The sequence below is a fragment of the Lepidochelys kempii genome, chromosome 23, assembly GCF_965140285.1.
Source record: "Lepidochelys kempii isolate rLepKem1 chromosome 23, rLepKem1.hap1, whole genome shotgun sequence".
In the NCBI taxonomy this organism is placed as follows: Eukaryota; Metazoa; Chordata; order Testudines; family Cheloniidae; genus Lepidochelys; species Lepidochelys kempii.
Genome location: NC_136402.1, coordinates 15,779,916 through 15,914,301, shown reverse-complemented (window position 1 = coordinate 15,914,301; position 134,386 = coordinate 15,779,916). Strand labels below are relative to the sequence as shown.

Sequence of the window (134,386 nt, the reverse complement as noted above, 5' to 3'; positions counted from 1 at the left end):
CGCTCCAACTAGGGAAGCTCTCGGGGGGGCGGAAGCTGGCGACCTGCAGCCCACTCCAAAGCCAGGGGCTCAGTGCCGGGTCCACCTGCAGCCTTGTTACCGCAAAGGGGTCGGGTCAGGGGAGGGGTGGGGCTGCCCCGTGGCCCTAGGGGGCTCCACCGGTCCGATGCTCTCGCCTGTCCCCAGGTACCTGCTGGCCCACGGCGCTCAGGTGGCGGCGGTGAACAGCGACGGGGAGATTCCCCTGGATATCGCTGAGGACGACGGCATGGAGGCCCTGCTGCGGGAGGAGATCGCCAAGCGAGGTGTGGGGAGGGGCGGGGCCGCGGGAGGGGGCGGGGCCCCGGGGCGCCAGGCCCCGCCCTCACGCCCGGCCTGTCCCCGCAGGGGTGGACGTGGCGGCCGCCAAGCGGGAGGAGGAGGAGCTGATGCTGCAGGACACGCGTCAGTGGCTGAACGCCGGCCGCATCGACGACACGCGGCACCCCAAGACCGGAGCCAGCGCCCTGCACGTGGCTGCCGCCAAGGGCTACATCGAGGTCATGAGGTGAGAGGGGCCGGATGGGAGCTGGCGCCCCCTAGAGGGGAAAGGCCCCAGGCCCCCTTCGCTGCCCCCTCAGCAAGTCCCTGCCCTGGGGCCGGATGGGAGCCAGCGCCCCCTAGTGGGGCCAGGTCCCGTGCCCCATTCCCCACCCCCCTGAGCCAGCCTGTCTCCACCCTGGGGCCGGGTGGGAGCCGGTGCCCCCTAGAGGGGAAAGGCCCCAGGCCCCATTCCCTGCCCCCCGAGTCAGCAAATGCCTGTCCTGGGGCTGGATGGGAGCCAACGCCCCCGAGAAGGGAAAGGTCCCCTGCCCCATTCCCCGCCCCCCTGAGCCAGCCAGTCCCCGCCTTGGGGCCAGGTGGGAGCCGGCGCCCACTAGAGGAGAAAGACCCCAGGCCCCATTCCCTGCCCCCCGAGTCAGCAAATGTCTGTCCTGGGGCTGGATGGGAGCCAACGCCCCTGAGAAGGGAAAGGTCCCCTGCCCCATTCCCCGCCCCCCTGAGCCAGCCAGTCCCCGCCTTGGGGCCAGGTGGGAGCCGGCGCCCCCTAGAGGGGAAAGGCCCCTTGTCCCAGCCATTCCCCTCTGGTTCGTTTCAGGCAGTGCTGTGGGTGCATGCTGCAAGTTTCCTTCTCGCCCTTGGGCGTCACTGATGAACGGGCTGGTGGAGTTCGTTGGGCTCCCTGCTCTCCTTGCAGCTCCCGCCCCCACTGGGCTGGACTGGGGGAGCTGCCCCCCCCCCCCCCCGAAGCTCATGGGAGCTGCGTTGGCTGCTGAGTCCCTCCCGCCCAGCCCCCGAGGGTGTGTGCTGCCCCTCCCAGTCCGACCAGCTTGGCAGGTCAGAGGGGCTCCCAGTCCCTCTGGGGGAGCGGAGTCAGCATGTTTGGATCCGCCCCCAACTTGACTCCCAGGGCCAGTTAATAGCCACCCAGCCCCCCTCCCCCAAGCAGTGTGTGAGGCATCCTGGGGACGCAGCTGTGGGTTGGGAGCAGCCATTCATATCCCAGCCCCCTTACCCCATGCTCTGGTCCTTCGTGACAGGTGTGGGCCATGTTTACAGCTGGGGAAACCGAGGCACGGAGGGGAAGTGGCTTGCCCAAGATTGGTGGGGTTAGAAAGGAGGAGTCCTGGCTCCCAGCCCCCCTGCTGTAACCACCAGATCCCACTCCCCTCCCCGAGCCAGAGAGAGAACCCAGGAGTCCTGGCTCCCAGTCCCCCTGCTCTAACCACTTGACCCTGCTCCCCTCCCCATGCCAGGGAGAGAACCCAGGCGTCCTGACTTCTCTCTCCCCCACTGCGTAGGCTGCTCCTGCAGGCTGGCTATGACCCCAACGTGCGGGACAAGGACGGCTGGACCCCCCTGCACGCGGCGGCCCACTGGGGGGTGGAAGAAGCCTGTCGCCTGCTGGTGGAGCATCTGTGCGACATGGACACCCTCAATAATGTGGTGAGGGGGTGGGGCAGAAGGGAAGGGACAGGATCTACTGGATCACAGCAGCCCTGGCGCCTTAGGGGTGATGGGAAGGGAAGTGGGGGGGTGGGGAAGGCCTGGAAGTGAGCAGCTGCTGCTGGGGTGGAGGCCAGGAGGGTAAGCAAAGTTTGGGGGCGGGGGGACGACAGATGGAGGCCTGGGGCCCCTCTCAACCACTGCCCCCTTGCTCCCCGCCAGGGCCAGCGCCCATGTGACCTGGCCGACGAGGACACACTCGGCCTGCTGGAGGAGCTGCAGAAGAAGCAGGAGGATGTGAGTTAGGGGTTTCCCCCACCCCTAGCCCTGTTCTCCCCCCCCCCACTACTCCTGCGCCCCTCCCCCCTCAGATCGGGGCAGCACTGGTTGGCCCTGCCTGTCCACTCGGCAGCAAGGCAAGAAAGGGTTAACCCCGGGCAGGGATACTGCTCCAGGGGCCTGAGAGGGGGTCAAGACCCCCACTCAGCCAGGTAAAGGGGCAGCCATAATGAGGGGCTGTCGCCGCCCCACTGCTGCTCTCCCCCAGCTGTCCAGTGACACCTGGCCCTAACCCCACTGGATCTCCCAGCATCCTCCCCGCCTGGTGGGGATTTCGGGGGGGGTCCCCAGGAATACAGCGACCCTCCCTCCCTTCCCTCCCCAGCTGCGCAGCAAGAAGGAAGCTCACCTGAAGCAGGCGGTGATCGATACCAGTGCTGAGCAGCAGCCAGTGTACAGCGCCAAGCACAGGCGGTGAGTGCGGGAGGCTGCGGGTCGGGAGTGAGGGGCACCGGCAGGGCTGAGGGGGGCAGGGCTGGGCTGGCAGGGGGCTGCGGGTCGGGAGTGAGGGGCACCGGCAGGGCTGAGGGGGGCAGGGCTGGGCTGGCAGGGGGCTGCGGGTCGGGAGTGAGGGGCACCGGCGGGGCTGAGGGGGGCTGGGCTGGCAGGGGGCTGCGGGTCGGGAATGAGGGGCACCGGCGGGGCTGAGGGGGGCAGGGCTGGGCTGGCAGGGGGCTGCGGGTTGGGAGTGAGGGGCACCGGCAGGGCTGAGGGGGGCAGGGCTCGGCTAGCAGGGGGCTGCGGGTCGGGAGTGAGGGGCACCGGCGGGGCTGAGGGGGGCAGGGCTGGGCTGGCAGGGGGCTGCGGGTCGGGAGTGAGGGGCACCGGCGGGGCTGGGCTGGCAGGGGGCTGCGGGTCGGGAGTGAGGGGCACCGGCGGGGCTGAGGGGGGCTGGGCTGGCAGGGGGCTGCGGGTCGGGAGTGGGGTCACCGGCACCACAGGAGTCTGGGGGCTCACTTTGAGCTCCCTGCTGCCGCCCAGTCAGGTGGGTGGGGTACGGCCCCTTGCTCAGTTGGTGGCAGGGTGCCTAACGGGCCCCGCCCCTGCTGACCCCCCTCCCGCCCCCGTTCCCCCCCCAGGAGCTCCGTGTGCCGCATGAGCAGCCGGGAGAAGATCTCGGTGCAGGACCAGTCCAAGGAGCGCAAGACTCTGGGCCCCATCGTCCCGGACGAGGAGAATAGCTCCGCCTCCGAGGGGGAGGAGCCGGAGAAACCCACCGGTAGGCGGGGCTAGTGAGCTGGGGCGGGGCCTGGGGCTGAGCCGGGAGGGGGATGCTGGGCCCATGGGGTACATTGTGGGGAGAGGTGCCGGGCTGCATGGGGCTGAATGTGGGGGAGGGGCGATGCCAGGTCCCTGTGTCACCCCAGCTCCTCCGTTCTCCCCACAGAGACCACGAAGCCCCTCCCACAGGAGAGCAGCGGCTTGAACGGGGTCACCCTGCCCCCCGTTTTGGCCGTGCCTGCAGGGCCTAAGGTGAGTCGCCTCCATCACACCCCCCCTCACCCACTCCCCGGGGCTGGATTGCGAGGGGCCTGAGGGGTGCTGACTCCTTCTGGTGGCTGAGTTCCCTTGTGGGGGTGTGGCTAGAGGGCCCTTGCGGGGGGGGGGGGGGGCAGCTTCACGGACGGACTCCTCCCCCTCCATGGAAAGGTCCCTCTCCCCGCCCAGTACAGCCAAGTTCTCAGCTTAGTCATAATACTCTGGTCTAGTGGGTTTTGAATGGGGGGCGGGGGCTGGGAGCCAGGACTCCTGGGTTCTATCCCCCTGCTCTGTATGGGGAGTGGGGTCTAGTAGTTAGAGCAGGGAGGGCTGGGAGCCAGGATGCCTGGGTTCTCTCCCCAGTCTAATGCCCCCCCATGTGGATAGACCCTGCCCCATGTGAACTGGATCTTGGTCCCAGCATGCCCCCTTGACACTGACGTTCCCCTGCCCTTGTATGCTGATTCTCTACTCCTGTCCTGCTCGTTCTGTGATTCGCTAATTACACCCAAAGGGGTGGGGTCCAAACCCTACAATCCACCCTCCTTCCTCACCTCTTACCATTGAGGGGGGCACTGAAACTGACCAGCCGGCAATGGGGCAGGATCTTTCCCTCCAGCCCCTTGTCACCACGATCTAGGGGCCCCAGCCCCACCCCCTCACTGTTCTGGTCCTGCCCCTCCAATCTGGCCACATCTAGACTCTCTCCTATCTCTGCCCTGTATTTCTCCCCTGCCCGCACCCCATATTTGTCTTTCTACTGCTTGGATCCTGCCCACCCCATGGCCCCCTCGCCTTCTCCTTTATACGCCATCAGTCCCCGTTGGCCTGCCCCCCTCCCACCCTGCCCGCCCTGGACACCCTGGGGCCAGCACTTTGGCGCCAAAGCCTACGCAAAACGGGCATCGTCCTGGTCCCGCAGGGGGGCGAAAAAGCCACAGTGAGTGACCCGACACTCCCCCCTGCCCTCCCCCCAGCAGGAGAGCCTCTTCTCCCTTTCCCGAGGCCTGCAGCGCGGAGGGGGCCGGGGGGGCTCTGGCCCTCCAGCGGTGTCACGAGTTGGCCAGGCTCAGCTGGCTGACTCTACTTGATGTTCATAGGATCACAGGGCCCCAGGCTGGGGGACACAGAGGGTGGGGGATCAAGGGGCCTTGGCAGAGGTGGGGGGGGGGCGGGGGGTGTCTCTGGTTCTAGGCATCTCCCAGCAGCCTCCTCCATTCTGGTGTCTTCTAGAGAAGCAGGGATTGACTGGTTGGACTGGGCACCAGTTCTCCTGGCTTCTCTCCCTAGCTCTAGGGGGAGTGGGGGCTAGTGGTTAGACCGGGGAGGGCTGGGAGCCAGGACTCCTGGATTCTCTCCCCCGCTGAGGGAGGAGCGCGGAGTCTATTGGTTAGAGTGGAGGGGGATGGGGGAGTCAGGACTACTGGGTTCCATTCCCAGCTCTGGGGGAGGAGAGAAGATGAGTCACTGGAGCTGCGTGGAGGCCAGACCTGCCTCTCGGATCCTTTTCTCCCTCTCCGTCTCCACGCCCCGCTCCAGCGCACCATACCCTCCACTGTGTTGTTTTTAACTCTGACCTGCTCCCGTTTGATCTCAGCGACGCTCCAGAACTTTGATGGCCTGGGAAAGCCCCCCCTGCCCCGCAGTACCTTTGGTTTGCCTGGTTGCTAGGTGCCATGGGGCAGAGAGGCTCCCTGGCTCGGGGCCCATGTACCCTGGCTTCTAATGACGTGTCTGACATCAAAATCCCGTCATTCCGATTACTGCTGGCTCTGCCCGGCCAGTTGCCGCTTGGTTTTCAGCCAGTATCTTGGTATCTGTTTGAGCCAGGGGGGCCCGCAGTGCACTGTCTAAAAGCCAGAAGTCCTAGTTCTGCAGGGATACCTGGCTTGGCGTTCTGCTGTCCTTGCTTTGTGAGAGACCGGGGTTCAAATACCCCTTCCTCCCCCAACCCCGCATCTAGCCTGGTCTCTCGTCCCCGACGGCGTGCGATCGCGTCACCCCTTCTGTGGGAGCCTCCCTCTGGGTTTAACGCTTGTTTGAGACCCTTGATCGGACCCAGACGGTTCCCACCGCGCGGCGGGATATTGAGTTTGCTTTTCTGATTCGGGCTCCGATCCTGTTCCCATGGCCCTGCGTACGGGGAGGGTTTGCGGGTGTCATAGCAGGGGTCCCGCCAGCCATTCGAAACCACCTTACACAGGCAGCGGTTCTGAGATACACTAGGTGGGCAGGGCCCCTTCCGGGGGGACACTTGCTGAGAGGACGGACGTCCCCTTGGCTGGAAAAGGAATAGCTCTGGAGACGTGATAACGGATCACTTTTTCCCCACTAGGGGGCGCCGGCTTCAATCTGTCCCCAGGGCCTGGTTGGCTTGGGGATGGGGAATGGGGCACGCAGCAAGGGGAAACCCATGAGGCAGGTGGGCATCTTCCCCCCACGCCCGGGTGTGCATGGCGGGCAGGTGCCCCCCTTCTGGGGGGATGCTACCCCCCTTTCCCACTCCGGTTAATTTCTATCCCAATCCCCTTGCGTTCTGAAATTGACTAGAGATCCCTCTTTTAAGTTCTGTCCCCATATAATGGTGGGGGCGGGAGGCAGATTGGGGAGGGATACCTGCCTTCCTCCCCCTATGTGATGAGGGGACAGGGGGGGGGAAGGTATCTCCACCTGCCCCTGAGCGCCCCCACCCTGCTTCTTACCTGTAGCCTTGCACGCAAGGCGATCGAAGGCCAGTGCGTTGTGGGGGGAAATTGAGAGTCGGGGGGGAGGGTTAATTAATGACACCCCCCACCCCACCTCAGCTTCGTGGGATGGAGGTGGCGAATGTGAGGGGGAGTGTGGGGTGGTGCATGTCGGTTTCAATGGGGATTTGGGGGGGAGTGGGGTGAGGAGGGGTCAAGTGGGGGGATCAGTGGGTGGGGGGAGAATGGGGTGTCTGTCGGTGGGGGGTAGAGAGGATAGGGGGTGCATGGGGGTCGTGTGGGATTGGGGGGGTGTCATGAAGCAGACCGCGCCCACCGGCGTAGCATGTCCGCTGCCTTTCGATCCCCTTCCGCGACCCCCTGACCCCAGGTTCAGCTCCCTCCACCCATCCTGACTCCACCCCCTTCTCCCCCCCCCAATTCCCCTCCCCATTTTTCTCGTCCCCCATTCCCACCCATCCCCAGTTCTCTGGAGGCCGCCCCACCACAACAGAGGATTCGTCGGCGCCCGCCTGGAGGGCGGGGGCTGCGGAAGACGGGCAGCTTCGGGGTGCTGCAGGATGCCCGGCTGGACGAAGGGCCCCCCAAGGAGGGCAGGATCAAGCGCTCGGCGTCCAGCCCCAGGCTGGACACAGAGGAGAAGGTGAGGGGGTAGGGGGGAACCCTGTAGCCATGCGGGGCACCCGACCCCGACACTCTAGCCAAGGGGGCACTGAAACACAGATCCCTCCCTTTCTCGCTGCGGTAAATGCCACAGCAGAGAGGATTCTGGGAGGGCAGGTGTTTTCCCACAATGCAAAGTGGGCCTTTGAGACTTCTCGCGCCTGTCTGTCTGTCTGTCTATCTCTCCCACTAACTGTCTCCTGCTTTCCCTCCTGCCTCAGCCACAGGACATCTGGGAAATCCTACAGAAGTGGAACAGGACTTTGATTGGCCCGGGGTTAGCCAATAAGAGCGTAGCCTCAGAGCTAGCCAGTCGGGAGGAAGGGAGTTCATCAGGTGACCTGGTAGGAGGCTCCGCCCATAGGGGGAGTGGTCTTATTCCTCTCCCGCCCACCTGCTTATTTGCCCATGCCAGCGGTGTCCTGGTGCATTCTGCGACGCCTTCCGCTGATAGGTGCTTAGTTGGAGCTGCCCTTCTCCCCTGGGGACGGTGGGGGGCACCATAGGGTGTCTTGGGGGCTGGGATCCCCATCCTGGAGCATCAGGCAGGGATCCCTCAATCCCGAAGTCTGTTCTCCAGGCCTGCATTTTCCCCTTAACTCTGCCCCCCGCCCTGGTCTGTTTCTTGCTCCTTAATTTTCCTGATTCATGACTCTCTGTGCTTTAACTGCTAGACCCCCACAGCTGGGATGGAACCCAGGAGTCCTGGTTCCCAGCCTGCCCCCCCTCCCACCACCACTAGACCCCATTCTTTTCCCTTCCCCCTCCACTCCATTTGCTGCAGCAGGGACTGACACCCTGCCTCCCAGAGGGTATCGAGCTGTTCTCTGGGCAGCGCCCCCTCCTGGCTGAAGGCCGGGGTGCCCTGAGTGCCCTGCTTTAGGCGAGACATTCACGGGCCCTTTTTCTGCTTCCCTGCCAGAGCAAGGAGCCGCCGCGCCTGGCCCGGGTCCCGCCGACGCCCACCCGGCGCATCTTCACCCTGCCTGACGCAGAGCCAAGCAGAGCGTGAGTCACCTGGGTGGTGTCCCGGCTCGGAGAGGGGAGTGGGGTCCAGTGGTTAGAGCAGGGGGCCCTGGAAAGCAGGACTCCTGGGTTCTCAGCCCCGGCTTTGGGAGGGGAGTGGGGTCTACTGGTTAGAGCAGGGGGCCCTGGAAAGCAGGACTCCTGGGTTCGCAGCCCCGGCTCTGGGAGGGGAGGGGGGTCTAGTGGTTGGGGGCGGGGAGCCAGGACTCCTGGGTTCTCTCCCCATCTCTGGGAGGGGAGTGGGGTCTAGTGTTTAGTGCAGGGGGGCTGGGAGCCAGGACTCCTGGTTTCTCGCCCTGGCTCCGGGAGGGGAGTGGGGTTTACCAAAGTTGCGGTGTGTCTGGTAGCTCGGCACACTCTGTCCGACACTCCCTCTTCTTGTGACCTCACTGTAGGAGCTTGGAAGATGGCCTGCAGATGAAAATCGATGTGGGTCCTGCCCCCAACCAGCTCCCCGCTTCCAGCACAGACCCCCGCGACCGTCGAAGGTAGGGGGCAGCCAGAGGGGCGTGGGGGTGATGGAGCTCTACCTTCAGGGGGTACTAGCATGGTGTCTGCAGGGGTAAACCTCTCCTGTAACACCCCACTGAGCCAGGACTCCTGGGTCCTACCTTGGCTGTGAGCGCGACTAGTGCGGGGGGGCCACGAGGGTGGTTGGGAGAGACCAGGCTCGACAACTGCTGTTGCTGTGAAATTGCTGCCCCGGCCCAGAGGGGCCGCATCTGGGCTCTGGGTCCCTGTATACCCAGCTCCCACGCCCAACCCCAAAGGGGGGCTGTGTCCCAACGTTGGGCGAGGGGACCCTGGTCCTGCCGGTCTCACTATCTGCCCCCTTCCCCCCCCCCCAACCAGATCATATCAGACCCCCGTGAGGGATGAGGAGTCAGAGTCACAGCGCAAAGCCCGGTCACGTCTCATGAGGCAGTCCCGGCGATCCACCCAGGTACTTCCACCAAGTAGTTAGAGCAGGGGGGCTGGGAGCCAGGACTCCTGGGTTCTCTCCCCGGCTCTGGGAGAGGAGGGGGGATCAAGTGGGTTGGAGCCGCACGGGGGCTGGGAGCCTGGACTCCTGGGTTCTCTCCCCGGCTCTGTGGCTGACTTTGGGCCGGTCCCTTCCCCCGTGTGTTGTGGGTGCAGTGACTGTACTCCACCTCCTGGGGGTGCTGTAGCTCATTTCCCTTCCTGCGGGGGTTACTGCCGCCCTGGCCAGCGATGCTGCTCCCCCCAGGGGTGCCAGGCCTGGTCACGCCCCTCCTTGACCCACCTGCTCCCCTCCCAGGGTGTCACCCTCACAGACTTGAAGGAGGCCGAGAAGACCATTGGCCGATCCGGGGACGCCAGGGCCACCGAGCAGCGAATCGGGGAGGACGAGAAGCAGGGCCGAGAAGGGGAGCAGCCGCTGGATACCACGGTGAGGGCAGGGGCCAAGCAGCAGCTGGGTTGTTAACCTGCGGGACTCCCTGCCTCCAGGCGCTGCAGTCGGGTAGTGGAGCTGGGTTTGTGTGAAGGGCTTCAGTGAGTTCATGGGCCCGGGGGTCTCATTGACAGGGGAGCAGGGGGCAGGGAGAGGGTGGGGTAGTAGGGCCCGGGGGTCTCGTCCCGGGGAGGTGGGATACCGGGGTAGATGGGTCTGGTCTGGGGGAGGCGGGATACCGGGGTAGATGGGCCTGTGGGTCTGGTCCAGAGGAGGCGAGATACTGGGGTATACGGGCCTGTGGGTCTGATCTGGGGGGATCCCAGCTTTCTGAGGCTGAGTCTGTTACCCAGGAGGGGGGTTGTCAGTCTGTCTTCCCCACCCCCACCGAACTCGCGCCCCCTCCCCTCCCCTGGGCCTTGTCCAGCAGACACCCCACGTCCATGGGTCATTATCCCCCCTCCGTAGGACTCGGCCAGACAATGCCGCGCAGCCAACCCCGAGGGCTCCTCGGTGTACCCTGTCAGTCCCATCATGGTGAACTCTCAGGCACGGAGAGGTGAGGCTGACCCCCTGCTGGGCCCCCCAGCCTCTGGTGCTGACACCCCCACACCCCGTCTCGTCCCCTTGGGATCCTGCCTCAGTAGCCAGGCAGCCTGCTCTGTGGGTGGGGCCGGGGGGAGGGGAGGGTTCTGCCCTCTGGGGTCCAGCCCAGCCTCGGGGAAATGTGGGGGCAGATTCATGCTACTGCCCCTCATAGATCCTCCAGCCAGCACCTGCCTGCAGTCCCAGGAGGTGGCCAGCAGAGGGCAGCGCAGCAACATGTTCTACCCCTTGTGTGCTCTGGTGTGCAGGGGAGGGGGGGGGGCTCGGAGCCAGGACTCCTGGGTTCTCTCCCCGGCTTTGGGAGGGGAGTGGGGTCTAGCGGGTTAGAGCAGGGTGGGGGCTGGGAGCCAGGACTCCTGGGTTCCCTCCCTGGCTTTGGGAGGGGAGTGGGGTCTAGTGGTTAGAGCGGGGGGGTGCTGGGAGCCAGGACTCCTGGGTTCCATCCCGGCTCTGGCTAGACATCCCATGCAGCAGCTGAATTAACCCCTTGTGGCTTGTTCCGCTCCCGGGTCGCCTGTTGCCGGGTGAAATTAACAAACCGGCAAAGAGGCTGAGGCGGGTGCCGCGGGGGTCTGGGGGGGGCGCCGGTCCCTGCCCCTCACCCGCCCCATCTTTGCCGCAGCGCCGGAGCCAGAGGAGCCGGGGCTGAGCTCCGAGGCGGAGGCCGAGCTGCGGAACCGGCTGGCCGTGCGGGACCGCCGGAAAGGCCGGCGGGAACGACGCTCCACGGGCATGCTGCAGAACGCAGAGGTGAGCGGAGGGGGCCAGGCTCCGGGCGGGCAGGGCAGCTGGGCCACTTTACTGGTGGGGGTGGGGAGATCTGGGTATGGCCCCACTAGGGGGTAATAACAGAGCGAGGAGGGGGGCTGGAATTCCACGGGGGGGGGCAGTGGAGTGAAGGGAAGGATGTTGGGGCTGGGACTCTGGGGGGGGGAATTGTGGGGGGAAGAGGGGGGCTGGGATTACACGTAGGTGGTTATGGGGGGCTCATAGCTGGTCCAGCAGGATCCGGAGGGGCGGGGGCGTGCTTCCTGGGGTGCGTCTGTTAAACCCTCCTCCCCCCCCCTCCCCGGTCTCTCTCTAGGGCGACGAGACGGAGGAGTCGGAGCAGCTGAACGACAGCACCCCGGGATCCAGATACCTTCAGGCCAGGGGCTCCGGGGGATCCAGGTACCAGCCGGCCCCAGCATTGCCACGGGGTCCTGAGAGACACTAAGTGGGGGTGAGGGGGTTCAGCCCTGGAAGGGAGACCTCTACGGCGCGGGGGAGGGGGGGCACACTCTCCCCTGGCAGGCAGGGCTGGCCCCAATGCCCCAGGGTGGCACGAGGGGCTGCTGAGCGGCAGGGGCTCAGCAGGGGGCGCTCTCTCCTGGCAAGCTGGGGCCCCCCCCCCATGTCCTAGGGGGCACTGGGCTGCAGGGAGCAGGGCAGAGAGCTCAGCAGGGGGCGTTATAGCACGGGTGTGTTTCAAACATCCCACCCCATGGCTGCATCGCGGTGCCCGACGAGGGCCTGGGAGGGCGCAGAGGTGGGGATTCCCGCAATAACAGGGTGGTGTCTGTCTGTCTGTCTCACCAGCACGTCCGACCACTTGAACAGCCTCCTGCCCCACCGGACGGATGCGTACGGCTGCGCCAGGCTCAGCAGCATGGGCAGCGCCGGGGACGAGCGTGAATACAAAAAGGTGGGGCAGGGGCCGAACCTCCCAGCACCCTGAACCCCACCCCCTCGTGCTGGGGCTTCTGCCCCTCCAAACCACGCCTTCACCCAAGCGCTGGGATGGCTAGTGGTTAGAGTGGGATGGGGCCGGGGGGCAGGACTCCTGGGTTCTCTCCCCTGCTCTGGGAGGGGTGTGGGCTCTAGTGGTTAAGGCAGGGGCAGAGAGCCAGGACTCCTGGGTTCTGTCCCTGGCTCTGAGAGGGGAGTGGGGTCTGGTGGTTAGAGCGGGGCCGGGGAGAGAGCCAGGACTCCTGGGTTCTCTCTTTATCTGGGGGGGGGAGTAGAGGGGGGGGTCTAGTGGTTCGAGCAGGGGGGAGGGCTGGGAGCCAGGACTCCTGGGTTCTGTGCTCAGCTCTGTGCTCTTCCCCCCCACCCCTCCCAGCTCTATGAAGATCTCCAGGTGGAGAACGAGAAGCTGCAGGAGCAACTGCAGGAGTCGCAGCTGAAGTTGACGCAGATCAAGCTGGAGCTGGAGCGGGCGACCCAGGTGAGAGGGGCGGGGCGCCAGGGCTGGGGTAACACTGTGGGCACCGGGGGGGAGCTCCCAGCCCCTCTGCCCCACCGCCTGCTGGGGAGGGAAGGGCCCACTGCAAGGGGTGACCACGCAGCCTGGCACTGCAAAGGATTCTGGGATAGCTAGCGACAGGAGGGCGGCAGCCTTGTGTCCCAGGGCATTGTGGGGGACGAGGAAGTTCCAGGCAACGTGGGGGCGTCTCTTTCTGACTGCCCCCGGTCGGGGGGGGGGAGGGGGCAAAATCAGGCTGGGAGGAGAGACCTGGATGGAAAACCCTGGTGAGCTCAGCAGGGGGCGCTCTCCCCCCTCCCCCGGCCCTGGCAGGCAGGGCTAGCCCCGGGGCAGCACTAGGGGGCGCTCCCTCCCCCCCCCCCCCCCGGCAGGCAGGGCTGGCCCCGGGGCGGCGCTAGGGGGCGCTGGGTTGCCATGGAGAGATGGGGTGGGGAGCTGGGCATCAGTGTCCAATGTCTCATGGCCCCCACACAGCTCCCCCTGCTGGCAGCCCCCTGCAGTTACACCCGCTGCCCAGAGAAGCTGAGCAAATATTGACCCAGGGCGCTGGGCTGGGCTGGTCCGGTCCCTCTCCAGCCAGCTGCTTTTGCTCTGAGTCACCAGCCGTTTGGCCACTTATTGCGGGAGGGGGGAATTTAAGGTGGATCCTCCGTATAGCAGGCCCCTGGATCTGGCCCCGGGACAGGGGACTGGCTGGGGCTGGGGCGGGGCAATTGGGCATGCGGCGTTTCCCTCCAGAGGGCGCCGTCTCACACCCTGTGCTTGGTCTCGTTGGCAGAGACAGGAGCGCTTTGCCGAGCGGCCAGCACGGCTGGAGCTGGAGAGATTTGTAAGTACCTGCCCTGCTGTGGGAGGCACCGTGCCCCCAGGATGCTGCCCCCCATCCCCACCCCCACCCCAGCTCAGGTCTTCACTCTGCTCCCGGTGAGGAGTCCACCCTCCGAGCCTCGGGGGGTGAGGTGCCCTGCCTCAGCCCCAGCTGAGGCTGTTACCTCCATGCACTCACCCCCTCTCTCCGGCCCCCCAGGAGCGCCGGGCCTTGGAGCGGAAGGCAGCGGAGCTGGAGGAGGAGCTGAAGGTAATCGGCTCAGCACCTGACTGGATGGGCCCCGGTGTGCAGCGAGGGGGGGGAGGCAGGACACCGGGGCAGATGAGCCCGTGGGGTTGATCTGGGGGAAGGGAAAGGAGCAGACGGGATACCGGGGCAGATGGGCCTGGGGGGCTTATCCAGGGGAAGGGAAAGGAGAAGACGGGATACCGGGGCTGATCTGGGGGAAGGGAAAGGAGCAGATGGGCCCAGGGGGCTGATCAGATGCTAACCCCCGTCCTCTCCCCCAGGCTCTCTCGGACCTGAAGGCCGATAACCAGCGCCTGAAAGACGAGAACGCGGCTTTGATCCGGGTCATCAGCAAACTCTCCAAGTGATGCCCCCAGGGCAGGGAGTCGCCCTGCTTTCCGGGCCAGCCCCTTCCAACCGTCAGGGAGCCCCCCCACACTCCAGACCAGCTCCCCCGCCAAGGTGCCATGCGAGGGGAGAGTCTATGGACCAGAATAAGCCCCTTCCCCCCCACAGCAGGACCACACCCCTTAGGCCTCCCCCTCAAAACAGGGGCCTCGCTGATCTCCCCCAAAAATCTTTCCACTGGTGGAGGGGTGTCTGAGCCCCTGATAATCAGACCAACACACACACCCCCACCCCCAAAAAACCCAACAACAAAATCCAGCCTCCAGCCCTGGGACAAATATTTATTATTTGTGGCTCTTTACAATTCCTGCTACTCGTTAAGTGATGCTCGTTGTCAGTAGCTGGGGGCGGGAGGGGGGGGCAGATTCCTGCCTGCCCCCCTCCCCTAGTCCTAACCCTAACCTTAACCCCAGTAATCTCCAGTTAGAAGCCAAAATGATGGCCCGCCCCCCCCATTTGATCGTGGGGATCTTAGCGGAGATGGGGGTACTGTAAGACCCCCACCCCCACTTTTTAAGGTCCCTTCAATTCCCCCCCACCCCAGCTAAACAAATCCCAGAACATTAACTCCCTTGCCAACCGGCAGCTTTGATTCTGCCCCACGGTGCCCCCCCCATGGATGCCAAGGAGCTGCCAAGGATCTCTCACCTGCCTGCCCCATGGGCGCACTGTGCCATGCCCCCCAGGTGCCAGTAAGTGGGGGGGCTGGCACACGGGAGGGTGGGGGGCAGCGGGAAGGGGGGCTATGCCAGTATTGGGGTGCCCTTGGGGACAAATGGGGGGTTCCGGGGAGGGCTACTATAGGGTCAGCCCCCAGAGGAACCCAGCAGGGGGATTCAGGGTGACCCCCGAATAAACAGCCCCATTGGGGCATCTCCAGTGTGCGCTACTTGGGTCCAAAGGAGGGGGGGCCCATCTACTGTACTGACCTGCATTCCTGCCTTGGCTCCACCCCCTCGGAATCTTGGTGTTAAAAGGGGGCGGGACTTTGGAGTCCCTGCCCCCCTTCCCCCCTTGCAGTATCTGGGCCAAAACATGTGGATGGCGGGGAATGGGGGTGCCTCCCAATTCTTCCTCCTAAGGGCTTCTTCCACTGGAGATTTGGGGGAGCAGGCACCCAATAACTACATGACCAAAGTCGGGGGGTGCTCCCCAATGTCCCCCCTGGACACATAGGGAATGAATGGGGGTTCCTGGCTTTGCCAAACTCCTGTCTATCGCAAACCCAGCTGGGGGTGCCCCCAGGATTATGGGTTCAGGTAAGACAAAGGGCATTGCAGATCTGCTGCCCCCCCAAGTGTGTGTGTGGGGGGGGGCCTGGATCTCAGAACCAAGGCGCTGCCGTGTGTATGTGGGGGGGGTCAGATCCCAGTTTTCTGCTCCCTTCTTTAATGGGCCCCAAACGCTGCTTGTCCACCCCTTGAAAAGGGGGTGGGGGTGGTTTGGACAGATGCAAGTGCAAAAAAAGCAGGGTTCAGACTCCCTTTAAAACCTGCCATGCAAAATGGCTTTGTCCCCGTTTGGCCCCAGAGCATGGTCTCCTGGAAAATGTCCCCCCACACACACAGTTTTCTGTGCCATACTACGCCTCCTGCTGAAATGTCCCCCTGAAATTTGTAGGGGAACCTCAAATTTCCATGCCATTACCCTCTCCCTCAGTTCAAAATCCCCCCCCCAATACCGGGGGGACCCCTAAATTCTGTGCCATGCAACTGATTTCCCCCCTCAGCAAAAAACACGCCCCCAGATTCAGCTGGCATCCACAAATTTTCCAGGCTGTGCAACCATCTCCCCCCCCCCCCGCCCATCCCTCAGCAAAATGAAAATCCCCATGAAGTTTGCAGAGGGGTCCCCCCCATTTATATGCCAGGCAACCGCTCTCCCCCCGCCCACGACACCCCTGTGAACATATCTGTATATAAAGGAAAGTATTTTCTATACGGCGCCCTCCCCCCCCCTCCCCGAAAGATACGACGTGTGCAATACGGCAAAGGAAATTCTATATATTGTATTTGTTTATTTTAGCAGCCCGGCTGCAGATCTTTAAAGCACAGGGATAGAAAAAAAAATCTTACAAAAATGAAACCGTAAAAAAAAAAAAAAAAAAATTTTAAAGCCCGCCCCGCTCCCTGCTGGCGTGTTTTTTTAAGGGGCTCGGTTAACCGGGGCGGGGGCTGGATGTGTGAATAATGGGGTGATGCAGGTCCCGGGGGTGCTGCGCCCCTCTGTGGCTTCCTTCAGAGACTGCTGGGGTGGGCGGATTTCCGCAGCCAGGGCCACGCAGGCCCAGCCGGCTTGCCCGTGGCCCCGCCTGGTTATTCAGGGCGAAAGCACCCCAGAGATCACAGACCCCGAAAGGGTCTCTGGGCCCAGTCGGGGGGCTTCCATGCGGGGGACTAGCACAAGCCCAATGAGTCTCTCAAATCAGGCTGCTTCTTTACTCCAGTTTGGGGGTCTGACACTGGGGCCTTTGAAATTAGTCTGTTCCTCAGCGCCCACCGCTTCGAAGATATGGGGGACACGGTGGGGATTGGCGTGGGGCTGCTCCGAGCGCGCCCCCCAAGGACCCGCAGGGGCATGGAGGAGTGCCCGTGGGCACTGGAGCAGCAGGCACTGCTGGTCTAAGAGACGGACGTAGCCACATGCCAGAGGCCATTCTGGTCCCCACCCCATCTTAATCTACCAGTCCCCACTCCCCCAAGCCAGGGAGAGAACCCAGGAGTCCTGGCTCCCAGCCCCCCTGCTCTAATCACTAGACCCCACTCCTCTCCCAGATCTGGGGAAAGAACCCTGGGGTCCTGGCTCCCAGGCCCTGCTCTAACCACTAAACCCCACTCTCCGCCCAGCTCTGGGGAGAGAACCCAGGAGTCCGGGGGGTGGGGTGTGAATGGGGGGGGCTGAAAGCTCTGTTACGATTCAAAGCCAGATCTCCGCCTCTCGGGAAATGTCCCCGACCCCTTGGCAGTATTCTTTCGCTGGTGCAAGTGACGGCTGCTGGTGTCTCCCCGGAAAAACCGACGCGCCCCCGAGCCACGCTCGGCCGACCGGTTGAAAGAGTCGGGCCCGGAGCTGGAGGAGGCTGAGGGGTGGAGGTGGGAACGGCCGGCGGGGCTCTCAGGTTGGCAGAAGAACAGTTGTTCCCCGCGTCCAGCCGAGGGCGGAGAAGGAGGAAGCAGGAGTTTGCCGCCAGGGCGATACTCGGACCGACGTTCTGGCCCAGCCGGCCTGGCGTCCCCGGCGCTGGAGGGTTTTAAGAACCGGTTGGACCCGCGCCTGTCGGGAGGATACGGGTTTACGGGGCCCTGCCTTGGTGCATCCCCCCCCATCGTGCTCCCTCCTGGCCTGACGTTTCTAGGACTGTTACGCCCCCATATGGCCCCCTGAAATTTCTCATGGCTCCCCAGGGGCTGGGCCTTTACCCCTTTCCTCCCCCCGGCGGCTCCACTTGGTCAGGTTGTAGGGGGGCCACCTCATTCTTTGTTGCTCCCAGGCGTCTCGCACACGCCCCACGTGTGTGCCGGCTGGCTGCCTTTCCACCGCTGCATTAACCACCGTGCAAAGCCGAGAGGGAAACTGAGGCACGGGGCAGGCTCATAAACGCATCACAGCAACTTCTCGCAGCAGCAGGCAAGTCTGACAAATGTCTCTCCCCCCCGGGGCAGGCCCCCGGTCTGGCTCTGAGTCCACCGGCGGGGCAGCCAGGCGCTACGCAAAACCAGTGCCTGACTTGGAGTTGGGCCAGGGCCGGGCCCTCCTTTTCACGGCGAGGTGGAAGAGCCCTTGGAGCCGGGATATTCCTCCCCACACACACAAGTGTTTACACATGGTATAAAATCGCCTCTTGGGTCAACTAAACCCTTTGCCTCCTGCAGGTGCCCTCTGCAGCCCTGGAATTTCATGGCTTTCCTCTGCACCCAGCACTTCATAGGTGCACATGGGAACGGCCAGAGTGAGTCAGATCAAAGGTCCATCCAGCCCGGTATCCTGTCTGCCGACAGTGGCCAATGCCAGGTGCCCCACAGGAACGAACAGGACAGGGAATCATCACATGATCCATCCCGTCATCCATTCCCAGCTTCTGGCAAACAGAGGCTCCGGACACCATCCCTGCCCAGCCTGGCTAATAGCCATCGATGGACCCATCCTCCATGAACTTATCTAGTGCTTTTTTGAACCCTGTTATAGTCTTGGCCTTTGCAACATCTTCCAGCGAGGAGTTCCACAGGTTGACTGTGCATTGTGTGAAGAAACTTCCTTTTGTTTGTTTTAAACCTGCTGCCTGTTAATTTCATTGGGTGACCCCTAGTTCTTGTGTTATGAGGCGTAAAAAACACGCCCTGATTTACTTTCTACACGCACATTATGATAGACCTCTGTCGTATCCCCCCTAAGGCATCTCTTTTCCAAGCTGAAAAGTCCCCATCTTACCAATCTCTCCTCATACGGACGCCCTTCCACACCCCTGATTATTGTAAGTGGAGTAGGGCAGTAGCTCCCCGCCAGCTGGATGTTGTTCGGTGTGATACAACAGTCCTGGTCTTGCTCCCGGATCGTGCTGGGCACTGACCAAACACAGGACACGGAGCCTGCCCCAGCCCCGGCGAGTTTACGTGCTCCGCTAAGGAAATGTCCCCCCTTGGCCTGCCGGGCTGTGGAGAAACCGGCGCTGAAAGGAATGAACATCGAGTGGTTCCAGACTTGAGTCTGAAGCGAGGGAGGCCGGGCACCAAGAGGCTCAGGCCGGCCAGGGCCAAGAAGTGGGGCAGAAACCCCCAAACCCAGGGGTGTCTCTTAGGCTTCGACTCCCCCCACCCAATACCAAGGGCGAATTAACTACGAAGGACCCAGCCATCCCCAGGGATACTCTGGCCTGGCTGGCCACCTGGGCAAGCTGGACTAAGTGATCCACAGTCACTTGCCCCAACCAGCATAAAATATTCAGGTTGCTCCCTGTCCCAAGAGATCAGGCCCTGAGCCCGGGGCGGTTTGACACGAAGCCAGCGCGGGCGGCCCGGCCACTCGCAAACTCCCTGCGGATGTAACGAGGACAAGGAAAGGAGTATCGGCTGCTTCAAGCCGGCGACATGTCCACCCCACTGCCTACGTCCGTGGTTCCCAAAGGGGACAGTCTCGCAGCAAGGGGGCAGCGCTGAGCATCCGTCAGGGGGACGCGGGGGGGGTCTCGGCGTCTGGCTCCCGCGAGAGTCCGAAGAGCAGCGAGCGAAGGATCGGCCGTTTTCGGGCCCTCGGCTTTTACGGCTTTCTTCCCAAATTGCAGCCCGGGGGCCGAGCCCGCTTGCATGTAGCCTGGGCCTGGGTGTGGCAGGGTACCGGCGTGCAGCTGCTGGGACGTGTGAATTCACGGGTGTGGGCAGGTGACGTTCGCTCCCCGGCAGGCCGGTTTCAGAACCCAGGGCGGGAGCGGACACAGAGGTAGCCCGGGGCCAGCAGGGGAGACGGGCATTTTGTAGAGTCTAAACGCGCTGGGATAAGTCCAGGACCCACCTTAACCGGGCCAAGGCCCAGGGGAAACAGCCGGGTTTCGAGCAGTGAATGGGTCAGTGCTCAACTGAGGCCTAAAGCCTTGGGAAAAGCTGGCACCTGGTTGGCCACCGTCACACCCAGGAGCCCTGGCTCCCATCTGTTCCCCTCCTAGAGCCGGGAGAGAACCCCGGAGTCCTGGCTCCCAGCTCCCCTACTCTAACCACAAGACCCCACTCCCCTTCCAGAGCCAGGGAGAGAACCCAGGTGTCCTGGCTCCCAGCTCCCCTGCTCTAACCACGAGACCCCACTCCCCTTCCAGAGCCAGGGAGAGAACCTAGGAGTCCTGGCTCCCAGCCGCCTCCTGCTCTAACCACTAGACCCCACTCCCCTTCCAGAGCCAGGGAGAGAACCCAGGAGTCCTGGCTCCCAGCCCCCTCCTGCTCTAACCACGAGACCCCATTCCCCTGCCAGCGCTGGGAGAGAAACCAGGAGTCCTGGCTCCCTGCCACCACAGTGAGTAGGCTCCCTGTCCAAAGGTGTTGCTAAAACTGTGCCCAGGCCCCCAGAACAAACACACCCTGGCTCCTCACCCAGGTCAGCTCCAGCTGACGTAGCCTTGAACCTGCCACACCTGGATGTAAACTCCCGAGCCAGCCAGACCCGCCCTTCGGCCACCTTTGCCACCGAGCCCGTTCTGGCTCCTTCCCCCACCCGGCTCTTAGGAGTCACAGACTGAGCTGAAGCAGTCCCTCTGCAAGACAACAGTGTAGAACCCAGGCGTCCTGACACCCAGCCCCCACTGCTCTTGCCCGCTAGACCCCACTCCCCTCCCAGAGCCAGCCAGAGAACCCAGGCGTCCTGGCTCCCAGCCCCACCCTCTGCTCCAAAACCACTTGACTCCACCCCGCTCCGATATCAGAGCTGGGAGAGAACCCAGGAGTCCTGGCTGTGGGGTTAATGGCCACCTCGGGGGGCCCTCTGCAGCAAACTGGGGCGGGGAGGTGGGGGAGTGAAAAGGTTAATACAGGCCAGGCTCAGGCCCGGGGATGGGGAGCGGAGCAGAACTGGGCCTCCCTCCCTGGGCCCACCAAAGCAAAGATGGGATAGGGAGGCGCACTGGGCCAGGCAGGGAACTGAGGAGAGAACCTAGGAGTCCTGGACCCCCGCCCCAACCACTAGACCCCACTCCCCTCCCAGTGCCAGGCAAGAACCCAGACGTCCTGGCTCACCCCCCCACCCTCCCCAGAGTCTGTCTCTGTGACCAGTGGGTCGCTCTGGGCCAGGTCGGTTTCCCCCCAGGCTGGGCTGGGCTCCCGTTTCCCTCCATTGTTCTCCCCGGGGCCGGCTCCTGGGAATTCGATCCTGGTTCAACCAGTCCCAGCCGGGAGCTGCCTGGTCACTCTGACCCCGGCTGCGGGGAGCGGGGCGAGGGGTCAGCAGGGGGCACTGGGCTGCAGGGAGTGGGGCAGCGGGTCAGTGGGGGGCGCTGGGCTGTGGGGAGTGGGGTGGGGGGTCAGCAGGGGGTGGTGGGCTGCTGGGAGCAGGGTGGGGGCTCACTCCTGTGGCAGTCACTACTAGGCCAGGGGTCCCTGTATAAACAGCCCCTCTGTCCCACCCCAGAGGCAGCTGCATCGCCGGCCGTGGCAATTGACCTGCTGGGCCGGTATTTCCTGCTCCGTGCCCCTGTGCGGGACGCACCCAGCTCTCGGTTCCGGCTCGGCCAGGGAGATACACCAGAGGCTGGTCTAGCCCCATCGCTGCAGCTGTTACTCTGTGCCAGAGCCACGAACCCCCTGCTCTGACCACTAGACCCCGCTCCCCGGCCAGAGCCAGGGAGAGAACCCAGGAGTCCTGGCTCCTAGCCCCCCTGCTCTAACCACGATACCCCACTCCCCGCCCAGAGCAAGGGAGAGAACCCAGGAGTCCTGGCTCCCAGCCCCCCTCCTCTAACCACTAGACCCCACTCCCCGCCCAGAGCCAGGGAGAGAACCCAGGAGTCCTGGCTCCTAGCCCCCCCTGCTCTAACCACTAGACCCCACTCCCCGCCCAGAGCAAAGGAGAGAACTCAGGAGTCCTGGCTCCCAGCCCCCCTCCTCTAACCACTAGACCCCACTCCCCGCCCAGAGCCAGGGAGAGAACCCAGGAGTCCTGGCTCCCAGCCCCCCTGCTCTAACCACAATACCCCACTCCCCGCCCAGAGCCAGGGAGAGAACCCAGGAGTCCTGGCTCCTAGCCCCCCTGCTCTAACCACGATACCCCACTCCCCGCCCAGAGCCAGGGAGAGAACCCAGGAGTCCTGGCTCCCAGCCCCCCTCCTCTAACCACTAGACCCCACTCCCCGCCCAGAGCCAGGGAGAGAACCCAGGAGTCCTGGCTCCTAGCCCCCCCTGCTCTAACCACTAGACCCCACTCCCCGCCCAGAGCAAGGGAGAGAACTCAGGAGTCCTGGCTCCCAGCCCCCCTCCTCTAACCACTAGACCCCACTCCCCGCCCAGAGCCAGGGAGAGAACCCAGGAGTCCTGGCTCCCAGCCCCCCTGCTCTAACCACAATACCCCACTCCCCGCCCAGAGCCAGGGAGAGAACCCAGGAGTCCTGGCTCCTAGCCCCCCCTGCTCTAACCACGATACCCCACTCCCCGCCCAGAGCAAGGGAGAGAACTCAGGAGTCCTGGCTCCCAGCCCCCCTCCTCTAACCACTAGACCCCACTCCCCGCCCAGAGCCAGGGAGAGAACCCAGGAGTCCTGGCTCCTGGCCCCCACCCCGCCCCCGCCCAGGGCTGAGGGGGAATTCTTTTGCGTCTTCACAGCTGGTTGAGCAGCTGGCGCGGGGACAAGGGGGTGGAAGGCCGGGGGGTGGGGCCCATGGTTACCTGCCCAGGTATGCTGCGGGCGCGGCTGCTGGGGACCTGTGCCCAGGTGTCAGAGGGGAACGGACGGTTCCCTGGACACCGAAGAGCCGGATCTGGTGGGACTGAGGGGTGTCCCCCCCCCCGTTGTCAGCATCTCCCCCCAACACACTTGAGATGCCTCTTTCTCCCACCCCTGGCCGGGCAACGTCTGAATAGCCGGCGAGAGATCGGGTAAGTGTGGTGGGGGCATAGACTAGAGGGGGTGAGCCCAGCCCCCCAGGGATGGGGGGGCATGTGGGCTGAGGGGACAGTCACACCCCCCTTGGGGCGTGGGGCTCCCCCCCATGGATGCGGGTTGCGGGTGGAGGGAAATAGTCTGTTCCCACACCCTTGATAAACGGACCAGTTCCGCGTGGGGTGAAACACGGGAGGCGTGACGCGAGGGAGAGGCTGGCCCGTTCCGGACGCCTGGGTTCTCTCCCAGCTCTGGGAAGGGAGTGGGGGCCAGGGGTTAGAGCAGAGGGAGGCTGGGAGCCAGGACTCCTGGGTTCTCTCCCCCGCTCTGGGAAGGGAGTGGGGGCCAGGGGTTAGAGCAGAGGGAGGCTGGGAGCCAGGACTCCTGGGTTCTCTCCCCGGCTCTGCAGGGGGGAGGGTGCCACCCCCAGACTCTGTGAATGCTTCTCTCCCTGTCTTTGAACTTCCAAGGTGAAGTGTGAATTGTGGATTCTGTCAACACCATGAGCTCCTCGGGCAGGTGAGTACGTGGTGGGGAGCCAGGACTCCTGGGTTCTCCCCCTGGCTGTGGAAGGGGAGGGGGGACTAGTGGTTAGAGCAGGGGGGATTGGGAGCCAGGACTCCTGGGTTCTCCCCCTGGCTGTGGAAGGGGAGGGGGGACTAGTGGTTAGAGCAGGGGGGATTGGGAGCCAGGACTCCTGGGTTCTCCCCCTGGCTGTGGAAGGGGAGGGGGGACTAGTGGTTAGAGCAGGGGGGATTGGGAGCCAGGACTCCTGGGTTCTCCCCCTGGCTGTGGAAGGGGAGGGGGGACTAGTGGTTAGAGCAGGGGGGATTGGGAGCCAGGACTCCTGGGTTCTCCCCCTGGCTGTGGAAGGGGGGGGGTGCTAGTGGTTGGAGCAGAGGGGGATTGGGAGCCAGGACTCCTGGGTTCTCTCCCTGACTCTTGGGCGGGAGCGGGACCCCAGCAATCTGGCTCTGTTCTCCTGTTGTTTAATTTTCTCTTTCTCCTTCCCCCTTCCCGCAGCGAGGTCTCCAAGCCCAGTGCCAGGGAGATCTATGGTGAGTCTCTGGTGGGGGGTGCGCACAGACTGGGGGGGCAAGGGGAGGACTGGGGGATGGGGCGAGAGCAGCTGGGCTGCGTTATTATTGTAGGGTCTCTCGCAGGTCTTTGGGGTGCTGCTGTGTTGTCGTAGGGTCTCTGGGCTGGGCAGGGGGGCGTCCATGGGGCGGTGTTATTGTAGGGTCTCTGGGCTGGGCGGGGGGGGCGCCCACGGGGCGCTGTTATTGTAGGGTCTCTGGGCTGGGTGTGGGGGGCGTCCACGGGGCGTTGTTATTGTAGGGTCTCTGGGCTGGGTGTGGGGGACGTCCATGGGGCGGTGTTATTGTAGGGTCTCTGGGCTGGGTGTGGGGGACGTCCACGGGGCGTTGTTATTGTAGGGTCTCTGTGCTGGGCGGGGGGGCGTCCATGGGGCGGTGTTATTGTGGGGTCTCTGGGCTGGGTGTGGGGGGCGTCCATGGGGCGGTGTTATTGTGGGGTCTCTGGGCTGGGCGGGGGGGGGCGCCCACGGGGCGGTGTTATTGTAGGGTCTCTGGGCTGGGCGGGGGGGGGGCGTCCACGGGGCGGTGTTATTGTAGGGTCTCTGGGCTGGGCGGGGGGGGGCGTCCACGGGGCGGTGTTATTGTAGGGTCTCTGGGCTGGGTGTGGGGGGCGCCCACGGGGCGGTGTTATTGTAGGGTCTCTGGGCTGGGTGTGGGGGGCGCCCACGGGGCGGTGTTATTGTAGGGTCTCTGGGCTCGGTGTGGGGGGCGCCCACGGGGCGGTGTTATTGTAGGGTCTCTGGGCTGGGTGTGGGGGGCGTCCACGGGGCGCTGTTATTGTAGGGTCTCTGGGCTGGGCGGGGGGGGGCGTCCACGGGGCGGTGTTATTGTAGGGTCTCTGGGCTCGGTGTGGGGGGCGCCCATGGGGCGGTGTTATTGTAGGGTCTCTGGGCTGGGTGTGGGGGGCGTCCACGGGGCGGTGTTATTGTAGGGTCTCTGGGCTGGGTGTGGGGGGCGTCCACGGGGCGGTGTTATTGTAGGGTCTCTGGGCTGGGTGTGGGGGGCGCCCACGGGGCGGTGTTATTGTAGGGTCTCTGCTGGGCCGCAGTGTTACTGTCGGGTTTCATGCCGACCCCGCTGGCTGCAGTCGCTGCGTTTCCGCCGGGACTCGGGGTGGCGCAGTCCGGAGGCCGACCTGGCAAAAGTCCAAAAGGAAATAAAGGGCTTCAACCCCCCCCGCCCCCCCTCCCCGCCTTCTCCTCTGGTCTGAGCACCAGGACCTGCCCCCCCTCGACCCAGCCCAAGGAGGGAAACCGAAAGAGAAACCGAGAGGGAGGCCCAGGTTGGAGCCAAAGGGCCTTGGGGGGTCCTGCTAATCCCCAGCTGCAGCCACCAAACTGGTTTCCCCAGGGCATGCTGGGAAAGTCACTCCCTGCCCTGGGGCCCGACGGGAGCCGGCGCCCCCTAGAGGGGAAAGGCCCTGCACCCCATTCCCTGCCCCCCTGAGCCAGCCAGTCCCCGCCCTGGGGCAGGATGGGAGCCGGCACCCCCTAGAGGGGAAAGGCCCTGCACCCCTTTCCTTGCTCCCCTGAGCCAGCCAGACCCCGCCCTGGGGCAGGATGGGAGCCGGCACCCCCTAGAGGGGAAAGGCCCTGCACCCCATTCCCTGCCCCCCTGAGCCAGCCAGTCCCCGCCCTGGGGCAGGATGGGAGCCGGCACCCCCTAGAGGGGAAAGGCCCTGCACCCCATTCCCTGCCCCCCTGAGCCAGCCAGACCCCGCCCTGGGGCAGGATGGGAGCCGGCACACCCTAGAGGGGAAAGGCCCTGCACCCCATTCCCTGCCCCCCTGAGCCAGCCAGACCCCGCCCTGGGGCAGGATGGGAGCCGGCACACCCTAGAGGGGAAAGGCCCTGCACCCCATTCCCTGCCCCCCTGAGCCAGCCAGTCCCTGCCCTGGGGCAGGATGGGAGCCGGCGCCCCCTAGAGGGGAAAGGCCCTGGGCCCCACTCCCTGCCCCCCTGAGCCAGCCAGACCCCGCCCTCGGGCAGGATGGGAGACGGCACCCCCTAGAGGGGAAAAGCCCCGTGCCCCATTCGCCGCCCCCCCTGAGCCAGCCAGTCCCCACCCTAGAGGGGCCAGGCCCCGGGCCCCAGGCCCCCTTTATAATTTCCCCATCTCTTTTCACAGAGCAAAGGAAGAAATATTCCAACTTCATTATGGCTGACGTCTCCCAATACACCGTCAACGTGAGCCTGGGGCTCTGGGGGTGCAGTTTGGGGGGGAGCAAGGGTTGGGGGTCACACGGGCCCCACTAGGGAGAGGGTAACTAGGGGGCCCCAGCCCCGATCTGGCCCCAGGGTGGGAACTGGCTGTCTGGTGGGGGGGGGGATGGGGCAGGGCCCCAAAGGGGGGTGTTAAGGGCCGCAGGGGGCAGTCCTGGGGGGGGTGTTAAGGTTTGTTTGGAGGAAAGGGGCTTCGGGGCTGGGTGCAGCTGGGGCTGCATGGGAGTGTGTTGGGAGTCTGGGAGGTGTGGAGGGGGAACTGCCTAGGGGGCGTTGGGCCCGGGGGGCTGGGGAGAGGGGTGTTGGGAGCCTGGGGGTTCTGTGGGGATCAGGGGGAGGGGCTGCCTAGGGGGCGTTGGGCCAGGGGGGCTGGAGAGAGGGGTATTGGGAGCCTGGGGGGTCTGTGGGCTGTGGGGATTGGTGGGGGGGTCTGGAGAGAGGGGTGTTGGGAGCCTGGGGGGGCTGTGGGGATCGGGGGGGCTGCCTAGGGGGCGTTGAGCCTGGGGAGAAGGGTGTTGGGAGCCTGGGGGGCTGTGGGCTGTGGGGATCGGGGGGGACTGCCTAGGGGGCGTTGGGCCCGGGGGGCTGGGGAGAGGGGTGTTGGGAGCCTGGGGGTTCTGTGGGGATCGGGGGGAGGGGCTGCCTAGGGGGCATTGGGCCACGGGGGCTGGAGAGAGGGGTATTGGGAGCCTGGGGGGTCTGTGGGCTGTGGGGATTGGTGGGGGGGTCTGGAGAGAGGGGTGTTGGGAGCCTGGGGGGGCTGTGGGGATCGGGGGGGCTGCCTAGGGGGCGTTGAGCCTGGGGAGAAGGGTGTTGGGAGCCTGGGGGGGCTGTGGGCTGTGGGGATCGGGGGGGACTGCCTAGGGGGCGTTGGGCCCGGGGGCTGCATGGGGGCGGCTCTGGGCTCACCCCCTGCCCCCCCCAGCACCTGGTGACGTTCCCGGTGGGGGAGGCGGCGGAGCTGGAGGACGCCGTGCGCAGAGTGGCCGCTATGGAGGCCCAGGCCCAGGTCTGGGCCCAGGAGATGCTGCTGCAGGTCACTGGGTCGGCCATCAGGCTGCTCGACGTCCACTCCAAGGTATGTGAGTGTGTGGGGGGGCTGGGGCTGGGGGAAGGGCTGGGGGGGCTGGGCCAGGGGGAGCTGGGTCCGGGGGCAGGTCTGGGGGCGCCGGGCCGGCCGTGACTCTGTCGCCCCCCGCAGGAGGAGCTGGAGAACTACGGGCTGGCGGGGGGGCTGGGTCTGGGGGCGCTGGGTCCGGGGGCAGGTCTGGGGGCGCCGGGCCGGCCGTGACTCTGTCGCCCCCCGCAGGAGGAGCTGGAGAACTACGGGCTGGCGGGGGGGCTGGGTCTGGGGGCGCTGGGTCCGGGGGTGTTTCTGGGGGCGCCGGGTCGGCCGTGACTCTGTCGCCCCCCGCAGGAGGAGCTGGAGAACTACGGGCTGGCGGGGGGGCTGGGTCTGGGGGCGCTGGGTCCGGGGGTGTTTCTGGGGGCGCCGGGTCGGCCGTGACTCTGTCGCCCCCCGCAGGAGGAGCTGGAGAACTACGGGCTGGCGGGGGGGCTGGGTCTGGGGGCGCTGGGTCCGGGGGTGTTTCTGGGGGCGCCGGGTCGGCCGTGACTCTGTCGCCCCCCGCAGGAGGAGCTGGAGAACTACGGGCTGGCGGGGGGGCTGGGTCTGGGGGCGCTGGGTCCGGGGGTGTTTCTGGGGGCGCCGGGCCGTCCGTGACTCTGTCGCCCCCCGCAGGAGGAGCTGGAGAACTACGGGCTGGCGGGGGGGCTGGGTCTGGGGGCGCTGGGTCCGGGGGTGTTTCTGGGGGGTGCCGGGCCGGCCGTGACTCTGTCGCCCCCCGCAGGAGGAGCTGGAGAACTACGGGCTGGCGGGGGGGCTGGGTCTGGGGGCGCTGGGTCCGGGGGTGTTTCTGGGGGCGCCGGGCCGGCCGTGACTCTGTCGCCCCCCGCAGGAGGAGCTGGAGAACTACGGGCTGGCGGGGGGGCTGGGTCTGGGGGGGCTGGGTCTGGGGGCGCTGGGTCCGGGGGTGTTTCTGGGGGCGCCGGGCCGTCCGTGACTCTGTCGCCCCCCGCAGGAGGAGCTGGAGAACTACGGGCTGGCGGGGGGGCTGGGTCTGGGGGCGCTGGGTCCGGGGGTGTTTCTGGGGGTGCCGGGCCGGCCGTGACTCTGTCGCCCCCCGCAGGAGGAGCTGGAGAACTACGGGCTGGCGGGGGGGCTGGGTCTGGGGGCGCTGGGTCCGGGGGTGTTTCTGGGGGCGCCGGGTCGGCCGTGACTCTGTCGCCCCCCGCAGGAGGAGCTGGAGAACTACGGGCTGGCGGGGGGGCTGGGTCTGGGGGCGCTGGGTCCGGGGGTGTTTCTGGGGGCGCCGGGCCGGCCGTGACTCTGTCGCCCCCCGCAGGAGGAGCTGGAGAACTACGGGCTGGCGGGGGGGCTGGGTCTGGGGGCGCTGGGTCCGGGGGTGTTTCTGGGGGTGCCGGGCCGGCCGTGACTCTGTCGCCCCCCGCAGGAGGAGCTGGAGAACTACGGGCTGGCGGGGGGGCTGGGTCTGGGGGCGCTGGGTCCGGGGGTGTTTCTGGGGGCGCCGGGCCGTCCGTGACTCTGTCGCCCCCCGCAGGAGGAGCTGGAGAACTACGGGCTGGCGGGGGGGCTGGGTCTGGGGGCGCTGGGTCCGGGGGTGTTTCTGGGGGTGCCGGGCCGGCCGTGACTCTGTCGCCCCCCGCAGGAGGAGCTGGAGAACTACGGGCTGGCGGGGGGGCTGGGTCTGGGGGCGCTGGGTCCGGGGGTGTTTCTGGGGGTGCCGGGCCGGCCGTGACTCTGTCGCCCCCCGCAGGAGGAGCTGGAGAACTACGGGCTGGCGGGGGGGCTGGGACTGGGGGCGCTGGGTCCGGGGGTGTTTCTGGGGGCGCCGGGCCGGCCGTGACTCTGTCGCCCCCCGCAGGAGGAGCTGGAGAACTACGGGCTGGCGGGGGTCCTGCGCTGCGAGGCCGTGCTGCCCAGCGCCCGCGCCCGCTCCCTGCTGCTCCTCGTGTGCCAGGAGCCCCAGCAGACCCAGCCCGACGCCCACTTCTTCCAGTGCACCCACATCGGGGTGAGGAGCCGCCCTCGGGGACTGCGGGGGGGAGGGAGGGACCCTCGCCCGAACGCCTGGGTTCCTGGTCTGCCCAGGGGGTCCTGCCTCTTTAAGTGCCACTGGGTCCTCCCTCTTTGGTTGACATAACTAGCCCCGCCCTTTTCACTTGAACGCATTGGCCCCACCCCTTTGCAGCTGGACTCCTGGGTTCCTCCTCTGGGGATGCTCCCACCATGCGCCCGCTGCCTTTATAGGGCACTGGGATCCACTGGTCCCGCCTATATGGTGACATCACTAGCCCCACCCCCTTTTTTGCTGCCCTGGCATTCACCCGGACTCCTGGGTTGCCTTTGAACAGCCCTGGGCAGTGATAGCTCCACCCCTTTTTTGCATCATGCCCCCGGGCCCCACCACTGCCCCTAGGGACAAGCCTTCATGGGCCAATCAGGATGTGGCTCCCACATGGCAGGAAGTCCCGCCTTCTGATGGGAGGGACTGCCATGCGGCATCAGCCAATCAACTTCCAGAGCCACAATCTCCACTGCGAAAAGTCCCGCCTTCCAGCCAGTGTGAGGAACTTCCAGGCAGCGTCAGCCAATCAACTTCTTGAGCCAGGACATTGCAGCAAGTCCCGCCTTTTGGGAGGGGGACGGGACTCCCATGTGGCAGCAGCCAATCAACTTCTTAGGACTGTAGTGTCCAATGCAGGAAGTCCCGTCTTCCAATGGGAGGGATTTCTCTGCTGCATTAGCCAATCAGCTTCAAAGGGCCTTGGATGCATTCCAGGAAGTCCCGCCTCCCCATGGAGGATTGACAGCTGTTGGCCCCTCCCTCTAGTGGGGAAGTGGGGGTCTGGCTCTGGGGGAAGGTGGGGCTCTTTTCCCCAGAGGGGAAAATGCTGTTGTGTCTCCTCCAGTCCCCATGCCAAGGGGGCCGGCCACCCCGAGGCATGCTGGGTAGCAGGTTGCAAAAGCGGGGTGTTCTGATCTAGCTGGCACGGACCCACACAAGAGGGTTCCCGCTATCCTGCCTCCCCCACCCCTTGGATCAGACCCACGGGCCCATCTACCCTGGTATCCCGCCCCCCTCCCTACCCCCTGGATCAGACCCGTAGACCTGTCTACGCTGGTATCCCACCCCCCTCAGGACAAACTCATGGGCCCATCTACCCCGGTATCTGACCTGTACGGTTCCTCCCACCCCGCAGGCGGAGCCGATCCGGGACGACATTAACAGTGCTCTGCTGGACTTCAAATCGGGGAGCAACACTCAGAGGAAAGAGGCGCTCAGGTGGGGCATGACCCTGGAGTTTGGGGGACTTTGGCTGGGCGGGTGCATTGGGGGGAACCCCAGGAAGTGTGGGGGGGGCCATATTGGGGCGGGATGTGGGGTGCAGATGCTCTGGCCTGGATGCAGGATGTACGGGGGACCTTGGGGTGAAGTGGAAGCCCGATGTGGGGAGTCATTGGAGGAGTTCTGGGGTGGCTAAAATAAAGGAGGGACTCCACAGTGGGTGGGGGTCATGGGGTGGACCAGAGCGGTGAGGTTATGGGGAGGCCACTCAGAGACATGAGGAGGAGCAAATAGGCGTGGGGTTACGGGGGGGGTCCAGAGGGGGTGAAAGGGGGACCCCCACATGGGCTGCTGGAAGTTGGGGGGAGGGGAGAAAGAGGAAGGGGGGGTGACAGGGGCAGCCTCCAGGAGAGATGGGACTAGAGGGGTGTAGGGGGACCCCCTCTAGGCTGGGGGTGATGGGGCAGACTGGGGAGCCAGGGGATGTCTTTCTGAGGGGTGGGGGCTCAGGTATATTTTTGGGTGTCTCCCATCCCCGCCCATCAATCCGCACCCCATATCTTTCGCAGAGAGAACCAGGAGAAGATGCAGAACGGGGCACCACCGGTCCCGGAGGGGACAGGCTCCCGGCCCCCAACCCCCCCCAGGAAGGTGGTGATCACCCCGAATGAGATGGAGGCGCAGAGTCAGAGAGATGCAGGTGTGTGTGTTGGGGGGGTGGGGGCAGAGCCAGGGAGAGAACCCAGGAGTCCTGGCTCCCAGCCCCCACCCAACCACTAGACCCCACTCTCCCCCCACCCCCCCGAGCTGGGGGAGAACCCAGGAGTCCAGGCTCCCCTCCCCCCTGCTCTAACCACTAGCCCCCACTCCCCTCCCCGAGCCTGGGGAGAACCCAGGAGTCCTGACCCCCTGTCCTTTCTGCCCCCAGCTGACCCCCCGGACCCAGGCGTGCTGCGGATTGAGTGTGATGTGGTGAGTTGGGCTGGGGGGCGGGATTTGGGGGCTTCATAGAATCATAGAATATCAGGGTTGGAAGGGACCCCTGAAGGTCATCTAGTCCAACCCCCTGCTCGAAGCAGGACCAATTCCCAGTTAAATCATCCCAGCCAGGGCTTTGTCAAGCCTGACCTTAAAAACCTCTAAGGAAGGAGATTCAACCACCTCCCTAGGTAACGCATTCCAGTGTTTCACCACCCTCTTAGTGAAAAAGTTTTTCCTAATATCCAATCTAAACCTCCCCCACTGCAACTTGAGACCATTACTCCTCGTTCTGTCATCTGCTACCATTGAGAACAGTCTAGAGCCATCCTCTTTGGACCCCCTTTCAGGTAGTTGAAAGCAGCTATCAAATCCCCCCTCATTCTTCTCTTCTGCAGGCTAAACAATCCCAGCTCCCTCAGCCTCTCCTCATAACTCAGGTGTTCCAGACCCCTAATCATTTTTGTTGCCCTTCCCTGGACTCTCTCCAATTTATCCACATCCTTCTTGTAGTGTGGGGCCCAAAACTGGACACAGTACTCCAGATGAGGCCTCACCAATGTCGAATAGAGGGGGACGATCACGTCCCTCGATCTGCTCGCTATGCCCCTACTTCTACATCCCAAAATGCCATTGGCCTTCTTGGCAACAAGGGCACACTGCTGACTCTTATCCAGCTTCTCGTCCACTGTCACCCCTAGGTCCTTTTCCGCAGAACTGCTGCCGAGCCATTCGGTCCCTAGTCTGTAGCTGTGCATTGGGTTCTTCCGTCCTAAGTGCAGGACCCTGCACTTATCCTTATTGAACCTCATCAGATTTCTTTTGGCCCAATCCTCCAATTTGTCTAGGTCCCTCTGTATCCTATCCCTGCCCTCCAGCGTATCTACCACTCCTCCCAGTTTAGTATCATTCGCAAATTTGCTGAGAGTGCAATCCACACCATCCTCCAGATCATTTATGAAGATACTGAACAAAACCGGCCCCAGGACCGACCCCTGGGGCACTCCACTTGACACCGGCTGCCAACTAGACATGGAGCCATTGATCACTACCCGTTGACCCCGACAATCTAGCCAGCTTTCTACGCACCTTATAGTGCATTCATCCAGCCTGTACTTCCTTAACTTGCTGACAAGAATACTGTGGGAGACCGTGTCAAAAGCTTTGCTAAAGTCAAGGAACAATACATCCACTGCTTTCCCCTCATCCACAGAGCCAGTAATCTCATCATAAAAGGCGATTAGATTAGTCAGGCATGGCTTGGGGGGTTAGGGTACAAGGGATGGGGTGTCGGGGGGCTGGGGGCCAGTAGGGGGAGAGGAGATTGCGGGGGTGAGGGATGAGGTGGGGCTGAGGTTTTATGTTCACCCCATCCCCTGGTGGGGGGGGCGGGGGGGACGATCTGCTGCAGCCCTGCCCCCTGAGCTGGCAGGGACTTGGGGGTGGGGGTTCTGGGGGCTGTGCAGAGGGGCCCCCTCCGCTCACCCTCAGCCCCCCGTTCCCCCCCCCAGGAGCTGTTGAACCGGGTCTTCGACGACATTGAAGCTTTCATGGCCAAACTGCAGAAATCGGCAGAGGCCTCCCGGGTCCTGGAGCAACTGAAGCAGTCCAGTAGGGGGCGTCGCCGCCAGCCGGGGGGTGAGAGACCCCGAGACCCCCCTCGTCTGCCACCCCCCCGAGACCTCCTGTTTCCCCCCACCCCCCCTCCTGCCCCCCATACACCCGCCACTGGGAACCGTCCATGCCAAGGGGCGCTGCCAGGAGCTGGGGGTGAGAGAGAGACCCCTCTGTCCCCCGAGATCTCCCCTGTCTGCCCCACCAATACACCCCCCTACTTGGAATTGCCCGTTGCAGGGGACGCCCTAGGGCTGAGCTTCCTCCCACCTTCCTCCGCAGCCCCCCTCGGACACCCCTTTCCCCCTCCCCCCAGCGCCGGGTTAACCCTTTCCTCCCCGTGCAGAGGGGCTGCTGACCCTGCGGGCCAGGCCACCCACCATGGAAGAGTTCGAGGACACCCTGGCCAAGATGAAATATTCCTTCAGCCTCCTGGTGAGTGACTGCTGGGGAGGGGGAAACGCGGCCCTGTATCTCCCCCCCGCAACGGGGGCCCCCATTTGCGCCCCCCCCCTCCCCCGAGCCGGGGATGGGACCCAGGAGTCCTGGCTCCTAGCGTTCCTTCCCCCCATTCTAATCGACTAATGCCCACTCCCCTCCCAGAACCAGGCGTAGAACCCAGGAGTCCTGGCTCCCAGCCCCCCCTGCTCTAACCACTGGACCCATCTCCCTAGTGAAAGAACCCAGGAGTCTGGTCACTCTCCCTCCCCCTCCCTGTCTGGAATTTGTGGGGTTCACTGACCAGAGTGGGGGGGTCTCTCTCCCTCCCCCTCTCCCCAGGCAAGACTCCAGTCAAACATCTTGAATCCCACTTCGGAGGAGCTGGTTCACTTCCTGTTTGGCCCCCTGAAAATGGTGACTGGGGGGTTGGAGGGCAGAAGTGTCGGGGGGCTGCCATAGCCCCAGCTGTGGGGCTTGGAATTGCCAGTGCTGGGGTTGGGCGGGGGGAAGGGAGGGACCTGCGGGAGCTGGGATTGGGGGGAATGACCCTGACTTGGGGGGAGCCTGGGGGGATCTGAAGTGGCCAGGGGCGGGACTGGAGGGGTTGGGGAGAAGATGGGATCCCAGCTGGGTGTTTGGGGGCTCTGAGCTGGGGCGGGGTAGGAGGGGAGGGGACCACAGGGTCTGGAGTTGTGGGGATCTGAGTGTAGGAGGATTGGGGGAGGGATCCCACCATGGGGGGAGCTGGGGGGGTAAGGGAGGGATCCCAGGTGGGGGGGGGGCAGCTCCAGGAGGGGTGTGGCTGGAGGGGGGGCAGTTGGTGTCTCCTTGGAAGGGCTGGGGGGTGGGGGTGGGGATCTGGGGGTCTGCAGGGGACGGAAGGGGAGATAGCGGGAGGCTGGAAGGGGCAGAGCTATGGCTATGTATCCCAGTGGGGAGTCTCTTGCTGACCCTGGTCAAGGGGGGCCTGGGATGCGGGGGTCTCTCTCACCTCTCCCTGTTCCCTCCCCCCGCCCCGAGGTGGTGGAGTCGTCGGGGGGGCCAGAGTTTGCCAGCGAGATCCGCTCCCCCATGCTGACCCGGGAGGCCGTCACCCTGCTGCGGGGCTGCCTGGGGGCCCAGAAGGCCGAGCTGTGGGGCTCGCTGGGTGACAACTGGACCCGGCCCCGGTACTTCGCTCACCCTGGGGCTAGTGGGCCGGGCGGGGGGGGGGGCAGAGCTGGGGCGCTGCTTTTGGTTCTCCATGGTCTCTGCCCGTGATTGAACCCGACTCTGCCAGGCCTGGGCTCTGCCCCAGGTTCCTTGATTCCCCACCCCCCTCCGTGATTCCACTGATTTGCCCCTGATTTGCCACCCACGAGTCTGTGATTTTCACCCATGATTGTTGCCCAAGGTTCCTTCATTTTCACCCACGGTTCAGCGATTTTTCACCCATGATTGTTGCCTGTCATTCCTTGATTTCTCCCCCACAATTCCGCGATTTCCGCCCCCCCCATGATTCCACCGTTTGCCCAGGGTTTCCACCCGTGATTGTTGCCCACAGAGCCGTGATTTTCGCCCTGGATTCTGTGATTTTTTTTTTTCCCCCCACCCATGATGGTTGCCTCGTGTTCCATGATTTTCAAACCCCCCCCCCCTCCATTTCTGCCCGTTGATTTCTGCCCACCATTCCCGGAGGTCGCCCTGGTTCCAGCCATCCGTGGGTCTGTCTCTTCCCACAGGGTGGAGTTCCCCACGGACTACGCCGCCCCGTACACCCCGACCTTCCAACGCGGCTGGGCACCGCTGCCCCGGGGCCCCGACGGGCAGCCCTGGGAGGATCCAGTGGAGACCCAGCACCGGCATGAAGCGCGCCGGGCACAGGTGACTGACGTGGGAGAGAGGCGACCCCTCATCCGATGAGGGCAGAGGGGAGTGTGGGGTGAGGGAAAGGATAGGGTGGGGAGGAGGCAGGTGTGTGGGGGGGGAAGGGAAGGGGCTTATAAATGCGGGGTGGTTGGGGGGATGGGAGCAGGAATGTGGGGTGTGGAGGGAGGGTGCTTGTCGGGGGGAAGGGTGAGGATTGGGGGGCACAGTGGGGGGAGGGGGTGACTAGGAAATGGGTGCAAGAGAGATCAGAGGGTGGGAGGTGGGGGCAGAGGGCTGGGGGGTGCAGTGGGGTACAGGGGGTTACAGCAGGGAGGTCGCTCCCCCCCCACTCACTCCACCCCCCCCTTCTTTCTGCAGCAATCAGCTCCTCCAATTGAAGCCAAAGGGTACGTATCTCCCCAGCCCGTGCCCCCCCCCCCGCACACTGCCCCAGTCCCTCAAAGCTGTCCCTACCCCCTTGCATGGGGGGCAAGTGGGAGTGGGGTGCTGGGGCTCAGAGAAGTCTGTGGGGGGAAGGGGCTCGGCGCAGGGAGGTTGGGGGGATGTCCCAGAGTGGGAGGGGGATAGGGAGGAAGGAGCTGAGGTTGGGGGGGTCTGAGGGGGGGCATTTGAGCTGAGGAACCTAAAAAGGCCTTTTCTTTGTTTTCTCTTTGTTTCTCTTTGTCTGTATGTGTGTGGGGGGGCAGGTGGGTTCGGTGGTGAGGGGGGCGGGGAAAGGTTAGGGGGTGGGAGGGAGGCTGGGGGGCAGAGAGGGTTGGGGGGCTGGCTTGGGGGTGTAAGGTGGTTATGGGGAGGGAGGGGATTCAGGCTGGAGGGGTTAGATGGATGGGGTGAGGGAGGGGGCAGTGGAGGGGGTGAGATAGGTAGGGGGTTAGGGTTTGGTTGGGGGGCAGGGAGGGACTTAGATATTGGGGGGGCAGGGGAGTGGGGAGGCACATAGGACCCTAGGTCTCAGTGAGGGGCTGGTGACTGGGAAGGGGGCACACCGGGGGGGCATAGGCTGGGGAGGGCTGCCCCAGATGTCATAGCGGGGGGCCACTTGATGGGGATAGAGAGGAAGGAGGGAACGAAACAGGAAGACATCGGAGGAGAGAGAGCCCGTCCTGCCAGCGCCCCCCCCCCCCAGCAGCCCAGCCAAGGTAGGGAGTGGGGCGGAAGACTTGGGGGGGGCATAGACCTTTCTCCCTCCTTCCCCCTGATCCCTGCATGGGCTTGGCTGCTGGGGGTGCCCCTGCCTGGTCCCCCCCTGCACTGCGGGATGCGATCCCTCGGGCCCTGGCACGGTGCAGCCGCTTTGACTTCGCAGCATGTGTACGGCGGGGGGAGGGGGGGGTTCTGTACCCTGGGGGGCGCAGGGGAATAAGGGACAATCCCACTCTGAGCTGAGGAGAGAACCCAGGAGTCCTGGCTCCCAGCCCCCCTTGCTCTAACCACTAGACCCCACTCCCCCTGACCCAGTTTTCTTCCCCTCTCCCCCCAGCCATAGACAAACAGAAGAATGCAGGCTGGTGAGCTGCAAATACGACTTTGTAGCCAGGAACAGCAACGAGCTGTCTGTCCCGCAGGGGGAGGTTCTGGAGGTGAGTCTGTCTGTGGGTTTCCCTAGCTAGGGCCACTGCTGTGGGGAAGCTTGCAGCACCGAGGCACTGCTGGGGGGGGAAGTGCACAACATCAGGGGTCCCCGGCTGGAGGCACCACTGGGGGGGAAGCTCACAGCACCGGGGCACTGCTGGGAGAAGTGCGCAGCATCAGGGATCCCTGGCTGGGGGCACTGCTGGGGAAAAGCTCACAGTGCCAGGGCACTGTTTGGGGGGAAGCTTGCAGCACTGGGCCACTGCTGGGGGGAAGTTTGCAGCATCAGGGATCCCCAGCTGGGGGCACTGCTGGGGGGAAGTGCGCAACATCAGGGATCCCCAGCTGGGGGCACTGCTGGGGGGAAGTGCACAACATCAGGTGTCCCCGGCTGGGGGCACCACTGGGGGGAAGCTCACAGCACGAGGGCACTGCTGGGAGAAGTGCGCAGCATCAGGGATCCCTGGCTGGGGACACTGCTGGGGAAAAGCTCACAGTGCCAGGGCACTGTTTGGGGGGAAGCTTGCAGCACTGGGCCACTGCTGGGGGGAAGTTTGCAGCATCAGGGATCCCCAGCTGGGGGCACTGCTGGGGGGAAGCTCATAGCACCGGGGCCCTGCTGGGGGGAAGTGCACAACATCAGGGGTCCCCGGCTGGGGGCACTGCTGGGGGGAAGCTCACAGCGCTGGGGCACACCTCCCCGCCCTGGCCGGGACTGTGCCTGTGGCTCAGCATCTCTCCCTCCAGGTGCTGGACAACTCCAGGAAGTGGTGGAAGGTTCAGAACCGCTCCGGCCAGCAAGGCTACGTCCCCTTCAACATCCTCAGCCCCCTCCCGGGCCCCCAGAACTGCGGCCCGGGCAACCTGCTCAACAGCCCCGGCCAGGCCCGAGCCCCGGTGAGCCCAGCAATACAGGAGTGGAGAATTCGACCTCTCGGGGGCGCTGGCTCCCACCCAGCCCCAGGGGGGGGACTGGCTGGCTCAGGGGGGCGGGGAATGGGGCTCGCGCCCTGTCCCCTCTAGAGGTGCCGGCTCCCACTCAGCCTGAGGGCGGGGACTGGCTGGCTCAGGGGGGCAGGGAGTGGGGCGCGGGGCCTATCCCCTCTAGGGGGCGCCGGCTCCCACCCAGCTCCAGGGCGGGGACTGGCTGGCTCAGGGGGGCAGGGAGTGGGGCGCGGGGCCTTTCCCCTCTAAGGGGTGCCGGCTCCCACCCAGCCCCAGGGTGGGGACTGGCTGGCTCAGGAGGGCAGGGAGTGGGGCTCGGGGCCTGTCCCCTTTACGGGGTGCTGGCTGCCACCTGGCCCCAGGGTGGGGACTGGCTGGCTCAGGGGGGCAGGGAGTGGGGCGCGGGGCCTATCCCCTTTACGGGGTGCTGGCTCCCACCTGGCCCCAGGGCGGGGGACTGGCTGGCTCAGGGGGGCGGGGCTATGGGGCACTAATCTTTCTTCCCCCTGCCTCCGATCCTGACTAGGGCCCCCCAGGCCTGCCAGCTCCGAAGAAAAAGGTCTCGGCCCTGAACGGGACCCAGTGCAACGGCTGCGAGGGGCTTGGCCTAGACCCCAATGAGAGAGGTAAGGAGCCCCCTATATGTGAGGGGAGAGGGGCAGTACCCCATGGAGACCCCAGGACCTGCCCCTTGTGTGTGTGTGTGGGGAGGAGGGGAGAGCATCCCCATGGAGATCTCCTGCCTCCCCCTCATAGCTTCCCCATGGTGACCCCGCCCTTCATATGAGGGGGGAGGAGGTGTGTGCCCTATGGGAGAGCCTGCCCCCCTGCGTGTGGGGAGGACGGGGGGGCTACCCCAGAGGGGGTCCCCAAGCCCCGCCCCCTCTGGTTGGGGAGGAGGGGGGTTATCCCGGGGGGCTCCCCAGGCCCCGCCCCCTGGGTGGGTGGCCTCTCCCGGTGCATGCTGGGTAACGGGCGGCTCTGTCCCGCAGAGCGGCTGAACGAGGAGCTGCTGCGGCGCCTGGCGGCCGGCCGGGGCAGCCCCGCCAAGCCCTTCCGGGTGCAGCGGGCTCCGGACACGGCCGTGCCGCTGGACCACGACTCCCAGCCCGGCCAGGTCCAGGCCTGGCTGGAGGCCAAGGGATTCGAGCCCCTGTGAGTGGGCGTCGGGCCCCGGGATGGGCGCGGGCACATGGGCGCGCCCTGATTGGCTAGCTTGATACGTCTCTGCTTCCCCATTGGCTGGCTTGGCACCTCCTGGTTTCTGATTGATGGGGGCATCCTGCCAGCCTCTGCTTGCCTATCTCCACTCTGATTGGCTGGCTCGGCAGCTCCTGGCTTCTGATTGGTTGGGGGGAAGGGCTGTGACATTGCGGCTGTCAGACGCATCCTTTCTCTCTCCTCTGATTGGTTGGTCTGGAGCCTCGTGGCTTCTGATTGGCTCGTGGAACTCACAAACACCCCGCCCCATGATTGCTTGAAGCAACTTTCCTCTCCGCTCTGATTGGCTGGTTCTTCCCTGCTGGAGGAGCCCACTTGTCCTCTGGCTGCTCCTTGATGGGTGGCGGCTCACAACCGCCACCTGCGATTGGTCGGCTGGAGCCCAGGTGAGCCGCGATTGGGTGGTACCTTCCCGTGGAATCCTTCATGATCGAATTTAATTGGGCCACCAGGGAAGCGGCAAAAAGATGCTAATAACTAATTGAACCAATCAGAAAAGAGGATGAGGGGGCATTAACCAATCACGTGGCACCTGAGGGGCGGATGTGTGGTGCTGTTTAAAGTTACTGTTGCCTCCTTGTCCACCAGCATCATGTCTGGGGACACTGCTGGGGAGGAAGCTCGCAGCACTGGGAGGGTCACTGGCTGGGGGCACTGCTGGGGGAAGCTCGCAGCGCTGGGAAGGGGGGGTATCAGTGGGAGGGGGCTCTGTGGTGCAATGGGCCTGACTGCTCCCTCTGCCCCCGCAGGACGGTGAGCACCCTGGGGGTGCTAAATGGGTCTCAGCTCTTCTCGCTGTCCAAGGCCGAGTTCCAGGCCGTCAGCCCCGAGGAAGGAGCCAGAGTCTACAGCCAGGTCACCGTACACAAGGCCATGCTGGAGGTACCACGATCTGCCCCCTCCCACCTGCCCCCCCGCCAGGACTCCTGGGTTCTCTTTCTGGCTTGGGGAGGGGACTGGGGTCTAGTGGTTAGAGCAGCGGGGAGCCGGGAGCCAGGACTCCTGGGTTCTCTGCCCAGCTCTGGGAGGGGACTGGGGTCTAGTGGTTAGAGCAGGGCGGGGACTGGGAGCCAGGACTCCTGGGTTCTCTCCCGGCTCGGGGAGGGGGCCGTGGGTATTTAGGGCCGTGACTAATGCAGCCTTTGCCCTTCCAGGACTTTAGGAAAACCTCCGAACTGGAAGCTGTGATGGAGAAACGGAAGAGGAAATTGGAAGGCGAAACAGAAGTCTCCTGCTCATGAGGAAGCCAAGGACACGGTGCCCCCCGAGCTGGCAGAGCTCCCCCTACTGGCGAGGGTGCTGCTTGGGGGGGCCTGGCCCACCGGACTCACCCACCCCAGGCTCACAGACACCCTCCCCAACTGTCTGCGAGGGTGTCTCCCCAAACTAGACACGCTAAGGACCTTGGCAGGGGCATAGATTTCTTGGCTACCACCCGCTCCATTGGGGCTACCATGCCTCTTAACGGAACGGCCCGCAGCGCATTTGTGCTGCTCATTCCAGTTTCCTACCTCTGGGCACCTCTTTGTTGTTGTTTTTTTAACTTCCACTATTTATTTAAGAAAGGGGGCAAACGTTAAAATGTAGCCCCCTCCCTTGCCCCTCCCAAATGGTCATAACCTTCCTTGTCCAGAATCCCCCCTCCGGTCCCCCCTAACTATACTCCAACCCCCCCACATTTCTACCCAAGTGGTACAGCCCCCGCAGTCTGCACAGCCCCCCCATGGTATAATCTCCAACACCCAAGTGGTACGTCCCTCCCATTGTCTCCCCCCAATTTCCCCCCCCATGGTACAACCTTCACTACCACCACCCCTGTTTTGTCTCAGTTGGTATGTACCCTATTCTCCACAATCCTCCCCCCATTTCCACCTAAATGGTATGACTCCCCAGCCTTAGAAACCCCCCATTGCCCCCTAAATGGTACAACCTCATTCTCCACAGGGCCCCTCCACATCCCCCTGTGAAATGGTATGACCCCCCCGCCATTGTTCAGTCCCCACCAGCGGACCGAATCCACCCACCTCCTGTTCTGATTGGTGCAGACCTGGGGCTAGGTGGCGCAGCAGGGAATCAGAGGAGCTCATAGCATGTAGTACGCCCTGCGGCCACTGGGGGGGGACACTCTGCGCTAGTCAGCGCTGCAGAGCCGCCAGCCCTAAGGTTGCTTAACAGTTTCCATTCCCAGCCCCCTTTTGGGGGGGGCTGCTTATAATTCAGCCAAACCATAGCTGCCAGGGTTGACATTTCCCAGGCTCCATCTCTGCAGCAGGTGGGGTTGGGTGGGGGGTGTTCGGGGCGAATTGGTTCAGCCGTTTTCGAGAGAGAGGCTGACAGAGGGGAGACATACACGTTCAGATGCAGCCCGCTGGGCACCGTGATGCGGTTGGAAGGCCCAATTCCACACCTCTATGTGCCCTTTGGGGCCGCTCGGCTCCTTGCTGGGGGGGGAAGCAATGAATCGTGGGAAATGTTGACCCTGCGGGGCCTTTTCACAAGTGCAATATTTATACGGGGCGATGAATCTGGGTAGCAATTCTCTTGTGTGAATAAAACATGGTGCAACGGGGAGGCTCGTGTGTGGTCTGAGTTATGGGGCACGTCAGCCTGAGAGCGGGGCCGACACTGTGCCGAGAGGGGAACAGCCCCGTTCCCTGCCCCATGAGCCAGCCAGTCCCCGCCCTGGCGCTGGAGGGGAGCCGGTGCCCCCTAGAGGGGAAAAGCCCCATTCCCAGCCCCCCTGAGCCAGCCAGTCCGCGCCCTGGGGCTGGATGGGAGCTGGCGCCCCATTCCCTGCCCCCCTGAGCCAGCCAGTCCCCGCCCTGGGGCTGGATGGGAGCCGGCGCCCCCTGGAGGGGAAAGTCCCTGCACCCCATTCCCTGCCCCCCTGAGCCAGCCAGACCCCACCCTGGGGCAGGATGGGAGCTGGCATCCCCTAGAGGGGAAAGGTCCTGCACCCCATTCCCTGCCCCCCTGAGCCAGCCAGTCCCCGCCCTGGGGCAGGATGGGAGCCGGCACCCCCTAGAGGGGAAAGGTCCCATTCCCCACCCCCCCCGAGCCAGCCAATACCTGTACTGGGACTGTATGGGAGTTGGCGCCCCCTGGAGGGGAAAGGCCCCGGGCCCAATTCCCTGCCTCTCCCAGCCAGTCTCTGTCCTGGGGCCAGATGGGAGCCGGCGCCCCCTAGAGGGGAAAGGTCCCATGCCCCGAGCCAGCCAATCCCTGTCCTGGGGCTGGATGGGAGTCGGCGCCCCCTGGAGGGGAAAGGTGCCGGGCCCCATTCCCTGCCCCCTGAGCCAGCCAATCCCTGCCCTGGGGCCGGATGGGAGCCGGCACCCCAGTCCCTGCCTCTCCCAGCCAGTATTGGAGAGTTCTTCAAACTGGACAGCAGGTGTCGTGTCTCAAGCTCATTTTCTGGCTGCTGATTCTCTGCCCCAGTTGTAGTTACACACATCAACAGGACTCCTGGGTCCTCTCCCTGGCTCTGGGAGGGGAGTGGTCTCTAGTGGCTAGAGCAGGGGGAGCTGGGAGCCAGGACTCCTGGGTCCTCTCCCCGGCTCTGAGAGGGGAGTGGTTTCTAGTGGCTAGAGCAGGGGGACCTGGGAGCCAGGACTCCTGGGTCCTCTCCCCGGCTCTGGGAGGGGAGTGGTCTCTAGTGGCTAGAGCAGGGGGAGCTGGGAGCCAGGACTCCTGGGTCCTCTCCCCGGCTCTGAGAGGGGAGTGGTTTCTAGTGGCTAGAGCAGGGGGACCTGGGAGCCAGGACTCCTGGGTCCTCTCCCCGGCTCTGGGAGGGGAAGGGGGTGTAATGGTTAGAGCAGGGACCAGCCCTAGGCCGGATGTTTAAAAAGCAGATTCCTCTCATTCCTGATGGGATGCCCTGGCCTGGGAGGGAGGGGGGTTGAACCACAGAGCTGCTGCAGGGCATTCTGGGAAATAGTCTCTCCCTGTTTCTTTCTTTTCTTCTTTCCCTCCATTATTTTTCTATCTCTTCCGACCCTAGGATTCCTTCCTGTTTTCTTCGTTCTTCTCCTTCTCTCATTCAATCTCCCTCCACTGTCACACTGGCAGGGCTGGGGGCAGCCCAGGGCCTAGCTAGCAGGGGGCTGAGGGTCGGGAGTGAGGGGCACCGGCAGGGCTGGGGGGAGCCCAGGGCCGGGCTAGCAGGGGGTTGTGGGTCAGGAGTGAGGGGCACCAGGACAACTGGGGGAGCCCAGGGCTGGGCTGGCAGGGGGCTGCGGGTCGGGAGTGAGGGGCACCGGCAGGGCTGCGGGGGGCAGGGCTGGGCTAGCAGGGGGCTGTGGGTCGGGAGTGAGGGGCACCAGCAGGGTTGTGGGGGGCGGGGGAGAGGGTGAGGAACAGGAGTGAGTCTCTCCAGCCGTGGCTGGGCCTGCGCTGATGATTCAGAGGCAGGAGGTGGCTGAGCTGGGCAGGGGAAATCCAAGGGCACAGAGGTACCTTCCTTGCCCCTTCTCCTGCCCCCCTGGCCCTGCCCCCCACACCGGAGCCTCAGGCCCCTGGAGCTGATCCCCCAAGTCTGGAACAATCTCCAGCCTGCCCTACTGAGCTGGCGCCAGGCCTGGGCGATTGGGCCAACTTGGGGTGCTGGTGGCCTGCATGAGGGCGTGGGGTGGTGTGGGTAGAGGCTGGGAGCCAGGACTCCTGGGTTCTCCCCCCAGCTCTGGGAGGGGAGGGGAGGGGGGGTCCAGTGGTTAGAACGGGGGCTGGGCTCTGGTGCTAGGGAACCGTGTGCCAGAAGCAAAAAGCTACTGATCTGTTTCTCTTTTTGGGAGGGCGGGGGTGTGTAAACAAACAACTGAGGCTGCTGCCAAAGAACCAGGCTAAACCACTGCTGCCCTTCGCCTGGGAGCGAGGGGCTAGCCAGGAGAGAGCTCTGGCCCTCGCCAGGAGCGCTAGTTATATGGGGACCCCTGGCCCGGCACTGAGATGCAGCTGGCTCTGGGGTGGGGCGCAGGGGCTGGGTATACAGGGACCCCTCGCTCACAGGGAATGCTGGTTTCCCTTGTCTCCGGGGGGGGCATGAAACAGAAGATGAGGAGTTATCAATCCTCCAGCCACCCCGCACCCCCCCCACTTCCCCTCCCTGTCTCAATTCCCCCCCCCCCAGGAATGGGGCTGGGGGGGGCAGGTCCCAATCCTGGGCAGCCCCCGGAGCTTGGCGGCTTCTGTGCTCTGGCGTCTCTTTCACAACCTGGTCTATGCTGCCCCCGCCCCCTCCCCAAATCATCGCCAGGGCCACGTACCCTGGGCGGGAAGGGGGAGGGACAGAATGGGGGGGAGGGGGCCGCCCTGGTCCGGAAATGAACTCCAGCTGTTGCTTATCGGCAGGATGCGGCCGAGTCCACAGGGGGCCAGATCGCAGGCTCCGGCCCCCTCCCCAGCTGGGTGTCCGCTGGATTGCTGGACGCTGCTCCCCTCCCAGAGCCGGGGAGAGAACCCAGGCGTCCTGGCGCCTCCCCCTGATCTAACCACTAGACCCCACTCCCCTCCCAGAGCCGGGGAGAGAACCCAGGCGTCCTGGCGCCTCCCCCTGATCTAACTACTAGACCCCACTCCCCTCCCAGATCCGGGGAGAAAACCCAGGCGTCCTGGCTCCCAGCCCCCACCCTGACCACTAACCCTAGAAGCCTAATGTAGTGAGGAGGGGGGTGGGTATCTCACCCACTTTATCTTAATTAACTAAACAATAACCCCACCCCGTCTGGGTCCCTCCCCCCAAGGTGTGACTGTCTGCGGGGGCGGGTCTGGCTGACACCTGGGCATTAAGGAGGGGGAGGGGCTGGGAGCGGCTGTGTATCTCGGTGATCCCTCGTATGGGGGCAGTGAGACCCGAACCCCCGCCGGAGGAAGGGCGTCCCCCCCCCCCCCCCCAGTGCTGGAGCAGGACAGGCTGGTTGCGCTGGCAGCAGCAGCAGCAGTAGTAAGGCTGTTACCTGCGTTGACAGAGCTGGGCACCAGATCCCCCCCGGCCCGTCTCTGGTCCTTCCCTGGCTCGCAGGGGTTAATTACCAGCCCCCCCCCCCCCCGCCCCGTAAGATGCTGGCGGCAGGGAGCCGGGCGGACCCGGCGCCTCCCCCCTCTCCCGGCCCCGCTGCATTTCCTGCCGCGGGATCCAGAGCCGCTGCGATGGGAAAAGGAGAAATGTCCCCCCGTTCCCCCCCCGCAAACACTAGACCCCGCCCAGCGAGAACCCAGGAGTCCCGGCTCCCCGCTGCTCTCCCCACTAGACCCCGCCCAGCCGAGAACCCAGGAGTCCCGGCTCCCCGCCGCTCTCCCCACTAGACCCCGCCCAGCCGAGAACCCAGGAGTCCCGGCTCCCCGCCGCTCTCCCCACTAGACCCCACTCCCCTGCCAGGGCTCGGGCTGTGGGCCCGCTGTCCGCCCGGGCCGCTGAGCGGCTGGACCGTGAGCCCTGTGGCCGGGGAGAGAGCCGGGGTCCGAGCCCCCGGAGCGGGGCCGCGACCGCTGAATGTTCGCCTGGAAGGTGCCGCAAGGACTCCGGCCCCTTCCGCGGGCGGCGGGGGTGGGGGAGGCCGGGTGGTGGGGGACCGGCTAGAGAGATCGGTCTTCCCCCCCCCGCCCCCGCCTCCATCCCCATCCGCCCCCCCCAGCTATCTCCCTCCCCCCCCAGCTATCTACCCCCCTCCGCCCCCGCCACCCCCTCCATTCCCATCCGCCCCACTCTAGCTACCTCCCTCCCCCCAGCTATCTACCCCCCTCTGCCCCCGCCACCCCCTCTAGCTATCCCCCTCCATCTAATCTATCTATCCATCCCCCATCCGCCCCCTTCCCCCTCCAGCTATCTCCCTCCCCATCTATCCATCCAACCCCCTCTAGCTATCTCCCTCCCCCCCAGCTATCGACCCCCCTCCGCCCCCCCATCCCCATCCACCCCCTCTAGCTATCTACCCCCCTCCGCCCCCCCTCCATCCCCATTCACCCCCCCAGCTACCCCCTCCAGCTATCCTCCTCCATCTAATCTATGTATCCCCCCTTCCCCCCTCCATCCCTATCCGCCCCCCAGCTATCTACCCCCATTCGCCCCCGCCACCCCCTCTAGCTATCCCCCTCCATCTAATCTATCTATCCATCCCCCATCGGCCCCCTTCCCCCCTCCATCCCCATCCACCCCCTCTCGCTATTTCCCTCCCCCCCGCAGCTATCCATCCCCATCCGCCCCCACCACCCCCTCTATCTATCCCTCTCCATCTAATCTATCTATCTATCTATCTATCCCTATACACCCCCCCTTTCTTCCTCCCACTCCCCCTTCCCCCCCCGTGGCTCACACGGGGTCTGGAAGTTGTTACTGGCTGGGACGCCCCCCTGCCCCCCCTTTCAGGAAATTCCAGCTTGGGGCGGGGCGCGGGGGGGCACCCCCTGGTGTGGGATTCCCACCATTTCCTCCCACCTCCCCATCCTTCCCCTTCCCCGTTCCTTCCTTCACACAAGCTTTGCCCGGGAAAGGGGGGCGGTAATTCCCCCCCACCCTGGAACTTCTCACTTAAAAAAAAACCAGCCTCGAGCCTCTGTCTGTCTCTTTAAGAAGAGAGTTGGAGAAGGGGGCGGGGCCTGGGAGGGGCCACGCCCCTTTAACCCTTGACAGGAGAGAGGTTTTTTTTCTGAGCCAGGCGCCGACTTTCTCGCCCCTTGCGCTGCGGGACCCCAGCGGAGCGGAGCGGAGGGGGCCGCCCTGCCGGGCCAGCGCCCCACTGCGGATGCACGTTGCTGCTCGAGGTGGGGGGCAGTTGGGGTGGGGGAGCTGCCAAGGGGCTGACGGTAAGGGCAGCTGGGGTGTGGGCTCAGGATTGGGGGGAGCTGGAGGTCTGAGAGTGAGGGATCTGGGGTGGAGAGGGGTGGGGGGCTGCTGGGGGGCTGAGGGTGGGGAAACTGGGGGTCTGAGCTTGGGGGATCTGGGGTGGGGGGCTGCTGGGGGGCTGAGGGTGGGGAGAGCTGGGGGTCTGAGCGTGGGGGATCTGGGGTGGGGGGCTGCTGGGGGGCTGAGGGTGGGGAGAGCTGGGGGTCTGAGCGTGGGAGATCTGGGGTGGGGGGCTGCTGGGGGTCTGAGTGTGGGGGATCTGGGGTGGGGACAGTTGGAGGGATCTGTGAAGTGAGGGGAAGGAGGGAGGCAACTGGGGAAGGATGGGGTTGGGGGCAGCTGGGAAGATCTGGGGATGGTGGTAGGAGGGACAGCTGGGGGGGATCTAGTGAATGGGGGACAGCAGAGAGGGATCTGCGGGTGGGGGCAGGATTGGGGAAGCAGCTGGGGGTCTGAGGGTAGGGGGGATTGGCAGCTGGGGGCATCCTAGCTGGGGGGGGCGGGAGTGGGGGATCTGAGAGGTGGGAGGCAGGAGTGGGAGATCTGGGGGGTGGGGCACAGCTGGGGGGAAGGGGAAATATTCCTTCAGCTCACTGAGGCAGGAGGTGAAAACTTGGGTGGAAAGAGAGAGGAGACATTGGGGAAGATTTGGTGGGCGGGGGGCGGGCGCACTGGGGACACACACAGGCATGTGTGGGGTGAGGGCAGGGATGCAGGAGCCCCATCCCAGACTCAGCTGCCCCGGCCCTGCCATGGTCTAGGCGGGGCCCCTGTTGGGTCCCCACCCTGCCCTGGGTCACACGGTCCCGGGCATGTTCTAAGCATGTTCGAAACCTGCCCATCTGGCCGTGAGATGCCAGGCAGGCGCCCGCTGTTGTCACACAGGTGTGGGCGGGAGCTGGTTTATTATTTGATAACAGTAGCCCAGTCATGCGGGTATTAGCTGCCAGCTTTCTGGTGGTCTGGCCCTGTCATTTATGGGCTGCTTTCGGATTTGCTTTCCCCCTTCGCCAGGTCCTTTCCTTTCTTCTCTCGCTATTCATTTGCGATAGCTTTTAGTGGCCACAGAATATGGTCGCTCTTTCGCTATATACTTCATTTGCGAACTTGCTGTATGATGTGTTTGCTATGCTGTAATCCAGCCAGTGCGTCCGAGGAAGTGAGCTGGAGCTCGGGGAAAGCTGAGGCTCAAATAAATTGGTTGGGCTCTAAGGAGCCTGTTCTTTTTGCGGATACAGACTAACACGGCGGCTCCTCTGAAACCAATCTAGCCAATGAGTCTTAGAGCCAAGAAATCAGACCGCAAGCTAGCCCATACCTAGCGAATCGGCTAGTCGATTACACAGCAAAACCGTCGTTCAGCAAATATCGAGCGATCTAGGAAATAAGGAACATGTGAATTATTTGTTATGATTATTAACGTATTAGCAAAAGAGCAACGAAGTAACAGATTCTGTCGCAAACTGGCAAATGAGTTGTTTGTTTGCTGCTTTGCTGTATAACTTATTTATTTGCTCCATGAGCTATTTGCAAAGTGGCTGCTTTCCTATATAACTTTCCTGCTAATTTCCTGTTTACGTGCTAGCTTGCCATTGTTGGCTTTGCCGTGAAACTTCTGACTTCTTTCCTAGTTTGCTTTATAACTTACTTGCCATCAGACTCGTTTGCCGTTTGGCTGTGCGCGTGATTTGTGATTTTACTGTTTTTTCGGCTGGCTTTGGTCTGGTTTTAGGATGATTCCTCGTGTCCCAGTTCCGCTTAGCGACCCAAACCAAGACTCCCGTCGCACCGGGCCGCTGCCCAGACCCTGACCACAAGCGGGGGCCTTCCTTGTGCTGGGGGCGTCATAGGCCCCTGCCTGTCATGCAGCGGGCATGATGTGCTTACAATTAAGCTAGGCAGCAATTTGCTTTGCTTTATCTGAGCAACCTTGATTCTGTCCCTTGACTGGTTACTGACGCTGTAACTGGGTCTCCGAGTTAATTTGATCCCGACTCTTTTATTTTATCCCTTGGAGCGGGCAGCTGGTGACGGTGTTTCTTAGCCATCCGCTGGCGGCGTTAACCCTCGAGGAACTTCACATGCGCCCGCTGCCGCGGCTGACTGCTCCGTCCAGCCCTCCCCTGGGCCTGTGCCAACTGCCCCGTGCCTTCCCCATTCCCGTCCTGGGGACTTCTGTCAGTTTCTGCATTTCCTGGTCCTTGTGGAGCGCGGTCAAACATTATCTATCTATTTATCTATCCATCCCCATCAACCCCCCTCTGTCTATCCATTCCTGTCCACCCCCTCTATCTATCCGTCCATCTATCCATCCCCATCAACCCCCTCTATCTATCCATCCCCATCAACCCCCTCTATCTATCCATCCATCCATCTATCCATCCCCATCAACCCCCTCTATCTATCCATCCATCCATCTATCCATCCCCATCAACCCCCCTCTGTCTATCCATTCCTGTCCACCCCCTCTATCTATCTATCCTCATCAACCCCCTCTATCTATCCATTCATCCATCTATCTATCCTCATCAACCCCCTCTATCTATCCACATATTTTTAAATAAGTGCCGTAACTTAAAGTCGTTTTCAGATCAGTCGGGAATAATTACTTTTAAATTATCTAAATCTATTTCCTCCATCCCCACACATACAACCCCTATCCGTCCATCCCCATCCACACCCCTCTATCTCTCCATACACCCCCCCCCCCCGCAGCTGTCTATCCCCCTACACACTGCTCCCTCCCCTGATCCATCCATCCCGCCCCGCTAGGAACCGCTCGCTCTGCCATCCCCGTATTATAAAATAGATCCCACCGCTTGCCTTCCCCTCCGCACCCCGCTGGGCGCGGCTTCGTTTTTCAATAGACCCCACCGTCAAGTTGTTCTGTGCCTAGCCCCCTAGCTGCTCGCCGGCCCTGTCTGCAAACAGAGCCGGCCCGAGCCGATCGGCACTCGCACCTCCCGGAAGTTCAGGAATGCAATGAACTTTATAAATTGGCCTGTGCAGGTTTCTCTCCCCCCCCTCCCCCCGCCGTCCCATGGGATAATATTTGCTTTGACTTCTGGATCTCGACTTTCCCGGCAAAGCCCGCGGCCTGGGGTCTGAAGCGGAGGCGGGCGCTGTGTGTACATTTGGATGAGCGGCGTGGGTAGGTTTTCCCCCCCCAGCTTATTTATGCCTCTCGTTTTTGGAGCCAGGTGAATAAAGATCCAGCCGCCACCGCCCCAGAGGGAGGAGAGAAACCCCGAGTGGACGAGAAAAAAGGGCGAAGGACGCCGGGGAGCAAATGAAAGGCCGCCACTCGCCGGCCACCCCCGAGAGTTTTGGCGCGTTTGCATCGGGGTGCGGAGAAATGACCGGATAGAGAGCGAAACCCCGGACCCACGCGGGCTTGGGTGGCGGTGGAATTGGCCTCGGGAAAGCGAGCTCCATTTCTGGATTACAAAACAGGAAGACGGAGACTCTGGCTTGCTCTGTGCGTGACTCATTGATCTCCGGACTTGGGATTCGTACAGGGTGAGTAAAGGAATTTTTTTTCCGGGTTCTTTTCGGCGGCCTCAGAGGGGATCCGGCTCCATGACGGCGGAGGGGATAGCGGATGCTTTGAGATCACCGAGCCAGTGGGTCGAGGTAAAGGAAGAGCCGCCGTGCGGGAAATTTGGGCGTGTGGGGTTGGGGCAAACGGGAGGCAGGATTACTGGGTTCTGTGTCAGGGAGGGGAGTGGAAGCTGGTGGTTAGAGCACGTGAGGGAAGACTGGGAGTCAGGACTCCTGGGTTCTCTCCCTGGTTCTGGGAGGGGAGTGGGGTCTAGTGGTTAGAGCAGGGGGGGCAGGGAGCCAGGACACCTGGGTTCTATCCCTGGCTTTGGGGCAGGGGGTATAGTGGATTAGAGCAGGGCGGCTGGGAGCTAGAACTCCTGGGTTCCTTGGCTCTGGGAGGGGAGTGGGGTCTAGTGGGTTAGAGCAGTGGGGTCGGGGAGCCAGGACTCCTTGGTTCTTTCCCTGGATCTGGGCGGGGAGTGGGGTCTAGCAGGTTAGAGCTGGGGTGGGGTACTGGGAGCCAGGATGCCTGGGTTCTCTCCCTGGCTCGGGGAGGGGGATCCAATGGGTTAGAGCAGCAGGGACTGGGAGCCAGGACACCTGGGTTCTCTCCACAGCCCTGGACTGGGAGTGGGTTCTGTGGATGTGCTATAATCCTATATGTCTTGCCCAACCCCAGGGAGGGCTCATCCCTCCAATCTGCAGGGGGTTGGATAAGATTAGAGGCAGGCCGGGAGACCTGACCATTGTTTGGATTTTAAGGCCAGGGTGGGGGTGGGAGCTTTAAGCAAACAGCCCTCACTAGCAGGGGCTCCAACCCTGAGACAAGGTGCTACTGGTACCAGCCTAAAACAAGGAGAAGGGGGCCTTACACCTCTTGGTCCCGGACAGAGTCATTGGGAGACTGCAGTAAAACCCAGGAGTCCTGGCTCCCACCCCACCCCCGCCACTCTGACCACTAGACCCCACTCCCCTCCCAGAGCCAGGGATAGAACCCAGGAGTCCTGGCTCCCACCCCACCCCCGCCACTCTGACCACTAGACCCCACTCCCCTCCCAGAGCCAGGGATAGAACCCAGGAGTCCTGGCTCCCACCCCACCCCCGCCACTCTGACCACTAGACCCCACTCCCCTCCCAGAGCCAGGGATAGAACCCAGGAGTCCTGGCTCCCAGCCCCTGCCTTCATGTCAGTAGACCACACTTCATCCGATAGACTTTCTCTGATGGAAACATGAAAATCCCATGGGAGAAGCTATAATCTCATTGCTAAGGGGCCAGATGGTGGGTGATTCAGAACTCCTGGGTCCCATCCCCAGCTCTGGGAGGGGAGTGGGGTCTAGTGGTTGGAGCGGGGGCGGGGAGCTGGGAGCCAGGACTCCTGGGTTCCATCCCTGGCTGTGGGAGGGGAGTGGGGTCTAGTGGTCAGAGTGGCAGGGGCGGGCTGGGAGCTAGGACACCTGGGTTCTATTCTAGTTGGCCTCTCCTGGTTCTCTTCCTTCCTCTCTAATTGCTCCTTCAGTGTTTCCTTTGGAGGATCCTCCCACTGGCCCCCTCCAGTTTTTGGGGGCAGGTTCCCCAAGACTCCGTCCTCGGTCGCCTCTCATCTCCCTCATCTCTAGGCCAGCTCATCCACAGCCCAGCGGCCTCTTCTCCACTCTCCTAGATCCCACGGCCAGACAGGGCCCGTTGCGAGCGGCTCGCAGAGTGCCGGGAGAACCCAGCCCATGGCGCTGCCCCGAATTCAGTCCTGGCTGATCCAGGTCAGGTCTTTGAGAGGCTGGAGGAGAATCCACCGCGTCTCTTGGTTAATTATCCCGACAGTTAAGTCCCCTCAGCATGGAAAAACTTCTGCCGTGTTCCCAGGCTGGGTTTGTCTCGCTTCAGCTTCCAGGCATGGGGTTGGGTCTGATCTCCCTCTGCTCCACCGAGGAGCCCGTTAGTAAATATTCGTCCCCCACGTCGGTACCGGTAGCCCGGGATCAAGTCCCCCCTGGACCTTCTCTCTGCTCAGCTAAAGTGGTGGGCTTCTGGCGTCTCTCACGCCCAGGCAGGTTTTGTAACCCTCCAATCGTCTGCGTGACTCTTCTCTGACCCGTCTCCAATTGATCGACGTCCTCCTTGAATTGGGGGTCCCGACAGCGTCGCCCCGGGGCCAGATCCAGAGGTGAAATCCCCTCTCTGCTCGCACTCGAGGTTCCCCTGGGGACACAGCCCGGGATCCCATTAGCTCCTTCGGTGTCGGGTCTCCCGCAGAGCTGTCTCCGTCCGTCCCCGCCTCGTCTCCTCGTGGATGTCCAGCCGTCAGCTCCTGCTGAGTTCCTAATCTTCCCCCGCACCTCACCCAGTCCACCACCCTTCCTCCTCTCTGTGGCTGCAACCACGACCCGTCTCGCCTGGCCCGTAACATGGGTGTCGCTCGGGCCTCTCTCTGTCTGCGGGCCGAAACCTCGCCGAGCTGTTCGGCCCGCGTCCTGAGGCCTGGCCCAGGCGGCTAGCGGCCCGAGGGCTAAGCAGAACCAACGGCTGGGAGTTGAAGCTCAACGATTCCCGATGGGAAACGAGGGGCCGATTTTTTTTTTTTTAAGGGGGAGGAAAATGACCCGTTGGGGCAACTTCCCAAGGGTTCGGCTCTACAGTGAACAGGCATCCGCTCAGGGCCCTTCGATGTGTGACACAAGAGGTCAGAGCAGATGATCGCAGAGAGAACCCAGGAGTCCTGGTTCCCAGCCTCCCCTTCTAACCCACCAGACCCACTTCCCCTCCCAGAGCTGAGTCCTGGCTCCCTGCCCCCCCCCGCTCTAACCATTAGAGCAGGGTGGGCAAACTTTTTGGCCCAAGGGCCACATCTGGGTATAGCAATTGTACGGCGGGCCATGAATGCTCACGACATTGGGGTTGGGGTGTGGGAGGGGGTGAGGGCTCCAGGGTAGGGCCAGAAATGCAGAGTTCAGGGTGCGGGAGGGGGCTCTGCGCTGAGGCGGAGGGCAGGGGAGGGCTCCAGCTGGGGGGTGCAGGCTCTGGGGTGGGGCTGGGGACGAGGGGTTTTGGGTGCAGCAGGGCGCTCCGGGCTGGGACAGAGGGCTTCAGAGGGCAGGAGGGGGATCAGGGCTGGGGCAGGGGTTTGGGGCACGGGAGGGTGGCTCAGGGATGCAGGCTCCAGGCGGTGCTTATCTCAAGTGGCTCCTGGAAGCTGTGGCATGTCCCCCCTTTGGCTCTTACGTGGAGGCGCGGCCAGGTGGTCTGCATGCTGCCCTGGCCGCAGGCGCTGCCCCTGCAGCTCCCATTGGCCGTGGTTTCCGGCGAATGGGAGCTGCAGGGGCGGCGCTTAGGGCGGGGGCATCAGGCAGAGTGGAGCCCCCTGGCTGCCCCTAAGCATAGGAGCCGGAGGAGGGACGTGCCGCAGCTTCCAGGAGCCGCTAGGAGCAGCCCCCAACCCCGCTCCCCAGCAGGAGCTCGAGGGCTGGATTAAAACGACTGGCGGGCCAGATCCGGCCTGTAAACCGTCGTTTGTCCACCCCTGCCTTAGACCCACGGGCTGGACATCTCTAGGCCAAGGCCCTTCTCATCCATCCGCACACAAACTCTCCGCCTCTCGCACCCCGATTCTTGCATCTTCCTTCGCCCGGGCTGTGCCTCGTGCCAGCCGAGACCCGTTCCAGCAGCGTTCCCCGAGCCTGTTGCTTTGGTCCCATCGTCCCCTCTCTGCGTCCCGCTGCTGGCTTCCCCTTCTCCATGGTGTCCGCCCACCTGATCCTCTCCCCATCCCTCTCTGAGGGGCCTGGGGTCCCTGTTGCTGTTGCCTGCTGGGTAATGGGCAAGCTGCCCCTGGGTGCTCCCCGGCTGCCCCACACCCTGGGGAGATGCTCCCCGTAAACACCCCTGGAGCCGCAGCTGTCAGGTCTCTCCTGGGTCCTGGCGCTGAGCGCCCTGCCCGTCACGCTGGCTGATGGGGCCTCGCCATGTGCACCCACCCCCGTTCTTCTGTCCGTCCATCGCCTCCTTGGGGCAGGGATGGGCTCTTTGTTCTGGGTCTGTGCAGTGCCCGGCGCCCAGGAGGCTACCGTAATACACCTAAAAGCAGTTAAATGTACAGCACCTGGCGCCCCAGGGGCTACCGTAATACACCTAATCGCAATAAAATGTACAGCATCTGGTGCTTGGGGGCTACCGTAATGCACCTAATAGCAATGAAATGTACAGCACCTGGCGCCTGGGGCACCCAGGGGCTACTGTAATGCACCTAATAGCAATGAAATTATGGTAGCCCCAAGGCACTGCCCCCTCTCGCATAGCTGGTGGGGCTAGAGGGGGGCAGTGCCTTGGGGCTACCACGATACCCCTAATAGCAATAAAAGGTACAGGGCCTGGCACCGTGGGGCCATGCCGGGGGGGGCTCTGGTGCGACTATCATTCGCCTAATGAACAACACACGGCACCTTGCACAATGAGGTCACGGTTGAGAGCTGGAGCGCCTAGGTGCTACCGTAATACACCTAACAGTGTGCAGGACCTAGCGCAATGGGGATCCAGAGCTGGGGCTCCCAGGCGCTACCGTAATACACCTAGTAACGTTCCATACCCAGCACTGCGGGGGCCAGGCTCATGACTGGGCTGCTAGGCACTGTCGTGGGGGGGGGCAATGGGGGGCATTGAAGGGAATCTCTGAGCTAGAGGTGGCTCTGGGAGGGGAGCGGTGGGCGGGGGTTGGGGGGGGGCAGCTGGGAGCCAGGACTCCTGGGTTCACTCCTTTGCTCTTGGAGGGGTCTGGGGTCTATTGGTTAGAGTGGAGGAGGGGGACTGGGAGCCAGGACTCCTGGGTTCTGTCCCGTGCCTCCCAGCCCTGCTGACTCGGCTCCCAGGGACTGGTTGTACCTCTTGTTCCCGCTTGTTGGGGATGGGGCTGGACCCAAACCTGCCCTGCCCCCGCCAGCAGAATCATTGTTCCCCAGAAGCCTAAATCAACCCTACCCATTAGATCCCCTCCCAGCTGCTGCCTGCTGGGATCCCACTGCCAGCATGACTCACCCACAGCCAGGGAGAGAACCCAGGAGTCCTGGCTCCCAACACCCCCCCCTCCCTGCTGTAACCAGTAGACCCACTCCCCTTCCACAGCCAGGGAGAGAACCCAGGAGTCCTGGCTCCCAGCCCCCTCCTGCTCCAACCCACTAGACCCCACTCCCCTTCCACAGCCAGGGAGAGAACCCAGGCATCCTGGCTCCCAGCCCCCTTGTTTGTTGTGGCACCGGGCTCAACCTGGATCCGGGTCCCCTGGCAGCGGGGTGGAGCAGGAATCTGGTCAGACAGGTTCCCCACCCCACTCCTTTCCCCAGGGGAGCGGCTTGGGGGTGGGGTAGGGGGTGGTGGCTCATGGGAACCAGGTGGGGTGGGGGTTCCCTGCTCCTCGCCCCCCGCTCACTGTATCCCCATCCAGAAAGGCCCCTTCTAGCCCCTCTTTTCCCTAGTCACTGCCTCCTTCCCCCTTTTCCTTCTCTTCTCTCTCTCTCACTCACACCTTCATCTCTCTTTCCTTCCCCCCATTACACCCCCCCCCCTCAGTCCCAGACAGACAGAGGGGTCTCCCTGTCCATTCATGGGGGTGGGGAACCCCAGCCCAGCTGCTCTGGATTCCAGCTGTTGTTCTGATAGAGGGGGCTGCTTTGTCCATCCAGTGCTCCCCCTCTGTGCCACCCTGTACCCCTCCTTGTCCAGCCACTCCCCCCCATCTGATCTGGCCCTCTCCTGCCACCCCCTACATCAGAGCAACCCGCAACCTGTCCAGCTGCCTCCCCCCAATCCCCTGCCCCCCCCAGCTGTCCCTGCCCCCAGTTGGAACCCCCCATTGCCTGCTCGACCTGGGCTCTCCTCATCCCCAATGTGAGCTCCCCCTGCCAGCTCTGATCTGGAACAAAGCCAGGGTTCCCAGCTGGCTGGAGGGAGAACAGCCAGAGGAAACTGACTTCACTTCCCCCGGACAGGAAATATCTCCTCCCCCCACAGTCCCAGCTGTCCAGCCCTCGATCCCGGCCCTCTCAATCCTCACTGGCCTGGGCTAGAGCCACATCCTCCCTGCCATTCCTCCCAGGGCCGGGGAGAGAACCCAGGAGTCCTGGCTCCCAGCCTCCTTCTGCTCTAACCCACTAGGTCCCACTCCCCTCCCAGGGCCGGGGAGAGAACCCAGGAGTCCTGCCTTCCACCCCCTCTGAAATAATCCCATGTCATAGGTTGGGGGATATTTTGCCTGGGATCAACACCCTTAGTGGGAGACCCCTATTTATCCTAAGATATGGGGGTGCAGGAGAGAAACCCTTTTCCTGTCACCCATTCCCAGCCCCCCTGAGACATCCAGTCTCCACCCTGGGGCCGGATGGGAGCCAGCGCCCCCTAGAGGGGAAAGGCCCCGTGCCCCATTTCTCACCCCCTTTGAGACAGCCAGTCCTGGATTGGAGCTGGTGCCCCCTAGAGGTGTGGGATCCTGTCTCCCTGACCCCCATGTCTCTCTCTGTGTGCCCCCCAGATGCCGATTCTGAAGCAGTCCCCCATCTCCCAGTCGAAGAAGAGGCCCCGCATCGGCCGGGACATGATCAGCGCCCCGCTGGGGGATTTCCGGCACACCATGCACGTCGGCCGGGGCGGGGACGCCTTCGGGGACACCTCCTTTCTCAGCAACCACGGGGGCCCCAAGGCCAACGGGCTGCCCCCCACCACCGAGGCCTTGGCACCGGCTCAGTCCCCCAGCCGCCTCTCGGGGTCCTCCGGCAGCCCGGCTGATTTGGGGGGTGGCCCTGGTGCCCCGGATTTGCACCCCGCTGGCTGGGAGGGGGAACTGCAACACGCCGAGTCCCTCTTCTCCTTCGAGTTGGATCTGGGGCCATCCATTCTGGACGAGGTGTTGGGGGTCATGGACAAGTGCGGGGACCAGCCCCGGAGCGAGGACGTAAGGGCAGAGAGGCCGGTGGGGGGACAGGGGCTGGGCCATGGGGCGGCTCCCCAGGTAGGGGAGGAGGATGAGGAGGAAGAAGAAAAGGAGGAGGAGGAAGGCTCCGGGCATGGATACACATTTGATGATGAGCTGGATGATGAGATTGGGCTATAGGAGAGGAGGCTCAGCTCCCTTCCATTCCCCCCATTCCCTCCACCCATCCATCTTTCTGGTCCCGCATCCCTTCATCCACGCCCCCCCTGCTTCAGCCATCCCCCTCTTCCCTTGCATGTGTTCTCTTGTTCTTTCCTTCTTCCTCACCCTTCTTTCATGCTCTTCCCCCTTCTCTTTCTTTTGCTCCTGCTCTCTTTCCCTTCCCCTCTTCCACCATTTCTTCCTTTCATTCTTTTCTTTTGTTCACTTATTCTTACCCCCCAGCTGGCCCCCTCCCCATGGCAGTACTGGTTCTCCGAGGATGGTGATCCTACCTTCAATGGAAAGCCCAATGTGTTTGATCCTAATTTTCACCTCCTTGTCTGTATGGATTTCTGGAATCCTAATCCACCCACCCATCCGTTGACTGGTCAACTCATCAATACGTCTATCTATTAATGAGCCCCTCAATCAATCCACCAACCCACCTGTCAATCCATTTGTCAGTCAACCTGTCAATTGATCAACAATCAATCTACCACCAAAAAACAATTGGCCCATTGACTGACAAAATGAGCTATCAACAGTCAGCCCCCCGCGTCCCCCGGCCCAACTCATCAATTGGCCAATGGACCCATCAACCATCAATCCACCAATTGACCTGCCAACTAAGTTTTGTACCAACTAATTGACCCATGGAACAGTCAACAATCAACCAAGCAACCCTTCAACCCATCAGCGGACTAGTCACGAATCAATCTGCCAATCGACCAGTCAACCAACCAGTGGAACAGTCAACAATCAACCAAACGATTGGTCCGTGGAATGGTCAACGATCAACCAATCGAATAGCCAACCCATCAATGGAATAGTCAAGAATCGTGCCACCAATCAACCACTCAACCAACCAGTGGAACAATCAATTAACCAATTGACCAACCAATCAATCCACCAATCATCTCAGCAATTGACCAAATAACCCACCAGTCAGTCAGCGTCCCCCATCCTCTCCCTCATTCCCCTGTCCCAATGGGAGAAGGAACTTCTGAACTGAAAGGAGAGACACTTTGATGTTGGTTTTATGTGTATCCATCTCACACCCCATCTGGACTCCGGGCTCACAAGAGATGGACTTGGACAAGAGCAGGGGCACTGGGATGGATGGGGGGCATGGATCAGCCATGAGAAAAGTGATTTGGGTAACACTGTGAAAATGACCTGAGTTCCCTCCTCCCTCACCCCCTATTTCATGCCTGGGGCTCCCCACCACATGGAAGGAAAGTTACTTGAGACATTAATGGATTATATTCACCGGGGTGGAGGGCCTAGGGTCTCATGGGTTAGAGCAGAGGGGGCTGGGAGCCAGGACTCCTGGGTTCTCTCCCTGGCTCTGGAGGAGGGGAGTGGGGTCTAGGGGTGAGGGCAGTGGGGGCTGGGAGCCAGAACTCCTGGGTTCTATCCCCAGCTCTGTCATTGATCCCCTGTGTGTCACCAGGCAAGTCCATGGGTCAGTCCGTGCCTCAGTTTCCCCCTCTAAAGTGGAGCTCATGGTGCTGCCCCAAGGAGGAGGTGTGGGGAGGGAGGGCTTGGGTTTCTCTGATGAAAGCTGCTACCTGGGTGCTAGGGATGAGCCGCCTCCCAGCCACTGAGTGGGGCGGGGGGGCAAGGCTGGAGGCTGAGCTGAGCTCCATCCGGAGCCACCCCCAGACTGCCACGGGGGGCAAGGTCACGGTCTGATCTTATGCTAATTCCTGGGTCTCCTCACCCCAGTCCTTCGGTGTGTCCGCTGCGAGCCCCAGGCCTGGCACGCTGCCTTTAACGCCTGCCCCCGGCCCTCCGTATCTCTGCCCACCCCTCATGTTAAATAGCAGGATGGATCTCTGCGTATATTTTTTTATATCTCTGTATATTGTCGCCCCCCCTTCCCGCGGTGTATAAATGTCCATTCCCCTCCCCCAGCCCTGCCTCGAGTTCACTCTCTAGCCAGTCTTTCTGGGGAGAGAGAAATGTTTGTTTCTTACCATTAAAGCGCGACCTTCGGTCCGGAGCTGGGCCTGTTTTTGAGCCTCTTCGCCCCTGGAATCCATTCCACAGCGCCCCCCCCAGTCCTCCCCCCCAGCCCCACAATCTGGGTAACCTGCTGTCTGGAGCCAGGAGGGGACACAGTGGGGTCAGTCCTGGCCACATAGGGAGTGGGAAGAAAATATTCTCAGAGCTGTGGGGCGCACGGGTGAGAGCCAGGACTCCTGGGTTCCATCCCTGGCTCTGGGAGGGGAGTGGGGGCTGGTGGGTTAGAACAGGGGGGACTGGGAGCCAGGACGCCTGGGTTCTCTCCCCAGCTCTGTGGGGGCTGGTGGGTTAGAGCAGGGGGGCTGGGAGCCAGGACTCCTGGGTTCTCGCTCCAGCTCTTTCACTATCTCACCCCCCTGCCCTTAGACCGTTGGCTTCCCTACCTTTCTAGCTAGGGATCCCCAGTGCACCACCCTCGCCGGAGCCAGGCGGACAAGAGACGTCTGTCCAGCTCGCTTGGCTTGGGTCTGTCTTTTCCTCCTGAGACACCCCACAGGCCTGCTTCTACCTGATCCTTCCCCCCTGCCCCACCCCAGCTCCCCTCTGTCCATGCCCCCCCCACATGCGCTCCCTCTTACCCTGCGCTACCCTGGCATTGTCCGCTGCCCACCGCCCCAGACCAGCGGAGAATTAGGGTCCTGTTTCCCTGTCGTCCCCCCGCCCCGGGCCCAAGGGTAAATCCTCCCGCAGGGGGCTCAGGCCTGTCAGCCCACCAGGATTCAGAAGCCAGGACTTCACCATTAACGCCCCCCTGCCCCAAAACCTTGTCCAGCCTCCCCCCTACTCCCCTCCCTGGCTGGGTTAGCGTCCCCCAGTGGTGCCCCGGGCTCCCAGTCATGCTCTGTGAATTTTCTGGCACCGGGCGATTTCCACTGTAAACAGAGCTGGGGCCGGGGCTGTGGGTGGGGGTGGGTGGGGTGACATTGTCCAGGAGGCCTGGTCTGCCCTGCCAGGAACAGGGAGCTAAGTGCCCAAGTGAAACAGAGCAGCTGGGAGCCTGATGCAACATCAGCATGGCTGGCTCGGGTGGGGGTGGGGAATGAGGCACAGGGCAGTTCCCTGGGGGAGCGGGAGCCAGGACTCCTGGGTTCTCTCCCTGGCTCTGGGAGGGGAGTGGGGTCTGGTGGTGAGAGCAGGGAGGGGGCTGAGCGCCAGGACTCTTGGGTTCTCTCCCTGGCTCTGGGAGGGGAGTGAGGTCTGGTGGTGAGAGCAGGGAGGGGGCTGAGCGCCAGGACTCCTGGGTTCTCTCCCTGGCTCTGGGAGGGGAGTGGAGTCTGGTGGTTAGAGAGGGGAAGGGCGGAGCGCCAGGACTCCTGGGTTCTCTCCTGCGCGCTGGGTGGGGTTATGGCTCAGACACAAGGTTAAAGGACGGTTATGCCTTATCTCAGTGTCCAAATGATGCCCCGTCCCATCCACAGTCAAGTTATGCAGGGGAACATTATTGTCGTCAAGGAAGTTGGCAAGGACGGGGCTGGTAACAGGGCCTGGACTGTGACAAGCAGAGCCCTCGGCTCTCGGCCTGGGAGCCAGGACAGGCTCGGGGAGCGAAGCGGGGTCCAGTGGTAAGTGTGTTGCGGGGGAGAGCCAGGACTCCTGGGTTCTCTCCCTGGCTCTGGGAGGGGAGTGGGGGCTAATGGTAAGAGCAGGGGTGGGGCTGGGAGCCAGGACTCCTGGGTTTCTTTGCTGGCTCTGGGCGGGGCTAATCAGCGAATTACACATTCACCATGGTTGCTCTTTGCCCCCTGCTGGAGGCCTGGGGTTTAGAGCCATAAAAATTTCACCGCCTTTCCCATCAGCCCTTGCAGCTCCCTTTATAGCCCTGGGCAAGTGGCCCAGCTGGGAGGGGCGCGGCCAGAGCAGGAAATCCTCATGCAGGCCTGGCTCAGGGACACCCAGCTCCTCAGGGGCAGGTAATTCCTGATCAATGCAGCAGGATCGGCCCCTGCAGCCTGCTCCCAGTGGGGACAGGCCGGAGTCCTTGCCCACCCTCAACCAGCCAGTCCCCTGCCCTGGGGTCGGATAGAAGCCAGTGCCCCCTAGAGGGGAAAGGCCCCTTGTCCCGTTCCAGATCGGGGCCTGCCCCCCAGAAAGGGGAAAGGCCCTGGCCCCTGTGCTAACTCTCTCTTTGCCTTGCAGACCGGACTCTGTTGACGCAATGGAGGGCCTGTCGGCTGCGGGAGATTCTGCTGCCCCCCCAGCCGACCCCACAGGGGGAGCCCCGGAACCGGGGTGCGATGGGCCGGGGGTTACAGATCCAGCCCCCACGCTCAGCCCCACCTGCCGCTTCTTCCTGGCGGGCAGTTGCCGCTTTGGGGCCCGCTGCCGGAACCCCCACCCCGGCGCCCCGCCTGCCGCCCCCCAGCCGCCCCCCAAACACCCCAGCAAGAAGCCCCCCATGAAGACAGCCGGGGACGTCGTCTCCCGCATCCTCTGGGACCGCCAGCTGCCGCCCGGCGCGTTCACCGTGGGCCACCTGGATCGCTTCTCCGGCGTGCGGGAAGACGCCTTCACGGCCTTCTCCTGGGAGGACCTGGCCTCGGTTGGTCCGGAGGTGCTGGCCATACCCCAGCACAGGATCCAGTATTTCAAATACCGCGGCCGCGTAGTGTGGGACAAAGCCAGCCGGCTGGACGACGTCTTCGGCTCCACCGGGGGTGGCCGGACCATCCTGGAGGTGATGGAGGAAGAGGCCGGGGGCCAACAGGCTGTGGGAATGGGGGACGGTGGCTCAGCTGGGGGATGCTCGCCGGCCGGTGGAGCCGGGGTGCCAGAGGAAGCTGTAGCTCCGGAGAGCGAAGAGGAGGATGAGGATGCCGAAGCTGAGCCAGGAGCCCTGAGCCGCCCCCCAGTGGCCTCGCAGCCCCCACGCCCCACCCATTTCGTGGCCGTGCGCGTCACCAGCCCGGAGCTGCGGGGCTCGGTGGCCCGGCTCCAGGAGGCCCTGACCCAGGCCAACCCCGGCTTGGCCGAGTTCTGCACCCCACTGCCCACCCTCCACCTCACCCTCTGCCTCCTCCGGCTGGACGGTGCTGGCGAGATGCAGGCGGCTGTCACCGCCCTGCGGGAGCTGCAGGCTGAGCACCGGCGCCTCCTGCCGCCTGCCCCGCTCCTGCGCTTCCGGGGCCTGGGCACCTTCCAGGGCCGGGTGCTGTACGCTGCCACCGCGCCAGGCCCGGAGCTGGCAGGGCTGGCCCACGCCCTGGAGCAGGGATTTGTCTGCAAGGGGCTGACTGTCTTCCCGCTCCCAGCCCACGATTGCTTCCATCTCACCGTGGCCAAGATCCCGGCGGGTGGGGAGCTGAAGCTGAGCCTGCCCGCAGAGCCCCCCGGGGAGGAGCTGGGGACCCAGGCAGTGGAATCGCTGTGTCTGTGCCAGGTGGGCAGGGGCAGACGGACGGACGGATTTTACAGCACCCTTGTGGAGCTGGATCTGTACTGAGGGGGTGCCCTACACCCCTCCCCAAATCCAGAGGAGCTGGGGCCCTACTGACCCTTCCATCCACCCCCCCAAATCAAAACTTGAGGGGAGGGCAGCTCTTCTCTCAGGTCCCCTCATCAAGATGAAAGCTGGGAGCTGGACTCCTGGGCTGTCCCCACTGCAGGGAGGGGAATGGGGCCTAGTAGTTATGGGGGCAGGCAGGGCTGAGAGCCGGACTCCTGGGTTCCATGTGCAGCTTTGGGAGGAGTGGGACTGAGTGATTATAGTGGGGGTGTAGGGAGCCAGGACTCCTGGGTTCTATCTGCAGCTCAGAGAGGAGCAGGGACATCTGGGAGCCAGGACGCCTGGGTTCTAGCCCCAAGCTCTGCTCCCCAATTCACCTTGCCCCCATGCATATAATCCCCTTCCCTGGCATCTCCCCCCTTTCCTAAACCCCAAGTCATTCACCCATCCTCCCTCTGAGGAGGGAGTTCCTAGCTGAGATGCAGGGCCCGGCTCATTGTACAACCCAGGGAGCTCCTGCCTCTGGTCCTTTGCCAGCTGGCTCGCTCCATGGCAAAGGGTCCCGCAACCCAGGCTCCCACCCAAGCAAGCTCAGCTGCTGCAGCTGGAAGACAGGGGGTTGAGCCCCGGTCTGTTCCCCTCACCCCTGTGGGTTTGCACATGTTGGTGGGAAGAATTTGATGCTCTTGGATCATTTTGCCCCACAACACGGACGTGTCTTTTCAAGCAATTTTCTCTACAATCAACGGCAAATTTCCCAGCTGCTTCCTCCCCTTTATACCCAAACCAGGAACAGCCTGGGTGAACCCGTACCAAGGAAACACCCATTCCCAAGCAGCTCTCTCTGTGCCTTTCTCTAAATTCCAATCACTGGAGCTAGAACCAGTCTTTGGTCAGCGTGTGCAGATGATGAAATTGGCATCTAACCCGTTCCAGCCTCTTGCTACGGATAGGAACGGGCCGATCTGCGGCCTTTGCTGGTGCTAGCAAAGGACTAGACTAACGGCTCTCGCTCAAGCAGGAATTCATTCACAGCAGGGGTAGGGGCTTGTCTTCTACAGCTCAGACTCAATGATGACCAAAGATGCGGAGAGTCCAGCGGGATTCTCCAAACCAGCTTAGCACTATGAAGGTTAAGCAAGCCCGGCCACTTTATGCCACATTAGGCATCTGTCTGCATCTTTCAGCATCTAAATCCCTTTGGAAATCTGGCCAGGAGCGATTTGCCCAAGGTCACAGGCACTAGGGAAAACGCCGGCATCCCAATTCCCACATGGGATCCCCTGATCCAGTCTCAAAAAAATAAAAAAAGGACAGTGGCCCAAAACATTTCTTCCTACGTTTGTCGTTTTTATTAATTTTCAATTTCGAGAAAAATACTCCTCAAAAAAGGAAGAGAGTTTCTGGAAAGAAAAAAAGAGAGCATTTGAAATCCAGCTATTCATGCTGTCGAGTGCACATCAGAAAGTTACATATGTCCAACAAAAAGAAAGGAAGGGGGAAGGCTTGGAAGGAGAATGAGATGCTAAAGACTATAGAAAGAAAGGGGAAAAAAAAAAAAAGACAATTAGACTGTGGATGGGGAAAGGGGAGGGAATGGATCATTACCAAGTTACCTGTAAAGAAACTGAGGAAATGGGGGGGAAAATAATAAATAAAGATCAACTAAACTGAGCATAGACAAAAAAACTCCAGGACACAGAAACGGTGAAACTTAGACGTGACTGGAAGATTTGCTGGCAACTGGTTGAATCCATTAGCGGAGGGACGACCAATTCCCGGCAGCTGTGTGGTCTGCATCACCCCAATTCCACTCTCTCTCTACGTCAGGTCCCCCCGATTCTTACAATGTCTCTAAGCAACAGTCTCTGAGGCGGGGGGTTAGGCGATCAGGGCTCGATCTTTCGGCTTTCATTCTCCTCCACTGTGCTTTCGGCTCTCTCTTTGTTTTCTCTTTTTGCCCAGGTGCGCCTTTTTTTGGTTTGGCTTTCTTTCGAAGGCTGGCCAAAAAGCTCAAAAGCAGGGGTGAGAGAGAGAGAGAAAACTGAGACAACGTTAGTTTCAGATCAAGGTGGAAATATATACAACATCCAACAAAGGATTTACTCTTTAAAAAAAAAAAAAAAAAAAAACCCCAACAATGTCAACAAAAGAAAAATCACAACCCGACCTGCTAAAGTTTATCATTAAAAAAAGTAGAAAAGATACTTTACAAAATACAATGGATTTCTCTCCTTATTTACATCATAGAAGGGTGGGGTTCTGTACAGCACATCCTGGAGAAATATACACAGAGAAATCACATTTCCAAGAAGAGATTAGCATTGCACAGAGGAAATGGTTTCCTTGGCTTTTAAAGTGCCAGGAGGATCTAGACAGTTCTGGAAAAGACTTCCAGACCGGCCGGCTCTAGACGTTTGCTTCCTGTGGCTAGGGTCGTTTAACTAGGCAGCCCAGCTAAGCTCTGGGTTTTTCTTTCCTTCCGGAGTTCACTTCTGATTGCTCCGGGCGGGAGGAAAGGAAAGTGTGTTGCGTTTTGTAGTTGATTTCTCCCGACACAATTTGCACAGATCGGCAGGGGTAAGGGCGGTTCTTTGAACACGGGCATGTGCGCGCCGAGCCGAAGACTGAGGTGGCACGGGCTGGCATTCACACTAGGTGAGGGCATTTTGCTGTGGAGGACAGGCTGCGTTCCCTGACCCTCCCCACCCCAGTGCCCCTGGAGAACGATCCGCTGGCAAGAGACTAAAGAAAAGCGTTAACATCGCGGGGCCCCTGCCCGGCATGCCATGGAGGAGCTGTCCAGCGGCCGGCCGTCTTACCCTCTTCCGTCTGCGGAGGTGCGTGGAGGCAAGGGGGAATGCCCCGGTGGCTGGCCTGTGGCACACACCAAGCCGCCATTACCCTTTGGTTGCGATTAGAGGGGGGCTTTGGAGGAGTGGGGGGTAGGTTAGAAGTTGGCCAGGACTGCTAAGCTCTGCCTGCAGTCAATCTTGGTTGCGTCGGTGCCTGTGTACACCAGGGACAGAGCGGCTAGGAAGAGCTGGCACTCCTCCGCAGCCTCGAAGGCCAGCTCGGACTGAACGTAGGAGACGGGGAGCACCGGGCGGAAACTGAAGGAAACAAAACGAAACAAATAAACAAAACCCACCAAGGAACGGGGGGAAAACGCAGCAGGAGGCAGGTTAGGACAAGCACAGACTGAACCGCCACCTAACGGATCTAGCCAGTACACCCCTCCACCTCAGAGCTGCCCCCCACAATGCCCTGCCTCCCAGGCCTGACCCCAAGCAACCTACCCCACTAGATCTGCCCCCCCGCAAAACCCTGCCCCATTAGATCTGACCCCACACCGCCATTCCCCCCGGACCTGACTCCCGAACAGCCTGTACACACACTCCTCCCTCCGCAGCTCTGATCCCCCCACGTCCTTCCCCGACCTGACTCCCAGGCAGCACCCCCGCAACGAAGATCAAACCCACACGGGTAGCTGCCTGCCCCAAACCACTAGCTCCCACCCATCCCTGCAGTCAGTTCAGTAGCCTGCACCCTGACAGCAACTATCCACATCCCAGGTCAAGCAGTGGGTAGCAGACACACCCTCCCCCTGCACCCATGCTCTTTGGGGGGATGCACCCCACGCCTGTAAGGGGCAGCACGAGGTCCCTTCTTTCAAGAGCAGGGAAGGCAGCTGCCATGGGGCCGATCTGATTGCTAGAATCTCCCTGTGTGGCCACTTAGGCCACTCCCAACCCTCCTCCCTCTCTAGCTTTGCCCTTGTCCCACCCGCAACAGCCTGGCCCCCCCGCCTCCACCACTTTAGGCAGCAGCCTGGCCCCGGTGAATCTCAGCTGGAGAGGGAGGGCAGCCGAGCCCAGCTGAGCCTCCCCCGCTCCCCGAGGGAAACCCCAGCGCTTTCCCAATCAGAACGGAGAAGGTTTCAGGAGATCTGACCTCCAGAAAAAAGTGCCCCCGTCCAGCACCACGGCGCCACCCTGATCCCGACCTGGGTGCTACTACTGTCAACGTAACGGGAACCCCTCCCCACCAGTCCTGTCTGGGGGCGACGGCACTAGGACACCTGGATCTGCCACCGCTTGGCAAGGTGCGAACCTGGATCTCCCATGAATTAAGCCCCCCACACCCTGAAGATTCGCTGCCGGGCTACAATCCCCTGCCTCAGCCCAAGCCAGGCCGGTCCCAGCTCCCTGCTTCAACCCAAGGGCTACACAGCATCTGGACACGGAGCAGAGACGAGTCCCTGACTACTGGCTGCATTCTACTTACCTACCGGAGGGAGACGGCTACTCGGCACCAGAGGAGCTGGTTAAGATCATGGACGACCCCCCCTCTCCCCACCGACCTAGGTCACCCCCCTACCAGCGTGGGATCCTTCCTAACCCTGGCCCTAGTTGGCCAATCGGACACAGCCGTACAGCGAGCCGGGAGACGACCGGAGGAGAGGTGACTGGATGCACCCACATCTTTACCCCAATTCGGACGGGAGGCGCCAGGCGCCTCCGGAGGACGGCGCTCAGCCAGCGAGGGGGCACCACAGCCCAGCCGCCAGGCAGGGGGTGGGGTTAGCGGGCGGGGCGCCCTCCCGACCCGACATACGTTTTGATCATGGCTTTGAGCGCCGCCTTCCTCTCCCGCTCGGCGAACTTGTCAATGAGGTAGCCGGACATGCAGGGCGCCTGGCGGTAAAGCCTGAAGAAGCGGTGGTAGTTGGACAGGGCCCAAGCGGCGCGCAGGGCCAGGGCGTGGGCCACGCAGGGGTCCGCCTTCAGCTCCTTGGTCAGGTAGGCCAGCTCCGTGGTGATGTCTGCAGGGGAGGGGAGGCAGGCGGTTATTGCGGCCGGCCACAGGCCCGTTCCCAGCCCTGGGGGCAGGGCAGAGCAGTTGCGGTCTCCTGGTACTGGCTGGGAGGCTCTCCATCTCGGATGGCCATTTTCATTGGCTCTTGGGCGTCCCTGTGGGCTCTATGGCTCAAAATCCCTGGGGAGTCCTCCAGGGCTCACCATAGAGTGGCAGACTGGAGCAGGGTGATGGACAGAGTGGCACTTACACAGGCAGGCACTCTGGGGCCAAGGGGGGGACCCCACCCGAAGGCTGGGCAGCCCTGCTCTGCGGCCAAGGGCTGAGCTGTGGGGGGATGACACCACTCTAGGGAAGGGTCTCTATGGTTAGGGAATGTGGGGCCAGCAGCCAAGGAGGACTTATGCCAAGGTGGCGGCTCTGCATATTTACACTGCATGAGCCTCCCCATCCCGTCCCCGGCCAGGGCCTGCCCAGCTCGCTCACCTCCGGAGTTCTTGGTGAAGATGTAATAGAGGATGCGGTAGGCGGTGAACTCCCCCACGTTGCCCGGCAGGTTCTCTGCATAGAGAGACTTGAGCTGGGTCTGGCACTGGTTGAATTCCTCATGATCTCCCTGGGGAGAGACGGGAATTCCTGTTACCGGGCCAGAGCCCGACTCACCCAAGGCGCATTGACAACGGACTGGGGAGAGAACCCAGGAGTCCTGGCTCCCAGCCCCCCACTGCTCTAACCACTAGGCCCCTCTTCTCTCCCGAAGTCAGGGATAGAACCCAGGAGTCCAACTGGATGCTCAAGCCCACTTGCCCTTTTTTGCCCCCCTTACACCAGGCCCATTCCAAGTTGCCCTCAACACTCCGGTTTTATCTCAGCGGACAGACATCCTGCCCCTGCCTCCTGACACCTACCCCCAACGACAGAGCAAGCGTGCAGGCGACAACCCAGACCCCACCCCCCCTCACCTTCTCCAGCGCTATCCGGGCATGGGTTTCGTACACCTCCACCGTGAACTCCGTGCGGATGCCCTGAACCTGCATGGAGCAGGGGAGAGGGGTTACTCCAGACACAAGCAGGGATCCCCATGGGACGCTCTACAGCCTGCATTACCAGGTCGGATTCGAACACAACCCCCTCCCCCAGTGATGACTGGCCTGCCACCAGACTGTCCCATGGAGCCGCTTCTCCTGTACTGAGAGTGGCAGAGGTCGGGAGCCTCCAAAAGGGAATCTCTGAGGCTCCCAGTAACCCGGCCGACGGAGCGGCTGCCATCTTAAGAGCTCTGACTAGCTGCTCCCCCCAGGGGTGCCAACAGGGCAAGCCAGCGAGGTGGGCAGCTCCGGAGAGCGAGGAGAAGTTAACCCCACGGCCCAGGAGTCAGCACTGGTGGATCCAAGGGCCGGGAGGAAGAGTTTGTGTACACAGAATATAGTGATACAGCAACGCACAAAGCCTCCTGTCTAGGAAGGGAGAATTCCTCCCCCGACTCAAGACAGGAAGTTGCTTGTAGCTGCCACCAATTTTGACTGAAGTCAAACAGCAAGTGAATGGTACGGTTGGATAGAGAACCCAGGAGTCCTGGCTCCCAGCCCCCTTTGCTCTAACCACTAGACCCCACTCCCCTCCCAGAGCTGGGGAGAGAACCCAGGAGTCCCGGCTCCCAGCCCCCCTGCTCTAACCACTAGACCCCACTCCCCTCCCAGAGCTGGGGAGAGAACCCAGGAGTCCCAGCCCCCAGCCCCCCTGCTCTAACCACTAGACCCCACTCCCCTCCCAGAGCTGGGGAGAGAACCCAGGAGTCCCAAGTCACACCATGTCTAGCCATTTAGAGCTTGTCTATATTGAGAAGTTAATCAACACGGCTATAGCAGGAGAATGATCCAGTGTGACCCCGTGTAGACACCCAAGACTGGAGTCACTATTCTGTGTCCAAAGCGACCGGTTTCCCCGCGCAGAGGAGCCCCCAGAGGAAAGGGCTCTGCCAAGACCCGTATTTGCAGCTCCACTCCCTGGGGACCCCTCCCGGGAGAGGGGCCGGCAGCTCACCGTGAGGTCCTGCCGGAGCGATTTCATCTGCTCGCAAGCAAAGGCATAATCCTGCTTCTCCTTCCAGTGCGACTTCACCATGGACAGGGATTTCTTCAGCACCTGGGAATGCAGAGCACCGGGGTGAGCAGGGGACACGCGAGAGCGGCAACGCCCAGGGGACAGCAGCGCCCTCGCTAGACAGGACGAGGGGAGCGGAGCCTCAAAGCGCCCAGCCCCAGCGCTTCACGAGACAGCAGGCCACGAAGCCAGGCTGGCCCCCGGGCCACGAGCAGGCTGATGGCTGCTTTGGAGGGGTGTGCCTTTGGGGGTGATGACCATAGTGCCAAGGGCTGCCCAGACCTTGTTGGATCATATTAAAGAAGTTCTGTATTAAAATCACAAATGAGTTTGATTCCCCAGAGTTTCAATTCCAGGGTATTACTAATTAAGAACTCTCTTGGTTTTTGGTGCTGTTTCTCTCCCTCTATGTGTGAAACTTGCAAGCTGCTAATTGTGTTAGTACATCCTAGACAGAGTCTGTTCTCAAAGCAGTTCACAGAGAGACTCAAAACAATACTCGAACAACAGAAACAGCACCCAGAGACTCCCCGCCCTTTTGTTGTATTAACAATTGTGATTAAAATAGAGATAGAGGATGGATGCTTGGTGTGGATAATAACTGAATGATCAGGGAGGTGCCAGCCTAAGAATCCAGTGTCCATCGGCTGAAGAAGGCGTCAAGTGGAAATAACCAGAGGACCCCCCGGAGGGCAGACTGGAATCCACCCAACAGCCTCAAGAATGGGAGAACCAAAGAACAAGATAACATCTTGGAGCCATCAGGAATGTGCTATCTGCTGATTGATTCAGCAACAGCATGATGAAGCAATTCCCATAGATTGGCATAGGAAGAAATTCCTATAAAAATAGACTCTAAAAAGTGAGAACTTTGGGGTCTGATTCTGCAAACCAACTTCCAGGAGCATCAGATGAGCATCTGACAAGGCCCTGCTCCCTCCTCATGTCCAGGCCACCTGGCCAGTGGCTTGGCATGAGCAACTCTAAGGCTGGTAACTATGATAACAACCTTGCAGAACCTGTGTGTGTGGGTGTGTGTGTGTGTTTGTATGAATGAATGTGTGAATAAATAGGAGATTGAATGGAATGTTATAACTAGAACTAACTGCTTACTATGATTCTTTCTGTATTCACAATAAATGTGGTATTTTGCCTTTTTCCCTTTAATAAGATCCTGCTGGTTTTTATTTTATTGGTACAACAACCTCTACCCAAGATCAGCCCCCCATGCCCAGACCCCAACCAAGATCCGGGGCCCACCCTCACCCTGCACAGACCCCAACCCCAGGATCCAACCCATACCGACCCTGCCAGGGCCTGAGACATAGTCGCACCCCCTCTGACATAAACCCATCCCCTATGCTCCTCCCAACCCCAGATCAGGGCTCACTATTACAGCAGGCCTCCCCCTTCCCACACGCAAACATGCCATGCAAAATTTGGGGGTCCCAATCACGCAGTACAGGCCCAAGTTGAGACCAGAGGCCCAGCTTCCATATGTGGGGTGCTGCCTAGACAGAGTCCCCATGCTGGAGTATGGCACAGACAAAGCCTGGGAGGGGAAACTGAGGCAGGAAACAGGGAAGTGACTTCCCCTCCCCCACCCCCCAAGGCATCTTGGACTCTAGCCACTAGCGCACGATGGCACCAGCAGCTTTCACGGGGCAGAGCATTGGCTCCTCGCCTTGCCGGATCACCAGATACCCTCGGAGCTGTGATCTCAGCTGGGACACCCCCTCGGCTCCCAGCATTATGGTCCCCTCTCCAATCCCATCTGGGGCCCCTGGCCTGCCCCGCCCCGGGGCACTACAGTAACCCCAGTGGAGGCTGCCCGGCACTCACCGAGACAGGCCGGACGGTGGAGGGGTCAGGGGCGCATGTGAGCCGCAGGTAGTGCTTGGTGATCTCCTGACAGGTGCCCATAATCTTCAGCTCATTCCAGTCCAGGCTCTCCGAGCCAGCAGGGTCCAGGCTATTGATGGACAGGATGAGGGGCTCCAGGCGCAGCTTCTTGGAGTGGCCATGCTGGAAGCGGGCTGCCCGCCGCTGCTTCTTGAACTCCTTCTCGGGGTCCTCGTAGTCCATGGCGTTTCGCCTGCGGTTGCGCTTGGAGGGGCCCTGGTCATGCCTGAAAGGAACGTGGCCAGGAGGCCCAGCTCAGCAGCCAAGTGGAGGGGGCAGCAGATTTGCCCAGGGTCACATGGCAAATCTGTGGGAGGAACTGGGATAGAACCCAGGAGTCCTGACTCCCACTCTGCCCTCGCTCTAACCCGCTAGCCTCCATTCCCCACCGAGAGCCCAGGAGAACCCAGGAATCCTGGTTCCCCATCTGGGCTCAAACTCTGCTTCTTTGCACACCGAAGCCACAGACCAACCTGAAGCTAAGCCAGGCTGGTCCCGACCCCCAAGAGTCCCCCACCTAACCACTTCCTGGCTGGCATGCCCAAGACCGGTACGCAGCGGGGTTACCTTTTACCCCTCTGCACCCTCATGCGGCCCCGGTCCACGTGCCCCCCTCGGCCGCGGTTTTTCGGCGCGCTCCTGCGGCTGGCCAGACGGCAATCGGTGCCGGAGAAGGAGCTGTCGGAGTCCGAATGGGAATCGCTGCCCGAAAGAGGCAGGGTTAGAACACAGCAATCCTGGTGCCCCCCAGCCCCGCCCTGAGAGCCAGCCCACCCCTGAAATTAGGCAGGGAGCAAGGGCTCTTCCCCAGCTGTCCCCCCCCGCCCCGAGTCTCCTGCGTGGGGGGGGTGAGAGCTCCCCCTGAGCAGGAGAGGCACTGGGATGCACAGGCACTTCTCCCCCACTCTCAGAGCAACGGCTCAGGCTCTCTGCAGACTCAGGCAGGTGTCGCCGTGCCGGTCACACTGGGGTCCCATTTCCAGTGTTGTCTCCCCACCCACCAGGTTAACTTAAAAGCTAAGTGTCTTGGAGGGGCCCGAGGGGCTGAGCCAGCATGGCGTCAGGGATACCAGCTTGGCTAGGCCTCTTGGTCTGATCCAAGAAAAGGCCGGGATGGGGAATACCAGGCTAGACAGGCCCAGGGGCCTGATTGGGGGAAGGGGGAGGACGAGGGGGCCAGGACGCCAGGTAGGACAAGCCCCCGGGGTCTCATCCTGTCTCTAATCACATCACACCTTCGGGGCCTAGCTAGGGCTGTCTGAGGGGCTCAGCCCTCAGGTATCCCAGGTTGGTGATGACTCCCCGAGGACTGGCTGGGCCCCCGTGCGGCCCCGCAGTCCCCTACCTGCGCCGGAAGTGACGGCTGGGCGAGCGAGAAGACGAGCGGGAGCGGGAGCCAGCGCTGGAGGACGAGCTGTTCTCCTTCATGAAGACGTTGCGGTTCCCAAATTTGGTGGGGAAGCTGTTCCCTCGGGCCCGGCCAGCCCCGCTGCCCCCCCCGCGCTGGGACTGGGAGCCCACCGTGCTGCCCCCACTGCTGCCCCTTTGCTGCTGCGGCGACAGGACGGAGGGCATGGGGCCCCGGGGAGCGTGAAGTGAAGACATCTCCCAGCGCTTCTTCTTGGGGCTCTCGGCCGTGCTGTCCCTGCCCAGCCTGGAGGGGAGGGCACACGTTACAAGAGAGGCCGCTGGGGGTCAGAGCGTTGCTAGTGTTCGCTGAGGGAGCCTCAGCTCTCTGCCTCTTGGGGGGCCGAGATCACCCCTGTTTTCCAACAGCGCCTACTCCTGACAGTATCTGGAGAACCCAGGAGTCCTGGCTCCCAGCCCCGCACTGTTCCACCCCCCGACCCTCACCCGGCTGGCACCGTGGCTCACCCCGGCAGCGGCTCCCTGCTCCAGTCGATGGTGTAGGCCGTGCCGTCTTGCAGCCTGGCTTGAAGCACCTCTTTCAGCAGCTTCTCCGTCCGGTCCTTGTCCTCCTCCGACTCGCAGGCAGTGAAGCAGCGCTGGACGTACTCCTTCATGTCCTGGGGCCAGTCCTCTGGTTTGCCGGCAGACGAGCTGCAGGGGAAGGACCAGAATAGAAGCCAGACGTTAGAGACCCAAGGTGAGCCAATGAAGTGGGGTTTGGGATGGGAGATAAACTCCTGCGGTCCAGGGCATAGACCAGCTCCTAGCTGATGGGACTTATAGATCCCAAGATGGGGCAACACTAGGGTAGATCATGCTAGATGTTTCCAGAAGGTGTGGGTGTGACATGATGCCCCATATTTTTCATAAAGATATGGTCATGATATGGAAACAGTATAACTAAGGTATGTTCTATGCAACATGGGTCATGTGAGGTATCATGAGAAAGGCTATGATTTACTGAATATGATTATCCTGTTTGTATGCATGGATCATTTCTGTATCTGAAGTTAGGAATACCGACTATGTAACAATTACAACTGTGTGTAAGTTAGGAATACCGACTATGTAACAATTAGAACTGTGTGTAAACCCAGGGAATGCCTGCCAGAGAGTACGCAAACCTGGATGGGCCATTAGGAAGGACAATAGGACTTTGAAGATACTAATCTCTTGTCTTCCAGAGAAGTTTCCTGGGATGCTGCTTTGACATTACAGAGTCAGGTGATCATGTCACCTGGTACTAGGCTCCATCTTGGACTTCTAGTGTTTTTCCATTAAGAGGGGATGGGGGTCAAACAGGGAAACAAAGGATTCCTGCCATATGCAAATCCTATTTAAGGCTGGGAAGTGAGTTAATCTTGGTTCTTCTCCATTGCCTCCCTGCCCAAGAAGGAAGACTGCTGAAAACACCTGAAGAAAAAAAGGAACTAAGCTGAGGGGTGGTGCAGCAGGGGTTGAGCCCAGGCGAGAAAGGTCTGGCCTGTGAAAAGAATACCTAGAGATTTAAGCTGCAAGCAATGCAGTTTATCTGCAAGAAACTCTGCAAACTGCTTGAAAACAACAACAACATTTAGGGTGAGAAATTATTATTTGTAGCCAATATTCTTTCGTGTATTAAGCTTAGTTTGCGTGTTTTGTTTATTTGCTCAGTAATCTTATAGATTCATAGGTATTTAGGTCTGAAGGGACCATTATGATCATCTAGTCTGAGCTCCTGCACAACACAGGCCACAGAATTTCACCCACCACTCCTGCAAAAAAACCTCTCACCTATGTCTGAGCTATTGAAGTCCTCAAATCGTGGTTTAAAGACTTCAAGGAGCAGAGAATCCTCCAGCAAGTGACCCATGCCCCAATGCTACAGAGGAAATCTGCTTTGTTCTGTTTGCTAGCTATTAGAATCACTTACAATTTACCGGTTTCAGAGTAACAGCCGTGTTAGTCTGTATTCGCAAAAAGAAAAGGAGGACTTGTGGCACCTTAGAGACTAACCAATTTATTTGAGCATGAGTTTTCATGAGCTACAGCTCACTTCATCGGAAAGCTCACTTCATTGGAAAGCTTCACGAAAGCTCATGCTCAAATAAGTTGGTTAGTCTCTAAGGTGCCACAAGTCCTCCTTTTCTTTTTACAATTTTCTTTTTAGTTAATAAACTTTTTTGTTTATTCTAAAACCCGGATTGTGCAATTCATAGATCTCTATACAGCACAAGACAATATAATTTCGGGTTTACACTGCACAGGGTGTGTGCACCAGAGTGCTGGGCAATTCCCTGAGCTGAGTCTTCCCATGCAGAGCTGATTGCAGACTGTGTGTGATTCTACACCTGGGAGTGTCCCTACCCACATGCGTGTGCGCAGGAGGACAGGGTGAGGCCAGGCTGGTGGAACGGGTGGGCCCAGTGGGACCCCAGTACATCAGGTGGCACCCTGGAAGGGGGGTCCAACCCGTCACAATGGGAAGTATTGACCTGTTGGACAAGGAACTGGGAAGCCCCCAACTGGAGTCCTGTGTCCCATTTCGGGCACCCATGGGTTTTTCCCCCCATAGATTCCAAAGCCAGGAGGCACCGTGGTGATCACCTAGTCGGATCTCTTTAACACAGACCAGAGAACTCTCTGGAAATAATTCAAGGAAGAGGAATCCAAGCCAGACGGGCAGAGAAGGGCTGCTAGGACAATCAGGGAGCAGACAGCTGATTTTATGAGAAAATTTTGCCCACAGGGAGTTCAGGGGCAATGCTGGGAATCTAACTCAGCTGTCACTCCCAGCCCTGTGTCGCTTCCCCCTTTGTAGACCATCCCACTTCCCTTAGGCATTGTGAGCATGACTGACGGACTGGGAGGGGAGCGAGACACATACCCTTGGTTGTGATGTTTCTCTGAGTTCTGCTGTGGCCCGAAGTTGCAGTGCTGGTCCGAGGTCCCAAAGTTCTGGTTCGTTAGCACAAAGGGGCGTTTCTGGATGTTGAATTTCAGGCCACCAGCTCCAGGGGCTTCTGCTGGGACAAGAGAGAAGTTTACCGGATGGCTTGAAGCAGGAGGTGAGTTACAAGATTTTTAAATCCTTGGGTTTGAGGGACTCACTCGAGATCAAGCCCCAAAACTAGATACATGGGACCCCAACATCTGTTGGACTTGATTTAAGCCAATCCACCATCTCTCTCATTTTACTTGGAAACAGAATCTTCTTCACTTCCTGTCCTGAACTGCTACGTTGTCTTGCTGTGCTGATGGTAAAACCCCTGTATAAACAGCCCCACATCCCATCCCAGAGGTGTCTTCATCTCTGCATTAGGTGAGGGACCCTGTGTAGCCAGTCCCACACTCCACCCTAGAAGCGACTGCATGCAAACACAGGGCAAGCAATACTGACTTCTCACAGGAGGGGAGATGAGTGCCTCTAGAGAGAAGGCAGAAGCCTAATACACTTGATGCTCCTTAGAGGAACGTCTCCATTGTGGAGCACGCCCCCATGAGGTGGGAAGGGGTATTACTGTCGTTTGACAGATGGGGAGCAAGTACAAACTGCTGCTATGCTCTGAAGAGCTGTGTAAACAGCTCTGTGTTTACTACCTCTTGATTTATAATCAAGCACGCTCATTTACAAGTCAAGAGATGCTTTTCCTCATCACCAGGGCCACAAACTTCACCTGGGCTCTGAAAGTTACGCTGGGGCCCAACTCTCACCTCTCACCACCAGTAAAGGGTCAGCAACAGGAACATTATTAACAGCTGGGATGTTGCGTGAGCCAAAATACAGTCCCGCTCCCGCTGCCAGAGCAGGGCTGGCTCTGTGCTGCCAATGGGGATGAGCGGCTGACCTGAGTCAGGAGCGCATGCAGATGCCACAGAGAAGATGCAAGGCTTGGGGCTGGCGAGTTACAGTCACTTCCAAGGAGCTGTGCTGAGAGACCCACTCCAGCTCATCCAGCCACTCGGCCGAGGAGAGCGAAGTAGAGCCCAGGAGAGCCCGATCACCAGTCTCCCCCATTCCATCCCCCTTCCTGCTTTAATGCCTAAGAATCGCCCAGAGCTGGGAACAGAATCCAGAAGCCTTAGCTCCCCATCCTAGCCACCGGAAAGTGCTCTGGGTTCTGTTCCTGCCCCCTCCCCACTGCTCTAACCCACCAGACCCAGGGGTATGACCCAGGAGTCCTGGCTCCCAGCCTCCCCTGCTCTAATCCTTTGATACCCCCACCCACCCAGGCCCAGTACCCAGGAGCAGCCATTTGCACCCAGGGCCAGGACTCACGTTTCATGCGGTTCCACAGCGGCTGCCCCTTCTTGGGCTTGGGCCCCTCTGAGTAGGCGTGCTGGCTGTAGGAGGCGCCCGAGTTTTGCTGCAGGTGCTGGCCCCCCGACGAGCCACCCTGCTGCTGGCCCATGGCGCCCCCGGGGTGGCTGCCATGCTGCGGAGGCGGCTGCGGGGGGGTGGAGGTGGCCATCTGCTGCTGTTGGTTGGGGTAGGCCATGCCTTCCTCCATGCCAGGGACCGGGGGCTGGAAGGGAGAGAAAGATGCTCTCAGTGGAGGGTGGCACACGACTGTCCTGCACAGGTTTCAAGGCCCGGTGAGAAGCAGATTACGGGGAGAGGTGTAGACAAACTGGCCCATCCCCACTCCCAGATACACCAGTGTAGCCCCACGGCCTTCACGGGGCAAGGAGGGGGAAACTGGGCCAACAGCAATTTTCAGCCTGTTGTCTTAAGAATTGGGGAGCGGCCAAGGGTTACAAGCCCCTGGCTCATGAGGAAAAGTCTCTAACTCAGTTTCTTGTCTGCTGCCATACACCCAGTCCCTGTGCTCTATCCTGCCCACTTCCCAGAGCTGGGGAGGGAACCCAGGAGTCCTGGCTCCCAGCCCCCCACTTTAACTAGACAACACTCCCACCAAGAGCTTCAAACAGAATCCAGTGATTTCTCACTCCCAGTACCTCCTGCTCCAACCCCCAGGGAACACTGCACCTCTGAGCCAAGGACAGAACCCAGGTGCTCAAAGTCCTGTTCTAACCACTAGGCCACAATCCTGATGCGACACCTGGCCCCGGGCGGGAGGAAAGAACCGAGCGCTGTCCAGAAGTTCGGGCACCATGACCCCTGAGCACTCTGCGAGGGCTGGGACATTAGGACCTACCTGGCTCATGTTCCCTTGGTGCTGGCCCGGACCTTGCGGCTGCTGGGCTGATGAAGAGGAATAGGACCCTGTGACCCCGTACTGGTTGGGGAAGCTGTAGCCTGGGTAGACGTTCTGCAGAGAAGAGCCCAGCCCCACAGAGTCGCATCAGGACACAGCACTTGGCAAGAGTTGAACAAATGCTGGCTAACCCCCCCGCCCCCCCAAGACATTAAATGCCCCCCACATGTCCTGAAGTCAGCTCCCACCACCCAGCACCTCTCATGAGCTGATGCTAAGTCACTTAGCAAGAGATGAGCTGGGGCTCGAACCCAGGGCTCCTGAAAGGTCACAAACACAGGGCCGGGGCTAGATCGCTCACCATTGGGTAACAGTAATTGTAGGGGTATCCGAAGCTGTACGGCTGGTACCACTGGTAATACTGTTGTTGCTGCTGCTGCATGGCGTTTGGGTCGCCTTGCGGAGACGCATACTGCAGAGAAACATACGGGATCATCAGGAAAGGCAGTGACGAGGGCGGGCAGACTGGACCCCATTAGCCACGTGCAGGGCTGCAGTTAGTCCTCCACTGGCTATCCCAGGATGCACTGCACCGGGTACCAGACCTCTGGATATGAGCTGCTGCTGCGGCAGCAGGGGATAGCAACCCAGGGGGTCCCCAGCATGCACAGTAAGCGCACACACACGACACGGTCGACAGACGACGGTGTCTAAAACCAGGGCGTGGGCACCATCCAACTGGGTCAGTCGACAGACTGGAAGATCACTGGGGGGCTTGTTGTTCTGGGTTTGTACAGCAGCTCACACGACAGGGCCCTGATCCATGGCTGTGGCTCCTGAGGGCGGTAGCCACGTAGATAAAGAAGAGCGAAGGTGTCCAATCAGCAAGGTATAAAATGCAGTCATCCCAAGTGGTCTGAGGTGATTTGTGGGACCAGATGGGGCCTCTGCAGCGCTTGGGGCTGGCCCTATACGAGACAGTCCCTGCTCTAGAGAGTCTGACGCTCTAAATGGACAAGACGGGCAGAGGAAGGGGACTGGAGGGTACGTGACTTCCCCAGGTTCACCCAGAAAAGCCAGGTCTCCCAAGTTCCAGTCCTGCGCTCTACTGACTAGGTCACACCGTCAGCCCAAGTCATGTAATGAACCAAGTGAAATGGCATGGAAATTAAACCTTTGATCCTTCTCTTGGATGCTGGGGCGGGGTAAGATCTCCCGGCACGCTGGCTCCCAGGAGACCAGAACCCCATGGAAAAGCGGCGGGGCCTGTTAGGGGGGAGGGATAGCTCAGTGGTTTGAGCATTGGCCTGCAGGGTTGTGGGTTCAATCCTTGAGGGGGCCATTTGGGTCAAAAATTGGGGATTGGTCCTGCTTTGAGCAGGGGGTTGGACTAGATGACCTCCCGAGGTCCCTTCCAACCCTGATATTCTATGATTCTATTCTATGATTCTACCTGCGTGTTAGCCAGTCCGTTGTTGGAGCCCTTGTTGGTCCCAGAGGCAGCGTTGGCTTTGCTGATACTAGCCAGTGCCTGCCTGGCTTTCTCCCACTCAGGGTTCTCGTGCGCCTGCCCCTCCATGCTGTTTTCCCGGGCCGTGCTGTTCCCTAGATTGTACTGGGGAGCCCTGGACGTGTCAAGAGAAAGATGAGAGTTATGCCTGAAGCCTGGGAATCCCTCTGCCCTGGCTGCACAGGTAAGGGTCAGCCCCAGGCAGTCGAGGGTAAAGCAAGCTGCAGTTTAAGCTAAGAGCAGAAGGGAGGCAGGAGTGCCACCCAGAGGATAAATACAGTGATTCTCTTGGCAGTCACCGTACTGCACACACCTCATCTCTGCCGCTGTGCCCTCCTCCTCCACTCTAGGGTCTCCTCTTCACACATGGTAACTAATGAGGACACACTATGACGCTTATCTGCCCCACCCTCCCCTCCCCGCTGTAGTATCTAAGCACCTTGTAATCTTAATGTATTGATCCCCACAGCAGCCCTATGAGGATGGGAAGGGCTATTATCCCCCTGCTACAGAGGGGAAACTGAGGCACAGAGAGGCTAGGAGGGAAAGGAACCCTAATCACTAAGTCCATCCTGCTCTGGGAGTCATGTCTCCATGACCCCCCCCAGCCAAACACAATATGGCCACTAGGAACTAGACTGAGATACTTCATTTCACACAGATCACCAAACTGCCAGAGGGGAGAAGCCTTCACGCATGAGATCCAGAGTCAAACTTAGAAGTGGCTAGCTCTGTCCCTTACTGCCAGTCCCCTTCTCCATAAGAGAACCTGGCCTACTGTGAAAGAGGCGCACATGCCCAGATAGCCACACCAGTCTCACTGGGACTATTACACTAGATGCCTAGGAGTGACTTTATGACGACACAAACAAGCTTTCGTCTTCACAGGTAAGTCAGAGGGCAACGTTACAGCGTGTTATACCTCTGGCCTTCTCACCTGCATTTTGCTCATTAATCCACCTGCTGCCAGAAATACTTCTATGCATTGAACCTCTGAGTGACTTTCAAATAGCTGTCAATTTAGGTTTTTTTTTTTTTTTTTTTTAAATAAAAAAGGAATCTCTAAAAAATATAAAAGAAGCATGCTTCCCACTTCAAAATTACATGGCTTATTTTCAGTTGTCCAATATCTGGCAAGCCCCAGGTCTTAGAAAACTCCCAAATGAACTGTGAAGAAAACTATGCAAAGTCATCTTGCTTGGCCAGGGAGAGGATATTTTAGGAAGCTGAGTAGAATGCCCCTAAATGGATCAGATTTCATACCAATTTTGTGTCTCCTTTTACTTATAATGAAGTGTTTAAGAGGTTTTATGGTAGAAATTCATGTCTTGTCTACCCAGTTCGTTCCTGGAAGACTCTATGGTTGACTGGATAAAAATCAAAGATTATTTTTATGAAATCAGATTTTTTGATTATTTAAATTTTAATAAGGTTTACTTTTTAAAAATAAACCTGTTTAAAAGGAAATCTGAATTTAATACGAGATATGTTAGGCCTAAATAATTAAAAAATAAAATTGCTGAATCCATGAGCGTCTACCAAAAAACTTTGAGTTAAAAGCTGCTTTTCTAGATAAAGAAAGAATCTGGGGGGAAAAACAAATAACTTTTGACGTCAAACTTTAAATATATGGCACAATAGTAATAACTAAGCAATAGCTCATTCACCTTTTTCCAACATACTAAAATTTACAATTAATAATCTGAAAATATAAAGCTATATTATTGTTTAAATAAGTGTATATAGATATACTGTACATCCAAAGATAGCAAAAAGATATACCTCTACTGTAAAGGTGCTACATTTTAATGGTTATATCAACCAATGATAATACACTTTTCATTAGAAAATAACTGAAGTACAAATGGAAAAGTTGATTTAAATCGATGGTTTAAATGGAGGCTTTCCACTTGGTGAATCAAATCGTGCTTTATATCTATTCATCCAGCTGGAGAACTAGCAGGATTATGACATCACCGGTACCAAGGTGACATGGGGAAAATTAAGTCTTTGCAGGATTCTAAGCCAATGGGAAGGGGAAGATCGTCAGACTCTCTTTCCAACACTGATTTAACTCAAAACTGATGGTCAGGAGAAAAGATCTCTTTGAATCTTTATCCAATGCACCATTCTCTTGGTTTCATAAAAAAGGTTTTGACCCACATCATGATGCAGCACAAGACCCAGTGGCTAGAAGTTAAAGCCAAACAAATTAGAAACACAAATTTGTAACAGTAAGGGTCAGTGGCCAATAAAACAACCTCCCACAGGTTGTGCTGAATTGAATGGTATCAAATCAAGACTGGATGCCTTTCTGAAAGATGCTTTCTTAGTTAAATGAAAGTTATTGGGATCAGTACAAGGGGAATTAGGGGAAATTCAATGGCCTGTGAAATGGGAGGTCAGACTAGATGATTTAATGTCCCTCCTGGCCTTAAAAGTTTGCTAAGCTATGGTTCCCTTGCCTACCACATAAGCCTCCCCCTCAAATACAGGTAAACCCCAATAAACAGTTATGGTAAAGGAGAGATTTCTTTATACATCACAAAACAAGAAAAAAAAACCACCCTCAGTTTTCCTCCTATCCCTGACAACCTTTAAAACCCACAACACCCTGGCATGCAGCAAAACGGTTCACACATAGTTTTGAGGCCTTTAGAAAGGAACTGAAAATGTGTGGGTCATTTCCACTCCAGGAGGGTCCCATCCTGCAATGAGCACAGCGTGGGGCCCCCCAACAAAGTTGACAGAGGACCCACATGGGCCAAGTGGTTTTGCCTGCGGAGAATTCATTGCAGAACTAGATCTCAGAACTTCACAGTGCTAAACCCAGCCATGCAAATCACGAATGTTACGCTTAATACCAAAGTCAGCCAAACAACATATTTGACTAACACTAATTTGACAGGTTCTCGTACTAAGGCGGTCTGTTTTGTGCTGTATTTCTAAGCCTTTCATTTAATGTTTCTGACAGAGAAACCACCCCCTAAAATTATGTGAAATCCCCAGACCACTTAAAAGGTTTTACTGCCACTCTTTAGTGATGAGGCCATTAATTTGCTTCTGGCTTCCTTGGTCACTCTGATTGGCTCTTTCAGATTTGTGCTCAGAATTTTTATCCCCACACTGTCAGTACTAATAAACGTTTCACCTTACTGAAGCATTTAAAGGGGCTCACCCATCTACTCTAGTCACACTTGACATAATGAAGATGCAGAAGACTTGTTTAGACACAAAAGCTGGACCACTTTGATACCAGTAGAATTAAAGCCGATGCATTAATCTTCCCAGCGTGGATACAATTATCAAGGTGTTTATACTGGTACAGCTCATGCCCACATGAGGGAAATTAGCTATACTGGTATACCTTTATACTGGCGTAGCTGCATCCACTTTAAGGCTTATACTGACATAACTATTTCAGCAATATCAATCGTGCCCCTAATGGAAACAGCTATACCAGTACAAAATCTGTGTGGCTTAACCCACCAGTCCTCCCTCCAGCATTTCTTCACCCCATTTTCAAATGCCATGAGAAAAGATGGGCCTTTCTATGCTGCAGTATAAAAAGGGTCCACCAGGGTCAGGGTCCCATATAGCCCATGGTAACTCTTGCCTTGAAAGAGTCAACATTCTCTTCCAAGTCATTTTAAAATGATAAGTACACAAGACGAGGACAATCCTGTGCGCAGTTACTAGCTCTTGCTTCAGAGGAAGGAGCACAGCCAGCCGCTGTGTCCGGCTCACTACAATACACAGAGAACAAGGATCCATTCCTGTCCCTTCTGAGTCACTAGCTCATGCTCTGAAATAGAAGATTTCTTTGTAGCTATTTGGTGACAAGACGATCCAGCCCGGCTAACTAACTAGGGCATGTGGCAACCTGGGAGAATAAGGGGAGCTTAGTTTGCTTTAGGCCCATAAATCTGGGCTTCTGTCAAATGAAGACAGTCACTGCTAGAGACACTTCACTGTTTCCTCTAATCCCCTTCCCCGCAAATACGTCAACACCATGCACACGAAGCAGCAGTGTATTAACGAGCAACCTCTACTGTTCCCACCCAAGCACCCAACATGCAATGATCACCATTCAGAGGATCGCTGGTCGCCTATGTTGGTCGCCATCATGCAGTTGCTGGAGGAGGGGGGGAATCTGGGATTATAGCTGTCGCTCCCGGACCCAGCTCCGAAGACAGAACGCAGCACCCTGGGGTGGTGCCCCTCTCTCGCAGCCTCAAGTCTGTGCCTTCCGGGTGCCTCCTTGGGCAGGAATCCAGGGGCGACCCCTTCGCGCCGTATGGGCGGCGGGGGGCCGGCTCGGGCTGCTGGGCGCTGGTGTGGGAGGGCAGGAACTCAGGCTGCCCAGCCCCACTGTCCAGGGCAGGAAACCGAGGCCCCTTCAGGTCGGGAAGCCGGCAGGGTGTGCGTCAGAAAGCTCCCCCTTCAGTCACAGCCCTCTTACGGGTGCAGACCCCCCCGCCCCCGGCTAGTTCCTCAGCCCCTGGCGACGGGGCCTCCAGCCCCTGATTCCCCTGCAAGCCTCCCTGCCCCGCTCCTCCAGGCCCCCTGGCTCCTGGCACCCCCCCACCTCTCAGATACCCCCCCTCCCTGGCCCCCACAGGACCCCCTGGCTCCTGGCACCCCCCACCTCAGCCCCCCCCAACTCTCAGAGACCACCCCTCCCTGCCTGGCCCCCACAGGCCCCCCTGGCTCCTGGCACCCCCCACCTCAGCCCCCCCGACTCTCAGAGCCCCCCCCCTCCCTGCCTGGCCCCCACAGGCCCCCCTGGCACCCCCCACCTCAGCCCCCCCGACTCTCAGAGACCCCCCCCGACTCTCAGAGACCCCCCCCTCCCTGCCTGGCCCCCACAGGCCCCCCTGGCTCCTGGCACCCCCCACCTCAGCCCCCCCGACTCTCAGAGACCCCCCCTCCCTGCCTGGCCCCTCACAGGCCCCCCAGGCTCCTGGCACCCCCCACCTCAGCCCCCCCCCGACTCTCAGAGACCCCCCCTCCCTGCCTGGCCCCTCACAGCGGCCCCCAAGGCCTTAAGGGCCTCGTCTCGCCCCACAGCCCCCGAAACCTCCGGGCCCCCGAGGCCGCACCCAGGGCCCTGCCCGCCCCGCGCCGGCTCCCCTGGGCCTCGGGCCGCGCCTCAGGCCGCGGGCTCCGCTCCCGGCCCGGCCTCGGCCGCCGACGTCCGGGCGCCGCGCGCTGCGCTGCGCGGGAGGGGCGGCGCCGGGGGGGTCTCGCGCGCCGCGCTGGCTCCGTCCCGCGCTCTCAAGATGGCGGCGGCGGCCCCCTGGTTTTTTTTTTTTTTTTTTTTTCTCCCCCGCCCGCTCGCGTCCTTCCGGGGCGCCTCGCGCGGCACACAGCGTGACGCACGCGGAGAGGGTGGAGAAAGAGAGCGAGAGCCCGAAGTTCAGCGGCGGCGGCGGGGTGACGTCACGACGCAGGGCTCTTCCCCCGCCCCCTTTCCTCTCCTTTCGACCAATCGGGAGGGAGGAGCTGGGGTTAGATTGGCGAACAGGGCGGAGAGGCGGGGCGCGTCAGGAGCAGCCAATGAGAGCAAAGAGGGTGGTTGCCCGGGGAGGGATGGTGGCGTAGGAGGGACATATCCCTTCAAAGGCGGAAGCAAGAAAATGGGGGAGGGGCTCCGAGCTAGGGGTCGCCTGGGTTCTCTCCTCAGCGCTGGCAGAGGGGGGGAGTGGGGTCTAGTGGTTAGAGCAGGGAGGGGAGGGGGCTGGGAGCCAGGACTCCTGGGTTCTCTCCCTGGCTCTGGGAGGGGATTGGGGTCTAGTGGTTAGAGCGGGGGGTGGGGGCTGGGAGCCAGGACTCCTGGGTTCTCTCCCTGGCTCTGGGAGGGGATTGGGGTCTAGTGGTTAGAGCAGGGAGGGGAGGGGGCTGGGAGCCAGGACTCCTGGGTTCTCTCCCTGGCTCTGGGAGGGGATTGGGGTCTAGTGGTTAGAGCGGGGGGTGGGGGCTGGGAGCCAGGACTCCTGGGTTCTCTCCCTGGCTCTGGGAGGGAGGTGGGAGCCAGGACTCCTCCGTGTGATGGTGGCTGACCTAGTGCCAGCCTTTCCCAAAGCTTTGGGCCTCAGCTGAGCACTGCCACACTCATTGCTGGAAACGTCCCACTCCCCAGGGTGTCGGGAGGGCTCAGCGGGGTGCTAAGCTTATAACACCGTGTTTAGACTTGATGCAAGTTGCTGCCAGCGTTAATCTCACTTTGAATTTCTTTCTCCAAGTTTTTGCTTCCTGGCTGTAATAAAAGGTTTGCTCTGGATCCACGGCGCTGCCTGCTGCAGGGATCGGCCCCTGCCCATCACCAAGGCTGGCGAAACACAGACATCACAACACAAAAACGTTGCTAATTGCCCCGTGAAGAGGCGACCTGCAAATCTGCTCGTCCCAGCCGCTTGAAATTCTGGAAGGAAATAAAAACAGCTGCCGGGAACATTTTTCTCTGGCCAGGTCTATGCTACAGACCGATACCAGTATAACTTCATCACTCGGAGGGTGGGGGGAAATCCACACCCCGGAGCAACGCAGTTACACCCACCTAACCCTCGGTGTAGACAGCGCTATGGGGCCAGAGCGAGTGGCCTCCCCGATGGGGCTCACGGAGAGAGCCAGGCGGGCTGGAGGCTCAGAGGTGCAGCCCCAGGAGGTGGTGGAGCCCGAGGGCCTAACCCCAGAGAATGAGGATGACCCTCGGGGGAAGGGGCTCTCACACCGAAGGGGGTTCTCCCAGGGGCCGTACAGAGCCGAGAGAGAACGGGGCCTGGGAGTCTGTGACAGGGGTCTAGTGCTGAGAGCTCGGAGGGGTGGCCAGGACTCCTGGGTTCTATCCCCTGCTCTGAGAGGGGAGCAGGGTCTAGTGGTGAGAGTGGGGGAGGCTGGGAGCCAGGACTCCTGGGTTCTATCTCCAGCTCTGGGAGGGAAAGAGGTGGAAGCTAGGGCTTCTGCGTCTGACAGTGGCCAACCAGATGCCAGCTTTCCCCCTCCTCCCCCTCCCGCCGTGGGCTATGGAGTGTTAACAGTGGGGACCAGCCTCCCCGTGCTCCCACCCCAAGGGCGGCCCCCACTAGGGGGCAGAGGGGCATTCAGGTTCTGGGGCCCCTTTGGCCTCGGTTCTGGAGCCCCGTTTGTGTCAGTCATGACATGGATTGGCCTGACAGGGGACAGTGGCTGAACTCATTTCACCTGGGGCCAGATCGGAGCCAGCGCCCCATGGAGGGGAAAGGCCCCGTGCCCCATTCCCTGCCCCCCTGAGCCAGCCAGTCCCCACCCGGGGGCCAGATCAGGGTTGGCGCCCCCTAGAGGAGAGGCAAATCAAAGTGCACATGCAGCTCCCTTTAAAATAAAATTTCCCTTTTATTTCTCGTTCCTCTGGATCGAAGGCTTGTTAGTGGCTGAGGCTCTAATTGGGACGGCAGGTGGGGTCCCCCTCCAGCTCACGCCAGTCACCTCTCCTCTGCCTACAGGTCTCTGTTCTACAACCCGGGGGCCGGGGGCTGGCCCCCTACAGCGGGGGGGGGGGGGTTAGACGTTAATTGGGGCTGGCCCGGCTCCAGGGCTGGCCAGGCTCACTTGTCTGTCTGTCTGGCCACTGCTCTCTCTGTCTTCCCCCTTGCTCTCTCGTTCCCCCATTTTTTGATGGGCTCCTTTTCATTTGTTCTTTTTCACTCCTTCATTCCTTTACTCTTTTTTTTCCCACCCCATCTTTCGTCTATCTTTCCCCCGTTCTTTCGCTCTGTTTTTTCACACTTCATTCCTTCCCTCTGTCTCTTTCACGCTCCTGTGCAGTTCAGGCAAGCTTTGAGTTCTTTTCTTTTTCTCTCATTTGTTCTTCTCCCACTCATTCATCCGTTCACTCTCTCGTTCCTCCTTTTGCTCCTTCTTTCTGGCCTTTCATTCTTTCCCCCCTCCTTCTTTCACCGTTTTTTTGCTTTTTTTCACTTTTTTCCTTCCTTCTTTCCCTCTTCCTTCTTTTCTCCACGCATTCCTTCTCCTATTCTTTCAACTCTTTTTTTGCTCATTCATTCATTCATCTCTTTAATTTCTCCATTCTTTCCCCTTTCACTTCACTCTTCCCCGCCATCCATTCACTCTACTCTTTCACTTCTTCTTTCCTTCCCTTTCACTCTCACACTCTCTCCTTCCTCCATTCACCTGTTCTGCCCTCTCAGGCTCATTCTTTCACTCCTCCATTCATTCTTTCGCTTTCCTCCTGTTTTCTCCCCCCAGGGATTCTTATGGGGGAACCCTCTTCCTTCAGCCCCTCCCCCTTCTCAGGGGCACAGATCCCTGGCATCAAACCCAGATAGACCGAGGGACAGGTCAGCAGGAGGTAGCCATGGTGGGGGTGGAGGGGTGGGGGCGCAGCCCTGGTCTGTCTCCTTCCCCCCCTGTTTGGTTCTGTCAGGCCCAGCAGCACCTGGCGGGAGGGGAGAGGGCAGCTGGTCCATGTGTTAGTCAGGGGTGGGGGCTGTGGGTCGGATTCTAGGTCAGGAAGTCCATTCAGTATCGGGGGCCTGGTTCCTCTTGGCTGGCGCCGACGTAAGATGCCTGCATGCTGGGTGAGTACTGGGGGGGAGGGGGAGAGAGAGAGATGGGGGTGAGAGATGAGAGAGAGATGGGGGTGTGGGGGATAGACTGGAGGGGACGATGTGACTTTCTGTCTGTCAAAGCAGCCTCCTGGAGCCCCAGCATTCACCCCTGGGATGGGATTATGATGTTTGGTACAAAGCAGGCCTTGTGAGGCATCATTTGAACGCATGTCCTGTTGGCTTGTGTGTGCTCCCATTGTGTGGGAAGTTTTGCTGTCTGTGTGCTACTGATAATCCCCGAGGTGGGGAGGCTCGGGACACCATCCCTGCCCATCCTGGCCAATAGCCATTGATGGACTGATCCTCCAGGAACTTATCTAGTTCTTTTTTGAACTGCCCGACCAATGGGGGCTGCCTCACCGGCAAGAATCTTTCTAGCAGCTGGAAGAAAGTATAAAAAAAGGGACAGTGACATCCTCACTTGGCCTCTCTCCTCTCCCATCTCCACACCCAGAAAACTGTCCAGAAGACAAAGACTTTGAGCTAGGGAGACTGGTCCCAGGCTGGAAGGGAACCCGGCCTGTGTAGTGAGGAGCAGTGAGCGGCTTGTTAGCGGGAGAGGTTGTTTGGTTCAAATCTTGCTCAGACGGTTAAATTGAGACGCCATTTCTAGTTTTATTTCTTAGGTAAGCGACTCTGTTCTCTGAGCCTGCTACCAAGACTCACTGACACTCTGTCTTGCTGGAGTTAATAAACCTGTTTGATGTTTTACCCAAACCAGTGTGGATCCACTCCCCTTTTGCCGGAATGGTAAACTAATGAATCAGCTTGCACCGTCCGAGGGAGTCCCCGAGCAGTGGAAGACGGTGTATTTCTGGGGTGCCAGGCTGGGGCGACTGGCTGGGGTCCCTCTCTGAGAGGTTCAGGGAGCTGTCATGCCATGTTGCTGGGGTGTGGGGACCTGCCCATGCTGCTGGCTGAGTGATCACAGCGCCTGCAGAGGGTTCGCAGCTTGTCACTGGGGTGACACTGTGTGAGACAGCCCAGGCCAGTGAGTTAAGGGGGCACAGCGGCCCCACAGTGCCAGGTTGTCCTCTGGGGGGATCCCTCCCGCCGCCCCGGGAGTGGGGGCACAGGCTGGGGAGGGGAGAGACTTACCGAGGGGGGCGGGGAGTGCCGGTCCAGGAGGGGCACGCTATCATATCGAGGACTGCCACTGAACAAACCGCTTTGATTCCTGCCGAGGAGAGCGAGATAGGCGCTAGCCGGGAGGGCTGGGGGTGGGGGTGGGGAGAATCCTGCCCCCCCTCCGAGAGCCAGGTCCCCGAACTGGGGGTGTGTGTGACATCACTCTACCCCCAGCTTCCTCCTCCCCCCCAAATCTCTGCAGGGCCGTGCCATGGGCTCGGTCGTCGAACCCAGGGCTGCCCACTGGTGATTGGGGGTGGGGCAGGGGGGCAGACAGAAACAGCTGGATGTCTTGGTTTAACTGGGGCCAGGAATCTATTTAAGAGAGGCCAGCCGGGATACCAGGCTAGAGGAGCCCATCGTTCAGTCACAGGGCAGCAGCCGGGATACGGGGCTAGATGGGCCCATGGCTCTGAACCAGGGCAGCAGCCGGGATACCGGGCTAGATGGGCCCATGGCTCTGTCGCAGGGCAGCAGCTGGGATACCGGGCTAGAGGGGCCCACGGATCTGAACCAGGGCAGCAGCCGGGATACCGGGCTAGATGGGCCCATGGCTCTGTCGCAGGGCAGCAGCTGGGATACCGGGCTAGAGGGGCCCACGGATCTGAACCAGGGCAGCAGCCGGGATACCAGGCTAGATGGGCCCATGGCTCTGTCGCAGGGCAGCAGCTGGGATACCGGGCTAGAGGGGCCCACGGATCTGAACCAGGGCAGCAGCCGGGATACCAGGCTAGATGGGCCCATGGCTCTGTCGCAGGGCAGCAGCTGGGATACCGGGCTAGAGGGGCCCACGGATCTGAACCAGGGCAGCAGCCGGGATACCAGGCTAGATGGGCCCATGAGTCTGATCTGGTCTGAACAGTCCTAGAGGCCCATCCCCCACTAGCTGGTATTGTTATAAGTAACCCTTCGAGCTCTGGGCAGAGTGAATCCAGAAACAACCGGACAGTGTGTGTGGGAGGGTGGGTGGGGGCGGAGGAGGGGGAGGCGGTTGCCATGTGCCCCCCAGTGGTGGCTCGGGGGGATAGCTTTAATTGCAGAACGGGACAGAGATTGGCTGGAGGGGCCCATAGGGGAGGGCAGAGCCCACTGATGGTTGGGGAGGGTCCCCTGGACTGCCTTCCCCCATCCAGCAAGGCAGGACAGGGGGTAATATGGAGGGGGCACCCATCAGCACCTGGCCCAGCTTAGCACTGGGGCACCTGACCCCTAAGTCCCAGGCAGGCTGGGGTCTGGCGAATGCCGGCGCAGCCGAGACGGAGCTGTTGCCGGGGCGGGGGGGGAGAGGGGGGACGGACGGATGGATGAGAAGAGCGACAGGGGAATGAGGGAGAGAGGGAACGGAGGGAGGGGTAGCTGGGGGTGGATGGCTGGATGGTCAAAGGGATGGATGGAGGGACGGGGGTGTAACGGGGTCGGACGGGGGTGTGGACAAACAAATGGAGAGACGGGTGCAAGGGGGAAGGAGAACCACAGCGGGGCCAGCCGGCCGGTGAGGTGGGACAGACAGACACGGGGTGGGGAGCGAGGGACGGACGCCCAGCGCCCGCTGGCCCCCAGCCCAGCCCCCGGCTGCGGTCCGTGGGGGGGGGAGGGGATGGGGGCTACTCACATGTACTGTGAGACGGGGGCGTTGGAAATGGGTGGGGCCGAGAGGCGCAGGCTGGAGCGGGGCGGGGGGCTACGTGCCTGAGGGGTGAAGGGGTCGTCGTCCTCTGTGTCCTCATATGCCGCGTCCCTGCTGGCCGGAGAGGGGGGGTTGGCGGGGGGCTGCTTGGCGATGCCCCCCCCCACATGACATGTCCCCCTGCCCGTCCCCCCCAGATACCTGCCCACCGCTGTGACTGCTCCCGCCCCCTGGCCAGATGCCCCGCCCCTGCCAGAACCACACCCCCCGCCTCCCCCTTCCCCCCCCCCCAACCTGCTGCCCTGCCACAACAGGCCCCGCCCCCCACTGCTAGCAGTCCCGCCCATCCCAGATGCCCCGCCCACTCCCTCCACTCTGAGAAGCTCCACCCACCTGTCCCAACCATCCCCACCCCAGATGCCCCACCCCCACTGTGAGTGGCCCCACCCACCACAAGCAGAACCGCCCTCCCACCCTAGATGTCCCGCCCCCTATACTCAGCTGCGCCCCACCCCCTGCTGCCCGCTCGTCTCCACCCCCTCAGAAGCCCCGCCCCCTGCACCTGGCCCTGCCCACCTGCTCTGGAACCTCTCCCAGGCGCGGGGCAGGCTGCAGACGGCTGTGGTGAAGGCGAGGGCCGAGAGGAGGGAGAAGAGCAGCAGGAAGAGCAGCCCCTCCATGCCGTCATAACAGAGCCCCTTGAGCGCGTCCACGTAGTCCTGGCGGAGAGACGGCGTCACTGGCCCGCTGGGGGGCGGAGCCTGGGAGCTGCCACAGCTCAGGGGGGCGGAGCCTGGGGGAGCTCCCATGGCTGGGGGGGGGGCTACCATAGCCGGGGGGGGGGAATGCTGCCAGAGGGGGGCCCGGCAGCAGGACCCCCCCGGGGGGACAGGAGCCGATACCTTGTGAAGTCCCCGGCAGTTGAGCAGCGCGACCAGCTGGTGGAAGTTGCTCTCCGTGGTGTTCAGGGTGCCCTGCACAGACACCAGGTTCCTCTGGGGGAGGGAGAGAGAGGGATGGAACCCAGGCGTCCGGGCTCCCCGCCCGTCCCCCCACCCCCTTGGCTTTACTCCCTAGCCTGCACTGACCTCTGCCGCGGGGAACTGTGGGATAGCTTCTCTCTCCAGGCCGTGCAGCTGGGAGTGGATGCTGGACAGCGCCCGCTGCGACATGGTCAGCCTCTGGGGGGGTGAGAGCGGGATTGGGGGGCGCAGACGGGAGCGGGGGGGGTGCGGCTCCCTCCCCCCCGCCCCGGCTCCGGCCCCGGCCCACGGTGCAAACCGGCTGCACGACCATGTCTGGCGCCCTCTAGTGGTGGGTTCAGGTAGAGGCCCCCCTTAGCCCCTCCCCCAGCCCCGCCAGTGCCCCTCACTCCCGACCCGCAGCCCCCTGCTAGCCCGGCCCTGGGCTCCCCCCCAGCCCTGCCGGTGCCCCTCACTCCCGACCCACAGCCCCCTGCTAGCCCGGCCCTGGGCTCCCCCCCAGCCCTGCCGGTGCCCCTCACTCCCGACCCACAGCCCCCTGCTAGCCCGGCCCTGGGCTCCCCCCCAGCCCTGCCGGTGCCCCTCACTCCCGACCCGCAGCCCCCTGCTAGCCCGGCCCTGGGGCTCCCCCCACACACTCAGCCCCCAGAATCCAGAGCCCAGGCCTCCCTACTGGTGGTGCTGGTGTGCCCCTCCCCCACCCGGCCCAGTCTGAGCCCCAGCCAGCTCAGTTCACGGGTGAGTTGTTGGGGTCTCACCTGTTGGAAGGGGTTCGGGACGTCCAGCCTGCAGGCGAGATAGTACTGGAGGATTTCTGCTGGGGGTGGGGAGAAGGAAGGGGTTAATAATGGGCCCCTCTAGTCTCGTCTCCCCTCCCCCGCCCCCATCAGCCCCGTGGGCCCATCTAGCCCGGCCTCCTGCCTCTAGTGCCTACCTGGGTTAAGGTCTGTCTTGGCCTGGGTCAGGTTCAGGACGAAGCCGTCTGGGTCGGAGCAGAAATCACTGAGTCCCTGCGGGGTGCGGGAGTAATCAGCTAAGAATCAGGTCTGGGCCCAGGGGCCCAGGGCCAGGCTAGCAGGGGGCTGCGGGTGGGGAGTGAGGGGCACCGGCAGGGCTGGGGGGAGCCGAGGGTGGGACTAGCAGGGGGCTGCGGGTGGGGAGCGAGGGGCACTGGCAGGGCTGGAGGGAGCCCAGGGCCAGGCTAGCAGGGGGCTGCGGGTGGGGAGTGAGGGGCGCCGGCAGGGCTGGGGGGGGCAGGGCCGGGCTAGGAGGGGGCTGCGGGTGGGGAGTGAGGGGCACCAGCAGGGCTGGGGGGGACAGGGCTGGGCTAGCTGGGGCTGTGGGTCGGGAGTGAGGGGCTCGGGCAGGGCTGGGGGGAGCCCAGGGCTGGGCTAGCAGGGGGCTGCGGGTCGGGAGCGAGGGGTTCGGGCAGGGCTGGGGGGAGCCGAGGGTGGGACTAGCAGGGGGCTGTGCGTCGGGAGTGAGGGGCTCGGGCAGGGCTGGGGGGAGCCGAGGGTGGGACTAGCAGGGGGCTGTGGGTTGGGAGTGAGGGGCACCGGCAGGGCTGGGGGGAGCCCAGGGTGGGACTAGCAGGGGGCTGTGGGTGGGGAGTGAGGGGCGCCGGCAGGGCTGGGGGGGGCAGGGCCAGGCTAGGAGGGGGCTGCGGGTGGGGAGTGAGGGGCACCAGCAGGGCTGGGCGGGACAGGGCTGGGCTAGCTGGGGGCTGTGGGTCGGGAGTGAGGGGCTCGGGCAGGGCTGGAGGGAGCCCAGGGCCAGGCTAGCAGGGGGCTGCGGGTCGGGAGTGAGGGGCTCGGGCAGGGCTGGGGGGAGCCGAGGGTGGGACTAGCAGGGGGCTGTGGGTTGGGAGTGATGGGCACCGGCAGGGCTGGGGGGAGCCGAGGGTGGGACTAGCAGGGGGCTGTGGGTCGGGAGTGAGGGGCACCAGCAGGGCTGGGGCGGGGGTGGGGGGCAGCCTGGGTTCTCTAAGGTGAGATAATTTAATTGCCCTGGCCCTGGTTATCTTTAATGGGGTGCGGGGGAGGATTAACCCTTTCATGGCATACCCCTCCTGAGATAATATTCAGAGTAACTGCCGGTGCCCCTCACTCCTGACCCGCAGCCCCAGGAGGCACTGATCTCCTGGTGTGGCGAGAACGGGGCTGAGACCCACAACCGCCCCCCGCCAGCCCTTCACTCACCACAGCTGCTGCCATCTCCAGCCCCAGGGAGCCCCAGCTCAGGATGAGAACGAAGAAACTCATCACAGTCATTCTGGGGGGAGGGGAGACACTGGAGTCAGGAGCTGGGAAAGGCCCAACTCAGCCCCTCCCCCAGCCTGTGGGGCAGGGAGAAACAGCCTCTCACCCCTGCCCCCTCCCAGAGCCAGGGAGAGAACCCAGGCGTCCTGGCTCCCAGCCCCCACCCCCGCTCTAACCACTGCACCCCATTCCCCTCTCATCACCAGGCAGGGGGGCTGTGAGGCATGATGGGGGAGGAGGTGGGACAATGGGGGTCGTGGAGGGATGGGGGGGTTGAGGGAGGGGGCTGTGGGGATGGTGAAGGGAAGATGGGGGACAGTGGGGGGCAGGGCAGGAGGGGAGATGTGGGGGGAGGGGGCTGGTAAATAGAAGATGGGGGCTGTGAGGGGGGGATCGGGTCCCAGTGACTGCAGCTGCCCCCCGCCCCCCCCCAGGTCTCCCCCGACTCACACGACCAGCAGCCACTTGATCTGCTTCGCCAGCCCCAGCAGGGTGAAGAGGCCAATGGCCAGGTCCAGCAGCAGCAGCAGGATATAGGCCAGCCACCTGGGGGGTGAGGGGGGGCCCAGGGGTGAGCCCAGCCCCCCTGCCTCCCCCGCCCCCCGCCAGCCACCTGGGGGGCAGGGGGGAGCCCAGGGGGGAGCCCAGCCCCCCGCCCCCTCCGTCCCACGCTCCCTGCCAGCCCAGCCCCCCTGCCTCCCCCGCCCCCCGCCAGCCACCTGGGGGGCAGGGGGGAGCCCAGTCCCCCGCCCCCTCCGTCCCCTGCCCCCCGCCAGCCACCTGGAGGGGGGAGGCAGCTCTCAGGACCCCCCCGTTCCCTCCCATCTCCCCCGCCCCCGGATCTCACCTGTAGTCCTCCAGGTAGGCCAGGCCGAGGGCCAGCTGGCTGGGGCTGCCCCCCAGGGCCCCCCAGAAGGGGAGACCCGCCAGGATCTGGGCCACGGCCTCGGCCTGGCGCCGCGTGTTGCGCACGACGGCCACGAACTCGGTGCGGGGGACCAGCTCCTCCTCCAGCCGCGTCAGGTCCCCCCCCACGGCCCCCGACAGCAGCCCCAGCGTCCGGCGCACCTGGGGGGGAAGGGGCCCGGGTCAGGCGCCCGGCACATGCGTGTGTCACCGTCACGCCTCCCCTCCACGTGGCTTGTCACAGTCACGCCTCCCCCCACAGGCGTGTGCTGTGTCATGCCTCGCCCCCCACACGCGTGTGTCCTGGTCAAGCCTCCCCCACACACGTGGGCCACCGTCCTGCCTCCCCCCACACGTGTGCGTTATGGTCACGCCGCCCCCCACTCGTGGGCCACCATCAACGCCTGCCCTCAGACGCGTGTTCCACCGTCATGCCTCCCCACACGCGTGTGCGAGGTGTCACCCACCCCCACGCCTGCGTGTTGCCATGTGCCCCCTCACACACTTCCCCTGCCCGTGTGTGCAGGGTCCCCGCGCAGCACAGGGTGGGGGAGTCGCTCCCTGGGCAGCTAGCGGGGGCGGGGGGGAGTGGGGCTCTGGGAGCTTTGGGGGGCTGTGGGGAGTGGCGGGGGGCAGGCGGCACGGGGGCCTCACCAGTGTGTCCGCACCTTGCAGCGGGTGGTTGGTGCTGGGGGGTGCAGCGGGAGGTAGGAGGGCGGTGGGGGGCACGGGGGGTGTATGGGGGGCACAGGGGGCGTACAGGCAGCCTGGGGGGCACGGGGGGGCTCACCAGCGCGTCGGCGCTCTGCAGCGTCAGGTTGGCATTAGGGGCTGGGGGCGCAGGGGGAGGTAGGAGGGCAGTGGGGGGCACAGGGGGGGCCAGGGGGGGCACGGGGGGGCTCACCAGCACGTCGGCGCTCTGCAGCGTCAGGTTGGCATTAGGGGCTGGGGGCGCAGGGGGAGGTAGGAGGGCAGTGGGGGGCACAGGGGGAGGTAGGAGGGCAGTGGGGGGCACAGGGGGGACCTGGGGGGGCACAGGGGGGCTCACCAGCGCGTCGGCGCTCTGCAGCGTCAGGTTGGCATTAGGGGCTGGGGGCACAGGGGGAGGTACGAGGGCAGTGGGGGGCACAGGGGGAGGTAGGAGGGCAGTGGGGGGCACAGGGGGGACCTGGGGGGGCTCACCAGCGCGTCGGCGCTCTGCAGCGTCAGGTTGGCATTAGGGGCTGGGGGCACAGGGGGAGGTACGAGGGCAGTGGGGGGCACAGGGGGAGGTAGGAGGGCAGTGGGGGGCAGTGGGGGGCACAGGGGGGACCTGGGGGGGCTCACCAGCGCGTCGGCGCTCTGCAGCGTCAGGTTGGCATTAGGGGCTGGGGGCGCAGGGGGAGGTAGGAGGGCAGTGGGGGGCACAGGGGGAGGTAGGAGGGCAGTGGGTGGCACGGGGGGGACCTGAGGGGGCACGGGGGGGCTCACCAGCGCGTCGGCGCTCTGCAGCGTCAGGTTGGCATTAGGGGCTGGGGGCACAGGGGGAGGTACGAGGGCAGTGGGGGGCACAGGGGGAGGTAGGAGGGCAGTGGGGGGCACAGGGGGGACCTGGGGGGGCACGGGGGGGCTCACCAGCGCGTCGGCGCTCTGCAGCGTCAGGTTGGCATTAGGGGCTGGGGGCGCAGGGGGAGGTAGGAGGGCAGTGGGGGGCACAGGGGGAGGTAGGAGGGCAGTGGGGGGCACGGGGGGGACCTGAGGGGGCACGGGGGGGCTCACCAGCGCGTCGGCGCTCTGCAGCGTCAGGTTGGCATTAGGGGCTGGGGGCGCAGGGGGAGGTAGGAGGGCAGTGGGGGGCACAGGGGGAGGTAGGAGGGCAGTGGGGGGCACGGGGGGGACCTGAGGGGGCACGGGGGGGCTCACCAGCGCGTCGGCGCTCTGCAGCGTCAGGTTGGCATTAGGGGCTGGGGGTGCAGGGGGAGGTAGGAGGGCAGTGGGGGGCACAGGGGGAGGTAGGAGGGCAGTGGGGGGCACAGGGGGGACCTGGGGGGCACGGGGGGCTCACCAGCGCGTCGGCGCTCTGCAGCGTCAGGTTGGCGTCCAGCAGCGCGGCCGTGACCTGCCCGACCCCGTCGTTGGTCTCGCTGTTCCCGTAGAAGCCCAGGCCGATCCCTGCACTGGGGGGGGGGGCACAAGGGGGGTCAGCACCGGTGGGGGGACGAGTCCCACCCCCCCAGCTCAGCCCCATCCCACTGGCGCTCCAGCCCCCGGCCCCGGGCACCCCCCAGGCCTGGGGGCAGGGAGACGGGCATGGGGCAGAGTTCAGCTGGGGAGAGGAGGCGGGGGGGGGACGGGGGGGGCGACGGCCGGGATGACGGATGAAGACCCATAAACTTCTTAGCACAGAGGGGAGGGGGGCAGCGGGAGGGGGGGAGCTGGGCCCTGCCAGCCTGGGATCCCGCCCCCACATCACACCCACAGGCCCATCCAGCTGTCACTGGCCCCCACCCCCAGGAGGCAGCAGGCTCCTGACAGCCAGATCCGCCCCCCCCAGCAATCAGAATGGGGGTGGGGTAATTACAGCCCTGCAGATAATGAGAGGGGCGCCCTGCCGGAGACACCCCTCGAGTTCTGGGGCAGCAGCCAGTGATCAGCCCCCCACGGACTCTCCTGGACCCCTCCCTACCCCACCCCCCCATAACTCCCAACTCCCCATCCCTCCCCCTCGTACCTCCCATACCCCCCGGATCCCTCCATCCCCCCCATACCTCCCAACCCCACCCCCCTTTGTTCCCATCCCCCCCATAACTCCCAACTCCCCCTCCCTCCCCCTCGTACCTCCCATACCCCCCGGACCCCTCCATCCCCCCCATACCTCCCAATCCCACCCCCCTTTGTTCCCATCCCCCCATACCTCCCAACCCCACCCCATACAGCCCAGACCCCTCCATCTCCCCATACCTCCCAACCCCACCCCCATACACCCCCCAGACCCCTCCATCCCCCCATACCTCCCAACCCCACCCCCCTCCGTCCCCATCCCCCGCATACCTCCCAACTCCCCCTCCCTCCCCCTCATCTCCCTCGTACCTCCCATCCCCCCAGACCCCTCCATCCCCCCATACCTCCCAACCCCACCCCCTCTGTACCCATCCCCCTCGTACCTCCCAACCCCACCTCCCTCCCTCTTATCCCCCTCGTACTTCCCATACCCCCTCATGCCCCCCATTCCCTTCCATCCCCCCCATTCACCCCCAGACCCTGCCATCCTCTCCCCCTCGTACCCCTCATCCCGCCCGACCACTCCGTCCCCATCCCCCTCCAACCCCTGCTGGACCTTTCCATCGCCCTCCCCCTTGTACCTTCCCCCCATGCCTCCCATCTCCCCCCATACCCCCCCCAATTCCATTTGTCTGTGACTGAGGCTGGCTGGCTCCCAAAATCCTGCTGCCATGGCAACCGCCCCCTCCATAGCCCCATTGTCACGCTAATGAGGCCCCTTCGTTGCAGGGCAGGAGCCATGGGGGGGGCGGGGGGGGCGGAGCCAGTTTCTTTCCCCATCACCGAGCCAAGCTGGGTGGGAGAGGGGCAGGGAGAGAACCCAGGCGTCCTGGCTCCCAGCCCCGCTACTTCTAACCACTAGACCCCACTCCCCTCGGCGTAGCAATGGGACCAGGGTGCTCTGGGGTTTGGTCCCTCCCTGTCTGCGGCCCGGCTGCTCAGGAGCCGGCCTGGGTCTGAGCCCAGGGGAGTTGGGCTCCCGCCCCCCAGCCAGCCCCTGGCACACAGAGGGGCCCATTGTCCGCTCTCTGAATGGCCTGGGGCTGGGCTCTCAATGGGGCCCTTCTCCCCCCAGCCTGGCTCCTTCTCAGGGGGCTGCCAGCGACCCCCAGGGAGGGGGGTATGGGGCTGGGATGGGGGAGGAGAGACTCAATAACCCAGCCCGGAGAATGGAGAGTCTGGTGAAATTCCCCACAGTGAGAGGGGAGTGGGGGCTAGTGGTCAGAGCGGGGGGGGGGCTGGGAGCCAGGACTCCTGGGTTCTCTCCCCGGCTCTGGGAGGGGAGTGGGGTCTAGTGGTTAGAGCAGGGGGGGGGCTGGGAGCCAGGACTCCTGGGTTCCATCCCCAGCTCTGGTGCGGGAGGGGGACTGACTGTGTTTTTGTCCCATGAACTTGGCCTTCTGCCTTGGCGCCCGGAGCTGGGAAGTTTTGTTTTTCTCCCTGTGTGGCAGTGAAGGGGCGGGGATTGGCAAGAATGGGGGGGCCGGGGGGACCATGCGGGGGCACGGCCATGGCAGAACAAAGAGACAAAGGAGCCGGGGGACCCAGGCCGGGGCCGGGGCCAGGGGGAGAAAAGGGACCCGGTTTCCTATAGCGCCAGGAAACAAGCAGCTCTTTATGGTAGCTGGGGGTCAGGCGGGGAGGGGGGGCACTGACAGCCAGTGCCAAACAAAGCCAGGACAATGGGGAGTCTGATGGACCCAGGGAGGCTGCGGGGCGGGGAGGACAGATACCAACCCCAGCAGCCTCCTTAGCAAAGGCTTAGAGAATGGGGGGTGGGGAGTGGGGCTCGGGGCCTGTCCCTTCTAGGGGGCGCTGGCTCCCACCTGGCCCCAGGGCAGGGACTGGCTGGCTCAGGGGGGCAGGGAATGGGGCCCGGGGCCTGTCCCCTCTAGGGGGCGCCGGCTCCCACCTGGCCCCAGGGCAGGGACTGGCTGGCTCAGGGGGGCAGGGAATGGGGCTTGGGGTCTGTCCCCTATAGGGGGTGCCGGCTCCCACCTGGCCCCAGGGCAGGGACTGGCTGGTTCAGGGGGGCAGGGAATGGGGCCCGGGGCCTGTTCCCTCTAGGGTGCGCTGGCTCCCATCCCATGCTGGAACCATTCCTGAAGCGAGTTTGTTGGGGCCTCAGCCGACATTGCCCAGTCCCCCCACCTTCTCACACAGGTTGGGGGGGGCTCTGACCCCCCCAGCCCCATCCGTGTCCCCCCCCTTCCCTGGGTCCCCACCAGCAGATGACAATGGCGGCCACGCAGCTCCAGGTGACGCAGCAAACCCTCTGCGGCTTGGGCTCGTCCTCGTCCTCCGGGTCGCAGCAGCAGAACCGGATCAGGTGGACGCAGATCAGCCCCAGGCTGATCGCCAGGCAGAGCCCGGCCACGCTGGCCAGGAGCAGCAGGGCCTGGGGGACGGACAGACAGACGCAGATCAACCCACAGACAGTGGTTAGAGCGTGGGGGGTGGGAGGGCCTGGGAGCCAGGACTCCTGGGTTCTCTCCCTGGCTCTGGGAGGGTTGCGGGGTCCAGTGGTTAGAGCAGGGGGGCTGGGAGCCAGGACTCCTGGGTTCTCTCCCCGGCTCTGGGAGGGGTGCGGGGTCTAGTGGTTAGAGCAGGGGGGGCTGGGAGCCAGGACTCCTGGGTTCTCGCCTATATTTCTAGGAGAAGGTGCTTGGCCCTGTGGTGATCCCTGCCCCCCAGGGCCCAAAGGGGGCAGATGAGGGCATGTCCAGGGCGCCTGGCCCTGTGGCTATCCTCCCAGCCAGCCCCAATCTCCCGCCCCGACCCCCCCAAGCAAACACAAGCCTGGCCCAGCAGATTACAGCTGCTCTCAATTTGCTCCAGGCTTAGATGGTGAAACCGCCCCCAGTGAAACTGCGTGGGCCAGGCCCCCACCCCACAGCAGCTGGCAGCATGCGGGGGAGGGGGCGGGGGGGCGCCGGGGGCGGGGGGCGGCGGGAGCTGAGAGACATTTCACAGCCTGCTTCTGCTGGAGGGCGGCCAGGGCTTGCCAGTCAGAGAAATACAGCTCGTCTGTCTGTCTGTCTGTCTGTCTGTCTGTCCCTCGCTCCCCACGCAGCCTCCATCCACCCACCCATCCTTCCCCTATACCTGTCCGTCCAGTGATGGGCGTGTGGGGACGGACACGGAGGGTATCGGGGGCGGGGAGGGGGGCGTGATGGATGGACAGACAGACAGAGGAGCATGCATGGGGATGCAGAGACAGCCCAGTGCCGTTTACTTTGGCCCGGCAGGTGGCGGGGGCAGGTGGGGGCCCGTGGGGCTGTGGCCCGTTTCCAGCCGGCGGCAGGGGTGGTGGGCAGGCAGAGGCCCATGGGGCTATGTGTGGGGATGGAGGGAGGGATGGGGGGCTGTGGGGGGGATGAAGGGGTGCATGGGGATGGAGGGATGGGGAGGGATGGAGGGGTGTGGGGGGGGATGGAGGGAGGGATGAGGGGCGCATGGGGACAGAGGGAGGGGTGTGTGGGGACGAAGGGGCACGTTGGGGGGACAGATGGGCAGGGATAGAGGGATGGGGATGGGGGGTGGGGAGGGATGGAGGGATGGGGACGGAGGGGGAGCATGGCAGGATGGATGGGCAGGGATAGAGGGAGGGAGGGATGGGAGGTTGTGTGTGCGGAGGGATGGGGGGCTGTGTGTGGGGATGGAGGGAGGGGTGCGTGGGGACGGAGGGGCACGTGGGGTGGATGGATGGGCAGGGATAGAGTGACGGGGATGGGTGTGTGTGGGGAGGGAGAGAGGGACAGGGAGGGGTGGGGGGCTGTGTGTGGGGATGGAGGGAGGGATAGGGGCTGTGTGTGGGGATGGAGGGCCGCGTGGGGACAGGAGGGGCGCCTGGGGGGGACGGATGGCTGAGCGGCTGCCCCGTGCCTGGCTCTGCCGCGCGGGGGGCCCCCGGTGACCTACATAGCAGCGAATCCAGAGCTCGGCTCCTGGTTCTGCCTGCCAAGGGAATCACCAGGAAATCTGGCTCCCTGGGTGTGGGGGGAGGGAAGGAGGGATGGAGGGGAGTGCGGGGAGGGAGGGAGGGATGGAGGTGAGTGGATGGATGGATGGAGGAGTGTGGGGGGAGGGAAGGAGGGATGGAGGAGTGTGGGGGGAGGGAGGGATGGAGGGGTGTGGGGGGAGGGAGGGATAGATGCACGGGAGTGGATGGATGGATGGAGGGGTGTGGGGGGAGGGAGGGATGGAGGAGTGTGGGGGAGGGAGGGATGGATGGAGGGGAATGTGGAGAGGGAGGGATAGATGCAGGGGAGGGAAGGAGGGATGGAAGGGTGTGGGGGGCGGGATGGATGGATGGAGGAGTGTGGGGGCAGGGAGGGATAGATGCAGGGGAGTGGATGGATGGATGGATGGATGGAGGAGTGTGGGGGGAGGGAAGGAGGGTGTGGGGGGAGGGAGGGATAGATGCAGGGGAGTGGATGGATGGATGGAGGAGTTTGGGGGAGGGATGGAGGGGTGTGGGGGGAGGGAGGGATGGATGGAGGGGAGTGTGGAGAGGGAGGGATAGATGCAGGAGAGGGAAAGAGGGATGGAGGAGTGTGGGGGGAGGGAGGGATGGATAGACAGGATTAAAGCTCATAAACAAGCTGCCCCCCCGTTACGCAGACTACTCCTGACCCACGTTAATTCCCAGCTAATTTGCATTTTGTTTAAAAAAAAGAAGCAGTACTTTTGATATTTGCATCTCGTAATCCCCAGGGCAGGAGTGCAGGTGGAGGCCAGATTTGGCCTTAATCTGCCCAGAGATCAATCCCCAGCTGGTGTCAATAGTCCGAGGCAATGGGGCCAGACCCCCAGCTGGGCAGGAGAGGAGGGGTGTCAATCGGCCCTCGCTCCATCGGCGGCAATGGGGCCAAACCCCCAGTTGGGGGGCTTGGGAGGAGGTCGATCGGCCATCGAGAGATAGACTCCGCCACTTCCCTTGGTGGCTTGTCCCAACGAGGCGCTTTGACTCAGCTGAGTTACTCCCCCCTCGCTGTTCAAACCTGGTGCCTTCTTCCCAGTCTGACGGTGTCTGGCTTCCAGCCCTTGCGTCCTCTGCCTGCCACCACCAGGTCAAAGAGCAGCTGATACGCCCCCCACACCCCCCCCGGGAAGGTCCTCCTACGTCCTACGTCCTAGTCAAGTTGCCTCTTGATCTTTTGGATCAGCTACTTTTATTTTTTGAATTCACACTTTGTTACTTCTGTTTGAGTCTGTCCACGGACGCCCTAAATGCGATATAAAGGCAGTGAGTTAGGGCAGTGCCTCCGACGGTCTGACTCTCAAAGCAGCCAACGCAGACTTTCAGAGAGGCCACGTCTATGGGCAATGTTGCACCCACGGGAATGCCGTTTGCTGTAGATCTGGGGTACACCGTCAGTGTCGGAATCAAACTACCTCGGTCTTTCCCTACCAGAGGGAGATCTCAGAACTTCCTGGTCGCCGATGTGTAAGAACCTGCACCCACGTAGCTTCCATCCTAATCTTATAGCGAAGATCTTGGCTTAAGCCGGAAGTCTGAGGTTTAATAGCCCATTGGTAGATCTCAAAGCACCTGACAAAGGAGGTCAGTGTAATTATCCCCATTAACTGAGGCAGTGACCTGACCAAAGTCCCCGAGCAGAACAAGGTCTCTTTAGTCCCAGTCTGGGACTCTCCATTAGGCTACGCTGCTTGATACCCGTACAGTTTATTCCCTTTCCCAGACAGGAATAGCTATAGCAGTATAAGCAACCCGTATTCCTGCAGCCCCTCCAAGGGAAAGGATGGCTTAGCTAGACCAGAAGAGTTATAGTGGGACCATGATTGTGTGTAGACAAGTCTTTGAAGATGGGTCTTAAGGAGCGCTGAGAAGGCGTTTCGACTCAGTTGAGTTAATTCGCTTGCACTAACGTGACGGAAGAAAAGATCCAGTAGATCAGACTCTAAGGACTAGAGACTCTACCTCATCCCTAGAGGAGACTCTTGCGATGGTTCATTATCCGCACTGGTAAAAAGTTTGCACCGTAGATATTTTTCCTCTGGATTGTTCTCACTTTAGCTTTTCTGGGATGCCATGTCTAATTCTGGCCTCTCAGTGGCAAGAACCAGGAACCCAAACTGGATCAGTTGCTGGGATGATCCGGAGACTGGACAGTCGATTTTATGAGAAGAAACTCAAAGAGTTTGGCATGTTTAGCTTACAATGGAGGCTGGGAGGGGATCCGATTGCTTTCAGGGGGGCAAACAGCAGGGAGGGAGAAGAACAGTGCCTGGCTCAAGAACAAATGGGCATGGATAAACTGAGGCTGGAAATTAGAAGAAAGTTTCTAACCATCTGGATCAGCCTAAGTGGTTTGAAGATGGAGCTATAGCAGAGGACTGCACTCTGTGCCCTTCCTGGATTTCCAGGCCGCGGAAAAGTGACCCCTTTTAGCTGGGCCCAATCAAGTGAGTGCCTCGAGTCTACATGGAGATGCTATTCCAGAACCAGGTTGGATGTGCTGTCGCTATGTGGGGGTGGCTCCCTGTGTGAGGACACGTTTATACCACAATCAGAGGGGCCCATATTTTGGTTCAGCTTGGTCCAGTAGCCTGGCTGGTGACATCTTGCTCCTATGCTCAGGGTCTGACCGATCACCAGATTTGGGGGCATCATCCCCCGGCTTCCTCCACAGCCTTGGGGGGTGGATCACCTTCTGGGCTCACCTGGGCTCAACTCCCCTAATTCATCCTCTGCCCTTGTCAGGGCTGTCACGGGGCTCGTTCGCTGTTAGGGTGCCCCCTCTTGGCTGCTCTGGGAATTAGTTCCTTCTAGGTCCAATGCCCCCTTCCGTCGCTTGGTCGGGCACACCGCAGCCTCTCTCTCTCTGCGACTTGGAGTGCTCCCTCGTCGTGGCTTGGCCCTCCGTGCTCACGACGCGCTTTCCCCCTCTCAGGGTATCAAAGTCAAATGGGATGAACCATCCCACAGCCCAGCCTAAGTCCCTTACCCAGTGGCCGGCAGGGGAGCCTGGGCCCACCCTTCACTCCAGGATCCAGCTCGAAGACCCTCTTACCAGTGTCCAAGGTCTGCAGCATCCCAATCATGGGTCGCTCAGGTCACTTAATTCCCCTCAGCTGTGGGACTATCTGGGCAACTGGTCCTTTCTCAGACAGTCTGGGGCAGCCCCCCCATTCACAGGGGCATTTCCCACTGTGTCTGTTTGGGGCTGCAAAATGTGAGTCGACTGCAGGTAACGGCGCTCAAAGCCGGGGTGAACGTGACGTGTGCTCAGACGAGGCGTGGGGATGTCCTTCTAGGACGTCCACCGCGCATCGGTTTATTTCGTACGCGCTCGTCCGGTCAATTTCTCTGCGTGTTATCCTAGAACTGTGGGGCCGGAAGAGACCTTAAGGGGTCATGACTCCATCTCCAAGGCAACTTAGATCAGCTCCGGCTGGCGTTTGTTCCACTTGTTCTTAAAACCCTCCAAGGACCAGCCCCAAGACGGGCTTTCAGGCCACTTTGGCTCAGGCCCCTCGCCCGGATGATTCCGAGGAAGGTCTAAGAACGCCACGGCAGACAGAGGCAGACAGAGGGATGGGATGGATGGAGGGATGGGGATGGAGGTAGACGAGTGTGGGGATGGATGGCCAGGCAGACAGAGGGATGGGATGGAAGGAGGGATGGAGGTAGAGGAGTGTGGGGGTGGATGGCCAGACAGACAGAGGGATGGGATGGAAGGAGGGATGGGGATGGAGGTAGAGGAGTGTGGGGATGGATGGCCAGGCAGACAGAGGGATGGGATGGAAGGAGGGATGGAGGTAGACGAGTGTGGGGGTGGATGGCCAGGCAGACAGAGGGATGGGAGGGATGGAGGGATGGGGATGGAGGTAGAGGAGTGTGGGGATGGATGGCCAGACAGACAGAGGGATGGGAGGGATGGAGGGATGGGGATGGAGGTAGAGGAGTGTGGGGGTGGATGGCCAGACAGACAGAGGGATGGGATGGAAGGAGGGATGGAGATGGAGGTAGAGGAGTGTGGGGGTGGATGGCCAGGCAGACAGAGGGATGGGATGGAAGGAGGGATGGGGATGGAGGTAGACGAGTGTGGGGGTGGATGGCCAGGCAGACAGAGGGATGGGATGGAAGGAGGGATGGAGGTAGAGGAGTGTGGGGGTGGATGGCCAGACAGACAGAGGGATGGGATGGAAGGAGGGATGGGGATGGAGGTAGAGGAGTGTGGGGATGGATGGCCAGACAGACAGAGGGATGGGATGGAAGGAGGGATGGGGATGGAGGTAGAGGAGTGTGGGGATGGATGGCCAGACAGACAGAGGGATGGGAGGGATGGAGGGATGGGGATGGAGGTAGACGAGTGTGGGGGTGGATGGCCAGACAGACAGAGGGATGGGATGGAAGGAGGGATGGGGATGGAGGTAGAGGAGTGTGGGGGTGGATGGCCAGGCAGACAGAGGGATGGGATGGAAGGAGGGATGGAGGTAGAGGAGTGTGGGGTGGGATGGCCAGACAGACAGAGGGATGGGAGGGATGGAGGGATGGGGATGGAGGTAGACGAGTGTGGGGGTGGATGGCCAGACAGACAGAGGGATGGGATGGAAGGAGGGATGGAGATGGAGGTAGAGGAGTGTGGGGGTGGATGGCCAGACAGACAGAGGGATGGGATGGATGGAGGGATGGGGATGGAGGTAGACGAGTGTGGGGGTGGATGGCCAGACAGACAGAGGGATGGGAGGGATGGAGGGATGGGGATGGAGGTAGACGAGTGTGGGGGTGGATGGCCAGGCAGACAGAGGGATGGGATGGAAGGAGGGATGGAGATGGAGGTAGAGGAGTGTGGGGGTGGATGGCCAGGCAGACAGAGGGATGGGATGGAAGGAGGATGGAGATGGAGGTAGAGGAGTGTGGGGGTGGATGGCCAGGCAGACAGAGGGATGGGATGGAAGGAGGGATGGGGATGGAGGTAGAGGAGTGTGGGGGTGGATGGCCAGGCAGACAGAGGGATGGGATGGAAGGAGGGATGGAGGTAGAGGAGTGTGGGGGTGGATGGCCAGGCAGACAGAGGGATGGGAGGGATGGAGGGATGGGGATGGAGGTAGAGGAGTGTGGGGGTGGATGGCCAGGCAGACAGAGGGATGGGAGGGATGGAGGGATGGGGATGGAGGTAGAGGAGTGTGGGGATGGATGGCCAGACAGACAGAGGGATGGGAGGGATGGAGGGATGGGGATGGAGGTAGAGGAGTGTGGGGGTGGATGGCCAGACAGACAGAGGGATGGGATGGAAGGAGGGATGGGGATGGAGGTAGAGGAGTGTGGGGGTGGATGGCCAGGCAGACAGAGGGATGGGATGGAAGGAGGGATGGAGGTAGAGGAGTGTGGGGGTGGATGGCCAGGCAGACAGAGGGATGGGAGGGAAGGAGGGATGGGGATGGAGGTAGACGAGTGTGGGGGTGGATGGCCAGGCAGACAGAGGGATGGGATGGAAGGAGGGATGGGGATGGAGGTAGAGGAGTGTGGGGGTGGATGGCCAGACAGACAGAGGGATGGGAGGGATGGAGGGATGGGGATGGAGGTAGACGAGTGTGGGGGTGGATGGCCAGGCAGACAGAGGGATGGGATGGAAGGAGGGATGGGGATGGAGGTAGAGGAGTGTGGGGGTGGATGGCCAGGCAGACAGAGGGATGGGAGGGAAGGAGGGATGGGGATGGAGGTAGAGGAGTGTGGGGATGGATGGCCAGGCAGACAGAGGGATGGGATGGAAGGAGGGATGGAGGTAGAGGAGTGTGGGGGTGGATGGCCAGACAGACAGAGGGATGGGATGGAAGGAGGGATGGAGGTAGAGGAGTGTGGGGGTGGATGGCCAGGCAGACAGAGGGATGGGAGGGAAGGAGGGATGGGGATGGAGGTAGAGGAGTGTGGGGGTGGATGGCCAGACAGACAGAGGGATGGGATGGAAGGAGGGATGGAGGTAGAGGAGTGTGGGGGTGGATGGCCAGACAGACAGAGGGATGGGATGGAAGGAGGGATGGGGATGGAGGTAGAGGAGTGTGGGGATGGATGGCCAGACAGAGGGGTGGGATGGATGGATGGATAGAGCTGAGTGAGTGGGAACAGACAGATAGCTCTGGGGACAGACAGACAGACCCCCCCCACCGCCCACACTCCACTGTAGGGGAGGAGCTGCCCCCATTGGAGGGGCCCTGGACGGTGACCTCTGAAGTAGAGTATGACCCCCGCCCCCTACAGTCTCTCCCAGTACACATAACAGGGGGCTCCCAGCATAACAAGAGATTAAACCCCCACCCCGGACAATTACCTCCCCCACCACCCCCGTTGGCCCCACTGCCAGGCCAGACCCAGGACACAGACATGTCCCCTCCACCCCTGCTTGCCTCCACTGTGCCCCCTTTCCGGCTCAGCACTCCCTCTGCCCCTGCCCTCCCCGATCTGTCCCTGCGTGGAGGCCTGGCTCACGAGTCTTCTTCCTCCCTCACGCTGCTGGTCTCTCTCCTCCTCTCTCTTTCTCTCCTTCGGGTCCCTCCATCGCTCCGGTCTGTCCGTCCCCATCCCACCCTCATTTTCTTCCTCCTTTGGTCCATCTCTTTCCTCTTTCTGTGTCCTGCCCTCCTCTCCCCCTCCATCCCTCCTGTCTCCTTCTATCCATCCCCCTTCCTTCAACACAAACTGCTCCATCCATCTCTCCTCCATCCCTCCTGTCTCTTTCTATCCATCCCCTTCCTCCAACACACACACAGCTCCATCCATCTCTCCTCTTCATCCCTCCATTTCCCTTCCTTCAACACACACTGCTCCATCCATCTCTTCTCCATCCCTCCTCTCTCCTTCTGTCCATCCCCTTCCTCCAACACACACACTGCTCCATCCATCCTCCATCCCTCCTGTCTCCTTCTACCCATCCCTTCCTCCAACACACACACACTGTTCCATCCATCTCTCCTCCATCCCTCCTGCTTCCTTCTGTCCATCCCCTTCCTCCAACACACACACTGCTCCATCCATCTCTCCCCTTCATCCCTCCATCCCTCCTGTCTCCTTCTATCCATCCCCTTCCTCCAACACACACACACTGCTCCATCCATCTCTCCTCCATCCCTCCATCCCTCCTGACTCCTTCTGTCCATCCCCTTCCTCCAACACACACACTGCTCCATCCATCTCTCCCCTTCATCCCTCCATCCCTCCTGACTCCTTCTGTCCATCCCCTTCCTCCAACACACACACACTGCTCCATCCCTCCTGTCTCCTTCTGTCCATCCCCTTCCTCCAACACACACACACTGCTCCATCCCTCCTGACTCCTTCTGTCCATCCCCTTCCTCCAACACACACACTGCTCCATCCATCTCTCCCCTTCATCCCTCCATCCCTCCTGACTCCTTCTGTCCATCCCCTTCCTCCAACACACACACTGCTCCATCCATCTCTCCCCTTCATCCCTCCAGTCTCCTTCTATCCATCCCCTTCCTCCAACACACACACACTGCTCCATCCATCTCTCCTCCATCCCTCCTGCCTCCTTCTGTCCATCCCCTTCCTCCAACACACACACTGCTCCATCCATCTCTCCTCCATCCCTCCTGCTTCCTTCTGTCCATCCCCTTCCTCCAACACACACACTGCTCCATCCATCTCTCCCCTTCATCCCTCCATCCCTCCTGTCTCCTTCTATCCATCCCCTTCCTCCAACACACACACACTGCTCCATCCATCTCTCCTCCATCCCTCCATCCCTCCTGACTCCTTCTGTCCATCCCCTTCCTCCAACACACACACTGCTCCATCCATCTCTCCCCTTCATCCCTCCATCCCTCCTGACTCCTTCTGTCCATCCCCTTCCTCCAACACACACACACTGCTCCATCCCTCCTGTCTCCTTCTGTCCATCCCCTTCCTCCAACACACACACACTGCTCCATCCCTCCTGACTCCTTCTGTCCATCCCCTTCCTCCAACACACACACACTGCTCCATCCATCTCTCCTCCATCCCTCCTGCCTCCTTCTGTCCATCCCCTTCCTCCAACACACACACTGCTCCATCCATCTCTCCTCCATCCCTCCTGCTTCCTTCTGTCCATCCCCTTCCTCCAACACACACACTGCTCCATCCATCTCTCCCCTTCATCCCTCCATCCCTCCTGTCTCCTTCTATCCATCCCCTTCCTCCAACACACACACACTGCTCCATCCATCTCTCCTCCATCCCTCCATCCCTCCTGACTCCTTCTGTCCATCCCCTTCCTCCAACACACACACTGCTCCATCCATCTCTCCCCTTCATCCCTCCATCCCTCCTGACTCCTTCTGTCCATCCCCTTCCTCCAACACACACACACTGCTCCATCCCTCCTGTCTCCTTCTGTCCATCCCCTTCCTCCAACACACACACACTGCTCCATCCCTCCTGACTCCTTCTGTCCATCCCCTTCCTCCAACACACACACTGCTCCATCCATCTCTCCCCTTCATCCCTCCAGTCTCCTTCTATCCATCCCCTTCCTCCAACACACACACACTGCTCCATCCATCTCTCCTCCATCCCTCCTGCCTCCTTCTGTCCATCCCCTTCCTCCAACACACACACTGCTCCATCCATCTCTCCTCCATCCCTCCTGCTTCCTTCTATCCATCCCCTTCCTCCAACACACACACACTGCTCCATCCATCTCTCCTCCATCCCTCCTGCCTCCTTCTGTCCATCCCCTTCCTCCAACACACACACTGCTTCATGCATCTCTCCTCCATCCCTCCTGCTTCCTTCTGTCCATCCCCTTCCTCCAACACACACACACTGCTCCATCCATCTCTCCCCTTCATCCCTCCATCCCTCCAGTCTCCTTCTATCCATCCCCTTCCTCCAACACACACACTGCTTCATGCATCTCTCTCTTTCTCTCTCCCCTTTTCTTTCTCTCCATCTCTCCCTGCCTTTTTGCCTGTTTCTGTCCATCTCTTCCCCCCCTCTCCGCACCTCCGTCTTCCTGTCCCCCGTGGCCCCCTTACCTGCTGGTACTCCCTGTCCTGGGGGGCGAAGCTGCTCTCCACCGCCTCGAACTGGAAATTGGTGCGGGGCACCTGGTGGAGCAGGTAAACCCACCACGACGCCTGGTACTCCTGGGGGGACCCCATGGCACCCCGTGGGCGCGCGTGCGGGGGACCCTCTCGCCGGACGCCTGGGTCCCCTGGCTCACTGGCTGGCGCCGCCCATGGGGCTCGGGGGGGGTCGGGGTGGGCAGAGAGCTGGAGAGCGAGTGAGCGAGCGGAGATTTGGCGTGGGGGGGTGGGGGAGGTGGTATTTTGCAGGCGGGGAGAGTGGGAGCGGGGGGGGGGGGGCTATGGGGGAGGGGCAGCGCCACCTGGTGGTGACGCCGTGGAACTTCCTAGCTTTCCCTCCCTCTCCACCCCTGTCCCTAGGGGACCCCTTTAAATTAACCCTTCGCTCCCCAGCCCCTGGGGGGGGGATACAGCGCCCCCTGGTGGTGACATGCTGGAACTGCCCACAAATTCCCCTCCACCCCTGTCCCTGGGGGACCCCTTTAAATTCACTTTTCGCGGCCCAGCCCCTGGGGGATACGGCGCCCCCTGGTGGTGACATCCGGGAGCTTTCCTAGCTGGTCATTAAATCAGCCCATAGGAGGAGGGGAGGGAGGCAGGGGGTCGCTTTAAATTAACCCTTCGTGTCCCAGCCCATTGGAGGGTGCGGGGTATGGGACGGGAACAGCACCCCCTAGTGGTGGCCTGATATAATTCCTCAGCTGTTCACTCTCTCTCCTCCCATAACGGGGACCCTTTAAATTAACCCTTAATTTAACCTTTAACCCTTTAAATTAACTCTTAAATTAACCCTTCGCTGCTCCACCCTCTCCCAGATACTCATGCCCCCCCCTTCATGCTCCTTATTATCGTTCATTACTGATACTTGGCTTGCATCTGCTCCTAGGTGGGCCGGGTCTGGGCTGCCCTGCGCCAGGCGCTGTACAGACATGGAACAAAAAGATGGTCCCTGCGACTGGTGGAGACAAACCGACCGACCCTGGGGGGCGGGGAGCACAAAGAAACAGGCTGGCCAGCTTGAAAGCGGCAGCTGTCCCAGCAAACCAGCTGCCCTAATCCCTGTCGTCCTTCACATAAGTGTCCTGGCAAAGGGGCATTTTGGAAGCCTGGGATTTGCTAAGTCCTTGGCCTTATGTGACATCCTGTAGCAATGAGTTCCGCAGGCCCATCACGTGTTGCGGGGGAAAGTGCTTGCTTGGGTCAGGTTTTAATTTGTCCCCCTGAACCCCAGCACCATTGTTCCCCCCTCCCCAGCCCCAACCCACTAGACCAGGGTGGACAACCTTTTTGGCTTGAGGGTCACATATGGGTATGGCAATTGTATGGCGGGCCATGAATGCTCACAAAATTGGGGATTGGGGTGCAGGATGGGATGAGGCCTCCAGCTGGGGGTGCAGTCTCTGGGGTGGGGCCAGAAATGAGGAATTCAGTGTGCGGGAGGGGGCTCCAGCCTAGGGTAGGAGGTTAGGGTGCAGAGGGGTGAGGGCTCCAGCTGGGGATGTGGGCTGTGGGGTGGGGTTGGGAATGAGGGGTTTGGGATGCAGGAGGGTGCTCTGGGCTGGAATCAAGGGGTTTGGAGGGTGTGAGGGGGACCAGGGCTGGGGCAGGGGTTTGGGGTGCAGGAAGGCTCAGGGATGCAGTCTCCGGGCGGCGCTTACCTCAAGCAGCTCCTGGAAGCAGTGGCATGTCCCCTCTCTGGCTCCTGAGTGGAGGCACGACCAGGTGACTCTGCACGCTGCCACGTCTGCAGGTGCCGGCCCTGCAGCTCCCATTGGCCACGGTTCCCGGCCAATGGGAGCTGCAGGGGCAGCATTTGGGGTGGGGGCATCAGGTGGAGCCCCCTGGCTGCTGCTTCTGGGAGCCATGCAGAGCCACAGCACACACAGAGTGGGGCAACCCCCCCGACCCCACTCCCCGGCAGGAGCTTGAGGGTTGGATTAAAAGGTCTGACGGGCTGGGTGCAGTGATAAAACCCAGGAGTCCTGGCTTCCAGCTCCCCTGCTCTAATCACTAGACCCCATAGCCAGGGATAGAACCCAGGAGTCCTAGTCCCCATCCCCGCTGCTCTAACCACTAGACCCCACTTCCCATGACAAAAGTGCATCTGCTCACACTGAGCTGGGGCAGATTTCACCTCAGCCGAGGTAGGTTTCCCATCAGTTCTGCTGCAAATCAAGCCAAGCTGAAATTTAAGGTCACTTCGCTTTTCTCCGAATCTCCACACCCCCCCCCTCCAGAAACCAGGCTCTAAATCAGGGGCTCTCCCAACACATGTTTGGGTGGCCTCAGAGTGCACCACCTCTCGCTAGTGGCCGCTCTCACACTTTTTCCTAAAATACTTGATTAACTTTAGGAAAAATAAATAAATACGTCCCTGATTGCACCTGTAATAAATACGTCCCGTCTCTGCACCTGCAAGCTCTGTGTTATACCATGTTCCTGTCATTTAATAAACCTCTGTTTTACTGGCTGGCTGAGAGTCACCTCTGACTGTGAAGTTGGGGGGCAGGACCCTCTGGCTTCCCCAGGACCCCACCTGAGCGGACTCGCAGTGGGAAGCGCACGGAGGGGCAGAGGAGGCTGAATGCTCCAAGGTCAGACCCAGGAAGGTGGAAGCCGGGTGACTGTGTGCCCTGCAGACAGGCTGCTCACAGAAAGGAGACTTCCCCAGAGTCCTGCCTGGCTTCGTAGGGAGCAGTTCCAGAGCATCGCCCGGGGACTCCATGACAGACTTGTTTTGAGAGGCAAGAGTCTGGCATCTGCACACAATGTCCAGCCCAGCGGAGTTGGTGCATGAGGATCAGTGCTTCAGTGCTGGTGACATTGGCTTTAGTGTGACGATCTTGCCACTTGATGCGAAGGATCTTCCAGACGCATCGTTGCTGGTACCCCTCCAAACTCTGGAGGTGCTGTCAATAGGTCATCCAGGTTTCACCTCATAGAGGAGCGTAAGAAGAACAAGTGCCTTCTAGACCTGGATCTTGGTGTCCTGCTGCAGGTCACGGTCCGTGAAAACACGCTGGAGCAATTTCCCAAAGGAAGCGCTCGCCTGCTGGATCCGGAGCTGGATCTCACGGTTGATCTTTTGCGTGTTGAGAAAGTGGGCGACCGAGGTAGCGAAAGTGCTTGACTGTCTCCAGAGTCTGACCCTCGATGGCGATTTGGGGTGGGTCACATGCCAGGCATGAAGCAGGTTTGCTGGAGCACTTTGGTCTTCTCAGTCGTGAGGGAGAGTCGTAGGCTTGTGCGAGAAAATCCAGTGTGGGCTGAAGGTCATTCTCAGCACACGCTAGGATGACACAATCATCAGCGTCCTGAAGATCAGTCATGGACGCCGTGAAGACTTTAGACTTCGAGCGGAAGAGCCGCCCATCCATTCCGTATTGAATGTCAATTCAATTAAAGAGCCGCCCATCCATTCCGTATTGAATGTCTTCTCCATTGAGGGGGTGGGTGATCTTTAACGAGGACCATCTACTGCTAAGTAGATGGAAAACAGGGTTGGGGCAACAACACATCCTTCTTGACCCCAGTTTTGATGACGAAAGGCCATTACAGAGAACCGTGGCAGGCATCTGCTCATGGAGAAGCCTTAGGACCTTAATAAATATTGGAGGGCAGCCAAATCTGGCCAGAAGCTTCCACAGGGCTTCGCGATTGACAGAGTCAAAGGCCTTTGTCAAATCCATGAAAGCCATGGGCAGGTGCGGTTTCCCTTCCTGAGATTTTTCCTGGATTTGGCGGACAATGAAGATCATGTCCTTTGTCCCGTGGGATGGTCTAAAACCGCAATGAGATTCTGGCAATATTTCCTCAGCAAGGGAAGTAATCAGTTTAAGAGGATATGGGCAAGAATTTTCCCTGCTGTAGCTAGCAAGGCAATGCCTTGAGAGTCTAACTGCATCCAACAGCTGGAAGTTGAAGCTAGACCCATTCAGACTGGAAATAAGGGGTCAATTTCTAACTGGGAGGCGAATTAACCACTGGATCCAGCTACCAAAGCGCCTGGTCAATTTCCCATCCCTGGCACTTGTTAAATCAAGGTTGGCTGTTTTCCTGAAGATCTGCTGGAGTTCAGAGGGGGATTCATTCAGGACAGAGCTATGGTCTGGGTTAGACAGGAGATCTGACAGATCAGAAGAACATAAGAACGGCCAGACTGGGTCAGACCAAAGGTCCGTGTAGCCCAGTATCCTGTCTCCCCACAGTGGCCAATGCCAGGTGTCCCAGAGGGAATGAACAGAACAGGTTATCATCAAATGAGCCATCCCCTGTCGCTCATTCCCAGCATCGGGCAAACAGAGGCCAGGGACACCATCCCTGCCCATCCTGGCTAATAGCCATTGATGGACCTATCCTCCATGAACTTATCAAGTTTTCTTTTGAACCCTGTTATGGTCTTGGCCTTCACAACATCCTCTGGCAAGGAGTTCCACAGGTTGACGGTGCTTTGTGTGGGCACTGATGGGATGTGGGGGGCAGCGGGTGACGTCCTACCCTCCCCACGCATGCACTGGCTGGCTGGGCTTGGCAGGAGCCAACACACCCCGGGGATGGGCTCACTGCACAGCAGACAGGCTGGGGAAGAGATACCTGTGGGAGTGTATGGGGGGTCCCATAGGGCTGCTGCGTGGCTCAGGGGGGCAGTTCAACCACCCGGGTCCCCCCTTCACTGGTGAAACTGAGGCTCAGCCCCCCGTGGCAGCAGGACGCAGCCTCCCCTGAGGGGTCCAGCCCCAGGGAGGCCCCAGAGCCACGGCACCTGGGAGACCCCCAGAGGGGGCTGGGCTGGACCTGCCGGATGGGGGGTTGGGGACTCCGCTCCCAGGGCAGAGCCAGCTGCTGATCTCCCCATCCGAGCCGCCGAGTGACTCTCCCCCTCCCCCTGCAGCAGCCCCCCCGGGGCGCCCGGATTTCACCCACGCCAGCAACACCCGTCTGGTGCTGAGTGCCGTGGTCCTGCTCATCCTGGGGCTGATCCTGGCTGAGGCCTATCACAGCCGCCCGAGGGGGGTGCCCTAGGGGAGGTGACCCCCCCCTTCTGTGCTCCTTGATCCCCCTAGGGGCTGGGCCCAGGGCGACGCGAGCCCCTCTAACCCGCCATCTCTCTGCACCCCCAGGAGCCTGGATCCGGCCATGCAGGGAAGAGACTCTCTCAATGCATGAGCCTCACATGGTGCCATGGCTCGTGTCTCACGTGGGCAGGTTGGCAGACTGAGAGGGAAGGCTTCAGAGTCAAACCCTCCAGCACCAGGAAATGCCAGTTACGGTTTTGTGAACACCCTTAACTCTGCCCCCTTGAGCACATGCATTATGACGCCAGCCTTTAATTGCATGACCACGTATTAATTTTACCTACATGGGTCTCCAGCCGCTTGAACCCAGAATGTAATAATGGGGGACGGGAGGGATCTGTGGTGGAAGATTGAAGACCAGACCCCGTGGTCTCCTGGATCCCAGCCCAGTGCACCTTCCCCAAGGCTGCAGGGTACATTGAGTGTCACCTGTCCCCACTCCCCACAGAGACAAGGACAAGCTGTGAATTACGTGACACTTGACCAGGCTGAGAGCCCCAGGATTTCCTGGGCGTTGCAGGGACCGCTGCTTATTTTGGCTCCAGTAGATTTAGCTGGCAGATTAGAGACAACGTGGGAGGGATGCAGGAAGAGATGAGCCATCCCCGGCTTCCTGTAGAGTTCTTCATTTGGGGCTCGGTGGAGCTGGGCACTGGGGTGTTGGTGGCAGAGCTGAGGGGCCCCTCCCTGCGCCTGTCATGGCATCTGCTCTCACCGTCCTCCTTCTTGGTGAGTATCGGAGACAGCCAGGGTGTGTGTCCATGGGGGGGATCTGAGACCAGGGTGTTGGGGGGAGGGATCTGAGACCAGAGCATACGCCCATGAGGTGGGGGGGTCTGAGACCAGGGCGTTTGTCCATGGCGGGAATCTGAGACCAGGGCATATGCCCATTGGGGCAGGGGGATCTGAGACCAGGGCGTGTCTCCAGGGGGTGGGATCTGAGACCAGGGCATGTGTCCATGGGGGTAGGATCTGAGACCAGGGCGCGGGGGGGAGGAGATCTGAGACAAGGGCATGTGCCCATGGGGTGGGGGCCTGAGACCAGGGCCTGCACCCATGGCAGGGATCTGAGACCAGGGGCATGTCCATATGGGGGAATGTGAGACCAGAGCATGTGCCCATTGTGGGAGGTGTCTGAGACCAGGGCGTGTTCCCATGGTAGGGATCTGAGACCAGGGTGTGAGTCCATGGGGGGGATCTGAGACGAGGGTGTGTGCCCATGGGGGTGGGGGTCTGAGACCAGGGCGTGTTCCCATGAGGGGGGAGACCTGAGACCAGGTCATGTGTCCATGATGCGGGAGGGGGATCTGAGACCAGGGTGTAGGATCCAGGTGCCCTGGGATCTGGTCCCTAATGACCTGTCTTCCTCTCCAGGCTGCTGGCTGGCCGGGCAGATTGGGATATCGGGACGTGAGTATCTGTGGGGCTGGGGAAACTTTAGTGTTAAGTATGGGAGTTGGGGAGGGAGTGGGGGAGCGATAAAGAGGATCTGAGCCCTGAATCTTCATCCCAAAACTCACTCCGGTTATTAACCCCATGGGGACTGTCCCGAGTGCACTCAGGGGTGACTCCGGATTGACCCGCGGGGGCTGAGATTAGAACTCAGCCCACAGGTTCCCTGTGGATGCAGTGAGGTCTCTATTACCCCTGGTGCTGTCCCTGGGGCTGGGCGCTAGGGGCAGGTTACAGACACACGGGGAGGGGTTTGGGTCTCCCCATCTCACTCCTCTTTGTGTGTGAATGCAGCATTCCTTTGGTCCAGACCCTCCATCTCCGTCTGCCCCAGCGGGGTGATTGCCCCGGGGGCAGTCGTCACCATCCACTGTCAGTGTTGGTGTTGGGGCAGGAGGTTATTTCTGGATAAAGATGGAATCGAAATCTGGGACCTGTCTGCCGATGGGGACGAATTCACCATCCCCAGCGCCAGGTGGGAAGATGCAGGGGCCTACAGCTGCCGATCCCATGCCATGTGGGAGCCGCCCAACTGGTCGTATGCCAGTGACATCGTGCGGATCATGGTTGCAGGTGAGGGGCCCGGCTCGGCGACCCTGCTCCCAGCCCCACACCCAGTCAGACCCTCGGTGAGTGTCCACCATGATGGGACGTTCAGAGCCAGGCTTCGCCCTGAGCCCAGCAGATGGAGATGCCCAGAGATGCCCAGAGATGCAGCAGCTACTGTTGGCTGCTGTGTACTCATCCTAGGAGAGATACTGGCTAGATGGGCCCATGGGAGGGTCGGGGATGGGGAGGGGGGACACTGGGGTGGGGGGCCCATTAAGTAGATAGACGGGTACAGAGGGGTGCTCTGGGTTTAGATCCTAGGGAAGTTTCAGGTGTAGCTCCCAGGAATCTCTGGGATCTTGGAGAGGTTCCTCTGGCTGGGTTTTCCCCCAGGAGCCCCGTCTCTGGGACCATGCAGGGAGGACGGGGCACAGTGACTGTGCCGGGGTCTGTCTCACGGCCTGTCTCCTTCTCTCTGCAGAGACCTACTACCCCAAACCCGCCATCTCCCTGCGCCCCAGCGTGGGGGTCGCCCTGGGGGGAGCCGTGACCATCCAGTGTCGGGGTTGGCACCAGAACGTGAGGTTCCTTCTGTACAAAGTTGGAAACCCGAACACGCTACAGGGCGTGGAGCCGGCTGGGGACATGGCCGAGTTTTCCATTCGCAACGTGAGCCGGAGAGACGCAGGGACCTACAGCTGCCGATATTGCACCAAATCAGACCCATCCGTCTGGTCGGAGCCCAGTGACCCCGTGGAGCTGGTGGTAGCAGGTGAGGGGCCCGACTCAGCCTCCCCGCTCCCAGCCCCACACCCAGCCAGACCCTCAGGGAGTCTTGCCCTGGTGAGATGCTCAGAGCCTGTCTCTGCATTGGGCCCAGCAGAGGCCTGGCCGGGGAGTGGGGACAGAGTCACTGGGGGTTTCCCCAGCCCGGGGAGAGCAGCAGCCACTGGAGATTCGGGGCTGAGGGAGGGGGGATCCCTGCCCCCAGGGAAAGCTGCAGAGCAGGGGGCCTTTCCCAGGGGGATGCTCCCCCCGGCTGACCACGCTCTGGGGATGCACAGACAAGTCGGGGCCCAGGGGATGTCCAGCCAGCACTGTCCCCAGTACCGAATTCACTTCCCACCAGCCTGGACAACTGTACACTCCTGGCGGAATTCTGCACCAAAAAATTAAAAATTCTGCACACAATATTTGAAAATCCACTGAAATGCTGCATATTTGATTTGTCAAAATAACACAATATAATCCTGCCAGTTTCAATTATTTTGGTCAGTTATTTCAAAAGAGCTGTCAGCGAGTGTGTCTGTAACAACACAGACCGAAAAAAAAAAGAAGGATTCTGGTAATTGTTTTTGACAAATAGTGTCCTCACTAGCCACATTAACACAGAACTTTGAGTTATTCGTTTAAATCACACGACAGAACTGTATTTCCTGCACTTGCCAGAAGCCGTGCAAAGGCCTGGGGGAGTCAGGGGTAATGGCGGAGCTGAGGGAGAGGGAAGGAGCCTAGGAGTGAATCTGGAAGGGGTTGGGTGTGGGTGGGAGAAGGTTTGGTTTTTTTAGGGGGGTGGGGATTGTTAGGGAGCTGGGAAGCCTCCCCCATGCAGACCCTGGCTGGCCTCAAGCCTTTCCCATTCAGTCAGGCACCTCAGCCCCTGTCCCCGCAACCCCCCGTCCCCATGTGTCCCTGCAGCCCCCTCCCCCATCCCCAGACTCAACGCTGTCACCCCACTAACTCCTGAGCCCCAGTCTGTGACCCCCCCCCCAGCAGCCCTGGGTGCCCCTCTCTGCCCTAACCTGGCTCTGCGGGCAGGTGCTGTGATGAACTTCTCCTCCTGGGGGGTTCTGCAGCCCCGGGCAGGCAGAGAATATTTTTCCCCACAGAAAATACATTCTGCCCCAGAAGTGCTGCAGTTCCGCCTCTGCCCACCAGGGGCCGCTGTGGCGCCAGAACAGCGGGCTGTGTTCATGCTGCTGGCAGCTCTGGCGACACCGCGGCCTCTGGTGGGCAAAGGGCGGAACTGCAGCACGTCTGGGGCAGACTGTATTTTCTGCGGGGAAAAAACAAAATGATGCAGAGACGGACGAATTCTGCGCATCCTAGGGTTGCCAACCCTCCAGGATTGGCCTGGAGTTTGCCGGAATTAAAGATTAACCTTTAATTCAAGATTAAGTCATGTGATGAAATCTCCAGGAACACAGCCAACCAAAACTGGCAACCCTAGCATGTCCACAGATGCACAGAATTGCCCTGGGGAAAACAGACTGTCGATGCAGTGAGGTGTCTGTTACCCCTGGCGCTGTCCCTGGGGCTGGGCGCTAGGGGCAGGTTATAGACACACAGGGCGGGGTTTGTGTCTCCCCATCTTACTCCTGTTTGTGTGTGAATGCAGAGCTCCCTGCGCCCAGACCCTCCATCTCCGTCAGCCCCAGAGGGGTGATTGCCCTGGGGCGAGCCATCACCATCCGCTGTCAGTGTCGGTGCAAGGCCAGGAGGTTATTGCTGTGTAAAGATGGAGTCCAAATCCGGAAGCTGGATGTTGCTGGGGACGGGGGTGAATTCACCATCCCCAGTGCCAGGTGGGAAGACTCAGGGGTCTACAGCTGCCGATCTCGCTCCAGATCGGGGCCACCCAACTGGTCGGATCCCAGTGATTACGTGCAGATTGTTGTAGCAGGTGAGAGATCTGGCTTGGCATCCCCACTCCCAGACCCACACCCAGCCAGACCCCCAGGGGGTCTCTGGGCCAATGAGACCCTCAGAGCCAGGCTCTACCCTGAGCCCAGCAGAGGGGGTGCCTGGCCGGGGAGCCGGGACAGAGTCACTGGGGGGGTTCCCCAGCCACTGGAGCTAGGGGGATGAGGAAGGGGGAATCCCTGCCCCCAGGGGACCTTGGGGTGTCACTGAACCTGCCTGTGCCTCCATTTACCCTTGTAAGAATGGGGGATAATTAACCTTCTTCATCTTTTGTCTTTGTCTGTGCCACATTCAGCACCTCTGACTCCCAGCCCCCTCCCGATCGAAACACTAGACCCCACTGGGGCTGGGGACAGAACCCAAGAGTCCTGGCTCCCAGACTGGGGTACAGAGGGGTGCTCTGGATTTTAGGCAGTTTTGGGCATAGCTCCCAGGAATCTCTGGGATCTCAGAGAGATTCCTTTGGCTTGGTTTTTTCCCAGGGGTCCCATCTCTGGGACCGTGTGGCAAGGACGGGGCGCAGTGACTGTACCGGGGTCTGTCTCACGGCCTGTCTCCTTCTCATTGCAGAGCTCAGATACCCCAAACCCTCCATCTCCCTGCGCCCCACTGGGGGGGTCGCCCTGGGGGGAGCCGTGACCGTCCGGTGTCAGGGTTCGCACCAGAACATGAGGTTCCTTCTGCACAAAGTTGGAAACCGAACTGCGCTGCAGGACATGGAGCCGGCCGGGAACGTGGCTGAGTTTCCCATTCGCAACGTGAGCCGGAGACATGGGGGGAATTACCACTGCTATTATTACTCCAAATCAGACCTACCTGTCTGGTCGCAGCCCAGCGACCCCGTGGAGCTGGTGGTAGCAGGTGAGGGGCCCGGCTCAGTGTCCCCGCTCCCAGCCCCACACCCAGCCAGCCTCTGTGGGGGTCTCTGTGTGGATGGGAGGCTCAGAGCCAGGTTCTGCCCTGAGCCCTGGGACCCACTGTGGGGGTTTCCCAGCCAGGGGAGAGCAGCAGCTGCTGGAGGTTCAGGGCTGAGGGAGGGGGGGATCCCTGCCCCCAGGGGGAGCTGCAAAGTGGGGGAGCCTTTCCCAGAGTCGACTGCCCCTGCTCTGGGGATGCACAGAGGAGTGGGGGGCCCTGGGGCTGCCCAGCCAGCACTGGCCCCAGTGCTGAATTTGCTCCCTATCCGCCCGGACAATTAAAGCCGTAACAAAAGCCAGGTCATGGGCGGAGCAGTGTCCCTGTTTCCGCGGCTTCCCCCCCCCCCCGGGCCTGGGTTCTCGGTTCCATCCCCCCCCATCCCAGCAGATGCTTGTTCTCATCCCACAGAGGGAACCGACCCAGCTGGGCCCCAGCAGCCAGATCCCCCCATGACGGAGCCGGAGGGAGAAGGTGAGCCGGAGAAATGGAACAATTCACCCCCCAGGGAACAGGGCTCCCCGCTCCGATGCCCACGGGGCCAGTTGGGCCGTTTGGAGGAGGATGGTCCCTGCGGACAGAACTGATGGGTTCAATTCTTCTATATAGAGGGTGACGGCCACGGGTTGGTGGGAATATGGGTCCTTGGGAAAGACGGGCTGATGGGACCTGAAATGATGAATCCTGTGTGGTTCCCAGCCCCCACGGATGATCTCCGAGCAAGTCTGGGCTGTCGGAATTAGAGCCTGCCGGTTTGATACAGCGAGGGAAGGGGGGGTCCCCACTCTCCAGCCACTAAAATCCCCCTCCCGCTGCCGGGACTGACGGTGATGACTGAGGCTGAGTCGGGGGTGGGGTGATCCCTAAGTTGCTGTTTCATCCCCTCCCCCTACCCCGACAGATGCTGGTTCTAGTCCCGCAGGGGGAACCGACCCGACCCAGCCAGGAGTGGAGCCAACTCCCACCCACCCAGGCAGTGTGGGGCCAGGTCCCGGGGCTGGGGGGAAATCACCATCGAACCAGCCCTGGAAACAGGCTTGCGGTGCCCGGGGGCTGGGGCTGGGGCTGGGGCAGTGAATCTGGGTGGGTGGGGCCCAGACACCACAGGGAGGTGCTAATTGACATGGGGGGGATGGAGAGACAGCCCCCACTGCCCCTCCCCCATTGCCAGGCCCCCAGCTCCCCCAGAGCCTCCTGCCCTGCAGGTAGCTGCCAGGAAGCTGTGGGGGATCCCAGGGGCGGGGCAGAGTCTGGGGTGCTGGGCTCTGCTGAGTGCAGGGGGGCTGGGGCTATAACCCCCTTCCCTAGGCCCTATGACGTCCCCCTGGCAATAGGGGTGACCATTACCCAGGATTCCCTCTCCTTGTCCTTCCTGCACTGGGTTCTCAGGGGATCCCTGGCCTGCCCCCCAATAAATGTTCTGCTGCCTCTGGCTGGGCCCTGGGCACTGCCGGGACATGGGGGACAGCGGGCAATATCCCAGCCTCCCCCCACATGCACTGTCTGGCTGTGTGTGTCAGCAGTCGAGATACCCCGGGGATGGGCTCACTGCACAGCAGACAGGCCTGGACAGAGGTACCTGTGGGGGTGGACAGAGGGGCACTACAGGGGTGCCAGGTGGGGGGTGCACCCTTCACCGGAGAAACTGAGGCTCAGGCCCCCCGGGGCAGCAGGACGGCCTCCCCAGTGGGGTCCGGCCCCAGAGCCGTGGCCCCTGGGAGACCCCCAGAGGGGGGCTGGGCTGGACCTGCCAGACAGGAGAGTTGGGGGCTCTGCTCCTGGGGCAGCACCAACTGCTGATCTCCCCGTCTGAGCCTCTGAGTGACTCTCCCCTTCCCCCCGCAGAAGCCCCCCCGGGGCGCCTGGATTTCACCCACACCAACATCACCCGCCTGGGGCTGGGCGCCGTGGTCCTGCTCATCCTGGGGCTGATCCTGGCCGAGGCCTATTACAGCCGCCCAAGGGGGGCGCCCTAGGTGAGGTGACCTCCTGTTCTGGGCCCCTTGCTCCCCCCAGGGGCTGGGTGGCACGGGGCCCCTCTAACCTGCTGTCGCTCTGTGCCCCCAGGAGCCCGGATCCGGCCGTGCGGAGAAGAGAATCTCCCCGGGGGACGAGCTGCTCCCCCTTGGGGGGCTTAGACACCGGCACAAACCCCCTGCCCCCAAACCCCCTGGCTCGAGAGTCCCCCCGAGACTGCTCCCCACCCGACTGCTGCCCCCCAGGATTGAACCCCGGACTTCTGGGCCTGCGAGCACCAGCCCCTGTGGCACCAGCTAGATGGCTGGACGCATCGGGCTCCCCACGGAGCAGCCCCTGGAGGGCGTCGGGGTCCCACTCGCTGGCCCAGCCGGGCCGGTCTCTGCCTGGGGCTGTCAGTGGGGAGGGGGGACGTTGCGTCTGACCCTGGCACTAGAATAACCGCACGGACTGCCCCCCAGGTGTCCGTCCCCCTCCTCTCTCTGCAGCGGGGTCCCCCAGCCCCTTTTCTCTCCCCCTTTCTCCCTAGACCTCCCCTGCCCTGCATTTCTATTGTACAAACCCCCAGAGCTTCCCTCTCCCCTGCCCCCCAAATCTCCCCACCCCAGGGGGGGCTGTGATACCGGAGCCTCCCAATGTCCCCCCGTGGTGGGTTCAGCCGACGAAGGCGAGTGAGAAGTTCAGGCAGTGTCATGAGAACCTGGACGAATGAACGTTGGGGGGAAGGTCGGCGAGACACAAGGACGGGATTCGTCCAACCTGACTGGCCGCCGGACGGACCCCACGGGCCGGGCTGGGGCCTGCCTGGGACACAGGAGAAATGGGGGAGCAGAAATCTGTGACCCAAAATTGGGGTGTCAGAAACGAGGCCTCATTGGTGGATAAAATATTGCGGGGACGGGCTGCGCCGCCCAACTCCCTTTGGGGCCTTAAAGAAAGAGACTCGCTTCGCCCTCCCAGTTGCCACCCCCCCGTCTCCTGGGCCCCCCGGACCCTGCTCCGCGGAGATGTCATGAGCAGAGTGGCCGGAGAGAGGGACCCCGACGCCATCGCCCCTCCCCCGGCTGAACCCCCAACCCGGGAGGAAACGGGGTCGGACTTTCACAGCAGCCGCGGCGACGCTGGCTCCAGCCCAGCTCCGCCGGCTCCTCTGCCCCCCAGGACAGTCGCTAGCATCTCCGGGGCCAGCGGGGAGACGCCCAAACCCGGGGGATTTTCCAGCTAGAGACTCGCTCCAGCGAACGGGGCCGGGGCCGGAACAAACCCCTCGTTTCACACGGCGCCTGCCACGGCTCCCTGGTTCCTGCTCTGCTGGGTCTGTCACAGCCGGTCCCAGGGGTCACTGGGGGGTTTGCCGTGGGGCTGAGCAGGCTGCGGGCTCTGGACCCCGCCCCGGCCTGTGTTTAACCCTGTTCAGTGTGGGGCAGGGGCTGGGGTGTGTTCGCACCTTGGGCCCTTTATTGTGTCTCCATGTGTTGGATCATATTAAAGAAGTTCTGTATTAAAATCACAAATGAGTTTGATTCCCCAGAGTTTAAATTCCAGGGTATTACTAATTAAGAGCTCTCTTGGTTTTTGGTGCTGTTTCTCTCCCTCTATGTGTGAAACTTGCAAGCTGCTAATTGTGTTCGTACATTCTAAGACAGAGTCTGTTCTCAAAGCAATTCACAAGAGAGAGACTCAAAGCAATACTCGAACAACAGAAACAGCACCCAGAGACTCCCCGCCCTTTTGTTGTATTAACAATTGTGATTAAAATAGAGATAGAGGATGGATGTGGATGGATGCTTGGTGTGGATAATAACTGAATGATCAGGGAGGTGCCAGCCTAAGAATCCAGTGTCCATCGGCTGAAGAAGGCGTCAAGTGGAAATAACCAGACGACCCCCCCCCCGGAGGGCAGACTGGAATCCACCCAACAGCCTCAAGGATGGGAGAACCAAAGAACAAGATAACATCTTGGAGCCATCAGGAATGTGCTATCTGCTGATTGATTCAGCAACAGCATGATGAAGCAATTCCCATAGACTGGCATAGGAAGAAATTCCTATAAAAATAGACTCTAAAAAGTGAGAACTTTGGGGTCTGATTCTGCAAACCAACTTCCAGGAGCATCAGATGAGCATCTGACAAGGCCCTGCTCCCTCCTCATGTCCAGGCCACCTGGCCAGTGGCTTGGCATGAGCAACTCTAAGGCTGGTAACTATGATAACAACCTTGCAGAACCTGTGTGTGGGTGTGTGTTTGTATGAATGAATGTGTGAATAAATATGAGATTGAATGGAATGTTATAGCTATAACTAACTGCTTACTATGATTCTTTCTGTATTCACAATAAATGTGGTATTTTGCCTTTTTCCCTTTAATAAGATCCTGCTGGTTTTTATTTTATTGGTACAACACATGAACACAACAGGACCCACTGGGGGCCCCCATTACAGGTGTTTGGGGGGAGTCAGCTGGGGGGAGCCAGGAGTTTGAGGGGAGTAGATTGGGCATGTCGGGAGCGGGGTTAAGGGCAGAGGGGCTGGATGGGGACAGGAGTTTGAGGGGAGACAGGCTCCTCCCAGAAGGTCATCGCTGGGGGGCAGGATTGTTGGGGGGGTCAGAGGAGGGAGGGGGGAGCCAGCGCACCCAAGTGCCCCCTGGGCTGCCACTTCTACCCCCAGCAACCTCCCCTCTCAGTGACCCCCACCCCTCCCCTCATCTCCAGCCCCCTTAGCCCCAGGGTCCCCCATTTTCCTTTCTGTCTCCAAGTCCTCAGTTTTCCCCCGCACACCCTCCCTGCCCCACAGTCCCTGCCCCAAAATGACTCCCCACGCCACATTTACCCCTCCCCCTCTCCTTGCCCCTCTAGGCAGCCCAGGGCGGCAGGATTATTCCCCCCCCCCCCCGGCTGAGTCATTGGCCGTCTGAGCCAGGGGGCAGCATGGCCACTCTGGGAGCACTGCAGGAGGCGAGGGGGCGGTGTGACAAAGTGGGGGAGTTCTAACGCCCCTACTCTACTTGCGCTATATTGATGACATCTTCATCATCTGGACCCATGGAAAAGAAGCCCTTGAGGAATTCCACCATGATTTCAACAATTCATAGAATCATAGGTTAGGGTTGGAAGGGACCTCAGGAGGTCAACTAGTCCAACCCCCTGCTTGAAGCAGGACCAATCCCCAATTTTTGCCCCAGATCCCTAAATGGCCCCCTCAAGGATTGAACTCACAACCCTGGGTTTAGCAGGCCAATGCTCAAACCACTGAGCTATTCCTCCCCCCAATTTCCACCCCACCATCAACCTCAGCCTGGTCCAGTCCACACAAGAGATCCACTTCCTAGACACTTCTGTGCTAATAAGCAATGGTCACGTAAACACCACCCTGTACCGAAAACCTACTGACCGCTATGCCTACCTACATGCCTCCAGCTTCCATCCAGGACATACCACATGATCCATTGTCTACAGCCAAGCTCTACGATACAACTGCATTTGCTCCAACCTCTCAGACAGAGACAAACACCTACAAGATCTCTATCAAGCATTCTTACAACTACAATACCCACCTGCAGAAGTGAAGAAACAGATTGACAGAGCCAGAAGAGTTCCCAGAAGTCACCTACTACAGGACAGGCCTAACAAAGGAAATAACAGAACGCCACTAGCCGTCACCTTCAGCCCCCAACTAAAACCCCTCCAACGCATTATCAAGGATCTACAACCTATCCTGAAGGATGACCCAACACTCTCACAAATCTTGGGAGACAGGCCAGTCCTTGCCTACAGACAGCCCCCCAACCTGAAGCAAATACTCACCAGCAACCACACACCACACAACAGAACCACTAACCCAGGAACCTAGCCTTGCAACAAAGCCCGTTGCCAACTGTGCCCACATATCTATTCAGGGGACACCATCACAGGGCCTAATCACATCAGCCACACTATCAGAGGCTCGTTCACCTGCACATCCACCAATGTGATATATGCCATCATGTGCCAGCAATGCCCCTCTGCCACGTGCATTGGTCAAACTGGACAGTCTCTACGTAAAAGAATAAATGGACACAAATCAGATGTCAAGAATGATAACATTCATAAACCAGTCGGAGAACACTTCAATCTCTCTGGTCACGCGATTACAGACATGAAAGTTGCGATATTACAACAGAAAAACTTCAAATCCAGACTCCAGCGAGAGACTGCTGAATTGGAATTCATTTGCAAATTGGATACAATTAATTTAGGCTTGAATAGAGACTGGGAGTGGCTAAGTCATTATGCAAGGTAACCTATTTCCCCTTGTTTTCCTAACCCCCACGCCCCCCTCCTCAGACGTTCTTGTTAAACTCTGGATTTGTGCTGGAAATGGCCCACCTTGATTATCATACACATTGTAAGGAGAGTGATCACTTTACATAAGCTATTACCAGCAGGAGAGTGGAGTGGGGGGAGAGAAAACCTTTTGTAGTGATAAACACCCATTTTTTCATGATCTGTGTGTATAAAAACAAACATCTTCTGTATTTTCCACAGTATGCATCCGATGAAGTGAGCTGTAGCTCACGAAAGCTTATGCTCAAATAAATTGGTTCGTCTCTAAGGTGCCACAAGTCCTCCTTTACTCTGAAACTTGTTTTCCCTTGTTTCCTATGGGGGATTTTCTTGGTTTTGCCAATGGTTTGCATGCAGCGGGGGTGGGACTCAGTTTCCCTGGTTTCACGAGGTGATGGGAGAAGGAGATGGTTGGTACAGGGGACCCGCGAAGGAACTTGGGACCCTGGCCAATAGCCTGGAGATTGGAGACCCCAGCGACTGGTGACCTGGTGACCGGGAGGCCCAGCTCGGGAGTCACAGCCGGGTCCGGCCAGTGGGAGGGTGTCTGCCCAGCCCGGCGGGTTGCAGGGGAGAACGGGCCGTTTGTTTTGTCACCGGCTCCAGCCAAGGGCACCCTGGTCCCCATGAAGCCCGGGCTTGCAAACAGAAGGGGCTCAGTTCTTAGCAGTTACAAGAGGAGTCCTGGCTCCCAGCCCCCTCCTCTAACCACTAGACCCCACTTCCCTGCCCAGAGCCCGGAACAGAATCAAACCTTCCCGGTCCCCAGCTTTCTCCTGCCGCTAGCCAGTGGCATATAAACAAAGCCTGTGTCACGGCCCTCTCCAGGGGCCTGGCCACATAATCCATAACAGTGTCTCCTCCAGCTTGGGGGCAGGGTCCCTGTGGGGGCATTAGAAGGTCCCTGGGTCCCTCCCGGCTGGCGACCCTATGACTCTACACCCCATATTCTTCATAGAAACATTGTTATAATATGCTTATAGCATAACTAAGATGTGTTTCATGCAAAGATGGGTCTTGTGAGGTATCATGGGAAAGGTGATGATTTAGTGACTAGGATTATCCCATTTGTATGCATGGATCATTTTGTATCTAAAGTTAGGAATATTGTCTATACATCTGTACTGCCAAAGTGTATGCAGCTGGGGAACACGCACCAGACAGAATGCAACCAGTCTGCCTGGCTAGCTGGGGACCAGTCAATGGACCATTCGGGAGAACAACAGGTCTTTGAAGATGCTAATCTCCCGCCTTCCTGAGAAGTTTCCTGGGATGCTCCAAACAACCTCTGACTCATGGCTGCTTTGACCCTGCAGGGTCATGGGATTAATTCACCTGGTCCTGGACTCCATGATGGAAAACCCGTAATTTTCCACTGGGGTGGGGGGGAACCACACTGGAAAACAAAGGGTTCCCGCCATATGTTAAACCGAGTTGAGGCTGGGAAGTGAGATAATCAGGTGTGATAAATGAAGCGGGTGGCAGGGAGCTCCCTTTTCTGGACACCCAGCCAGCCAGAAGCTATAAAATCCCTCTTAGTAGCCGTTCTCTAATTGCCCTACCTGTTAACGAGTCTCACTGCTCTGCACAGGTAAAGGGAAGTGAGGGGGCACCTGGCCCAAAGAGCCACTGGGAGGCCAGAACCTCTTTAAATTGAGAGAAAACTTCCCCTTTTTCTGTCTGGGGTTCTCCGGGCAGAGGCGGACAGGGCAGAGCGCTGCTGTAAGAGGCTTGAAACCGGGCGTGAAAAATCACCTGTATCATACCGAGAAACGACTAGCCTGGACCCCCAGAGATGTGAGTAGACCAGGGAATGTCGAGGACGACGCGATCAGGTTTATCCCTAAAAAGAAAAGGAGTACTTGGGGCACCCTGTTTATCCCTGTTTATTTCTTCATGGCTTGTGGACTCCTCTGGGCTAACCAGGTGCTTTTGTTTTGCTTGTAACCTTGAAGCTGGACCCCTCCAGAGAGCTGTTCTTGGGGCTCGATCCTTGTAGCTGCTTCTTTTAAAACCTAGCAATAGCCTCAGTTCCCACATGTATTTTCTTTCTTTTTTTATTCATAAAATTTACCTTCTTTAAGAACCGGATCAGATTTGTGTGTCCTAAGAGGGTTCTGCCCATGTTCTTTAATTAGCTGGTGGCAACCGCTGATCTCCTTTGTTTTTCTTTCTCAGCTCTTCCCCGGAGTTGGGGTGAAAGGGCTTGAGGGTGCCCCACAGGGAGGAATTCCCACGGGCCCCTTCCTGGGCTCTCAAAGGGGTTCTGCACTTGGGGGGTGGCAGCATCTACCCAGCCAAGGTCAGAGAGAAGCTGTGACCTTGGGAGTTTAATACAAGCCTGGAGTGGCCAGTGTTAATTTTTAGAATCCTTGCGGGCCCCCAACTTCTGCACTTGAAGTGCCACAGTGGGGGATTAGCCTTGACATCAGGGTTCATTCTTCACTGAATCCCCGCCCAAGATAACTACTGAGAACATCTAAGAAATGTTCTTTCTTAGATTGGGGCGGGGGGGGGGGGGGGGCGGGGGGGCAGAGAAGGACTGAAACCAGGCTGGAAAAGTTGTCTGGCCCATGAAAGGAATACCTGGAGTTTTAAACTGCAAGCAATGCAGTTTGCCTTCAAGAAACTCTGCAATCTGCTTAAAACAACATTTAGGGTGAGAAATTCCGGCTAATAACCAGTTTCTTTAGTATCTAAGCTGATATTGCGCTTTGGTTTTATTTGCTGGGTGATCTGCTTTGATCTGTTGGCGATCCCTTATGATCACTTACAATCTGTCTTTTGTAGCTATTAAATTTGTGTTTTTTTTCTCTAAAACCAGTTTGTGGAATTGTTAACGGGGCGGGGGGCAAAACGCTGTGCAGATCTCCCTCCCCATTGCTGGAGGGAGCGAATTTCATGCACTTACGCTGTACAGTTCTCTGTGCAGCACAAGACAGTACAAGTTTGGGTTTACACTCCAGAGGGGGTGTGCACTTGAGTGCTGGGCAACTCCTGAGCTGAAGGCTTCCCAAGCCGAGCTGGTTTCAGTGTCTGTGTCTTTCTGCAGCTGGTGTGTCCCTATCTGCGTGTGTGCTGGAGAAGGCTTGAGGGCCTGGTTCAGGAGGACAGTGTATGGGAGCCAGGCTGGTGGAAGAGGCAGGCTCCGTGGTACCCCAGTACATCACGTGGTACCTCAGAGCGGGGGGTGGGGGGCAACGCATCACAGGCCCACTGGGTTCATGGAATGGAATTTCTCTTTTTCTGATTTTCTTTTGAACGTGGTTTATTTAATTCACATGCTAAGAAAAGACCCTTAGAACCAGGTGTTACAGTGTAAAGCCGTCATCACCGCTCAATTATGGTGCAAGAAGCAGCAAACCCAGGACTTCCCCATCGCCCCGCTCCTCACATGGAGCTGCGGCACCTGTCAGACGTTGGCAGGTTCGCAGGCTGAGCAGGAAGGCTGCAGAGTCAAACACTCCAGAACCACAGTTAAGGTTTCCCGAACAGCCTTAACTCTGCCCCCTTGTGCACATCCATTACAATGCCATCCTTTAATTTTGTGATCACATTCTAATTTTACCTTCATGGTTCACCAGCCATGTTTGAACCCAGAATGCAATAAAGCAGCGGCAGGGGAATCTGCATGGAAATAGTGGTCAGTCGAAGACTAAAGATCAGATCCTGTGGCCTCCTGGCTTCCAGCCGGGTGCACCTTCCCCCAGGCTGCAGGGTACATTAAGAGTGACCTGTCTTCCTATGATGAAGTGGGGGAGATTCCTGGTTTCCTTGTTTCCTATGGGTTTTTTTTCCCTTGGTTTTCCTACGGTTTGCATGCAGAGGGAGTGGAACTCAGTTTCCCGGGGGGGGTTACCGGTTTAACAAGGTGATGGGAGAGGGAGTTTGTTGTTCCAGAGGACCAGCGAGGGAACGTGGGACCCCCACCAATGGCCTGGTGACCCAGAAGCCCAGCTCAGTCGCAGCCGGGTCTGGCCAGTGGGAGGACAATGGGCTGCGAAGAGAGGACCCTGGGGACCTGACCAGCCAGTTCCAGCCAGAGGGGCAAGAGGGGAGACAAGAGGAGAAGAGGCCCAGGTGACCCTGTGTCCTGTTTACCTGGAGAGAAGACAATGGACAGAGGCGAGGCTTGGGGACGGTGATACTTGCGGGGGTCTCGGGGCTGGAGAGAGGGGGCAGGCAGAGCCCACCTGGATGCGGGAGACTGGGATGTGCTGTGCAGAGGGAGGCCAGGCCTGAGGGTCCTGAGAGTTCCTGGGTTGTGTTCAATGCTCAATAAACCCTCCTGTTTGACGCTGGCTGAGAGTTGCTCCGATCTAGAAAACAGGGGGGCATCGTCCCCTTCGGGGGGTGGAGGCCGCAGGAGTCCAGAGCGAGGGGACTCCCCAAGGGGGTCCACGGCAGAGACAGGTGTGCTAAGGCTCCGAGAGGTGCGGCTCCAGGAGGTGGAGGGGCCTAACACCCGAAAGAGAGTGGACCCCCGAGAAGGGCTGTCGCACTGAAAGGGGCACCCCCCACGGACCGCACGGGTCCAAGAGTGGGCACGATCTGGAAGTCCATGACACCTCCCACCCCAAAGGGACACAGACAAGCTGGGAGCTGCTTGATGCTTGTCCAGCCTGATGGTCCCAGGGTTTCCTGGGTTTTGCAGGGACCTCGGCTTGCTTTGGCTCTTCTAGATTTCACCTGCAGATTAGAGACAAGGTGTGAGAGAAGCAGGAAGAGACTAGACATCGTCGGCTTCCCGTAGCTGGAGCCACCAGCTCAGTTCCTTATTCGGGGCTGGGTGGAGCTGGGCACCGGGGTGTTGGCGGCAGTGCGGAGGGGCCCCCCACTGCCCAGTCATGGCATCTGCTCTCACCTCGGTGAGTATCGGAGACAGCCAGGGCATGTGTCCATGGGGGGGGGGGCGGATCTGAGACGAGGGTGTGTGTCCATTGTGGGTGGGGAGGATATCAGACCAGGGCGTGTGTCTGAAACCAGGGTGTAGGATCCAGTTGCTCTGGGATCTGGCCCAAAACGAGCCGTCTCCTTTCCAGGCTGCTGGCCGCCAGGCAGAGTAGGGTGTCTGGAAGTGAGTATCTGTGGGCCTGGGGAGACTTTAGTATTAAGGTTGGGGGAGGGGACAAGAGGAGCTGACCCCAGAACTTTCCCCTCAAAACTCAGTTCAACCTCCTTGTATTGACCATGGAGGACTGAGACCAGAACTCAGCACTGCACCCGTGGCAGCCAAGAACGAAGCTCCTCCACTCCTGTCTGTTTCGGGCAAGTCTTGCAATGGTTCCCCAGCTGTGCCCCAGGGCTTTCAGCTCGGCTTCCACAGCTCTTCGCCAGGTTGTTTTCGGGAGGCCTCGCTCTATTGCCTTCAGGTGTCCCTCTTATTGCCACTCTGGTGATGGAATCAGTTTCCATGCAAAGCGCATGGCCGATCCATCTCCAACGCCTCCTGGCAATGACGGTGCTCAGACCCTCTTGGCTGCACTGTGTCAACAGATCTTGGTTGGAGATTGTTCTGGGCCAAAAGTTACAGAGGATTTCTCTGAGGCAGGTCGTATGGAATGAAGACAGTTTGGACATGTCAGACTTTCTCATTCCCCAGCATTCTGCATTATAAAGCAGTGTTGAAAGTACGCAGCTCTGATAAATCTTGAGGTTGGTTTTGGTGTTGTATTTGGATGATTTCCAGACTGTATTTAAGCTCCTGAAGGCTTTATTGATTTTGTTCCGGATGTCCTGGCTGATGGTGCTGCCCAAGTATGTGAATGTTTCTACGTTGGTGAGAACATAATCCTCTCTCCGTACCGGTGACAGTGAGGCAGTATTAAAGGTCATGAGATCTGTCTTACTGCGGTTGATTTTCAGTCCAATTTGTTGGCTAAATGTGTTGAGTCGAGTTGTTTTTTCTTGTATATGGTATAGAGTCTGTGATCATCTGCGAAGTCCAGGTCCTCAAGGGATGAGAAGAGCGTCCATTTAATGCCTCTTGGCCTGTCTTCTGTTGTACGCCGCATTACCCGGTCAATGGCAATGCTGAAGAGGATTGCAGACATGGCACACCCCTAACGTACTCCTGTTTTGACTTCAAAACTGAGCTCACTGTCATCAGCACGGCATGTAAAGTTGAAATAGAAGTGTTTGGTGACGTTGATTAGACAGAGAGGAATTCCATGGGCCCGCAGAATGCGCCCGCCGCGGCCCTGGGAATGCTATCAAACGCCTTCTCAACGTCTGGGAAACTCATGTCGAGTTGCCGTTGCCATTCTAAGCGCAGGTCTATTATGTTTCGTAGAGGGAAGATCTGGTCTGTGCCTCCACGCCCTTTCCGAAAACCCGCTTGCTCTTTTCTGAGAACGCAATCAACCGCCTCTGACATACGCTGGACTATGGTCTT

General features: G+C 60.9%; 7 protein-coding genes across 20 annotated transcripts in view; 5 read left to right on the top strand and 2 right to left on the bottom strand.

The window, feature by feature from the left end:
* The window catches only part of PPP1R12C (protein phosphatase 1 regulatory subunit 12C), a 19,788-nt gene extending 5,132 nt beyond the window's left edge, over positions 1-14,656 (top strand). Inside the window, 22 exon segments of the mRNA XM_078849972.1 lie at positions 187-305; positions 388-547; positions 1,842-1,986; positions 2,209-2,283; positions 2,651-2,739; positions 3,405-3,544; positions 3,713-3,798; positions 6,975-7,031; positions 7,033-7,152; positions 7,394-7,516; positions 8,095-8,180; positions 8,594-8,686; positions 9,051-9,141; positions 9,478-9,609; positions 10,081-10,171; positions 10,841-10,968; positions 11,303-11,388; positions 11,797-11,902; positions 12,320-12,424; positions 13,242-13,292; positions 13,491-13,541; positions 13,802-14,656. Of these exon segments, the coding sequence (XP_078706098.1) occupies positions 187-305; positions 388-547; positions 1,842-1,986; positions 2,209-2,283; positions 2,651-2,739; positions 3,405-3,544; positions 3,713-3,798; positions 6,975-7,031; positions 7,033-7,152; positions 7,394-7,516; positions 8,095-8,180; positions 8,594-8,686; positions 9,051-9,141; positions 9,478-9,609; positions 10,081-10,171; positions 10,841-10,968; positions 11,303-11,388; positions 11,797-11,902; positions 12,320-12,424; positions 13,242-13,292; positions 13,491-13,541; positions 13,802-13,888 (2,221 nt within the window). The 3' untranslated portion in view covers positions 13,889-14,656.
* A 7,443-nt stretch (positions 14,657-22,099) lies between these two features.
* On the top strand, positions 22,100-41,389 carry EPS8L1 (EPS8 signaling adaptor L1). 2 transcript variants are annotated; one of them, XM_078850166.1, is made up of 21 exons: positions 22,100-22,492; positions 22,967-23,015; positions 23,520-23,554; positions 25,721-25,779; positions 26,741-26,893; positions 28,761-28,910; positions 30,100-30,182; positions 30,755-30,885; positions 31,114-31,157; positions 32,675-32,801; positions 33,124-33,212; positions 33,558-33,632; positions 34,239-34,387; positions 34,940-35,081; positions 35,445-35,473; positions 36,568-36,667; positions 37,407-37,556; positions 38,131-38,230; positions 38,597-38,759; positions 39,575-39,707; positions 39,980-41,389. In XM_078850166.1, exons 2-21 carry the CDS (start codon positions 22,999-23,001, stop codon positions 40,064-40,066), a joined length of 2,016 nt encoding a protein of 671 aa, XP_078706292.1. In that variant the 5' UTR covers positions 22,100-22,492; positions 22,967-22,998; the 3' UTR covers positions 40,067-41,389. The 2 variants fall into 2 exon arrangements, with proteins under 2 accessions (XP_078706292.1, XP_078706293.1); XM_078850167.1 differs by lacking the exons at positions 38,597-38,759; positions 39,980-41,389 and having other exon boundaries at positions 39,575-39,660.
* A 5,067-nt stretch (positions 41,390-46,456) lies between these two features.
* CDC42EP5 (CDC42 effector protein 5) lies at positions 46,457-59,367 on the top strand. 3 transcript variants are annotated; one of them, XM_078850164.1, is made up of 3 exons: positions 46,457-46,580; positions 49,863-50,181; positions 56,720-59,366. In XM_078850164.1, the coding sequence occupies exon 3, from the start codon at positions 56,720-56,722 to the stop codon at positions 57,296-57,298; it is 579 nt and encodes a 192-aa protein (XP_078706290.1). In that variant the 5' UTR covers positions 46,457-46,580; positions 49,863-50,181; the 3' UTR covers positions 57,299-59,366. The 3 variants fall into 3 exon arrangements, with proteins under 3 accessions (XP_078706290.1, XP_078706291.1, XP_078706289.1); XM_078850165.1 differs by having other exon boundaries at positions 49,859-50,181; XM_078850163.1 differs by lacking the exons at positions 46,457-46,580; positions 49,863-50,181 and adding an exon at positions 50,191-50,295 and having other exon boundaries at positions 56,720-59,367.
* A 1,315-nt stretch (positions 59,368-60,682) lies between these two features.
* LENG9 (leukocyte receptor cluster member 9) lies at positions 60,683-64,356 on the top strand. 2 transcript variants are annotated; one of them, XM_078850390.1, is made up of 2 exons: positions 60,683-60,909; positions 61,484-64,356. In XM_078850390.1, exon 2 carries the CDS (start codon positions 61,503-61,505, stop codon positions 62,784-62,786), a length of 1,284 nt encoding a protein of 427 aa, XP_078706516.1. In that variant the 5' UTR covers positions 60,683-60,909; positions 61,484-61,502; the 3' UTR covers positions 62,787-64,356. The 2 variants fall into 2 exon arrangements, with proteins under 2 accessions (XP_078706516.1, XP_078706515.1); XM_078850389.1 differs by lacking the exon at positions 60,683-60,909 and adding an exon at positions 61,050-61,257.
* Positions 64,119-84,222, bottom strand: LENG8 (leukocyte receptor cluster member 8). Its single transcript, XM_078850388.1, has 15 exons — positions 83,758-84,222; positions 79,614-79,785; positions 78,522-78,632; positions 78,161-78,274; positions 77,281-77,527; positions 75,889-76,024; positions 73,488-73,673; positions 72,958-73,266; positions 72,180-72,314; positions 71,553-71,838; positions 69,651-69,752; positions 68,570-68,638; positions 68,094-68,223; positions 67,407-67,614; positions 64,119-65,902 (listed from the first exon to the last, which is right to left on the bottom strand). The coding sequence occupies exons 1-15, from the start codon at positions 83,796-83,798 to the stop codon at positions 65,740-65,742; spliced, it is 2,409 nt and encodes an 802-aa protein (XP_078706514.1). The 5' UTR covers positions 83,799-84,222; the 3' UTR covers positions 64,119-65,739.
* Positions 84,223-85,511: 1,289 nt separating this feature from the next.
* Positions 85,512-111,215, bottom strand: TTYH1 (tweety family member 1). Of its 10 annotated transcripts, none has more exons than XM_078850002.1 (14): positions 110,947-111,215; positions 100,167-100,339; positions 97,226-97,337; positions 95,123-95,343; positions 94,726-94,821; positions 94,216-94,288; positions 92,952-93,027; positions 92,776-92,834; positions 92,123-92,215; positions 91,937-92,029; positions 91,611-91,753; positions 91,097-91,148; positions 89,378-89,456; positions 85,512-86,094 (listed from the first exon to the last, which is right to left on the bottom strand). In XM_078850002.1, exons 1-13 carry the CDS (start codon positions 111,070-111,072, stop codon positions 89,418-89,420), a joined length of 1,356 nt encoding a protein of 451 aa, XP_078706128.1. In that variant the 5' UTR covers positions 111,073-111,215; the 3' UTR covers positions 85,512-86,094; positions 89,378-89,417. The 10 variants fall into 10 exon arrangements, with proteins under 10 accessions (XP_078706128.1, XP_078706126.1, XP_078706122.1 ...); XM_078850000.1 differs by lacking the exon at positions 85,512-86,094 and adding an exon at positions 87,025-88,256; XM_078849996.1 differs by lacking the exon at positions 85,512-86,094 and adding an exon at positions 87,025-88,256 and having other exon boundaries at positions 91,020-91,145.
* Positions 111,216-115,993: 4,778 nt separating this feature from the next.
* On the top strand, positions 115,994-126,007 carry LOC144929733 (leukocyte immunoglobulin-like receptor subfamily A member 2). The gene is made up of 9 exons (XM_078850188.1): positions 115,994-116,801; positions 117,447-117,482; positions 117,819-118,097; positions 118,555-118,845; positions 120,472-120,756; positions 121,347-121,637; positions 122,103-122,165; positions 123,537-123,667; positions 123,759-126,007. The coding sequence occupies exons 1-8, from the start codon at positions 116,771-116,773 to the stop codon at positions 123,665-123,667; spliced, it is 1,407 nt and encodes a 468-aa protein (XP_078706314.1). The 5' UTR covers positions 115,994-116,770; the 3' UTR covers positions 123,759-126,007.
* Positions 126,008-134,386: the final 8,379 nt, after the last annotated feature.

Excerpts from the sequence above, each read along its gene's own strand:
- EPS8L1 (XM_078850166.1), top strand. Across the intron at positions 25,780-26,740 it reads TCTCCCAATACACCGTCAAC|CACCTGGTGACGTTCCCGGT; the intron begins GTGAGCCTGGGG and ends TGCCCCCCCCAG. Across the intron at positions 35,082-35,444 it reads ATGAAGCGCGCCGGGCACAG|CAATCAGCTCCTCCAATTGA; the intron begins GTGACTGACGTG and ends TTCTTTCTGCAG.
- CDC42EP5 (XM_078850163.1), top strand. The coding sequence starts at position 50,242 with ATGACGGCGGAGGGGATAGCGGATGCTTTGAGATCACCGAGCCAGTGG. Across the intron at positions 50,296-56,719 it reads CACCGAGCCAGTGGGTCGAG|ATGCCGATTCTGAAGCAGTC; the intron begins GTAAAGGAAGAG and ends TGTGCCCCCCAG.
- LENG9 (XM_078850389.1), top strand. The coding sequence starts at position 61,217 with ATGCAGGCCTGGCTCAGGGACACCCAGCTCCTCAGGGGCAG. Across the intron at positions 61,258-61,483 it reads ACCCAGCTCCTCAGGGGCAG|ACCGGACTCTGTTGACGCAA; the intron begins GTAATTCCTGAT and ends TTTGCCTTGCAG.
- LENG8 (XM_078850388.1), bottom strand. The coding sequence starts at position 83,798 with ATGATGGCGACCAACATAGGCGACCAGCGATCCTCTGAATG. Across the intron at positions 78,275-78,521 it reads ACAATTACTGTTACCCAATG|AACGTCTACCCAGGCTACAG; the intron begins GTGAGCGATCTA and ends TCTTCTCTGCAG. Across the intron at positions 76,025-77,280 it reads GCTGTGGAACCGCATGAAAC|AAGCCCCTGGAGCTGGTGGC; the intron begins GTGAGTCCTGGC and ends TTGTCCCAGCAG.
- TTYH1 (XM_078849996.1), bottom strand. The coding sequence starts at position 111,072 with ATGGGGTCCCCCCAGGAGTACCAGGCGTCGTGGTGGGTTTACCTGCTC. Across the intron at positions 100,340-110,946 it reads AGGACAGGGAGTACCAGCAG|GCCCTGCTGCTCCTGGCCAG; the intron begins GTAAGGGGGCCA and ends TCCGTCCCCCAG. Across the intron at positions 89,457-91,019 it reads GCCCCCGTCTCACAGTACAT|GAATCAAAGCGGTTTGTTCA; the intron begins GTGAGTAGCCCC and ends TCTCCTCGGCAG.
- LOC144929733 (XM_078850188.1), top strand. The coding sequence starts at position 116,771 with ATGGCATCTGCTCTCACCGTCCTCCTTCTTG. Across the intron at positions 121,638-122,102 it reads CGTGGAGCTGGTGGTAGCAG|AGGGAACCGACCCAGCTGGG; the intron begins GTGAGGGGCCCG and ends CTCATCCCACAG. Across the intron at positions 122,166-123,536 it reads GACGGAGCCGGAGGGAGAAG|AAGCCCCCCCGGGGCGCCTG; the intron begins GTGAGCCGGAGA and ends TTCCCCCCGCAG.